The sequence below is a fragment of the Sturnus vulgaris genome, chromosome 2 (genome assembly GCF_052056855.1).
Source record: "Sturnus vulgaris isolate bStuVul1 chromosome 2, bStuVul1.hap1, whole genome shotgun sequence".
Lineage (NCBI taxonomy): Eukaryota > Metazoa > Chordata > Aves > Passeriformes > Sturnidae > Sturnus > Sturnus vulgaris.
Window position 1 is genome coordinate 21,468,150 of NC_142244.1, and position 140,710 is coordinate 21,608,859.

The window sequence follows — 140,710 nt, forward strand, 5'->3', positions numbered from 1 at the left end:
TGGTCAGGAAGCAGCACTCTCAAGGTTTCAGACACACTTTCCCCAGCAGACCGAGGTGAGGGGCTGGTGCAGAGCCCTGCTGGAACACGGAGGGAGAGGCTTTATATGACCTGCTGGTGCCTGAGGGCAGCAATTTCCAGGGAAAATGCCAGCGGAGAGCTCGGTGCAGGGACACAGTGGAAGGAAGGGCTGCAGAGGCCATTCCTCCCCAGGCCATGCCAAGGGGCAAAGGCAGGCTGAGATGTGCCTTAGAAGAGGTAAAGGGTGATGGGCTGGGGTGTGGGATAATGTGAAAACAGCAGAACCCGCGTGGGTCCCACGGACAAGCAGGAACTGGATCCCAGCAGGACCTGCCCTGGCTTGCTGGGAGCTCTGTGTCTGTCTGGCTGAGCACTGCTTCTAAGGGAGCCTGGAAAGGCACAGGGGCGGCTGAAGCCTTGACAAATATACCAGGTTACTGCAAAACACAAAAATTACACAAAAATGTGTAAGAACGGGAGAGGTGGGGAATCAAAAAACCCAAAAGCCAAGCAAAACTTTGCTATCGCCGCTGGCTCTGTGCACGCTTCCCCCTGCAAATCAGACAGACAAGACACGGGCAGCCAGGATACTCCTGTTCTTGCAGAGGAGCGCTGGTGTGGCAGCAAAAGTGGTGGGCAAAGAATTCTGGCACGAGGTTTTACATCCTTACATGTAAGAGGTTCTGAGCCAGAGATCAGAGATGATTTCCAGCTGTGCTCTAACTGCAGCCCAGAGACATTCAGCTGCCCTGGAAAGGGAGTTCCAAGAGCACTTTTTGACAGCAGAGGGAGAGGAAACTCCTGACATCTGATAGTGCTTTCGTCAGCCAGCCTGAGCAGTGACTGAGGCAGGATGAGACGGGTCACACACCGAGGGAAAAGATTTCTTTCTTTAGGTGCTTGGGCTGGGGCACAGCACAGCCACAGCAGCAGGACTGGGAGAGCAGAGATTTGGCTCCTGAACCCCTCACAGCAGCCCTGCCCTGCAGCAAGGCACACCATTAGCCAAAGCAAACGAGTTGTCAATAAACCCTTGAGCGTTCAATGAGATGTCGCTAATGGGGAGGCAAATAAATGTACACTGTCACAATCCCTGCCACGAGAGCAACAAGCCCCAAGTCACGCTTGATGTTTCTCTGATGAAGCTATTTTCAGTGGCTTTGAATTTTCTTCGGGAAAGGCAGTCTCGGAATTTAAAAAAATAAAATAAATAAAAAAAAGAAGTCACGACTCCTCTGAGCTGAGATGCACACACTTAATCAGTCCAGGTGTTTAAATTATTTATCCACGAGGAGGCAAGCTGCACTAACCTGAGGCAGAGCGCACAGCAAGGGGAAAAGCGGGCACAAAGACGTGCCAAGCGCTGTGGTGATGCAGCAGAGAACCCTCTCACGCACAGGGTAACTGCGGCCAGAGGTGTCCCGGGCGTTTGTCACTGCAGCCCGGGCTGCACAGCTCCCACACTGGCTGCTGGCAGAGCAAAGGTTTCCCGACTGTGAGGTGAAATTACTGCCTTCAGCAGCACCAAGCCCAAAGCCGCTACTTTCCCTAGCTGGAAAGGGCAAGAACTTTTAAACTGCTTTTCTTCAAACCCAGAGTCTGGGGGAAAGCACGGCACTTCAGGAATTGCTCTGCCCCATGTGAGTGCCGCATCCAGTGCCCAGGACCAGCCCACCCCTGCTCACCGCCCACACCCAGAACACAGCCTTTGCTTCCCTTCGCTCTCTGATCTGAGCCTCCTCCTCCTCCCTCTCACCTGCCAAAGCTGCAGATACACGACATATCCCCCTGCAGCCCTGCTCCCATGGGAACAAGCTCCAAACTCACATCCCTTCCCGCTCTGTGCCCTATCACAAAGCTTGGGCAGAGCACGGAGAAGGGAAAACCTTCACCTTTCCCTAAAGCCACTACGGGAGAAGTTCAAGGTATTTCAGCCCACTTCCAGCTGCTGTTTCAATCATTTTGTTTCTCCAGTCTGGGCAGCACACCAAAGATCACAAGGTTTGGGTTTAAGCTTTATTTCAAAAACGTCTCGTAGGAGAAGAATCACTCCCCATGTCAGTAAGCAGAGCCCATAGGCTGCTGCAGGCAGCAGCATCAATGGGACACTGGTGAAAATGTAAAGAGGAGAACACTGAGCTGGAAGGCTGCTAATAAAAATAGAGAGCAAGACCCCCGAGACACTCGCTTGGCAATTCCTCTTGACACAAGCCAGCACTTGAAGTCTCCTGGCTGAGGTTCCCCACGAAACCGACAAAGCACTTTAGAGCGTCACTGCTCAAAGCACCACGAGCACCCAGCAGGTCCATTTCCAAGGAATGTTATGTTTGTTACTGACACAACACTTCGCTGCACAAGGCGAAACCAACAAGGAGGCGACTCCCACTGCTTGGAAAGTAACACGGGCTCTAATTGAGTTGCAGTGGGAAAGTGACTTGTTGTTATAGCCAAGGTCCTTGGAATGGGTGCTCAGATAACAGACACTGCAAGAGGGACACGGTGTCACAAGGAGCAGCGGCCAAAGGAGAGGGGAAAGACAAGGAAAGGACAGAAATAACACCAGACCACCCTTCGGCACTGTGGCCTGCCCAGCTGCCCCCAGATCCTGAGCCTTCGTTTGATGATTGCTTTCAGCTGACATCAGCCTTTTAGAGTTTTGGGGGCTGACGTTTCCCATTGCCGTTTTCGTGGCACAAGTACACACACCTGAAGAAGATCTGCTTGGTCATTCACGGCTGTTAACCACGTTCCCAGATAAGCACAGCTGCGCTTTTAACAGCAGCTGAGATTACAGAATTTAAGAAAGGAAAATTTGATACAACGTTTCATGCTTTAGTTAACAGTCTTCCAAGACACAAAGCTGCTCCAGTTGCTCTGGAAACTGTAACTTGGACACAACCGTGCAGATACATCAGCCCCTGGCTATAAATGAAACCACTTGAGCAACACTGCACATTTGTATGACAAACATTTATTAAAGCAAGCATCCTACGGCACGGGGTCCTCCGCAACAGTGCACGGCTCTGATTCCCTTTCAGCTGCAAGGGACACGACCGGAGAGTCAGGGGGGGCTGTGCATCGCCCACGGAAATAACAACCCCCAGGGAAGGGAGAAGGGGGAAATACAGGTGGGTGTTGGGAGGGATACGCACGGGTTCCAAGCAGGATTCCAATTCCTTTCACACCCCAGGCAGGGCTGGAAGCCAACACCAGCACCGAAAGGAGGGCTTGCAAGACAAAGGGACACGGTGGCCGGGCTGGGATTTGGTGCACACACTCCTGGCCCGGGAGAAGGCGGTGGGAACTGGGGAACAGAGCAAGGACAGGCACGGGGAGAAGGGAACAGGGAGGGGGATGCTCAAACACGGTGGAGGAGGAGGAGGAATGAGCGAGGGGTGTTTGCAGAGGAGGACTGGACACAGCACCACACCAGATGCCACACACATGGGCTTTTTAAGAACAGGGGGAAATATTCCATACACAAACGACGGCCTGAGTGCTGGTTGCTGTGGAAACCATAACTTTGAATTCAGTGGCTCAAACCCAGCGCTGCTATTTATACCGTGCTCCTCACTACAGCACGAGAACTTCGCCTGGAAAGCAGAGCTCTGGTACTCACAGACATGGTTCTCCCCCCGGTTACTCACACTGAGCCCCTCAAACCAGGCAGCACGGGGTTCTCCCAATGCTCCTAGCCAATCAAGGACTACACAGCACGACCACCTCTGATGGGCAAAAAAACCCCAACACTGCCTTTCCTCTTCCAAGCAAGACCGGGCGAATCCCTGGACAGACACGGGCCGGGAGTCATTGGATTCTGCTTCGGTCAAGAGCGTCCAGAGACACCAAAAAGGCAATTTCAAGCAGCAATTTATCTTGTCCCCCTCAAGGCAAATTCCAGTCAGCAGCACCTGAGATTATGCAGGCCAGAGCCCAAAGTCAGTTACCATTAGAGATGACGAGCGTTTGTGCAAGGACTCCAGAATACTGCCTTTAACATCACAGAAAGCATAACTGGGTCATTAATGCAAGAACAACAGCAACAGCAGGAAGGCTGCAGAACACACCATTTTGGGGAGAATCCCTGTAACAACACACATTTTCTAGCTGCTCTGCTGTTGGAGAAGTACACGGCTTTTCCTCCATGGTTCTGGGGCAGCAAAAGCTCCTGCAGCCAAAGCGGGAACAGGAGTGACCTGCCTACAGCCAAAGCTGAGGTGAGCCAACGATGTTTCATTCCTTTTCCACCTCCACCATTCCAGGGCCTGGAAGGGAAGGAACTGCCCCACTCATCCCCCACCCACTCCCCCATCCTCTTTCCCCCCAAGCAGGATGAAGGTGCACAAGTGTAGCACAGCCAATAATTATCACAGGGTGACCATCCCCTTCCAAGACACTTCCCAGGTCCTGGGCACCTATCCCTCCCCAAATCAGTGCAGGAAGACAAAGAAGGCAAAAGCTGAGCGAGAACAACACTTGCCAAGGTCACTCACACCTTCAGAACCCCACGGGACTGTCCCATCCCTGGGAAGCAGCAAGGACAGCAGCTCCGTGCAGTCAGTCCAACAGCAATGCTGTGCCTGCCCGAGGCAGGGCTTTCCAGGGGAAGGACAGGGACAGGAGAGGGGACGCAGCAGACAAGCTCCAGGAGCTGCCAAGCCAGCAGGGGTAGCAGGAAGTTGCTCTCTGATGGGATTGAGCAGAGGTGAAGGAGGTCTCTCGTCTGCCCTTGCTCAATAATTTACATCACAGCACTGAAGTATCATTGAAAACGACAGGAGCATTTTAATAATACAGGAAGGGAGAAAGGCGCTCTAATCACAGACACCCAACTAATCTCTCCATGGATCTCAGCCTCCTCTAATTTAGACCAATACACTTTTGAATCAGCGTTTCAAGACAACTAACAACTCCCAGGTGCTACCTACTCCCTAGCCCCGGTCAGTTTCTGCTAGTCCAGTTCTCGGGATGGCCCGACCAAGTGGGAACGAAGGGCCATAGTCACAGAGCAAACACGTCACTTTCCCCAGCGCAGACCATTGATAAGGAACACCATGTCAGTTTCCCCAGCGCTTCCCAACCCAACGCGGCAGCCCCGCCATAGGCACTGTTTTCCTGCCGTTCCATCGGCACCGCGTCGGCGCCCGCGCTCCCCGCGCACCGGGGCTGCGAGCATCCCCCGGGAGCCCGCCGCTCCCGCCGGGGCAGCGCTCCGCACGGACCCCGCGCCGCCGGCATCCCCCGAGAACGCGCCCTAGCCCCGGGCTGTGCCCGCCTCCGGGCACCCCGCCGGCCGCGCACCGCTCACCCGTGCGCGCCCCGGGCCGCTCGCCAGCGGCTCCACCGGCGGGGCGGCCACCGGGCCCCGGGGGTCCCGCAGCCCCCGCGGTGACCATTCCCGCTGCGGCGGGGCCGGCTCGGCACCCGCCGTGCCGGGCGGAGCGGGGACGGCGATGCCCGCGATGCCCCGGCGACGCCGAGACGCGACCGGACGCGCACTCACCTGCACGGGGCCGGGGTCGGCACCGCCGCCGCGGGTGGCGGGCGCGCGGGCGGTCGGTCGGTGGTCGGTCGACGATGGGTGGCGGGTGGCGATGGGCGGCGGTGACCGCGGGCCGGGGGTCGCCGCCCGCCCCGGGAGCCGCTCCCGGTGCCCGCCGGGCGCCCGGGCTCAGCGCGCGCCGCCGCCGATAGGCGCCGCTGCCATACCGATTCCTCCGCCCGCCGCGGGCGCCGCCGTCCATTGGCCGAGCCGCGCGTCAATCAGGGCCGGGCCGGCCAATGGGGAGCGGCGGCGGGGCCTTTGGAGTCGGCGAGCCCCGCGCGTGACAATGGGGGCGCGCGGGAGCGCGGCGCGCGCCGGGGCTCGGCCAATGGCGGCGCGGTGCGCGCGGGGCTGCGGTGCGCGCGCCGCCCCTCGCGGCGCCTCACGGCCCCTCACGGCCCCGGCGCCCATGGCAGCGCAGGGCTCCCGGCTCCCCACCGCTGCCTCCGCATCCTCCGCAATGAATGAATGAATGAATGAAGGAATGAATGAAACCCCCTCCCGCCGTTCTTGCAGCGCCGGCCAGTCGCTTCGTTGTTGGCCAGGGGGTGCACGGCAAAAATCCGCACAGACGCGGACACAGAACTCTGTCACCTATTCATCAAATAATGGCATTTCTGTACTACACAGCTCTTTTGCATTAGCTAGCATTCTATCCCACTGTTATTGATTGCTCACTTCATACTAATTAGTCCATATTTTATTCTTTTTAGTATCTATTTCCTCCAGCAGGGCCTTTGCGACAGCTGTACTGACTCTTCTTTAGCCTCTTCTTCATCTTCTGCTGTTTGCATTGTGGTCCATGAATTCTGCGTTCCAGATGTCCAACCTCACCAATCCATCTTCCCCTGCCAGGCTCTGTTCTTTGGAGCACATCAGAGTTAGTTTATCAAAAGTCGCATTTTCAGTCATTCTCCACAGCTGGGCTCCCACTGCAGTAGCTGCTGACAGCTTTGCTAAATGCTGGCTAAGATGAAACTAACAACAGCACACGATAATTAATGTACATATTGGTTACAATAAATTAAAACAATTCATTTGAGAGTTAATTAAAACTACTAGCTAAAATTATCAAGTTCTATCGTTTCTGACAATGCAGCAGGGAGCTGCTTCAGGCCCCCTCTCCTCCCTGGCACCTGACCCTTTCAAATCCCCCCGGATCCATGCTGGGCTTTCCCCTTCTCTAACTCTGTCCCAAAATGTGGAATGTGCCCAAATTCCCTTAAACAGGATGTTCTGTGATGCTCGATCCTTGTACACTTTCAATCCTAATCGGCTGGGAAGGAAATTTAACCCCACAGAGAGCAGGCAGCAGGCTCCAGGTGATAGCCAGGTGTTAGAAAAACAAAATACTTGCTAAGATGTGGGGCCGGATGTGTTGCCGTGATTTCCCACACAGGGGAGGTGAGCAAAGCTCGGAAGAAGGATGTGCCTCTGACAGCAGAGGACATGAGGAATGCAGGATTTCCAGGCCACAAGGCAGAAACCCCGAGATAAGGAAGAAACTGATTAAAGTAACTGTGCAGAATAAGCTCCCCCTGGGGAAAAAGGGAATTCCGGGAGGGCAGATCCTCACCACCAGCCCCAAAACCCCACCGGACCCAGGAGAAGACGAACACGGAGCATGGGAATGAGCAGGAGAGGCGAGAGAATCATTAACCAGCAGATGACAGAACACTAATTACCCAGAGAGCTGTGTAACTTGTAGCCAGTCAACATGAATGTCTTTGTTTGCAGCGTGCACAGCCTCAGCAGGACACGGCTCAGCCCAAAGACAGCACCGGGACACTGAATTTGTTAAGCCTCAGCTCCAGCCTGGAGAAGCACATTTTATAATGCACTAGTAAATAAATCTGAGCTGTGTCTGAACTGACAATGTTTTCCAACACAAAAAACCGAGAGCACCTCTTGGAAAGTCAGAGTGGGGAAATCCAAACCAGCCCAACGTGTATCTAATAAAGAATATTTATTTTCTAATACTGCGTATTTGTTCTGCCTTTAAAAATCAAATACAAAGACTCAGATATCATTAATCACGTGTTGCCTGCAAACCAAGTCCAAATACTAAATGTGAGTTTTCTTCATCAAGCCATTGACTAATTCATGGCAGGTGTTAAATGGCATTACCACACCGAGCACTTCAGGCAGAGCATTTACTCAGCAAGATTAAACACAGGTCCTTGCCTGACTGATTTCAGGTGTGCCAGGGCCTCATCACTTCACAGCCCGAAATTCCTTCCCAATATCCCATCTAATGCCGCCCCCTTGCAGTGGAAGCCATTCCCTGTGCCCTGTCCCTCCGTCCCCTGTCCCCAGTGCATCTCCAGCTCGCGTTTTTAACTGATCCCACCTCGTTTTCCCCTTTTCCAGGCCCCCAGTGTGACGGGTGAGACTCATTGGCCGTTCCAGCTCCTCGCCACACCCAGACTGCTGTGCCAAGCCCGAGTGCTGCTTGCCCCCCTGCACATACTCACTGCGAATTTGGGAGCTGCTATTTCTGTCCCGTGGTGACCGTGTACCTAAAAAGGTTCGGTTTTCTCCAAAACGTTTTCAAGGGAAGCAGAAGATGGGCCTGGGCTGAAAATTCCCCCTGCTACACATCAACTGCCCGACATCAGCAGACCTTGTTTTCAGGGAAATGTGGCAGGAGTAAAACACCTCCCTAGGCAAATGCTGAGTTTAGCAATGACTGAGCTGCACAAAAGAGAGTTGTTTCTGACAGGGGCACACAGGAGCAGCTCAGTCAGAAAGAAACCACTTGGCGACTCTCAATGAACAGAGAAAAACTTAACTGCAAGGGCAGCAATCCCATGATTGGAAACACGGCACAGCATTCCTCATGGAAGAATCTGCATGGAGGAGGAAAGCTCAGAAGCCAAGTTCTATCCATACTGCAGACATTCCACTTGTTAAATTTTGTAAATAAAGCTTTTTTTCTCTTTGCAGTGCACGTTGAGGTATTTCTCCTCCACACAAAAAAATGCTTTTGCTCCGGAGCAGTGCACGCCTGTACCTGAGAGACAGGAACCACAGGGGACATTCCAAGTGGGAAAGTGGGAAAAGGGGTTAAAAAAAAAGAAATTAGGAAACTGTTCTTGGAAAAGTAGCACTAGACAGTGATCAGTACAAACCAGGCTGTCCAAACTGGGTGGAATTAGGTCTCGTTCTGTACTGGTGAAACACTTACTTTCCTGTCAGATTTCCCTGTAGCTTCCAGAAGATGTTCACTGCAACCCAGAAACTGTTGCCTTATTTTTGTCTTTGAAAACAGGAATGACAATGTAATAGTGAAGGTTTCTGGAATTTATGTAAGTGACTCAGATTGGTTGCCAACTCCATACACAGAAATAAGTATTCCTGCTCAGTACGAATTTTAGAGAGGACAGTCTGCTCCCCTAAGTGCAAAATATACATTAGCCCTCATAGTCCCTTGGAGCAGCTCTCCCAGGCCTCTGCATGCTTCAAAAACCGTAACAAATGCCTTCCCAGGTGTTTTCCAGCTGGTATTTCTGTCAGGCTGCAGCGAGGCTCATAGTGGGATCACATCCCCAGGACGTGCCTGTAGGATTATGCAAAAGAGGGAAATGCATTTGATGAATTATTGTCCAGCTCAGCCTCCCCTTTGAAAAAGGCTGTTCTCTGTGATCGCTGGTGCTGCGGGTGCAGTGGGCTGTGAAATCAGAGTTCTCTGGATAATGGCAAGCCTCAGCTTTCCCAGAGGTACTGCTGCTCATCCCATAGGACACACACGGGGCAGGCAAGAGCCCTGCCTTCCAGTCCTGTTTGTCATCATCTTATTCGATTAAAGTCTTGATTTCAATGTCAGTGCTAAGTTCAGAGAATCCCAGAATGGTTCCGACTGGGAGGGAGCTCAAAGCTGATCCAATTCCCTGGGCAGGGACACCTCCCACTGTCCCAGGCTGCTCCAAGCCCCAGTGTCCAGCCTGGCCTGGGCACTGCCAGGGATCCAGCCACAGCTGCTCTGGGCACCCTGTTTTAATGCCATCTCCGAAATAGACCTCGACATCAAGTGACTGCTGGTAATACTGTCAATTAGGAGAACGAGACTTATTAGGGCGCTAAAAGGGAAAAAAAAATGGCACCATGGTGTCAGCAGCTTTCTCGGCTCAGGTTTTTAATTTGGCAGAAAATACTGAGGTTTTGCTAACTGCACTCTCGATTCTATCCAGACGTCCAGTGCACGTGGATGTCGTTTCTCAGCTTCTTTGCTGCCAACAGCCAAACTTCCAGATACTTGGGGTAAGAAAGAGATGGAAATTTTTTTTCCTGCCCTACCATGATTTTTTACTTTTTCCCTTTGACCCCTGGAAAGTCTGTGGCTCATTGGGTGGTTTAAAGCTGCAGGTTTAAAAATGAAGAAGTCTCATGAAGAGAGCCCTTGCATCCTTGCTTACCATGTGACTTTTATCAAGCAAGGTGAAGCCAAGACACCAACACTGAGTTTCTAAAGGTCTCCTGTTCTCAGAGATGACTCTCTAGACACACAGCTCTTTGGAGTTAGTGCTCGTGTAGCATCTAAAATTGAGCTTGTGCTGCCAAAGTTAAACAAACTTACTCTGAAATTCCGACCAAGAGAAGCTTTAAGTCCTGCTACGTGAAGCTTAACTGGAATCATTTCTAGCCTTCAGTTACCGAGAGCTTCCAAAAGTCACATGCAGCTCATGTCATCCTGATAAAATAAATCAAGGAATCAACATCCCAATCCAGTATTTGGAAACATACAGATTTCTTGAAATCTTTGTCATTCACTCTTTTCTTGATTGACCCATAATTAATCCATCTGTACAATCGACACTAGAATTTATTCTCAAGTTCCAAGAGAAATAAATCCACTTTACACAGAACACTGATGCTTTTGCAGACCTTCTCAAAATGGTCTTAGCCTAATAAAAAAAATTCATCTCCCTTTTTAAAGGAACTTGATGCCTTTTTGCTAATCAAAAAGGGCCAACCTGCTGGTAACCAGTCATAGCACTGCTTATGGCAGACACATCTGGAAGTCTCTCCAGAACATACATTCAGTTCTGTGAGTGCAGATTAAATGAACTCCAGTAGCACATGCTCAGAATGACCCAACTCATTCAAACAGACACCAATCAAGGATATACCCACGTCAGGAAGATTTTTTTTTCCACTACGATATATCATCTAAGTTTTCATACTACCCGAAACTCCTCTCTCTCTACATAGTTAGTTACTTCAAACACACTCATCTGGAACAAATTCTACATCTGCAGATCTCTGTAGCTCTCTCTTTGAGAGAGGCACAAACTCAAGAGAAACCTGTCATGAGAAAAAATACCGTTAGATGCCTAATGACGGAAATAACATCTCATAACTTTTGCCAACTCTAAGTCCCAGTGGAATCCATCACCGCAGTTCTCTTCCTCTGTGTATCCTTTAGAAAGTGTGTCAGTGCAAGCAATTTCCTCCTCACTTCCAGCGCTGCTTCTCACATGTTGCACTTCGGCATGGTTGGGATATAAAGTGTCTCTATGACACAGTTCCAGGAGACGTGTAGCAAACAGTGTAAATGCCTAAAGATACAAGAAAGCAAATTTATTTTAGCAATGATCCAGAAATAAATAATAATAAATAAGAACAATTAGATCATCTCACAGATGTCCAGGTTTTCCTCCAAAACCCTGAAAAGCTGTCTTTACATTACCAAAGCAAATGAAAATCCTTAAGAGATGCGTTCTACCATTGACAACTATACCTTTTCCAACTGGGGATTCTCCTGCTCATTTCTCAATGGAAGGAAAACAATATCAGAAACAAAAGAAAATCCAGATGCTTACAAAATCTGAGCAGCGTCAGGAACGACTGTCAAATGGTTGCTTAATTCTCTCAAGGAATTCTTTATCAAAAGTACAAGTGACAGAAAGTCTCTGAGCTTTTCAGACCAAAAAACCCACAAAGGTACTCTGAATAAAGTCTAAGGAGAATCAAACACCTGCACACTCCACAGGTTTGTATCAGCCACCTGGGCTTGATCCCATAGCCAGCAACAGAGGTGAAACTTGCAATCCATCTAATCCAGGCATATCCCACACTACCATACTACACCACCACAATAAAAACTGGGAGGAGGGAGGTTCAGCCTCTCTGGGAACAGTCATTGTGAGCAAACACGGCACTGCAGGAAACGCGTGAACATCTGCCTGCCGCTGGGAAGCACTGAACGAAGCCCGGGTTTTGCTGCTGCCTACGGCTTCCCTTCCTAAACTGTGTTCAGCTCAGCCCACAAGTGCTTGTACTCTAACCTCGCTGATCTCTCCCCCATCTCACTGGGGGGAGCAGGCGAGCACTGGGTGGTGTTGAGCAGCTGCCTGGGGTTAAATCACAGCAGCCAGTGAACAGAACTGCAGCTTACGGCAGCACCTCATTCCTCCAGCACCGTAATTCTTACTGGTCACCCGTTATGAAAAATACCACATGTAGCCGAGAAACCTTTGCAAAACCCATGTTAAACTCTGAGAAAACACTGTATTTACTTTCAGGATGACAACACAAGTCTAAAGCATTCATTTTTTTCAAAACAGAATTGCCTTTAAGTTCAACAGATGCTCACAGGCAGAATGACAAATGCCAATCCCTTCTTTGGCACTGGTACCTCTGCCAAGCTCGTCCCTAATGATGAGTGACTTATCATGAGCATTTTGTATGACCTACATTATCTAGAAAAATAGTCAAAGTGTTATAACTCCTATAAAAGCATATTTTTAAAAAGGAGGTTTTTAATGTACTTCAGGTGGAACATAACGCAGGAATTTTAAAAAAATCTCTTTGAGATACAGCAATTCTACCTTTTCAAAGCTTTCAAACAGCTGTCAATTCCAATCAAGCAAAGACTCACACTACATCCTCTTCCATTGAACATATCACTTACCCTCGGAATGGCAGCGGTTTGTGAGAGGAAACTGAGAGAGCTTAGGCCCCTACAAATGATAACTTCAAGTCTAAGCAAACCCAACAATGTTGAAAGTACTATTGAACAAAACACTGATGTTTACTCACACTGGAATATCCTTCTAATGAAGAGATGCCTGCTTTCCTGTGGTTTATCATAAAAGAGATGAAGGCTGAAGATTTGACTGTTTTTCAAAGTACACTCTTTCAGTGGAAATATACCAGTACCATTTCTATTAGTTTAACAGCAAAAACGGGCCTCGGACCTGGATAAATAGATTTCATACCTCTTTCATTTCCTTCATGAAAGGTGATACCTTTCTTTCAGTACCATCATCCACACCTATTCTGCGAAATATCTGCTCTGCAATTCCAAAACAGCAATACTCTGCTGGGCCAGAAGAACCTACAAAGCAAGGAAAAGACAAGTTTCTCTCATCGCTATGACATTTGCCTGAATATGTCACTGGGGAAAAAAATTCCTTTTACACTTGGCTTTCCTGCACAGCAGAGAATGCATCTTACTTGCTAAAGTCTGTAAGATTACGTTCTGCCATTAATTGATAAGAAAAAAGTTATTATATAGATAGGACAATGAAAGAAGCTTATCACTGAAATTTTTAAGAAATCGTATGCCTGAAGCTCTTTGCGAGTCTAAAGGGATACAGATAAAATAGTGAACTCTAGGATTGTTTGACATTTCTGTGGCCACTGATTTACTAATCCCAAAAAGGTTAGTTTCCCAAAAATTAAGATTATGTTGCCTTTATCAGACTTCAAAGCATAGCAGTTTTACCCGACAGGAAAGAACAGGAACCTTTGGCCAAAAACTTCACACTCTGCTTTATTCATATTAAACTCATGTCTTGGAGAGCAATTCCTCAGTAATTTGCAGTTACTGGGGATCAAACCCACAAATGCACGATGGATACATTTTCTTCTCCACTGCTAAGCAGCTTCTTTCTATAGAGTTAGGTCCTGTGCTGCTAGACATGCTTTCAAAGAAAAAGTCACGAGGAAATCCCCAATACAGGAAAGAGTTTGTTGGACTTTACAAATAGTTGGTTTCCTTTCATAACTTTAGTCACAGAACCTTGCAGTATTTGTTACTACTTTTATCTGAAGTAGGTGATTATTTATCTATTAATTGCACTTGTCTGGAAACATGCATCAACTAAGATGAATTATAGACATCACACTTACATATGGCATGTTATAGACAAATAATGGATTTTTTCCAAGGTGTCTTTTGAAACATACTGCATCCTGCTTTGGAATCTGTACCAAAACTCAAAGTAGTTGTTCTGGATCCAGGAATTTTGAGATCACTGTCAAACAAAAGCAGACACACCAGAAGTCAAAGTGAAATTGTAAGAAGATGTATTTGCTTTGAAAGCACACAGTTACTCAGCTATACTAATGCTCATCTTTTCCTTACGTTCTACTGTCACAAATGATTTACAGGCTCACAAGCAGCTTAAAAATACCTAGCAGCTCAATCATTCTCTCATAGCTATACCTACGACTTCGTACACCCAAGCATGCAGTGATTATTGTACGGGCAGACTTCTGCCAATTCAGAAATACTTCTTCTCTTAGACCGAGTGGCATTTCTCTTGTGACACAGATAAAAAGATTACATGACTCAGTTTCAGGTGGACTAATTCTAGTATTGTATTTTACCTTTCTCTGGACCATATGCTTTATAAAGCAACAGGAAAAACATATTTCTACGCCATTATGACTTCAGCAGTGTTTGCCTTTTCGTGGCTGCACTATATATACTTGTATACATCAAACATAATGCACACCCAGCCATGGCAGTAAAGAGACAAACTCCAAGTCTTCCAAAAAGCCATTGGCTCACAGACTTCTACACACTTGATCAGAGAAGTTCCACTTTTCTAAGCAAAATACTTGAGAAAAGTAGCACGATGGTAATACAGATTACTTCAGAAAGTGAAATGCTTGCTGTGTCACCTAACAAACCACTAAAAAACTCTTCAAACACACTGAGTCACACTACATACTTTCCTCTATTAGAAAAGAATGTTTAAAAAGAAATAGAGTGCTAGGTGTTACAAAATCAGCTATTACCTGCTTGAAGACCAAAAAGAGCTCCTCATCTTGGAGTAATTCCTTCACAGCAGCCCAGTCTTGTGTTAATGGCTTCAGCATCAACTAGAGGTTCCAGGATCCTGGATCTAAGGCCTTGACTTCCACCGGGAGTTCTAGTGCAATTGAAAACACCAACAAGTGTGTGACCATTGCTCTGGAAATAAAATAGACGTGAAGAACACAAACACCACAAACAGAGAGAGCAAGTGTCAGGAGACATTTACAGGCAAGAGTCTCCTACAAACCTGAGGCATGCTTTGGCATGCTTAGCATCTCCCTGATTGCCACCTCTATTATAGGAACTACAGCAGTTTAGGAAGCCAGGAAACTCAACGGGATTTAATAGAAGATTAGCTCTCAAGTACATCAGTATAGAAAATACACTTGTACTTAGTATTTTATTCATATTCGGTAGTAGCATTCCATTGCTACCGCAGTGGAAAAGTTCACATTTTCCCACTCCGTTAAACTAATTAAAAAAGAACAAACCAACCCTACACAAGGAGGCAAATTATCAAGTTAAAATCAGAGATCAAATACTAATCAGAACCATTTACTTGAAATACTAAAGTCTGAAAAAAACATACACATCAATCTAAAGATGATTAGGCATCATCTCTTTCCACAATACACTTTAGGATTTCCTGTGCTAGAAATGTTGTGCTGAATTGTAACATATTTCTCTGTCAAAATATTTATAGAAGCTCTGAATGCTATGCAAGTTCTCTCATAAAGAAATAAATGTAACAGTCAGCTCTTTGACACAAACCTCAAGGAAACGCCCCAATCCTTCCACACGTCTCACCTTTCTGGCAGAGAGCAGCTGCCTCCTCCTTCTGGCAGCTCCCGGCCGCGGGCAGGGCGATGGCTCAGGCAGCTCTGGGGACTGTTCTTCCTTCCTCGATGCATTTCTGTTTTCCTCCATTGCCCGGGCTGGAGGGGAGCGGGCAGGGAGCGCGGAGAGCAGCCGGGACGGGACCGGAGCCACTCCCAAGATGGCGGCCGCGGCAGGACCCCGCCAGAGCGAGAGGCGTCCCTGCTGCTGCCTGTCGGCGCCCGCCCGGCTCCCGCTCGCCTGTGCAGCCGCTGAGCCCACATGCCGTGTCCCCACGTTGGGAAATGTCGCGGAAAATCGCTCCGGGGGGAATCGGTGTTGGCGTCGCACGCAGGTAATCCACTAGACAGACTCAGGGTCCTTGATTTCCCGCTCTTTTTGCCGCCATGATTAGAAGGTCAGGCAAGAGGCGCCCGGGCCGCCATCTTGGGACTGTCGCCACGCTCAAGATGGAGGCCGCGGTAGGACCCCCCCCCCCCCCCCCCCCCCGGCAGATAGAGGTGTCCCTGCTGCTGCCTGTCGGCACCCGCCCGGCTCTCGCGCGCCTGCGCAGCCGTTGAGCCCACAGCCCGTGTCCGCACGCTTGGAAACGCCGACGGAAATCGCGCCGGCGGGATCCGTGTCGGCGTCGCGCGCAGGCAGCCGACTACACGCCTAGACTAAGCGGGGTCCTTGCTGTCCCGCCCTCTTCCCTCCCTACCCAAGGCGCATGCGCGGGCTGCCGCCATCCATGGAAGGTCAGTAATTTGGTTTTAAAGTTAGACCCATCTAGAGCATTAAATAGCCCCGGCCCCAGCATGGTCTGCACCCAGAACTTGGCGCTGAACGTTGCCTTTCAGACCGGACAGGACCCAGGCAAAAAATGCCCAGCTCGGGGTGAAATAAAACAATGACCCAGCAGGGGCCATGGGGACGATGGAGCGGGAGCCGCGGGCGGTGCCTCAGGGGCGGTGCCCGGGCCGGGGGGCCCCGGCCGCTGCGGGTCCGGCCCTGCCCACGGCCGTGTCCGCCCGAGCGGCGCTCGCTCTCCTGGGGCCGCCCCGTTCCTGCTGTGCCAGCGACAGCTGCGCCAGGAACGGGGGAAATCCGCTTGGGATTTCACAAGCGCACAGCTCGGGCAGCTGCTTCCGAAACTCCGCGCTCTTCACTAAGGCCGCGTTGAGCCACTGGAGCGGCTGAGGGTACTGGGCTTGTTCAGCTGGAGAAGAGACAGAGCTGAGAACTCATGAGAGGTCTGCAGCTTCTTCCTGAGGGGCAGCGCTGATCTCTGCTCTCTGTGACCAGTGGTAGATCCCAGTGAAGGGCTGCAGCTCTGTCAAGGCGGCGTGAGGCTGAGTATCAGGAAAGGTTCTTCCCTCAGAAGGTGCGGGGCACGGCCCTGAGGCTGCCAGAACTCCAGGAGTGTTTGGGCACCGCTGCCAGGGAGGCGCGGTGTCGGATTGTTGGGGTGTCTCTGCAGGGACAGGGGTCGGACCGGATGGCTCCTGCGAGGCCCTGCCAGCTCAGGATACTGCACGGTTCTATTCCGTGACTGCTGTGGGGAAGACGCCGGCTTTAGCCGGCTCCCAGCCGACCCGAGGCGCTGTGAGCATCGCAGCCCTTCGCCCAGCGCGGCGGCTCAGAGGCGGCTCGGTCCGCACGGCTGTCCCCGAGCCTGTCCCTTGGCTTTCGCCCCTCAGAATTATCCCGCAGGCTGTGTTCAACACACGGCTCGGCTCGTTTAAAGCGCAGCCCCGTCCCGCCGCGGCCCCAGCGCCCGCCCTCTCCTTGCCCTCCCTTCCGGGGCGGGGGCGCGGAAGGACGCGGGGCCGGGAGGAGGCGGATCCCGGCGGCTGATCGCTGATCGCGGCGGCTGCCGCCGGCTCCGCGGCAGGCGGTGAGCGGGCCGGGGCCGGGCCGGGGCTCGGGCTCTAGCGGGCGTGTCCCGCTGCTGTGCGGGAATGTGAGGCGGCGGCCCCGCGGCTCGGCCGTGCGCTGCGGGGACGGGCAGAGTTGGGAGCGGGCAGTGCCAGGCTCCGCTGCGCAGCAGCCCTCGTTCGCTGCGTGTTCCCGAGCCTCGGTGCGGAAAACTTGGCCGATCTGGCACTCGTTTATGGTTTGCTGCAGTGTGAGGGTTTTGTTTTTTTTTTTTTTTTAAAGATCTGGCTCGCGTGTGGCTCCGGGCAGCGTCAGCGCTACAGCACTGCGATGTTTCAGCCGCCGCGGGGCAGGCTTTAAATCCAAACCAGGCCCTGCTTTCGTTTAAAAACGGGAGGAAAAACAAGCCGGAAATAGGTTGACATTTTTGTACGATCCTTTCAAATGTCTTGACTGCTTCTGTGTTTGAAATATACTGGCCTTTTTACAAGGTCAGAATGAGTAAAAGAGATCTAAAAATTGAAGGCTGCCCCTATGCTTTTGGCACTCGTTTGTCATTAAATGGTTGCTACTCTTCCGTATTGCTGGTAGCTGGAAAACCTTTTCTTTTTTTTTATTTCCCTAAGAAGAAATCGTGTTTATTAAGTATTGGCAAAGAAATCGCTTTAAACTAGAAGAGAGGAGCGTTGGATGTAGATATGTTGTTCCCTGAGAAGGTGGGCAGGCCCTGGAACCCTGGAAGTGTCCAAGGCCAGGCTGGACACTGGGGCTTGGAGCAATCTGGGATAGTGGGAGGTGTCCCTGCCCATGGCAGGGAGTGGGACCGGATGAGCTTTAAGGGTCCTTCCAACCCAAACCAGTCTGGGGTTCTGTAAAATTCTAGTTGTCTCAAAGAAGCTTTTAATTAGAATCCATATTTTGAAAGGTGTTTCTCTGGGTAGTTCTGGTTTCGAAACGCTCTTATGTCCTCTTGAGGTAATCCCTATATTTGTTTGGACAGAGATAAAGTGAGTCTCACGAGGTAGAAAGAGGGAGCAGGGGGTTTTGTTTGTTTCTGTTGAAGATGTAAAATCCCTAGGAAAGGACGTGAGTCAGAGCTGCTTTGCAGGAGGTGTCCGGAAGCTCGGGGAGGTTTCACTAACATCGTCTTGTGTTGGACAGGGCTGCCTGTGTGTGAGGCAAAATGGCTTTCAGTAAAGGATACCGTGTCTATCACAAGCTGGAGCCACTTCCCTTCAGCGTGATGGTGGAAAGCAGGAACAGAGAAGAATGTCTGCTGTTTGAGTCCGGAGCTGTGGCTGTCCTCTGTAAGTCGATCTCTTTTGGTAACTACTGTGCTAGGAAGGTGCCAGGCTTGACGTTGTGTGAGCCACGTCTTTGTGGAATGGAAAGGAGCAACTCTCGTGTTTTTCTGTTTGCTAATAGAGAGGCTTCTGATTTAAATGAGAAAAGAGACATTTTCTTGTCCTCCTCTGTTGAGAGAGAATTGTACACACTTAGCTACTTTTCTTTATGCGTGTATATTTTCACGTCCACTGCATGTTCTTACAATTGCTCCCAGCATCATCTTATTTCTTGGGTTCTGAACACCCCTATTTGGAACACACCATCACATGATAACTCATTGGTGAGCTAGTGCTCTGTGTTGCATTTCGTGACAATGAATTCTATATTCTTAAATGTTACATTGTAATTTGGTTTTATCTCATTTTGTGTGATTTTTGATAGCTTTTTGATTTCTAGCTTTATTTTGTCCCTCTGTTTTTAACCTATCTCAAGACTCTGTACTCATTTGTCCTGTAATAAAATGAGTAATATTTGTAGCTAGGTGTCTTGAATTGCAAAGTTATTTTTGCCTGTTTTAAGTGAAAAATGCATGAGATATTTCCCTAAATATTTGCCCCCCTCCTCCTTTTTTGTTTTGATGGAGGACACTAAACTGACAAGTGCAGAAGAGAACCATAAGACCTACACATAGATTTTTTAAATATGTAAAATTATAAACGATGTTTGTGTTCTTTAGGAAGTCAAAGCACCTGGCTGCACAGCATTTCTGAGCTTGTGTTTGGTACTTTGATCAAAAGCTTTCGTTCCGTGGAAGTTTTTCTCCTTAGCCAGCACCTGTTAGAGGCCTGGCAGTGACTGACACGGTTGCTGCAGCTGTATGGTGGTCCAGGTGGACAGCGGGGGCTTTTCTCCTGTTTTTGCAGTTCTTTCTTTTTCTGGTACACTTCCTTCTCACTCTGCATTTAAGTAATCTCCCTGACTTTGGTGGCAGTATCCATAAGGCACTGTAGTGTGGATTGGGAATAAGTGTCCAGTCGTAAAGGTTTAGTGCAAGCCATAAAACGTTCTGAAGATTTGTGGAACAGGTTGTTTTATCCTGTGTTTAGTAATTGCAGGCCATGCTTGAGCTACTTAAGGGCCAGCAGATGAAAAATTATTTATTCCTGAAGGTTATTATTATTTATTTCAAATAAAAATTATTTATTTTTTCTTTATTAAATTTATTAAATTATTTATTCCTGCTCAGAAAGGGCCGTGAGTCATTTCTCTGCCGGGATACACTGCAGGCTCCTGGATCAATAAAAAAAAAATTAAAATCCGTGTCAAAGTTCTTGCCTGTTTCTCTGCCTTGTTGTTACCAAACACAGGAAGCCAGACCTGAAGGAAGTCCCTCCTCTTGGATTCTCTACTTAGTGATAGCTCATTTTAATCTGCAAAGCACTGTCCTTGGAGTTCTGATTGGTAGGGTACGTCATAGCAAATGTTCATCCTCAGCTGGAAGTAGTCTCTGAGTGTTCCTCTCAGTAACCTGAATCAGGAAACTGCTTATTCTTCTTCTGTCTGCTGCACGGCCATTGAATATTTAGCAGTGGCATTTTGCTTTAATTCCCTTTATTTTATTTCCATGTAATTCCCTAAGTTCTTTAGGTACTGATGCTTTTCTTAAAGGTTGGAGGATGCCAATCTTAGGCGGACAGCAGAAAAAGCCCTAGGTAACAAAGTCCCCTAGGTCAGGTTTGTTTCTTCTCTTTTTCTGTTTGATTTCCCCACCTGGTATCTGTTCTTTTAATGCCTGTTTAAAGGAGTACAGTTATTGGTGCTCGGGGGAGATTTGGGAAGTGCTGCTTCTCCATCTCGCTGGTCACGTCACAGAATCCAGCCAGGGGATTCCAGTCTGTAGCTGTACGAACTTAGAAGCATTTGTACAAATCATAGACAAAGTGAAATACTATTGTCCCTTGGGGAAGATTTCCCATGTTTGTAAAATCTGTGTGAATAGGTAGAAAAATGGTCGGATCAGGTACATACCGATTTAAATCCAGATCAGCTCCACTTTAAACTGCCAGAAACTTGTGGGTTTTTAGACAAAAAAAATTGACAATACTGACCTCAAAACTGTTAGACATTTTTCCAAATACTTGAATAAATACTAGAGATGAAGTAACATGTTTAGACTTATACCTGATCCTAGTTCTCACCTGGATGTGGAGTGGATAATACATGCACAGCCTAGTAAAATACATTTTAGCATTAAAACTCACTCATGTGGTTCAGTTCTGAAAGCCTTAGTGAACTGCACCTCCTGGAATATCCACGTACATAAATTTGGGGTTTAGATGGGCTAAGAGAAAGGAAGGGAAGCTTCCTGCTCCTCTCAGTGTCACCCTAAAGGAAGCACGCGTGTCGTTTTGCCCAGGGCAGGGTGAGGCACTGCCCGGCGAGTGCCAGGCTTTAGCTGAGCCTGGCCGGCGAGTGCCGCACCGCTCCGGAGCTGGCCCATGTCCGGTGCGTGTGTGCCACGCGCTGCTCCGCTCAGCCGCGTCGGGGGCGAGCAGGGAACGAGGTCCAAGGGATGCCTCACAGGGGCTGCTTGTGGAGCTGCTCGGTCTGAGCGTGGGGGCAGCCAGGCCGTGCTCCTGCTGGACGTGTGCTGTGGGAATTGATTCACGTTGCTGTGACTGAAACACGTGAACAATGCTTAGCTTTGCTTGGAGCGTTTAACACCTTTTTGGTTGGCAGGGTCCTGGTATTAGGTTAGCCCGAGACACTGCAGTGTGGGGGATCCTTCTCAAAGCCTGGTGGGAGCACTTGGGTTTTAGTGTCAGCAGATTCACTGCTGATTTGCTTAGAATTTAGTGGGAGGGTGTCACAGATGTATTTTTGTTCTTTTCCATCTGAAATGGGCAGTGTATTTATTGTTTGAAATGGGGCTCTCTGAGATGTCTTCTCTGGAAAGGTTTCCCTGCCTGGGCAGGAGTGTGTTCTCTCTCCCTCTGCCTGCAGTGAGTCATCCCAGAGGAGTGCTGAGCTGTCTTCACTCCTGTGCCCGTGGACAAGATCGTGTCTGGGAAAACACTGAGCCCTGAGCAGGAGCATCACGCACACCCTGGGGCTCAGCGTCCCAGGAAAGCTGAGCAGAGGGCAGCTGTGAGCAGGAGCAGGCACAGGGCCCCCCCCCGGGCTCTCTGGAGCTGAAGTCAGAGCTGTAGTAACTGGTGTGCAGCAGCACCCTGGAGCTGCTCACTGCTCTCCTGGCTGCCAGTGCTGCTCAGAGCACTTCTTACAAAATTCTTCCACGCACTTAAACCAAGGTGGTCTCAGCAGGCCTTGAAAAGCAGTCTGGCAGGCTTTCCTCATCCCCAGCATCCTGAGCTGAGCCAGTACTAGGGGTGTGCCAAAACAACAGGTACCAAAAGTAATAGAAGGGTTCTTTGGTTGATTAAGTTAATTAATGAAACTGGTGGCTCTGTTCTGATTTTAATGTCACCTCTGGTAATATTCAGATGTTAGCTTTAATTTAAATACTAAAAACTGAACCGTCTTAATTTAACAAAACCATCGAAAACCTTAGTCTTAAAAGATCCAAACCCAACTTTGTTAATAAATTTTTCAGATTTTTTTTTTTCAGGTTTTTCAGATTGTAAGCCTTTTAAAGTGACAGTTGTGTGGACTTTTTCTCGTCTAATATAAGTAGGAAGTCTTGGATCTGAAGGAAATGCACATAATCTCAGGGTTGTGCTTTTGTTCCCAGCTTTGAGTCCCGTATTCTACCTGGAAACTGCAGCCACTGACCTGAAATGTGTTGTCAGGTGGCAGCCTCTGAGCTCACCAAGAAGAGAGCCCAACCCTAGAAAGCCTCCATGGTGTCTTTCACTGTCATCTGAACCTTTTAATTGTTCAAAGTGGGAAACTGATTTCTGGATCTGGGTTGAAGAGGAATGCATGTTGAACCAGACTGTCCTGAAAACAGGATTGCTGGTGGGGTTCCATTTGTTTAACGCTGGGATAGCTGACACATTCCCTTCAGAATAATTGAGTTGGCTACCTTTTTTGTCAGAGTCCATGACTGATCAGGTGTGTTTATTACAGATGGCATTTTAAGATGCTGTTAATCCTTAACAAATAGTGACTTGAAATTTTGTTGGTTTTCTCTTGGCACTGCAAATGGGGCTTTCTGGCTTTCTCCAGAGGTACCTTATAAATGGATTTGAAAATCACTTTGTAAGTGTCGTGGTTTTGTGGAGCTTTTTTTAGTTTTGTTTGGGTTTCTTGATACTGCATAAGAGTGATCATGAAAGGACAAAATCTTTGCATTTCTGGAGGGCTAAGGATAGGGGTCAGTATCCTGGTGCCTTGGGCTTCTGGAGAGCAGACTTTGGCCTCTTGAGGACACTGGATAAGAGTCCCTTGGGAAGAGAACGGAAAGGAGTGTGGTGAAGCTGTGCCTTCCTGATTTCATCTTGGTTTTCAGAAGCCTCAAGTGCTTTTTCCTAGTGCTGCAGCACTCCTGACCACAGGAAGTTCCTTACTGGGCACTGCCTCGAAAGCAGAAGCCTGGGCTGAGTGAGCATGGGCCAGGGCAGGATGGAGGAAGTGATGCTGTATTTGACGTTTTCCCATGTCAGTTTTGGCCTTAATAAACAATTGGAGGTGGGAAAAGTGCAGGCAGTGTGAGAGAGAAGCACTGAGATGGTTTCTGTAGAAAAGCTTTGAGTTCCCACTGAATTAGGTCCAAAGTAAATGGAAAACATGGCATTAAATGCTTTTGGCTGGTTCTTGGGCACTTTAAGAAAATAATAATTGACTAGCCACAGTAAGTTTCTCTATTTTCGGTTGGTTGGTTGGCTTTGCAAGCCTTTGCTGCTTTACTAGCCTTTGTTGGCCTTTTTTGTTGGTCTGAAAATTTGCAAAGCCCCTGTTACTGCATTTACTTTGGGCATTTACTTATTAAGGCTTAACAAGGATATCCAGCATTCTCTGCAATGGAAAGAGAATAAATCCACAGAAGACAGAAAAGGCATTGTTCTGACTTGTCATTAAATCCCAGCAGGCACCTTTAAGAAAAATCCTGCAAGAAGTTTGAAAGGAAACTTGATCTTTCCATAACAATTTCCCATGTGGAGGAAGAACACGGCAGCTTTGTGGTTATGGGAAGCTGAATTTAGAGGAGTACTTTGGTATCATTCAAGCCTTTCTAAAACCAGGTTGCAAGAACCAGGGTCTGAAGTTTGGAAGTTCTTTCTCGCCCAGTGGTTTTCTGGTTAAGAACAACACAGTTTGGTGATGCTGACAAAATGTTTTTAGATTGGCTGCAGGTTCTTAACTCTCACCCTGAGTGAGTGCTCTAGAAAGAAATCTTCATGCTGCTATAAAACTCTTTTTATTACATCTGTATTACAGGAATATGAGTGCAATAGCTATTAGTGCAATAAGGTAAAGAAACTTTTAAAAAACCACTTAATAAAACATTGAATGAGGCTGGATTTCAAGCTGTGGTTAAATAATTGTTTCGTCTATATTAAATCGTCTGATCCACTTTAATAACAGAGCTGGCAGATGTTTGAACAGAAGCAGTAGGCTTGTGCACAGGCAGGGCTATACTGATCTTAGGGAATACTTGTTGGGAAGGGCAGTTCTAAGTAAAACAGAGCCTTTTTTATTCCAAATAAAAGACAGATTTTATTCTAAATGACATAGCTGATGTGAGAGAAAGTACAGCAGAATTCCAGGGCAAATGGGCATTTTGATATACTCATCTCCATGTTACGTTCTGAGGTTTTTAGTGTCCGAGCCAAGCAGTGCTGGCTGTTGGTGAGCAGGGACTCTTGAGCCCTGTAGATGCAGTGGTAGAGCTGGAGTTGTTGTTAATGAAAAAAGCAACACTAAGCACTATTTTTAATTGCAGGAGAGCACTCTCAGGCATCTTATTTGTCTGTGTTGTAGAGGCTTTTTTTAATAAGAGAGGATGTAAAAAATGCCAGTGTTCTCCTTTAAAATCACTTGGAGTTTTTACAAGTCCTTTTTTTATTGCTTGAAAGCATGGCATGATGATAGTTTGTCACAGATGCAGGCCCTCATTTTCCATTATAAAGTGCCATGTGCTCATCCATTTTGGTTTCTTTCCAGAAGCGTCACGTAGGCGCTGCTTTTGTAATGCCTCAGGTTTTTGGTTTGGAGTGGCTCGTTCTCACTGCCACAGTGCTGGGCTTTTACATCAGCACATCTTTCCTTTTCTCTCCACAGCTTCTGCCGAAAAAGACACAATCAAGAACACGTACTCCAAAGTCATGGATGCCTATGGGCTCCTGGGTGTGTTGAGATTAAACCTCGGTGAGTCAAACGTGGAAAACTTGAATTTTTCATTTGGGGCAGACGACTGGGCTGCTCTTGTAGGACTGGATCTTTGCAACAGGAACGAGGCTTATTTTTTCCTATTTGTTCGTTTGGTTTGGGTGGGTTCTTTTTGTTTGTTTTTTGGTTGGTTGGTTGGTTGTTTTTTTTTTGTTGTTGTTGGGTTTTTTTGGTTGTTGTTGTTGTGTTTTTTTTGTTGTTTTTTGTTTTTTTTGGTGTTGTTTTTTTTTTTTTGTGGAGTAACTTACAAGTTTGGAGCGTTCCCAGAAATGAGGGAGTGGACAAAAATAACTTCCGTTTTTGCAATCCCTGTTCTTTGCAGTATAGTTTCTCCTTTTCTTCTGTAGAACTTGGGAATGTGTTCTTGGTGTTGGTTCTTTTTGTACATTTTTCAGGCAAACCGACGTGTGCTTGTGTGCCTTTGGCACATAAGGGAATCAGCATCCTGCTCTGCTGGGATCCCTTCTCTTACCTGTGCCCTTTCTTGTTTCGCAGGAGACACACTGTTCCATTATGTGGTTCTGGTGACAGGCTGCATGTCTGTGGGAAAGATCCAGGACTCTGAAGTTTTCCGAGTTACCTCCACCGAGTTGGTGTCACTGCGAGCTGACCCGGCAGACGAGGATCGTGTTTCCGAAGTGCGCAAAGTGTTGAACTCCGGCAACTTTTATTTTGCGTGGTCTGCGACGGGCGCCAGCCTGGACCTGAGTCTCAGTGCTCACCGCAGCATGCAGGAGCACAGCACTGACAACAGGTTCTTCTGGTGAGTTCAGCAGCTTAAATAATGCCAGTGATGATCACTGACCCGTCAGAATTTCTGTTCCCTTCAGCCTCTGTTAAAAACGCTCTGTGTTCCAAGACAAGGAGTCTTGGAAGGGTGCTGAGGACTTGGCTTTACACACACCCTCTTAGAACAGGTCAAAAGGTACATCCATCCCCCTCTTCTGGCCTAAATACAGCGAACCAGCTCTGGCATATGAGCTGTGGCTTCTCTGCTCTTAGCTGCTATTTCGCTCAGGTAGAGGAATATGATCAAAGTGAAGAAAAAGTTATTAACAAAGTCAGGTCTTCAGAAACACTACTTCCTTGGTGTAGGTTTCCAGGGGTTGTAGGAGCCTTGCTGTTTGTCAATGCATCTGGCAAAAGACTTTGTTCTCCATTGATCAGTCAGTACTTCAAGGACTGAGAAATGATGACTATTGACCCTGTCCAAATAAGCTGGGCTGATTCTGCCCCCTGCTGTAAAACTTGGGAAGTTTTTTTCAGTAAGAACCAATCCTCCCAGGGCATAGGTGGAATGTCCAGATTCCAAGATCTAGCAATGTAACCACTACCAGTCAAGAGCAGCAAGTGTTCTGCGTATGCACTTGAGTGAACTTCCTGTGGGTTTTTCTGTGATGATTTGTGGTGGTTTTCTCCCTGACAGGAACCAGTCACTGCACTTACATCTGAAGCACTATGGTGTGAACTGTGATGACTGGCTGCTACGCCTCATGTGTGGAGGAGTGGAGATCAGGACAATTTATGCAGCTCACAAGCAGGCCAAGGCTTGTCTCATTTCACGCCTAAGCTGTGAGCGGGCTGGCACGAGATTCAACGTCCGGGGAACAAATGACGATGGGCACGTTGCCAATTTTGTTGAAACAGAGCAGGTATGTTACACTCCAGCACTCCCATACATGACAAGCCAGTGAGCCAACAAATCACAAGTCAACTCTGCCAGCAGCAGATATTGGAATAGTTTCTTTGATGCTAAATTAGGAAGCTAAGTAAGTTATGTAAGTTGGTGATCTTGGTTTTTAGTGTGGCTTATGGTCAGGGCATGCCTGGGTCTGGGTTGCAGTAGCTTAAGAAGGTGCTGAACTCCTGTGGGTGGCTGTGCTTCCCCTGAGCCCCTTGAGCTGCACGGCAGCATGTGCCACTTGTGGCCTGAGCTAATCTCAAGTGATAGAAAGAGGCAGAAGGGATTTCTGGCAGATACCAAACACCCGTGCCTTGTGGCTCTAGAAAGATAAAAAAGTTCCACTTAGCACAGCTTCTCTGAAGGGCAGCTTGTAAAGCCCCTGGCGTTCTGCTGCCTTGGATTTCACAGCTGTGCCCTCATGATACAGAAATGTGAGAAGCTGCTCAATCTTTCTTTGCTGGCCTTCCTTGGCTCCCTTTCCAGGGTAGCCTATTCCCAAGAGGTTGTTCCTGCAGCTGTGTTGGTGCTCCTATGTTTGTTTGGCTGACTCCTTCCAGAGCCCAGGAGGCTGAGGGAGGACTTTGTGCAGGAAGGGCTCTGCTTGTACCCCTCCAGTTTCAGGAGTTCAGTCACAGCACTCCTGTTACATTTTCTCTGCCCTAGTTTTCTGGCATGCCAATGTCCCTGCATGGCTGTGGTGTGTTATTCCACTTATGTTTTCCTTTCCTGGATACTTCATGGACTGTGATATGTTGGTTTCTGATGCAGAAAATCTGTGCAAGCGTTCTGAGTAGGTGATTTTCTGTGCATTGGTGTTCATTTTAACAGTTCCTGCAGCAAAGTCTTACCAGGTTGTTTAAAGCATCTCAGAACTCCTAGTGCAGAAGTCACTGAAGCCCAAATAATAAAAGCTGTATTTCCTTACACGTTGTGAATTCTGCAAGGGAGCGTGAGGGTGACAGAACTTTTTGTAGGAATTGTTCAGAGTGGATAAAGAGAAGTCTTGGGATAAATATTTGAGTTTGTGGTGTGGAATATGTAATACATAAATCTATTTTATTTGCTCCATGTTTAGTTAAGGCTAAGAATTCTAAAATCTTACACTGTGATAATTATTAATACTATGCTTTACTTTCCTTAACACAGGTGATATATTTGGATGAGTCTGTGTCATCTTTCATTCAGATTCGAGGATCTGTTCCATTATTTTGGGAGCAGCCAGGACTGCAGGTGAGCAGGAGATAGATTTAATTATACAGATAATTCTTATTCATGTTCTTTTAAACATCATCTAGTAGCCTTTGGGCTCTTCTTCAGAGTTGCCTGTAAGGATGAGGTGATCCTTTGGGAGCACGTTGGTGCTGCTGTGATTCACCAAGCCTGCTCCTCTCTAAAAGTGTCATTGCACACGACTTGAGTGTCCATTCTTTTTTCCATGTCTTCTCTTTGAAGTTCTGACTTTTTCCTCTTTTAAATGGGTTGTCTAAGGACATCCAAACAGACCGTTTTCTTCTGAATTGTTCTTGAAGAGAAGTCTTTCCAGGAAGTCAATAAGAATCCAGAGTTACTGTGATAGAATTTCATCACCATTTTCCTGAAAGAGGGACTGATTCGGCAACTACTGCTGTGACACATTTTTTACAGGAAAGGTGAAAAAAAGTTTGTGCCTTACAGGGCCTCTAGGTTCTTTAGACATACCAGCATTTTGCAGTATAACTGCTGGAACATTCACATGCCTTTCACTCAAAACAAGGCGATTTAATGTAACTTTGGTGTTGTAGGTGGGATCCCATCGTGTCAGGATGTCAAGGGGTTTCGAGGCAAATGCACCAGCTTTTGACAGGTAAAAATCACCTCAAGTTTTTGGTAATGCACTGAAAACCTCTGATCAGTTCTGCTGCATCACAGAGAAGGGATGCATTATTCCAAACAGGAGGCTTTTTCTGTGCAGATGTGGGATTCAGCAAAGCTGGGGACTCTCTGGGGATTGCTTATGCCTTTCAGTGCTTTGTTGAAAAGTGTGAATAAAATTTATATCGAATACTTTGCAAGTTCTCAGTGTTGCAGGTGTTACTCTTTATTTTCTGTGTGCCAGAAGATGACTGTGGAATTTTTCTTCTGTTACCAGGCATTTCCAAACTCTGAAAAATTTATATGGCAAGCAACTTATTGTAAATTTACTTGGGGCAAAAGAAGGAGAGCACATGCTCAGCAAAGCTTTCCAGGTGAGCATGACAGTTCTTTCACTGTGCATATCCTTGGAGTTTGCTTGTTTGCAGTGAAGCTTTTACATAGCCTTTGGAAACCAAACCCCCAGGTATGCTGTGCTCTGGGAGCTAAAATTGGATTTATCATAACAGCACTGCTTAAGATGCACGATGTGAAAGGAATTGTTAAAAGCTCTTCATGTAATTCCTGTTTGATTCTGTTGAGATTGGTTACTGTACTGGAAAACCTTTTGCAAGTGAAAGCATTTGAGCAGCAGAGGAGGCCGTGGGCTGCCTTGGTGACCCCTGGGGTAGTAAGGGAAAAACCTGACTTTGTGACAAGGAAAACAAAAATACACGTGAAATATTGATCAGTTCTGAGTGATTGGTTTCAATGGTGATAAAAGTTGTTTCATTTTACCTAAAAGAAAGCTGACAAAACAACTTCTAAAATATTTGTAATCTCTTGTTTAGCTCCTGCTTCTGTATGTTCAGGTACTGGTGTATTTATACTTTTTTCCTTTTTCTATTTACAATGCCAGAGCCATTTGAAAGCATCTGAACATTCAGCTGATGTCAAAATGGTGAACTTCGACTATCATCAGATGGTTAAAGGTGGAAAGGCAGAAAAACTACACAGTGTGCTTAAACCTCAAGTCCAGAAATTCTTGGAGTGTGGATTTTTTTATTTTGATGGAAAGGAAGTGAAGAGGTTTGTATGTGTAACTTCTGTACATTTCCTCAGATTAAGCTGTGGTGCTGGGCTGTGTTTCAGTCCTCAGCAAGAAGATTGTTGCCTCTGTAATTTCAGTGTCTCCTGGGTGATGCTTAACAGCTGAAATAGGAGTCACCTATTTTACTCTGGTGATGTCTTGTCTCATTCTGTGTAGGCTCTGAAAACCTCTGAGGAAGCTTTCTGTGAGACATTCAAGGGACAGGAATGAATTTCAGGCCTTTGACCTGAGGATTTAGTGCAAATGGTCGATAGTCCTCTTTCTAGTGGGCAGCCACATGGAATGAATGTTTTTCCATCTTCCTGTAGAGCATGCTGAGGATTTCCCTCAGTGGTGGAATGCACCATTTCCTGTGAGCTGTAAATGTTCGTGTTCAGGGCCGTGGTTTGGACTGCACTGGATCCCCGTTGGAGAGATTCCTTTCTCTCAAAGCACGGTGGAGATGCACGTTTGCTGCTCTGCTCTGTGCTTATTCCTGATCCCTGGGGCAAAGGCTGTGCTTATCTCAGCCGGACAAGAGGAGCAGGGATAGAAGTAGGCAACATTCCTTCCCTTCTCCTTTCCACACCCTTCCTCCTTTAGACTAATGCAGAGCAAAGTGCTGAATTCTTGTTACTTTTAGTTACTTGTTACCTGAATAAAATTCAAGAACTGTCTCAGTACTTTTTTCTTTTCTGGTTGCAAGTAAGAGTTATTTCTCTCTGAGGTTCTTTAGAAGTGTGTTAGTTGAATTGTTTGAAAAGAAGCTCTAATCTTGCAGAACACTTGAAGCAAGCAAGGAGGATTGGGAGAAAGAGGCAGAAGGACTGATGTTATTTGCAGAAAGTGCCTGGGCTGTGCTCAGTGAGCACTTGAAGCTCGGGCTCTGTTGCTGGCACGTTTATAAATGCCCTGGTGGGGCAGGAAGGTCCCACTGCCACTGCCCTGATTTACTGCCCTGGCTCAGATGTGCCTGCCCTGCCTCTGCTGAGGAGATGTGTTGAACGGGTTGTTTCAGTTGTTTTCTCTCTGCTCTTGTCCTTGGCACAGGTCCCAGAGTGGCACTGTCAGGACCAACTGCCTGGACTGTCTGGATAGGACAAACAGTGTGCAGGCCTTCCTTGGCTTGGAGGTAGGAGCCCCATGCAGCTGCTGCTGGGCACGGGGCTGGCAAAGCAGGGCCACCTTCCCAGGGCACACAGCTTCTCCTGGCTGGGTTCTAGTGGGAGCTGGCCTCCTGGCTGCCAGAGAGAGGGCCTTCAGCACGTCTGAAAATGAACAGTATGGGTGCTGGAAACCTAGAAAAATCATTATCCTTCTGTTTGCTGAATTGAAGCTCCTAATTTCTACAATTTGTTTCTTCTTGCTTTTGTTTTGCGAGTTTCTTTTGTGGCTTTTGTTGATTCCTGCCCAAACCTTCAGAATTTTGCTTTTGCCATTTTGTGTCTATTATTTGAGGCTCCTTCTTCTTGCTGTCAGATACCCTAAGACTAATAAAAGCTCTAGAAAATAGCTTTTGTGTTTAGTTTGGTGAACTTTTAGATGAAAATATTTACAAATTAGCTACCTAATTTTTTACTCTATTACTACCTACCTTCAAAGGCAAATGAAGTGTTGGTGCCAAATTGCACGTGTGATGCAGCCTTTCAAATATGATCTGGTGAATGGTTCATATAAACCCAAGATTTGTGGGGTTTTATGCATATATGCTGAAAAACAGGATGTGCCTTTTAAGAAATCTGTTTACACTGGGGTTTTTTTGTTTGTGCTTGGTTTGTTTGGGTTTTTGCTCATGCTGTCTTCACCTGTTCCAGATGCTGACAAAACAGCTGGAGGTATTAGGATTAGCTGAGAAGCCTCAGTTAGTAACTCGCTTTCAGGAGGTTTTCCGATCCATGTGGTCTGTGAATGGTGATTCTGTCAGTAAAATTTATGCTGGAACTGGAGCCCTTGAAGGAAAAGCAAAGGTAAAGTACATCCTCTCAAATGCTTTGGCAGTGTTCAGTATGGCTTTGATTGAATTCTGCCATGAATATAGCAATGATGAGATTTTCCATAAAAAACGCGCTCTTTGTAACCCTAAAACAATCCCAAACAAAACCCAACTAACCAAAAAAATTAACTTGTAGTGGTTGGTTCTGTTGATAACCAGCTCATGTTCTTGTACATCCCTTCCTAGCCCTGCTTCTGCTTCCCATATAACACCATTGTGTGTGCAAGAACAAGTCTCAAATCTTCCCTTTCTTTAGAACATAGCTCAGAAAAATGTATATTCGAATCAGCTTAATTTTGTTGAGTATTTTTGCTTTTCTCTCTGAATCTCTCCTGCTATTATTTCAGCCCCATCCACTGTATCTCCTTTTCAAGTGTGTTTGATGGGATGTTGGTTGTGTTTTTATGTTTAATGGTGTTAATACTGACCCAGCTGTAACCTGGTGGGTTTTGTTTGCATGTTCGTCCAGCTTTTTCTTCTTAGTTTTGCAGCTACTGAAAAAGCCCCAAATTTTGTTTCTACCTTGCTTTCTAACACTGTGAGAACAGTTCCATGTTCCATGACAATGTTATGTTTCTCTTCAGCTTGTTTTGTCTTGGTTGCTGCCTGAGTTGTTCCCATTTTCAAATGCTGTCTTTTGGGTTTTTTTTCTCACGATGTTGCTTCTTAGTTTCCCTAATCCTGTACCTGTCAAGACAAATGTTGACCCGTAGCAATTTTTGCCCTTAGTTCCTTCAAGAATGTCTTTTCACACTGTTCTTTGTGCTAAAGAATGTGCTGCTTCTCATTCCATGTTATATCCTATGTACCCACAGCCAGCTGTTTCGGATTTCCCATCATTTGTTCGTTCACACTGTGCCAGGGTCCTTCTCTGCTCATGTAGGAGGTATCACAGCAAAATACACAAAACCAAAAGAATCAAATAACCTTGTTGCTTCTTCTGCCCCTTGACTGGTGCATACAAGACTTCTTCATTTGGGAATTGCTTGTGTTTTACTATGGAGTAGAATTTGGTTCAAGATGTTTAGTTTTATTTTCTTACAAAAATGTCACCCAGACTGCCAGGAATACTGCAGTAAGTATTCTATGGAGTGTCTCCCCTTGTCTTGACTTTCCCATTCAACCTTCTTAGTTCCTTTTCCTAAATTAATAGTTTCCATTTCATCTAGTTCATTTGGCTGTTTATTTTTTTTTTACTTTTAAAAATGTATTTCATGTATTTCCGTTTCCATTTCTAATGTTTAAAACACAGAGTAGATGTCCTGGTTTCAGTTTGTTAAACCACAACAGTACATTTACTCTGCTGTCTCTGGAATAATTCTGGATCTCTGCCCTGGGACAACTCTGATTAGTACCACATCTCATAAATCAAACCAAACGTCTCTGACACGAGTCCCATCTCTTCAAAGAGAATCTTCGGTGCTTGCAAAGCCATACAATACTTGCTCCTGGTTCAATTCAACCTGACTCAGTATGTTTTTGAGAACTCTGGGTATATCTTTTAAAATGTAGTTTTTAAGTTGCATTCTCATTTCTCAAATGAAAAGTTTGATGCCTGAAATTGTTCCATTTCTTACTTGTCAGTTTCATTCTTCAAACCCCGAGAGTACTTAGAAGTAAAAATACAGAAATTACGCACAGGAGAAAATTCTTTTAACCTTAAGTGTGTTAATATCCATTTCTATACTGAAAACCAGTTCTTTTTCAAGTATTATATTGCTATTCCATCTAACTCCTTACCTGCTCTTTCTTTTGCTCTCTCGGGGTTCCTTTCAATGAATTCCCTCATGTGTGGATGGTGAGTGTGGTTTTTGGGATCATCACTTGTACATTGTCTGCCAGGAAGGGAGTGCATCCTGTCACAATCCCATTGCAATCAGGTGCTCCCTGCAGCTCATCCCCATTGTCTGCCAAAGTCCCTTGGCCTTGCCTAAAGAGCACCTTCTGTCTCTGTCCAGTGCAGTTCACAGAGCTGAATCCTGGGCTGCTTTTATTAGGCTTTTGCCTCCTTTCCACGTGCATTTAAGGGCCTTTCGTGGACAATGCAAGCTGTGAACTTGGGAGTATTTTTTAATAAAAGCACAATCCCTTGCAGCATCCCTGATGGATCACAGCCTGTATTTCACACACCTGGAGCAGTGTGTGTTCACAGACACCTCACGGGCAAGGCACACGCAGCAGCACGTGTAATCAGAAAGGTTTTGTGTGTCCAAATGAGCAGAGCCAGGTTTGGGATGGAGCCCAGACTGCACTCTGTGGTAGTGGCATTGTCCCTGAGGTGTGTGTGGCCCTGGGTACATGTGCACCAGCAGCACATTTTCCTTGTCTCCTGTTCAGCCCAGCTGGCTGGTCACTGTTCCTGCAGACTGCAGCTCAGTCCCCAGTGTGCAGAGACAGTGGCTGGGTGGGGGGGTCTGTGTTCCTTCTGGGATGCTGTGTGACACTTGCAGGCTATTTCTACAAGTTAAGGGGGGCCTTAAGTCGCACCTCTCTCTGTTTCTAACATGGATATTCCAGAATGTGAATTCTGAAGTCGTAAGTGTGCATAAATATATGCATTCATGTCTCATGGCATTTGGACTCGAGTGCTTGCTCATCTCTCACTATTTGGGGAAAAGCCCAAAATCCCTGTCATGGTCTAAACATGGCACTGTATCCAATTAATTTTTAAAGGCCTAGGGTTTAGGGGGAGAAAATTGTTCCCTTCCCTGCAGTATTTTATTTCATTTCGTTTCATTTATATCTGCTTGTTAGATACACCTTTTAGGTATTACAGTGGTTGTTAGCATTTGGGGGTGGGGGCAAAGCTCACGTAGCACAATAGGCTCAGACTTGATTTAACACTTAAAGAAGAAAGTTGCCTTAGCCCTTAAAATCATTAACACAGTTTACATGTATCTACTGAATATTGCCAATGTTTTGTGAGCGGTGTCCGACATAAAATATTTTATACATGTTCCTCCCTAACAGGCTGGAAAGCTGAAGGATGGTGCTCGTTCTGTGACCAGAACCATCCAAAATAACTTTTTTGATAGCTCCAAGCAGGAGGCCATTGATGTTTTGTTATTGGGAAATACCCTAAATAGTGATTTAGCAGATAAAGCACGGGCTCTCTTAACCACCAGCAGTTTACGCGGTATGTGTCTTTCAGGATTTTAATCTCTGATAACTATTTGGTGTAAGAAAGCTGTATAGAGTTTGTTTTCAAAGCACTGTTGGAAAGTATAAATGCTATTTTATGTTCTCTTGGCTTATTAAAAAATGCAAGTTACTTCTGCTTTACTAATAGTGCCAAACTAACATGCTGCAGAAATTGCTTTACCTGTTTATGATCTGTGGGTGAGGTTCTACATCAAAAGCAGAGAGATTTGGATAAGAAACTCTGCTTGTGCAGAGCAGCCACGTGAGTCTTGGGGGTTTGGTACCAGGACGGTGGCTCCCCTCATGAGAACAGGGTGCTGAACCAGCATCCTGCATCCCCAAAGAGGGGAAGCCTCCGTGGTTCCCAGGACTGCAGTCAGTCCCATCTTCTGCAGGTCTGGTGGACAAGAAAATAGTGGGTCAGTCCTAGGGCTGTGTTCAGTCGCCTCCTAGGACATCAAAAATACAGGAGCTCATATTTGGGCAAAGAAGGAACTGGAATTTAAATTTACCTTCACAGATCCCAAGATCCCAGGTAATAATATTCTGGGTTACTGCAATTTTTAGGGATTAATAACATTGTGAAATTTCCCTTTTTTTTTTTTTTTCCCCTGACACACCTTAACCTAGAACGAGGAAAAATATGGCAAAGCTTCAGTGCAAATCTGTGGCTCAGGAGGAAAATCGTTGCCCAGTTGTAGCCTTCATCTCGAGGGTCCACATCTTCATCCCACGTGGAGTCCTGAGGAAGTGTTTTTGTCCCGTTTGTTTAGCACAGGGTTTCACAGTTATTGTGACTTTTCTTATATCTGAAACCTGCTAAATCGGCCTCACCTCAAAATTAGTTCCAATTCGTTTTCATTTTTTCTCACTGTTTGTGGGAATACAAGCTGTCTTTTCCATATCTGCAGCTCCTGACAGCTGGGGAGCATGAATCCCTCTTCCCTGAAATCTCTCTGCATTTTCTGCTAGGTGGCAAGGTAACCAATGGGGTACTTCAACATGTGTGAATTCCTCATTAATAAAGGAGGAAAAGAGAATTTGCTAATCCCCTTGTGAAACATGGTAGATTTTGCAGCATAAAACATGTGCTTTGACTGATGTAAATGGTTACGTGTAATAAATTGTGTATTAACAGCATGTTTTCTCACATAATGCTGGAAAATCCTAAAAAGCAGTAACTTATTTGACTAATCTTTTCTTGTTTCCCTCTTACTGCATCCGTAGTTTCAGAGCAATCGTTACAATCAGGTATAGTATAGTACAGTAACACACGCTGTAAATGCCTGACCAGCTGTTGTTGTCCTCTGGCTGTTCTTGTGTCTGTTTGTGTCATATTTGCCTATGGGCTCGCATTTTCCTGGTGGTGTTTGGATCTGGCATTCCTGCGCCCTAACATCCTTTAATCCAAGAAAAGTGAGAATATAAAGAGATGAAAAATGTTGCAGTTGAGTTTGGGTGCGAGTTAGGAAAGGAGGTAACTAATTCACAGGGGTCTATTTTTGCACATGCTCTGGCTGTAAAGGAATTTCCCTTTTTCTCTGCTTTGGAGGCCTCTGTATTTTTGCTTTGTTAGGATAAGAGGTGAAATTCTTCAGTACAATTTGTATATTCATCTTCTTTGCTGCTAGAAGGCTCCACATGCTCGTGTTCTTGCAGGAAACTTGTCAGCTGCACTTCATGTTCTTGTTCCTAGCAACCATTCTTTAAAATAAAATGTTCCTAATGCTCTTCTATCCAGATTTTACTGTGTGTTGAGCAAATTTGAATGGCCTTTACACTTGCCAACTTTGTGTGTTTTACTCTACCTACTTAACTCTTGGTGAGTATCTAAAAATGACGTCTGAGTCACAAATAATGCATGTCTGAAATGAAGTGATTCACTGGCGTTTTGTCAGTGTAAGCAAGTGCTTATTGGAGTGAGTGGTCACACTCTCACCGATGGTATTACCTTCTATCTTAGAACTCTGGAAGAAGAGCCAACTCTTTTTATATATTGATAAATTATTGTTGTTGTTATTATTTAGGTCTAAGTTTTATTATTTATTAGAATACCTATTTTTTTAAGAGTTCTAAATCAATTGTTTTTTAGCATTGCAGGGTTTCACCTGGGTACGAATTGCATATATTGAAATATTCCTACAGGGATTTGGGTGTTGCAGTAAAACAGTTTCATCAAGTTCCAACAGTTCCATTCAGCTGCACAGAGTACCCCAAAGAGCATTTTAAATTAACACTCCCTTTGTAGAACTGATTTTCAAATTTCTGCTCGCCCAGCAACACCAGCAGTCCAAGTACTTTTGCTGCAAATAACAGGAAATGTAACTGGTTGGATTTCCCGTGTTGTAGAGTGAGGCACCGTTTTGCTGAAAAGATACATTACTAGAAACGGGTAGGAAAATCAGAGTCTCAGGAGCTCAGAAAAGCACTTGGTTCACTCGGTATTTTGGAAAGTGGTAGAAATTTTTATTTTTAATTACTCTACAAAAAGAGTCATTCTACAATTTAGGAAGACTGCTAGTTTAAAGATACACATTTTTTTGTTTATAATAAGCTCGTTGTCAGTTCACTTCTGGAGTTAGAGTCTAACCTGATAAGGCTTTTGACATTAGGGTCTCATAACAGCATCAGGAGTTAAATAGGCAGTGATGACGTTTTGCAGCTTTCCTTAAAAGCTGCTCAGCAGCAGCTGAGTGCTTTGGAGTCAGTACAATGAAGCGGAAATGCAGTACCTTTTCCAAAGCCCAGGATGAAGCCGAGAGGAGGAAGGCCCCAGCTGTGCCCTTAGACTTGCCCAGAGTGCTGCAGAGGCTCATCTCTGCAGGCCTGCACAGCTCCTCCGGTGCTCTTGGGCTTCCTGGGCTTCAGCAGCCCTTGGCGTGATTTGGCTGTTTGGATGTGCTGTGGCTGCAGCGTCCCTGGGACTGCTTCCCTTCGCTGCTGGGGGCTGAGGCAGCTCCTGTTCTCCCCCCTCTGTGGCCTTTTGGGTGTGTGCTGGGCTTGGCTCTCCCGGAGGGCCCAAGTGTCCTGTTGGCTCCTTGCTGCTTTCTAGCCTTCATGGCCCTGGATCTGGATGAGGAAAGCATGGTCCCGAGCACCATGCACTTGGAGCACCCCCAGGAGACACCAACCAGTTCATTGTCCTTTCTCTGTGGTTGGGTCATTTATGGACGTAGCATTTGTTCAGCAGGGAAAGCATCCACAGCCAACAAAGCTATTTTCTTCTCTTGCTTCCAGTCTTTTTCAAACCCAATAGGGATAGAGAATACCTGATTTTTGTTTTAACCAGGTAGCCAAGATGACAAACTTAAAAAGAATAACTGAAAAGACAGCAGTAGCTCACCAGTCATCTTCTTTGGGGAATTTAAATGAAAGTGCTGTTCCCAGTAGCTGACTTAGTTTTCAAGATAGCAACAAGTGAAGTAGTCCATCTAACATTGTTTATATTGTTCTTTTGGAGTCTTTTGGATAACCATGAGAACATTCAAAACAGGTAAATTCATGTGCCTTAGGTCCAGTACCTGACCATTGAATCAGCTTTTTCCTTTCTGCGTTTCTCACAATGTCCTTTACATATGGGCCATTCCTCTCTTCATCTGGCAGATGAAAACAAGGCACAGGGAAAGGCTGATGGGACAGAGAAATGAGTTGAATTATTTTGAATCCCAGCCTACTGTCCTCACTATGGCAGCTCTTTAGGAATTCAGCTGACCTAAAAATAATTCAGATTTGTAGCTTAAATAGACGTACTCTGATATGATGCTATGATGCAGTAATACACCTTCTCTGATGTAGTACTTGCAGTGTATCAGCCACTTTTACGCTTCCAGAAAACAATATAAATAATGTATCTGCATATTGGTTCTGTAACAGAGATGGAATTTCATAAATTGAATGTGTGGAAATGAGGTAGATATCCTTGTTGATATGTATGAAAAGTGATGGTTTCCTTAGAGAGTCTCGGGTGAGATGAAAGAACAGCAGATATTTATGAGCCATGGAAATTGTTTCCTTCATGTATGATTTCTCTGGATGTAATTTTGAACAAGTTGCTGCTGTTTTTCAGTCAGTGTCTTACCCACACAAGTGCTGTGTCTCCAAGGGTACTTTCCCCTAGGAAAGCTGCATTCCCTGGGCTTCCACGGTTTAACTTGGGCTGTGCACGTCCATTGCAAAGATCTCACTGCCAAGTTCTCTGACACATTTGCTATCAAAGTGATATCTTCTCCAATGTTTTTGCAGCATCTGTGAAAGTACTGAAGAGCATGTGTGAGAACTTCTATAAGTATGCAAAACCGAAAAAAATCCGAGTCTGTGTTGGGACGTGGAATGTCAATGGGGGGAAGCAGTTTCGAAGTATTGCCTTCAGAAATCAAACCCTCACTGACTGGCTCCTGGATGCACCAAAGTTAGCTGGGATCCATGAATTCCAAGGTAGGATTTGTGTTCTGTCATTACTTTTTCTTGAAAACTCTGATTTTTCTAAGTAGATCACGAACATTGGAAAAGGTATCACAGAAGTGTAGAACTTTGTAGGAAGGGACTGTAAAGATCCAGTGCCACCCCCTGCCATGGCAGGGACACCTTCCACTGTCCCAGGCTGCTCCAAGCCCTGTCTAACCTGGCCTTGGACACTGCCAGGGATCCAGGGGCAGCCACGGCTTCTCTGGGCATCCTGTGCCAGGGCCTGCCCACCCTCACAGGGAAGAATTTCTTTCTTAAAATTAATATATACATATTAATATATATATATGAGGTCTTGATTCTTAAGTGAATTAGAAGCAGGCAATAACTTTTTCCCTGTTTACCTCAAGATCGCAAAAACAAACCTGTGGACATATTTGCCATTGGATTTGAAGAAATGGTGGAGTTAAATGCAGGAAACATCGTGAATGCCAGGTGGGTGATCCAATCCACACAGTACTAGTTTGACTGATGATCACCTTTTTCAAGTCATATGTTATTTAAAATTTTGGTTACTCCAGTGCTTCTTCACTGTGTTCTTCAGTTCCTGTGTCTTGTATTGCTAGGAACAGCAAATCCTGTGAAAATGTTTCCAAAAGCATGTGGTGTTGGTGTGCTGTTATGTTACAGGCTGTGATCTGTATAAAGGAAGGATTCCTTCTATACTGTTAGTTTTCACTGCCACTGCATGTATTGCACAGATATATTACTGTGGAGTTAGGATTTTTCACTCCTTGCAGACTGGGTTATGGAAATACATTTTTTCCTGGTGATGGGTGATGCCCGTGATAAATGTGTGTGCAGTCCTAGGACCATATTCCCAGTGTCCATTGTTTTTTCTGCCTGCTTTGCATGTTTCCTGGCGTTAGGGAAGGTTGAACTCGTTGGAAAGAGCACCTAAAGCCTACAATGCTGTAGCCTTTGTGCAGACTTTTGTCTTTTGGATAGCAAGTGTCAGCTTGTCATCCCCTAATTTCACTCTAGGTGTAGTTAATGCCATTTCCAGGCCTGGTATTTTTCATTCCTATCTGGTGTTGGCTCTGAAAACCACAGTCTGTTCAGTCCCTAAGGATGTTTTGTCTCCATCTGAGACTGTGGACAGCTGTTTTCCAATATTGACTGACATCTAGGCTAGGAAGTAGCTCTCTAAAACAATTCTTAGGTTTTGCTTCTCTAGTCTAGGCTGATAAATGCAGCAAAGGTAGCCGTGGCTCTTAAAGTTGTCTGTGGTGTTGGGAAAAGTGAGGCTAGAAACATGCTCAGTTGGGTTTATTTCCAACCTGGTGTTTTGAATCTCCCCACCAGCACCACAAATCAGAAGCTCTGGGCTGCTGAGCTGCAGAAGACCATCTCCAGAGATTACAAGTACGTGCTGCTGGCTTCAGAGCAGCTGGTGGGTGTGTGCCTCTTCGTGTTCATCAGGCCCCAGCACGCTCCCTTTATCAGGTCAGTGAGTACAGCCAGCTCCAGCTCGGGTCACCCTCCCTTGCCTTGTGCTGCAAAGGAACCCCCAGACATCCTCAGAGCCATGTGGGCCTCTGAAAGGGCTGTTCCACCTTCTGCTGAAGCAGCTGTTGAAGTTCTTATGTCTGAGCTTTTAGATTCCTTATTGGTCGCCCAGAGAGTTTGGAAAGCTGAGGTTTTATCTCGTTACTGCTCAGTAACGAGATAAAACTTTAACTTTTAAACAGTAGCTTTTTAAAGCTAGCCCTGTGGCTGGGAGAACAATATGTCCCTCCCAGAGATGTCTGTGCCAGGTTCCTGGAAGGTTTCAGAGTTGTTTCACTATTTCAGGGATGTTGCTGTGGATACTGTCAAGACTGGCATGGGAGGAGCCACTGGGAACAAAGGTGCCGTGGCCATTCGGATGCTGTTCCATACCTCCAGCCTTTGCTTTGTGTGCAGTCATTTTGCTGCAGGGCAATCCCAAGTCAAGGAGAGAAATGAAGACTTTGTAGAAATATCTCGCAAGCTTGGCTTTCCCATGGTAAGCATGGTGTTCAGATTCCATAACAAAGGAAAAGTGAAACCCTTGGAGCTCCAGCGGTGGCATCCCAAAGCTCCATTTGCATGTTTTCCCCTCCCCAGTTTCCTGTGGAAGTCAGATTTCCTTGGGTTAGAGATCTCAGGGATAAGAGAGTTCCCACAATGTTCATTGAAATAGAAGACTGCAGAGAGCACAGACCTTGCCAGTGCAGTGTCAGGTGATGGAACCTGAGCTCACTTGCATTTGGAATCGAGGACTTAGCACGGGAGAGAGACCTTGTGGATCCCTGGCATGCAGTAGAACTTTGGTAGGCACAGGAGACAATCACCTGTGAGACAGCAGTCACTGGGAAACAGCACTGCTCTCAGTACACAGCCGTGATTCTATGGCATGTCCTCATAAACGAGCACCGTGTTCTCGTTACCAAACATCAAGTTGAAAATGTGCAAGAAAATGCTTGCTTGCAAACTAAGGCTGTTTTAAATTTTGACATCAGACTATAATTTGTTTATTTCTGTGGCACTGTGCAGGAGTCCTCCATCTTATTTTACAGGGAGTTTTTATCTTCTAAATTTGTCCCCACTGTCATGTTTCAGTTTACCTAGCGAGTTCTGTATCCAAGAGTTTCCTAAAGGCTGCTATTTCAATCTGCCAGTGTGTCTGCTTGGTTTTACTTATGGGCAGTGGAAAAAATCAAAACAGAGGGGGAAGTAAAAGGTTTCACTCTAAGCCCTGGGCTTTGTTTAAACTAATAAATCCCTTACGTTTCTCTCTAGTGATGAAATTCAGATGTAACTGAAAAGTCTTCAGTTACATCTGAATGATAAAACTCTGGATTTGCAGTTTGTCAGGAAAAATGTGCCACAAAGTCCCAGGGGGGTGTTTTGTTCTCCTCTGACACAGGCAGCAGCCATTGCCTTTGAGCAGACTTGTAAAACAGGAGTAGGAAGATGAAGAATTTTAGAATCCAATTCAGTTGATTCGTGTTTCTTTAGAAATGCAAACTCCACAGGAAGTGTTACTTCTCTTGGGTTCCGTCTGTGAACACCACACTGGTGATTGTGTTGTTCTAACCATAGGGACACTAAACACTAGGATGTTTATTTCACAGCTAAAAACTGAATTTGTGAGCCTGGAAGGAGTACCTTTGTCACTCAGTTGTTTTTAACCCCAGTGTGTGCTGGTGTTTGACAGGGAAGGATGCTCTTTTCCCATGACTATATTTTTTGGTGTGGGGACTTCAATTATCGAATAGATTTGCCCAATGAAGAGGTGAAGGACCTAATACGACAACAGAACTGGGATGCCCTCATAGCAGGAGACCAGCTTATCAATCAAAAAAACTCTGGACAGGTATGTTGAAACGTCACCATACTTGAGAATACTTCGGGTTTTTTACTGGTTTTAACAATTCTGTGATGGTCCTGTAAATCTGTATCCTCAGCATGGAGTTTTCTAATTACAGTGTTTTTCTTTTTGTCAGATGTAACTATTTAAAAAGAACACTCGTAATGTTTGGTCATGTTACTCTTTAGTGAAATTGTAGTAGTTCTAATGCTGTTACTGTTGGGAAAAGGAGTGGTCCAAATGGCAGCTTTTTTATTCGCAAGGAAAACACAGAATAACCAAGTCTGAAGAAAGCTACGTTTTTTTAGATTTGTAGGGTTTCTTGTTGTCTCTTTGCAGCTCTGTGTGGGAAGGCAGGTATGGTAAAAAGAGAGACAGTCTTCCATTTTTGGTTCTGTCTGCCAGCGCTTTGATCACAGGCAGTGCTTTGGCTGATTTAGAGTTCTCTTCCATTTGTGCTGCTATCTTGTGCACCAGAACAGGAGGCAAAACTCTGGATATTTTTAGTCTCCTTCTATTTTTTTAACAGCTGTTTCCTAAAGAAAGCAAGCTGTACATTCACATGGGCAGCCAGCATTGCTTGTCTGTTCAGTGGATCAAAACATGATGTGTAGAGGTTTTGGAGCCGTGTCCAGCAGTTGTAAAGCTGGAGAGCTGTGTGGGAACTGGCAGAATATGAACAGGACTCCTGGCTGGGGGAGCAGGAGTAGCACTGCACTGTTGGGGTGATATTCCATGGTTTAGGAGCTGTGGCTGGGTACCAGCCCTGCCCCTGGGGGAGCTCCGCCTCTCTACCTGCTGCTCAGGAAAGGTGTTCACACAGCAACTTGCTGCATGAAAATGGGCTAGAAAATAATTACTGAGGGCAAGCAAATGAATTGTCTCACAAGCTGTGTAACTTAAGGCATTCTGACATTGACTTTTACTGGATTTCAGATTGTGTTTCCAACAAGAAAAGCAGGTCAGCCTGTCACCTGATGCAGATTTGACTGTAAGATCCAAGTTAGATTTCACTTTTATAGATCTCTGAAGTGGAGGAAAGATGCCCAAAGAAGGTTGAACTCCAGAATTGAGCTGACTGAGTTAGCTAAAGAGTTTTATCTTGTGTCCAGCTTAAACACTTGATGAGTGAGAAGCTCACTTTGAATGCGTTGAATGTAATAAAGACTTGGGGGTGTTGTGTTTTTTTTTTTTTAATCCTGTTTATTTATTTATTTGAGGGGGCATCTTATGTCAGCTTTTCCCTGGAAGTGTTCAAGACCAGGTTGGATGGCACCCTGGGCACCTGGTCTCGTGAAAGGCATCCTTGCCCAAGGCAAGGGATTGGAACTAGAGGATCTTTAGGTCCCTTCCAACCCAAACCAGTGTTCGAGTCTGTGAGTTTGTGAGGACATTTGGCATGTTCAGGTGGATAAAACATGAACCTGAATTTCCAACTTTTGCTCTCACAGGAAACAAGCAAGCACCAGATTAAAATGCTGTGTTACAGCATCAGTGTTCTGGGTGACCTCCAGTTGGTCGTGACATTGAAGGAACAGTAGGTTCTTCGTAAGCCTGGACTTAAAGATATAACTGCTGCCATACTTCTGTTCACTGATGATTGTCTGGGTCGCTATTTAGTCATAGTGTCAAATGTTTTCAGCAGACAAAATGTGGAGAGGAATCCATTTTAACAAATAACAGGTTGTTTTGTTTTGTTTATTTTATTCTGTGGTGTTTACACAGGTTGTCAGTGTTGGCATAGAGAATTCTGATTAGCTTCGAGCTGTTTCCCATCTGTTTGTGTCTTTTGTTTTTTACAGATTTTTAGGGGGTTTCTGGAGGGCAAGATCAATTTTGCCCCCACGTACAAATACGATCTGTTCTCTGATGACTACGACACGAGCGAGAAGTGCCGCACGCCGGCGTGGACAGACCGCATCCTCTGGAGGAGAAGGAAATGGCCCTTTGACAGATCAGGTGGGAGCGTTTCCTTCTTGTCTGCAATGCTCTTTAGGTGACTTGGAGGATCTGTGTAGCGATGTTCACCTTGCCAGTGCTGCCCAGCTTGGTAGGAGACAGAACGCTCGTCACAGACCTTCAATAAACACAGCCAGGCTGAACAAAGGGCCACGAATCACCTGCCAGTTACTGACATTTGAGAGTGGAAAAGGAACTTGGGGAGGGTGGTTTCTGTAGGACACTCAATTTGGGTTTACTTTCGATGTTTCTTCTTTTTACGAATAGCACATCCTTGCAATCGCTGTGTTTTTCCTCTTTTGTTTTCATTGCTGATTGTAGCTGAAGACCTGGATCTCCTGAATGCAAGTTTTCACAGTGACACCAATGTCCCTTACACGTGGAATCCTGGCACTTTGTTGCACTATGGAAGAGCAGAACTGAAAACATCTGATCACAGGTTCCTGTTGAATTTTGTACATTACTTCCTAAGATTTAGTGTTCGTGCTGTGTACTTTGTTGCTCAGATGCTCTGCTGACTGGATTTTCTTGTCTCTTCTTTCCAAGGCCCGTGGTTGCACTGATTGACATTGACATATTTGAAATTGAAGCAGAAGAGAGACAAAAAGTGTATAAGGAGGTGATTGCAATGCAAGGACCACCTGATGGTACTGTGATGGTCTCCATCAGAAGTTCTTCAGCAGAAGAAAACTATTTTGATGATAACTTGATTGATGATCTTCTTCAAAAATTTGCAAGCTATGGTGAAGTTATACTTATAAGGTTAAAACAAAACCTTTTTACTTTTAATTTCTGCTTATAGAATCATGGAATTGTCTGGGTTGAAAGGGATCATCCAGTCCCACTTGCTGCCATGGGCAGGGACACCTTCCACTGTCCCAGGTTGCACCAACCTCACCTTGGGCACTGCCAGGGATCCAGGGGCAGCCACAGCTGCTCTGGGCACCCTGTGCCAGGGCCTGCCTGGCCTGCCTACCCTGCCAGGGAACAATTCCTTCCCAATATCCCATCTTACCTTCTGGCAGTGAGAAGCCATTCCCCCCGTGTCCTATCTGGACTTGGACCTGCTGGAGCACGTCCAAAATTCATTGTTACCACCAATTTCCTGAATAAAGTTATTTCCTTAGCTAGCTTTTCAGTTAGGATCTGTTTCATTTTTAACATTTGGATTTCAACTTGAATGTCTTTAGAATTCGTTTTACATACCTGTATGTGTCTCAGTTTTCAGACATGATTTTTCCAGATACTCTTATTTTTGGGCATCTTATACAAATTTTGTATTCTAGGATTAGGTTAGTAGTTTTAAATGAACTGAAAATGAGGATGTTGCATTTTCACTGGGCTGGCAATTGTACTATTAAGTGTTGTGGTATTTTACTGGTTATTGTTTCCAATGAACTTTGCAGGTTTGTGGAAGACAAGATGTGGGTAACATTTTTGGAAGGAAGCTCTGCTCTGAATGTTATGAATTTGGATGGTATCGAGGTAATGTAAAAATGACTGAACCTTCATATAGCAAGAGAAAATACAGCTTTTTTTAAGTCTCCTTGAGTGGGTTGGTTTTTTTGTTTGTCTTTGATTCTTACAAGTTTGTTCTGTTCTGTTCTTTTTTTTTTTTTTTCCTTTTGATAGCCACATACCGGTATGCTGACTTTCAAAAGCCACAAAAAGAAGTATCAAACTTAATTTATTCATTTATTGTTATTTAGGAGGAGTATTGTTAGAGAAAGTAAGATGTCCTACTGAGAGACATCTTCATCAAGTTTTAACAAGCAGAGTTAATTTCCTGAATGAACCAGTTTAAAATCTTTATACCCTGCAGTTATTAAAAATTTAGCACTTCTGTGTTGCCAGCTTTGAAAAAAGCTCAGAATTTCAGCTTGCATTGACTTCTATGGGGTCAGTATTTAATCTTTGTGAAAATGTAACTTCTGATGTTCAAATTGTTACCTGTCTGTGGCTGTTAAGACTCAGCATGTGTGATATTTACAGATGGATCCTTGGATCTGCTCAGATGTCACTGGCAGTTCCGACAGGAAAGGGGCTCTGGGTAGAATGGCAGTTTGCAGAATGAGGACCTGCTCTGTGCCAGCCTCCGAAAATGACTTTATCTATGTAGTTTATAAGCAAGTCGATTTTTCTTTTTAAATAATAGGGTTTCTGTCAGAGTAAAGGAACAAGAGGCTTCCTGATGAACTGAACAGGGGAACCGTAGGAGATGAGTTGCTAGTTTTTCTACAAAAATACACAATTAAATTGTTGTAATGAACAGTTTAAATTATATAAATGTAGTTACTTATCGAAATAAAGTGAAAACGAGAATTATTTTTGTTTAGTTGCAGAAATTCCGATAAACTGATTTGTGATACTTTCGGGAATTATTTTTTTTCCTTCTTAAATCTCAAATGCTGAGCTTTAGTATTCCAACACTTTATGACTTCTGTTTTGTGCATAACTTTTTTTGGCAATTCAGCTACAAGGAAGGATTATAGACATCAACCTGAAAAATCCAGATTGGATCAGAAGTTTGGAAGATGAAATGAATCTAGAGAAGATTAATATTGGGCTGCCTTCATCAACAAGCTCCACTTTGCTTTGTGAAGATGCTGAGGTTACTGCAGACTATGACATGGAAGGTTTGTGGAGATAAAGCATTCCTTACTTTGAAATGCTTGCAGTCCTAAATAGTGTGGTTAATTTCATGCATGTATAAATACGTAACAAGTTTATGCCCATCTAAAAGAGATGAGAAATCACATAATGTAGCCGTGGAATGGGGTTTTAACCCTTTAAGTGCGGCCGAAATAAGATGCACAGGTACATGGTCATATTTCATGACAGGAAGAAAGAGACTAGTTTATTCAGAAATACACTTGGTTTTATAGCATGACTTGTAATTTCAAGAGTAGAGAAAAGGTGATTGGTTCAGAGAGAAGACACCCCATTCCCAGGGCCTGGTCACACACCACAACAGGTGTTCTATCTTTGTTATTAATTCCTTTTTATTTTGACTAAATTATCACCCTGGGAGAAATTCTCCCTAGCCTTGAGCTGGACCAGCTTATCGGCTGGGAACAGAGCTGAGAAGCTCCAGCCTGGAATATTTTTCAGGCTGTAATTTTCTTACTTTCTCAATATGTGTCCCACAGCATTATTTCCAACAGTATCCCGACAATCTGCTTCACTCTTGTCTCCATTGAAATGCATTCTGAATTGACAGTTTGCTCTGCAAAAGGACATCCACGCTGAGCCTTTTTTTAAAACACCATTCCACCTTTTGCAAGCAGAAGTTACTACAAATAACAGATACCTTGAAATCCCCTGCCCAGCCCTCTGAAGAGCAAGTGAACCTTGCCATATTGCAAACCAAGGAAATAGCCTGTAAAGCTAATTGTTTCTTAGATTAGTCAGCTTCACAGTTGCCACGCTGTTGGAATTACCTTTAATACTTATCTGTGATATATATTACTAATTTGAAGTGTTTCCAACTGGTTTGAGTATATACATAGTGTTCTTCACGTGTAATTTTGGGATGCAAGAATCGTACTTTGGTTGCTGAGCTAATTCCTTGGAGCTCTGGGGCTTTTCTTGCATAAAATCCCATGCCCAGAATCAGTTTTGACGTTCCTTTCTGCTCTGGGGCTTGTTGTGTAGGAGACATCGATGACTACAGTGCCGAAGTAGAAGAAATCCTTCCTCAGCACCTGCAGCCGTCGTCGGGCTCGGGGCTGGGCGCCTCCCCGGGCTCCTCGCCGCGCTCCAGCCCCTGCCAGTCGCCGACGCTGTCGGAGGGACCCGCGCTGCCAGTGAGACCCAGCCGAGCCCCAGCCAAGTCCCCTGGGCCTCCTGTGTGCACGCATGGTCAGTACTGCACAGCTCCACTGCCCCAAGGACTGCCACCCCCAGCTGTGTCCCTAGAGCCCTGCCTCGCCCCGGTCATGCTCCCAGAGTGCAGCCCCTGGCAATCCCTGCCCCTGTCAGCTCCCAGGCAGGAATTGTCATCAGCACGTTTGTGAATTGGGAGCCCCGCATGAAAACTTCTGTGTAAGCACAGCCTTTCTTAAATGATGAAGTGAGCATGTGAACGCAATGATGGCGTTTGGAATGGAGTTTGTTTTAACTGCTCAAATGCCTTGAGAATTCCCTTTGTGGCATTTTATTCCAGAGAACTTAATTCACAGGTAAGGGTCAAAATCAAAATCTGGAATGCTGCAATTGGTGAGATTGTTCAGGAGTTCATGAAAAACATAAATTTATTACAACACATGAGGCCGATGTTTCGGTTTAGGAAATCGCTTCTTCTCATTCCTATTGTTTTCCCTCTCCCAAAAACTCCTGGATCATTGCTTCCAAGGCTGGGGTCTGACTCTCTGTCCTCTCTCTGTGGGAAAAGCTTGCTATTAGAAGAGCTTTACTGGGATTAGACCATCCGAGATATTTATTAATTTGTGCACTGTTTTCTGCCGTCCCCCTCAGCCGACGTGCAGAGTGGTGGGCAGCAGAAGGAGCCTCCCCAGAGCCTGGAGCCCAAGCGTCCCCCACCCCCTCGGCCCGTGGCTCCTCCTGCTCGTCCTGCTCCTCCCCAGCGGCCACCTCCACCCTCAGGTAATGGGGCACCTTCTCAGGGGCTGGCAATGGCTGCTTTCAGCTCTGTGACGTGGGCTTGAGGGTGCAAACCCAAACTGCCTATCACTCTTGGGGCTCGCTGGTTTCTAACTGAAATATTTCACTGGTACATTTAAAAGCAGTAGCAGCATGAGAAGTAACAGCGTTTTTACCGTTGAAGTATTATTAGTGAATAAGTTTATAAAAACTTATTTTCACACTTTTAAGAATGCGAAATTTTACAGCAATGTTTACTCAACATTTTCATTTTCTATAGCATCTGTTTTAAAATAAAATAGAAATCAACTTGTGCATTCATCGATTCATTGCTATTCCTTTAATTTTGGCATCAGTATGTATGCACTTTATCATGTCCAAGTTTTTATTGTAGACTTCATTTGGATCATCTGCCAATGTGAACAATTGAGCACTAGGAGAAACTGGATGTTCAGAAGCATTTGGGCAACACAGTTAATAACAAACTGACTCTTTAATGATTTTTAACTTTCTCATTCTTTTTCTTCCCTCCTACTGTACTGATATTTTTCATTATTGCTGCATTCATTTCTTAAATACTGTCAGGCGGTAGGAGTCCTGCACCTGCTAGAAAAGAATTTGGAGGTAATGATTTTAATTGTTTTTGAATATGACTGCGTAGCAAAACTACCGTGGGGATCTGTTGTGACAATGCTTAACGTGATGATTTCCGAAAGGATAAAAATGGGCAATTCTCAAAGTTTCAGAGCTGGATAGTTCATGAATGTCACTGTGATTTCTTTCTTCCCCCTCTGAACTATGCTTGACTTTTCAGTGAAATAGTCTTTGTCCAGAAGTTGGGACTTTAAAGTCAGAGATGAAGGTCGTTCCAGGTTTTTATTACTTTGTCCTGGGTGAATACATCCAGCTTACTTTTCTGTGAAGTGCTTCTTCAAAGTAGTCTCTGTCCTTCTCTGTCACACATTTTGCTGTCCTTTGCTTGGACTTAAATCAGCTCATCAATACATGAGAGAGGGTAAGAACTGTTAGTGGCACTTTCAGGCACTGCCTCTCAGTGGGTAAGAAAAAGGAGGTTTTGACAAAACGCTTCAAAAGTTTTGAGTAATCTCAAAAAATACATTAACTATTTTGCATAGCCTATAATTATCAGCTAACTTTGGTGTCAGGCAAAAATGCACTTGGCTCTTAGATACTGGTGAGACAAGGAGGTTTTTATGCCTGGCATGTAATATTTGAAATGAGTTGAAGTGCAGAAGCTTTAGGAAGCAGCTGATAGACCATATTGAACACAGGTGAGATGTAATTCCTTGTTCTTCAGGGCTGTGTAGATTTCTGTGCACTGACACAATCCTGTTTGCCTGCTTTGTCTCAATTGTGCAAAGACTACTCAGTTGTCTTCTTTTCTCCTCTTTCCCAGCATAGCTTTCCATTGAGTTGTAACTTGCATAAAACTTGCTTTTTATGCAATCATTTGAGAATGTAGTATATTTTTTCATGTATTAGTCCAACCTCAAGCTCTTCAGTTTTTTTCTCCTCTCCATTCTCCACTCATGGTGTACATGTATAAGCATAAATACACGTGCTTATCATGGATGTCTGAGCTCAGCTCAAGCAAGTTAGCACGGGGCTGGAACCAAGATGAATGTGCTTATGTGTTACTTTAGTGGGAAAGGGCACCTGTTTGTCCTCCCTAGGAGGAAGGCTCCTAAAGCTCTGTGGAAATATCCCTGTGTAGTGAGTAAGTGCGTCAAACTTTGAGTTTAGACTTCTGTAGCACATGCAAAGGGACATTGATCACGTCTTTAAAGTGCTGTGCCTTTTAAATGTTACTTTTTTCCCCTCACATGTTTTTGACTATTTATTCCCCAAGTGCTTCAGTCCCTTCAATAGCCATGGCACTTTTCCTAATGGCTCAGTATGCTTTGAGGATGAGAGGAGGATTTTGGCATCTAAGTGTTTGAGTTTGGTCATATTTTGTATCAGAAGTAACTCAGAATTCAAGTGAACAGGGCTCTGCACTCACTGCAGGGCTTTACAGTAAAGTGTAGACCTTTCGTATGCAATACAAAAAGAATTTCACTGGGGAATCTACGAGCTCCAGTTGTTTATAGCTAAAAATTTCAATGTTGCACTCTACGCAATATTTTTTTAATACATTACAGATTAAATTTTCAGAGAACATGAAAAACTATAAAGGCTGCTAATTGTCAATTGAAGTTAATAAGTAAGATTAGTGAGTTTTTTCCTGTAATACTAGTAGTCAGGATTTTCCTGACTGTTGCGGTCAAGGCTTTTTTCATTGGCTTCAACTGTTCTTCAGTGTCCGTAAGATGAAAATATTCCTGTGCCGCCCTTTGTGATAGCATTATCACAGCAGGAGGACTCTGCTTTCTCGCTCTTGAGGAGAGTTAGGAGGCGGTGACATCTCAGGTGTTTACCCTCTGTGCCGCTTCTCTCCCGTGTAGTGAAGGTTTTTTTCACTTGCCAATTCCCGAGCCCAGAGCCTCGCTCTCTCTGCCCGCTGCAGCGACACGGGGACGTGTGCCTGTGTGTCCCTGCTGCTGAAAGGAGCTGCCTTCGGTCCTCCTGCACAAAACAAGAGCAGTGCAATGGTGCTGGCCAGTGCCCCGCTCCTGTGCTGCAGCAGCTTCCCTGCTGCTCCTCTCAGCCAGTCCTTCACGGTCAGAAACTCGTGAGGGCATTGGCAGAGCCTGGCTCTCAGCTACAGCAGATGACACCTGCTAGGATTTAGCATCTTGTAAGCAGATGTTGAGCCAAAGCAGAGATCTGACATTTCTGGACACAGTCCCCTTTCAGCCTCATGTGCTGCCTTCACTCTGCCCGCTCTGTGACAGAACTCCCAGGTCACAGAGAGCTCCTGGGCAGATCTCACACGTGGGCACATGGTGAGAAAGCAGGAGGCTGTGTCATAGCTGAGGGATGCCTTCAGGGTTTCCGTCATGTCTGTGTCCTGCCATGTTTTTGCCATACAGTTTCAGGAACCCAGTATATGCTTGATGATATTGCAGGAATAAAAAAATTCAGCATGGTTACGCACGATTGAAAATCTTCTTTCTCTCAGTCTGACCTCTTAAACCCATTGGTACAGCTGTCCCAAGTGCACAGTGCTGTGTGGAGGCAACTTTGTGATACAGTTCTTCAGGGTACAGTACCTTATACAAAGTGGGAAGCATTGCTTTCATCGCATTTCTTATTGAGACGTACCATGGCAGAAACAGACTGCTCAGTGTTCTGAATGACAGAGATCAGGTTTAATGGTGCAGGGCCTACGTGCTGTGCACCTTTTTTGCCCAGTGTTTGGCTACAGGTCTGTGCTCGAGACCAGCATGTCAGATCACACTGGATAGCAAGAAGTTAGTGGAGAATGAACATTTTGAAGGAATGAAATTATCTTTTCACTGTAATGTAAAATTAAAATAACAGATGTTATTAAACATGATTGTACTTGATTGTGCTTTATGATTTATAATTGGCACCAGTCTGGCTCCCCATGCTGCTACAAACAGATATTTCCTGCAGGTGACTGTAATCTATCTAGACCAGAATTAAACTGTGTAAAGCTGTCTTGTGGCAGTGTTCTTTCTGTTTTTTCTTTCTCAATCTTCTGCTTTTCTTATGCAATGTACAGCTTCTCTTCTTTCTCTGAAAAGGTCTTGGAGCTCCTCCCAGTCCTGGGGTAGCTAGGAGAGAAGTAGAAGGTAACAGAACAATTTTTATATTCTAGAAATGGATTTCTGATTTAACACCCAAGTAATATTATTGCCCTTGTGATACTAAAGGTGGTTTCTTGAAGATATTTATCATGTGGGATCTTCCTTCTTTTATTTAGCATAGCTTTCACCCAGCCAGGTTACTTCCTGGTTTTCAGTGGTGGTGGGAATTGTTACTGAAGGCATTTATGAAAAGTGAAGTGAAAACTTAGAGTGCCCTAATTAAGAATGCTTTTCAGGCTGACCCTCAGAGGAAGCTGTAGCTGACTGCTCATCAGAGTGACTATTATACCTGGAATTAAATCAGGAATCTAGGGAGCCTGCCTTTTCATAAAGGACTACGTACATTCATATATTCTGGGGAGAGAAACTTCCATTTAAACCGTTTGGTCTATAATTGAATGTTTTGCCTCTTTCTAAAGGACACCATGTAGGTATTTTGATTCTGACAGCCAGCTGTGTGTTAACGCACAGTTATGAGGAGCATTTCTCCTGCACCATTCTGGTTGGAATACATGGGACTGCTGCTGGATGGGTCCTGCTTTAGCCATGCCAGCAGATGCACGGGCTTGGGTTTCTTCCTTGTCTCTCAGGAATGTGTCCTTGACAGCAGATAGCAATACAAGTCCTTAATAGAGTCACTGGCAGGGTTTCCTCCTGTATGCCACAGTTAATTTTGGCTGCGTTGCTGGTTCATTTTTCTAAATTGGCAAAGTCACTCTACGCATGCAATGTTTGAGGTCGGTAGGCATCTTTGGTGGTTGTCCACTCCAGCTTCCTGCTCCAAGGAGGGTGAATTGGCACCGGATTGCTCAGGGTGGGAGCTGCAGCACTGAGAACAGTATCCAGAAGCCCATTCTGACTGCTTCTGGGGCAGTCTGATAGCTGGAAGCTGATCTGATCAGCTGTATGATGCACCACAGAGTTCCTTCCGTTTACTGTCACTGGCAAGGTAACTTTGCTTTCCTGGGAAGTAAGCAGCACAAACTCAAGCCAGAATCCTAAGCCTCCTGGCCTGTTAGAAATTGTGCACTTGTCTGAGCTCAGCGCAATTTTTTCATCTCTCACACTGCCCAGTTTGAATGCTGTGTCTTAGGTTGCCATCAGTGTGGCTGTGGTGGAGCTGGTGCTCTAACAGATTTATGCCAGAGACACAGAGAGTAGGCTCAGAAACTGTTACATCAGTTCTCTTTGTTTTAACCTCTGCTGGTAGAGCAGCTACAGAATAAACCATGAAACAGAACAGCTTCCAGTACAGTTGGGAATTCAGGGTACCTGTGCAAGTGGGTGTCTTTAGCTTGCAACAAATAGGATGTGATTTCAATAATTTGTAATAAAAAGGGTCCAGTTTCTTCGTGTGTGCCGCGGGGTAGGAGTGTGTTAGTGACAGCTGGTGGATATGTAATGAATTTTGAAATAATCACTGCTATCTGCTTGCTTCCATTCTCAGTAGTAGTAATGTAACGTGGCCATCTAACGACCCGTTTGTGGCTTATCTAACACAGACAATCTAATTTCTTTTTTCCATGCTTCAAAGCACAAAAAAGCCCTGGAACACAAAGAAAAGATACCTTAGGTAATAAATAGATGCTTTGTGCTAATTATAATAGAGGCAGAAGTTGATTTTGCCATAGGTGCTAAGTCAGTAATCTCTCGTGTCTGTTGCAGTTCGTAATCAGCCTCCACACGCAGCGGGTACGACCAGACCGGTAGGTATTGTTTTAACATCCTTTTCCTGCTAAGTCTCTGCTCTTTATTTCATCAAGGTTTCTGTTAGTTCATTATAGATGGAAGAAATCTGCATCATTGATTGGTCACCTTACAGCTTCTCTGAGTTAATTATCTCCGCAGTTCTTGTCTACTGACTAAAAACACTATGGGGGAAAAAAACCACCACGTGTATACACAGTGGGTGTGACTTGATTGTTTTGCACTCTGCAATCACATAACAGGCTCCCAAATACACATTTTACATTTCCTTTCAAACAACTGCAAAAATACTCTTTGTATCAGATGTCCTTACTGATTTGGTGTGATAAAATGCATTATCTTCTGTACTAGAGCATAAATCGTGATGGCAGTTAATTGCTGACAGGCTATTAATGGATTACATAAGCAATTGACATCTTAGGATTACTTGATGTCTTATGGAGTTTTGTACCTTGTTTTAGAGACTAATTTTCTTAAATGTCTTAATGTAGAAATGAAATATTCAACTGTTGCAGCAAATATGAATCCTTTATTTGTGGAACTGAACTGAAGGAAGGGAATCAAGGGGCTTATGGGCATTTATTCAAATATTTCACTCCACACATGAAATCAAGAGATAAAATGTGTGCCTATTTTTTCTTAACAGTAGCAAGTAGGAGCCTTGCATGAGGGAAGAGGAAAGTGTTTTAGTAGCTACAGATCTTCTTAAGGAATTACTGAGTAATGGGATTGTCTCTTGATAATTCTTTGACTCCACAGCACATTCCAGTATTGGAACTGCTGAAAACGGCTGTTGAAAGTCTCCATTGAAATAAATTTTACCAATTCATTTTTCTCAAAGAGATTGATTCTCACAGTGAACAATTCCTGGTCTTGGCTCTTTTTTTATTTTCCTTGAAATGTAAAATGGCCTCTTCTAAAATTTGGATGAAGAAAAACTGGTATATATAGGAAAGGATGCATTCATTTATCATTGTGTGCTTCCGTTTTTTTTTTTCTCCTCATGATCTGGAGCTTGCACAGGATTTGCCATTTCTAAATCAGAAGAAAATCCTATATACTTCTGTACATCACAGAGAATTCACCAATGTCTTGTTGCTCTTGCTGGTTTTGTTGCTTGCAATTCCCAGACTCGGGCAAATTTCTTGATTTATACTGTCAAAATAGTAACTGTGTCTAACATCATTGCACAGGTAAATATTTATATAGAGTCAAAAACCATTGTAAAAATCCCTCGAACTGAATCATCATCATGTTTTGAAAATACATTCTTTGTCCTTGCATGTGTGTAAAAAAATCCAATCAGTGGCTGTTATTGAAGAATTTATTTTTCACAGAATCCTGATTATCATGAGTCATTTAGCAGTAGATGACTGCAGATCCAAAGGTGAACTAAAATACTTCCTTTTTGCCTGCTTTGCTGTCAGACTGTTCCTCCTCGAGCTGGAGTTATCAGTGCCCCACAAAGCCATGTCCGTCCCTCGGGGGCAAGACCAGCACCTGAAAGTCAGAGCAAGCCAGCTGAACCACCAAGGGGTAAGTTTGCTTTAGAAGTCAAATACAGATGTCTCTGTTCAGTCAAGCGCTGCAGGCTATGGTTTGAATGCTTTGTTTTCAACAGATGTCTCCACTTTCCACTAGAATTTAAGGTTCTTGGATGTGGTAGCATTTGGCAGTTGGTGTTAAGCATCCACAAGCATTGCAGACCCTTTCCAGATGCTAATCTCAAGATCACAGGAGATGTTGAGCCCTAGATTCCATGGTATCAGAGGAAGTGTGCAAAGATGGCAGTGTCTGGTCTGAGCACGCTGATGTGTCCTGTTCTGGCTGTTGATCACCAGACACTCTGAGCATTGGTAGTTCTGTAATCATAAGGTTTGGAATAGCATTTATGTCTGCCTCTCAAAGCAACTTCCTAAACCTTTAAAAAAATCCCTTGACCTTTATAAGTATAAAAATACACTTTTTATAATAGTGACTTCCAAAGTACTTTTCAACACAACTGAAGTACATTTAGGAGTGACGTGGCTTCTGGTTGAGTTTTGTGTGAAATCACAGCATGGTTGGTATTGGAAGGGACCTCGAAGATAGTATAATTCCCATTCCCTGCCATGGGCAGGGCATCTTCCATCATCCCAGGCTGCTCCAAGCCCCAGTGTCCAGCCTGGCCTGGGACATGGCCAGGGATCCAGGGGCAGCCACAGCTGCTCTGGGAACCCTGTGCCGGGGCCTGCCCACCCTCACAGGGAACAATTCCTGCCCACTGCCAGCTTAAACTTAAGTAGCAATTTTTTATGGACATCTGCTGAGTTTTTAATGGTTTCCAGGCCTGTTGCCATGAACACCTGCTGTTCTTGGAGCCCCTACTCTGCAGCTCTCTGATGCTTCCCCATCCTGCCATCCCTAAGATTCGGTACAATTCCTTACCATGACAATGACTGCAGGTGTACTTCCAGGCTCACCATTGCTTCCTGAGCCACTGAAGCCTCAGGCTGCTGGCCCTGCTCAGCCCAGCACTCCCGTGCTGAGGATGCAGGAGCCCCTGATCCCTGTGGCACCACATCCATCTCAGGCAAGTGCCCCACCAAGTCTGGAGCCCCCCCAGCCGCCACCTCGGAGCCGCTCATCTCACAGTTTGCCTTCTGATCCTGCTCCCTCCCAGCAGCAAGTAAGTGAAAAAACCCTTGTAGATCCCTTCTTCCACTGTGTCAATTAACACAGCTTGTGCTGGGTGCTGCAGACTTGTGGGGAACACTTAAAGCAAGCCCAGAAACTAAAAGAAAGGTCCAAAGATTGGATTCACTGGTCATGGGGCTCTAGGAGAGTAGTAATTGCTTATGTATTGTCCATGAATAACTAACGTCTTAAATACTAAACATGGAATTTAGGATTTCTTATGATGGCCTTACAATTTAGGGACAGCTCATTCTTAAAATTACGTTGTCATTTGGCAACTTTGTATGGAAAGACACTCAATCTAAGAAATTTAATTTTATAATGATATGTGCATGACAAGCTGTGTGATAAGTAGCTAGCACAGGTTTTAATTAGCTACTGCATGATGTCGTGCTTTATGTTGGTGATCATTCATTGAAGGGAGATGATACTAATAAATAAGGTAATAAATCAATATCTTAATAAGCACTTAAGAGAAATAGAATTTTCCCCATTCCCCAGCGTCAGTTAAAATACAGAAACCTATCCACGTAATGTGAAAGTTTCATACAGTAACATTAACATTCTGTTCTCTGGGACCTTGTATATGATAAAAAACCACCAACTTTTCCTAGGAAGAGCCATAGTTTCTTGCTACTGTTTAAAAATGCAGAAGCAGGTTTTCAGTGCTGCTCGGGTTTTCCCTTATGCCTGTATCTGAAGCCCTGTTTTGCTACACTAGTAAATGCCTGTTTCCTACCACAGTGAAGAAGTCAAAGTCAGTCTTCAGTGAGTTGACTTTTGAATTCAAATTGAAAAACAATCTTTAGTGCTTTTCCTTTCTTTCTCCTGAACCTCTTTCTTGGCTCGTGAACTGCTTTTCATTTTGGAAACTTAGACCAAAAAAATGCATTTTTCTGAGGAAAGGTCTTTAAAGAAATACAAGGTCTTTTGAGAGGCAGTGAATTCCAAGCCCATCCTTCTATGCAAGACTTGATTGTGATATTGAAGAAACTAAATCTCGCCTTATAAAAATAATTGCATGTACAGTGTGAATATTCAGGGCTCTATACAGTCCATACATCGAAAAAGAGAGTTAGTTATTGTAAATAGATCTTCTTTATTTGTAAAGAAAGGCGATTCTAGAGTTGCACAGAATGGGAGGCATTATGGTTCTTTCAGCTTTCAAAACTATTACTATAGATGAGTTCCCAGGATGAGAGCTATGGGGCTTTTCATGTTAATAGGTGACTAGAATTACACCATCCCTGCTCAGATTCATCTCCAAAATGTAGCACAAGCAGCTGCACAATGACTGTCTCTATGGAAATATCATTAGAATGGACCTCAGCTGGTTTTTTTATGACTCTTAATGGTTGAGCTTGCAGTAGAAGAAAACAGAAATTGCAAATTCGGCGGTGTGTAGTAAAATACTTGTGGTTTGTATTCACAGCTCAAAAAACGGCTTTGTGAAAACTTCTGAAAGTCTTTTTAACATGAGGTTGCTTTGTTACTTGGATTTTCTTCCTAATGTTCTTTCCTTTGATGTCTGTTTCTCTTTCACAAGCAGGAGCAACCGTCAGGGTAACAGGTATCTGACTATTTACCAATCTTGTATGTGGTCTCCATCTATTCAAGCAGAAAAGATGTATGAATGTTGTTTTCATACATCTGCAGTCCCATCCCCATTAAGAACTACGTGTCTGCATTCATGGATTGACTGTCATACCATAGTTTGCTTTTTCCTTTCATAGTGCATTTAAAAATGAGACTGCATTTATTAGGGCCAGAGCAGCTGTTTTGCATCACCATCTTTTATGGAACAATTGGACCCTCACCTGTGTTGCTTAATCACTGCTGAACCTCCTGATCTTGGTCTGTTTGGGGAAAAAAAGATCAGTGTTGGCAATAAATGCAAATAAATCCTGCTCCTATTGCACTGCCAAATTTTTTTTTCAAAATAAACCCCATGTATCACATTTTTCAAGGAACAGAGAACTTACTATGACAGAAAGTAAAACAAGCTGTTTGTTACAATTTTAAAAACGTTTGATTCCAGAATCAGTCAAAGCAAATTTTTGCTTAGAAGAAGGAGCAATTTGGTTTCATAGTTTCTTTGGGATCTCGTACTTTTAAATGACCACAGGACTTAACCAGCTGGTGCCAGGCTGCATTTGATTTCTATTCCTTCTACAGTTCAGTTTTTTCACATTCTCCCCTCAGTTACTGAATGCCTTCGTTTTAATATTATTATGCAAAAAAACTTCAACTGAAGACAGTCATTTCAAATGTTTGGGTATATTAAGTTTATTTGTTAAAAACATAATATCTTTTTGTGACATTTGAATACTTAGAAGCTGTTTTAACTTAGGGGAAGCTCCAAACTCTGTTCTGTCAGTGTGCATACTGAACAACGTAGATACTCCACCTTTTTGGACAGTTTATTCAAGGCAAAAAAGTTGCATTGTTGTTTGAAGCAGTGTATGAAAACAGGAATATTTTGGTTTTAAAAGCTGAGAAATGCTGTGGAGAAAACTGTCTTCTCCAAGGATAACTTGTTGTTTTAGTTACGAAACCAGTGATTGTCCCTTCCCATGCCAAGAAGTACTGGAGATGCCTACGGATGCCTGTCTGCATAGAAATGTCTGACTGCATATTCTAACAATACTAATGTTTCCTTTCATTGTGGTGCTTTAATGCTGCTTGTAACATCACTGTGATGAACTCCCAGGCAATGTGACCTGGAGCTTTTCATTTCATAGTCGTGCTGGGCTATCCCTGGCTTAGAATGCAGTAGCATTTCCGAACATGTTCTTATCCAAGGCTCATTTCGTGTTCTTGCTGGGATTGTGACCTGCAGGAGGTAGCTTCCAACTGCATCAGCCACCCAGGCGGGGGGAGTGGTGTTTAATGACTCCCGGCTTTTCGGTAGGCAGGGATTCAGGATGTTGTTCTCTTTCTAGTTCAAACGAAACTGGGCTGAAGTTTGAGCTGAGGAGTGAGAAGGGGGGGGCGGTAGGAATGACCTGGAGCCGGCTGCGTGGCTGCTGAGCATTTTGTTTCCTTTGCAGCTGAGTCCCAACGGGCCATCCAGCACTAACCCTGAACCCCAGCTCAGCAGTGACCCTTTCGAAGCCCTGTCATTTCAGCTGCTCGTGTCCAAGATGCAGGTGTCTGTCCGAACACCACCCGCTCCAACCTTAAACCAGAAGGAGTTGACACAGTTGCCTTCAGCAAGGCAAAGAAATGCTGATAATTCCAATGCTGTCAATTGCATGCCAGCAATGCCTCCTATTCCAACCTTTCATTCATCCCGGGAACATCAGCACAGCTCTCCAAATCCATTTCTTACCGGGCTGAACTGCTCAAATCCATTCACGGAAAGAACCCCCAGTGCTGGGAACCCATTTAGGACGGAACCGCGGGAGTCGGGGGTAACCTCACAGGTACAGGTAGGACCTGCTGCTTCCCACCCCTTCCCTCCTCTGCCCGCCCCCAGCTGTAGCACAAGCAGGGCTGCATTTCCTCTGGGTGCAGCTGAAAGCACGTTGTGCTTGCCAAGTCAGTCTCTCAAGGTGGAAAACGTGCAGCCCAGAGGGTGGGTGACGTTTGACGAGGACGAGGACTTGCACACGAAGCTGAAGCCGTCTGCGAGCGTTCCGGATTTTAAACGGCTCGGCTCCGGGAAATCAGCTGGGTGCCCAGCTTTGCTGGGAGCAGAACAAAAGACTTTCCTCGGCTCAGGTTTTAACTTTGATGGTGACTGGAATAAAAGTTCTGCTGATTGCTTCTGTACAATGCCAGCAAGAAAACCACCTGCACCCCCTGTGCCATCCAGAGCAGCCAGCAACAGGTCCCCTGCAGATCCTTTCCCCTGCCCGGCACCCAAGGTGTCACCAACTCCTGATTTTACAGAAAGATAGGTGGTCAGAGATACAAAAGGTTGTATTTGTTGCTACACTTATCCAGTAGAATAACTGGGCATTTGAGATTATTCTGTGTGCAATAATTAATTGTTAAATGCACTGAAACTTAACTCTGCTCATAAACAGCCACTACTGCTTGTGTATAAATTTTGAATGTGTATATATGGTAGAGCACAAATAATGGTCTGAAGTTTATTAAAAATCTCGATGTAATAGTATTTGAGTAGACAAAAAGAGAAGAAGGGTGAGCTACTGTCTCACTGAAACCTGTCAATCCTGGACACAGATTTTGCTTAGGGAGCTCTTTCATTTCTGTTCTCCTCTGTGGAATTTGACAAGAAGAGGCTCCCTGCTGGCAGCCTCCCCCCTCCCTTTTGACTGTTTTGTTAGTTGATATTTACAAGTATTTACCAAAGAGCTGCCAAAGTTTATTGAGATTTGAATGTCGACCAGTATTGTTTAGAAGCTGTTTAATTTATAACAGAGGCTATGGATATTTGTAAGGCTTATATTTGAATTTGAGGCACAACAAAAATAGTTTACTTTCAACATAGAAACAAAACTTTGCATATTAATATATTCAATTAATCTCCCGTCAGTACATTTCAGTTACTAAATGCTATTGTGACATAGACTCACTAGCACTAACTCAGAATAATTGTTCCATATCATCCGTTTATTCATTACTATTTTAATTGTACTTCTTTTTTTCCACAAATGGGAAACAGCAAGCTTTCCCTCAACCTCTGGAAAAAAAGTCCCTTTGGCTTTGGAGGTGCAGAACTGTATTTACCAGTTGCAGACTATGTAGTCTGCCAGCCAGGGGCTGCAACACCACGCTCGGACTGTGTTTAGAGTAGTGAAGTATCGCAGGGCAGCACGCTTCTTACATCCTCACATGCTCTGATCCCTGAAATAGTCAGTGTTCCTTCGGACAGCCCCTGGTTAGACACGAGCTGCAGCCGCCTCGAGGAGTGACAGTGAGTTTCCTACGGCGCTTCTTTCCCCTCGGCTCCTTCACGTTGTACTTTGGGAACAGCAGTGCTGCTGCTCGTGCTTCCGTGTGTGAGATACCCTGTTCTACGCTCTTGCTGCAAACATCTGTGTGGTTGATGTTCTGGAGTGTTCTCACGATAGCAAACCAAATTCGGGGCGAACTTTTGCTAGTGGGAGTCACGTGATAAATATGTTGTCGGATATTTAATTGCAGTGATTAAAGGCTATCTGTCTGAACTGTACCTTGCGTGCGCCACCTCTGCACTTGACAGGACTGCGGGGACCACGGGGACTGCTCCAAAATTCAGTCTCTGCACATATATATATATATAAATATAATGTATAGCTGTAGTAAGGCCATGCCACGTGTTGACAGGAGCAATGAGCTATAGCAGGAGCTCCGAAAACACAGAGGATGGAGGTGACACCGGCTCCCCACGTGTCCCTGGACTCTTGAGTGTTCTGTCCCAGTGTTCCTGCCCACCTGGCCATGGCTGTGTCCCCCGGGACACCCACGTCTGCCTGAAATATTCCCACCCTTACGGTCTGTGTGGTCATTCTCGCTTCTATGCCCCCGTGTTACCAAAGCGTCAGGATAAATGAAACCTGCAACAGCCGTCTTTTAGTGTCAGCAAGTCAGCTGTTCCTTTATATTTATTGGCCAGGGGCTGCGTGGCTGACAAAATTCCAGCATCCACACAGACACTGATACAGAACTATTTCACTTATTTATACGTTTTTAGTAAACAAAGACATTAATCTTCAGTGGTTCTGAATTACATCATGACCTTTCATTAATTAGTATTCTGTCATTTACTGGTTATTGATTTCTCACTTCTTATGCTAATTAGTCGATATTTTTAGTCTTCTTATATCTTTCCCTCTAGCAGGGAGTTTCCAGTGCATATACTGAGATTTTATCTGGTAGTTTCGGTAGAGTGCCCTTGTTATCCATAAGTTCTGCATCTAGGCGTCCAACATCACCAATCCCTCTTTCTCCCCCGGGCTTTGTCCATTGGACAGACCGGAATTAGCTGTCCCCACAAGAGTAGCTTACAACAACTTTGCTAAATAGTGGCGGAGAGTAATCTAAGAACAGCCCGCTATTTATAATTTATATCCATGTAGGTGATGACGAATTAAAGCAATTAATTTACAAGGCAGTTAAACTCCACGTGCAGCTCTTGGACGTTGTACGGTGTCCGCGGCCGGGCAGGGCGCGCGGGCCCTTTAAGAGGCTCCCGTGCCCTCACGGCGGCGCCGGAAGTGGAAGCGGTGGCGGCCGCAGCCGAGGCGCCGTTGCGGCGACACCGGAGCGTGCCGGCGGGTCCCGAAGGGTCCCGGTGGATCCCGGTGCTACCGGCGGGGGCGGCGGCGGTTCCCCGCGCTCTCAGGGCCTCCCGAAGCGCCGGGCGCGGCCGGTCCCCGCGCTCCCTCCCCGCCGCCGGTGTCCAGGGACTCGGCGCCGTTGCTGAGGGGCCGGCCCGGCGCGGCCATGGTGAGGCTGCACGTCAAGCGCGGCGGCGAGAGCCAGTTCCTGCTGGAGGCGCCAGGCACCGCCCGCCTGGCCGAGCTGGCGCCGCTCGCCGCCCGCATCCACAACGGGCGGCTGAAGGTGCAGCGCCTGTGCTCAGGTACCGCCGGGGGCCGCGGGGGGCGGGCACTGCCTGAGGAACCGCCCCGGCCGCGGGAACGCACCGCCCCCGCGCTCCGCGCTACCGCTGCCGCACAGCGCCACCGTGTGTCAGTGCCCGGCTGTGCTGTGTTCGTGAGGGCACGGCGCTGAAAACTCCCGCTGCTGCGTGGCCCGGCGGTCGCTGCTTAAATCAGGGAATCTGGAAATCAAGACCTTAAAGCTCACGCAGTTCCACCCCCTGCCACGGGCCGGGACACCTTCCACTACCCCAGGTTGCTCCAAGCCCCGTCCTTGGAGCAACCTGGCCTTGGACACTGCCAGGGATCCAGGGGCGGCCGCAGCTTCTCTGGGCACCATGTGCCAGGGTCTCCGTACCCTCACGGGAGGCGTTTCTCCTCGGTGTCCCATCCAAGCCTGCCCCCGGGCGGTTTGAAGCCATTCCCCCTTGTCCTGTTACTCTAGGCCCTTGACCAAAGTCCTCCTTCAGGGCACTGCGAAGTGCTCCCTCGGGACCAGCAGTGTCCCGACGTGTGTGTGAGGTTATACTGGCCACCACCAGCACGGCCTGCCATGCAGTGGAGCCAGTGACATGTCTGAATTAGAGCCGAGTTCACTTCTGAGGCAGCTTTAAAAAGCGTTTCCCACCCCACGGTGGCGCTGTCAGAGCAGAGATTGCTGTCTGGTGAGCCTGACCTGGCCGTGCAGCCCACCCACACAGGGTGTCTGAGGCCATACTGACCCCGCTCTGAAATTTAAAAAATCTGACCAGGGAAATGCCAAACGGAAAAGGTTTATGGCCACTAAGTACCATGAGGGTTTTCATCCCTGCAGGTGCCGTTAGTTACCTTGTTTTATGGGTATGTAAAATGTATACATTTCATCATAATTACACCATCCGGAGCTGTATGTGCGTGTTTGTATCCTTAGTTGTTTATTCCCTGTACCTAAAAAACTAAAAGCTAGGGGCGAGGTTTACCTGCATGTACGTCATTTGGAAAGCTTTTGTAAATGGACTATAGTAACAGAGACTCTTAATTTTGTTCTCTAAACACTCTAAAGAGATGGAGGAGCTGGCAGAGCATGGCATTTCCTTGCCTTACAATATGCAAGGACTGACAGATGAGCAGATCAAAGAGCTGAAGCTAAAGGATGAGTGGGCAGAAAAGTGTGTCCCAAGCGGTGGAAGCATCTTCAGGAAGGATGAAATGGGGCGAAGAAATGGATTTGGTAAGTGAAATAGCAATGCTTGTTTTTTTCCAGTCAGACACCGACAATCCATAATATTAGAGGGAACAACAAATCCCTCATTCTGGAATGGAATAGCCAAACTGTAAGTTCCACACACAGGAGTTCTGTCTTGGGTTAGAATCCAGGGTAATGCTGATTAACAAGCCTGAGGAGCAGTGTCTCCCTTCAGCACGTAAACAATCACCAGGAGCAAGTTTGACTGTTCCAGTTTCGTTTGCTCTCCCCACTTGTAAATGTACACTTCAGAACTGCTTTTTTTTTCCAGGGACTCCAAGATACATTAACAGGTTGTTTTTCGAGTATTTCTCCTTTTTTCACATTGACTGGGACTCAGGTTCACTGAGGGTGTGGTTGTAAGCCTTGTGATATTGACCAGGTTAGAGTATTGAACAGTGTGTGTGTGCAAGCCAAACCAAGTGCCATCAAATGATGCACTCAGGTGGGACATGAGCTGGGAATGAGTAGGCTTTAGCTGGATTTTGTTTGGGAGGACAGGTTTTTTATAGCAATTAAAATAAATATCTGTGATATGAAATGAACTGTCTATTTGCAAAACTGCCTTCACTATAAGGTTGAGATTTTAATTAGAAAAGAAAAATTAGAAAACTGCAAGCTGTTATGCCCAGTTAAAGCATGTCTGCCAGTACAGCCCACAACAGTCCAGCAGGGAAGGAGCCTTGGTTTCTTTTAGAAGGTATGGGGTTATGGTTGTTGCTTTCTACTGGAGACCTTTGTCCCAAATGAAGTTCCAGATCGTAGAATCATGGAATCACAGAACAGCTTGGGTTGGAAAGGACCTTAAAGCTCATCCACTTCCACTCCCCTGCCATGGGCAAGGACACCTTCCACTGGACCACATTGCTCCAAGCCCCATCCCACCTGGCCTGGGACTCTTCCAGGGATGGGGCAAATAGCACTCACATGTCTTTGGGAAAACTAAGTTTGTTCGTCCTGTGAAAAATACTGCTTGTTTCTGAAGGCAGTAAGAAATACAGGAGTGAGCTATCTAACTGGTAAGTAGGCTGCAGCTCAGTGGTATTTCTCCTGTTGTATGATTTAATACAGTTTCATTTGCTCACAATGGAGTCTGGGCAGGATGTGTGCTTGGTTTCTTTAGAGTAAGCATAGACTATGAAATGTGTCTCTTACTTGTAGCTCCAAATGAAAAAATGCAGCAAGTTATAAAGAAGACAATAGAAGAAGCCAAGGCATTAATCTCTAAGGTGAGTTTCCCTAAGTGGTGCACGGGGCTTTCCTAGTAAGTGCTGTTGAGTTGGGCACCTTAAATAAAACAGTGCAAGGGCTGACAGTTGTTGAGAAATGCCATGAAGTAATGTGAATAGTCTAATAAAACTATTTTGGTTAATGATATTCTTTAAGGCTTTTGGCAAGTGGTTCAACAGGTTAAGGAATCAGATACTAAACTCGAAGGGAATACTGGCAGCAGTGCCCATGTAGAACGATTAAATCACGTTCAGTTTTATCCTTGCAATTTGCTGTTGATGTATTCTTTGGGTGAATGCTTGTCGTGCTTTCTGGTGAAAGATTAACTGCGTTCTGTGCTGTTCTTGGAGTTAATGAAGCCGTTTGACTTTTATGTGTAATTGATTGAAAAACGTGTTCTAATCTCTTAGATTATCACAGAATCACGGATGGTTTGGTTTGAAAGGGGCCTTAAAGCTCATCCAGTCCCAGCCCACTGCCGTGGGCAGGGACACCTTCCACTAGACCAGGTTGCTCAGAGCCCAATGCGGCCTGGCCTCGAGCACTTCCAGGGATGGGGCAGGTGTTAGGCCTTGGTTTGACAAGCACTTGGACTCATGCTCAGTCCTGCTGAGTGTGTGTGTTCAAAGACAAGCACAAGGTTTGCCCTGGTGGGATGGTGCTCTCAGGCATTCAAATTCACATTGCCAGATCTGTAGGTGCTGCGTGCTGTGTTTCAGCTTTTGTATGACTTTGAAACACGAATTTAGTGATATTTAGAAATGGAGTAGAGGACAGTTGGGAAGTGGTTTGTTTGGTTCAGCACTCGATAACGACAAACAAGAAGAAACGTGCCTGTGTGTTTGAGGCTGAACTCACCGGTTGACCAGATCGAGAACGTCCACAAGGGGGCAGCATTTCCTTCCGTTAGGACTTCAGAAAGTGTGCGCTCTGGGGAAGACGTTTATTTCTTTGCTTCTAGATGCGGATTTGAAATTACCTCAAGTACTTGGTCTTACAGATCTCTGCATGAGCTGTGCAGTTTGCCAAGCACACTTCTGCTCACATGTGCTCTATTTTTTTTCTCAACTTTTAAGACCCTTCTCTATCCCTCACTTGAATTTTGCTGGCTTGAATCATGTTCATGAATCACAAGTGTTTGGAGCCAAAGCATCCCTGTCTGATGCCTGTGGTCGTATGCGTCCTGGTTTGAGTCCTGTGTTCCACAGGCAGTTGTCTCCTGCACAGTTTAGTGAAGGTCTCCCTTTTTTATTTCTTCCCCCGCCCCACGTAAGCAGGCTAAACAGAGGGGCCAAATGTGAGAAATGGACTCCCAAGTCAGTATTCCAGCGAGGAAATGTCTTTGTGCAGCCTGTTAGCTCTGCTCAGATATCCCATCACTTAACCTTTGAACTGGTCACAAAGCAAAGTCTTTCTGCAGGTTTGCTTGTACTGCCAATGGTCCCTGTCTGTATTTCAGAAACAAGTCCAGGCCAATGTGTGTGTTACTGTGGAGACAGTGAAAGATGCATTGGAGCAGCTCCGAGGGGCTGTGATGATTGTGTATCCAATGGGATTGCCTCCACACGATCCAATTCGGATGGAGTTGGAAGACAAAGAAGACTTGTCAGGAACTCAGGTATACAGTAATGTATTCCCATTATATGTTGTCCTGGGTTAAACATCGGCTGTGCTGTTCTTCATCATACCAGTGAAAGTTTTTTTTCACCTCTCATATGGAGAATTTGTTGCCCAAAGTGTTTATATTAGATCAAGGTTGAATGGAGTATAAATTAAAATGCCGTAGATAAGTATGAGGAGAAAGATGTAGAAGCAGAGTGTAAAGTTCCTAACTTCATGTTAGGAATTCCAGAGAGATTTCCTCCCCGCCCCCCCCCCCCCCCCCCCCAGAAAAAAATAAAATCTGGTTTTGAAAAAAAGAGCCAGATACAATCCCAGCTCTTCACCTTGTTTATTTTGTCACAGGCTGGAATTGAAGTTGTGAAAGAATCAGAAGCACAGTTATGGTGGGCAGGAAAGCAGTTGGAAGAAACAAAGTTGCTCTCTGACTATGTAGGCAAAAATGAGAAAACTACTATCATTGTCAAGATCCAGAAAGTGAGTATTGCTGGGGGATTGCTCTACAGGTTCCTCAGCCTTGGTTGTCTGTTCTCTGTGGAAGAGAACTAGCCAGAGGAGTATAAGATGGATTAGATTCATTCCAGCTTGAGCATCTTAAAACTGTACATCCATTTTAAGGTTTGAATGGATGACACTCTGAGATTTTCTTTAGCAATGCCTTAGCCTGTCGGTTACATACTGTAGTTGCTATTTCTTGCTCCATAGTATTTTTGTGAAGTACAGCCAAGAGGTATTTAAAGAACAGATGAAATGCAAACTGAAAAGTTGTATGGCAAATCTTGCTACCTGCAGTGGGTTCTGTGGTGCATCCCTGACAGGTAAATCAGGTGATTCATGTGTTTGTCCCTTAGAAGACCAGATTTGCCTTCTCTTTGCTCTCAGGGTCCCTGGAAATGGTGTGGCATGTCAATAGCCACTGAAGTGTAGGCTCCCAGGAATGTTGTCTGCTTAATTAGTGGAAAGACTTGCTCAAAGAGCAAGAGCAGTACAGGGGTCCCTCTCTGCCTAAACCACCTCAGACCCTTTTGTTCTCGAGAGCATCCACCATCTCCATGTTGGTTTGCAGTTGCTAAGAGCAGGTGGCTTCTGCTTTGTCCATCATTTCTTCCAGGAGCACAGTTGCCTGGATGAGAAATTTCCTTTTATTAGTAGTGGTTTGTAACTCCCTTACTTCCCTGCTTTACTGAATCCTAGGCCATCCTGTGTCTGTGTTAGTAGGAGAGCTAAAGATATGGGCCCATCCTGAGATACCTAGAGTGACCTTAAAACAGATTTACTATGTCTTTAAGAGTGGAAATTTAGGTAAAACAGACTCAATCCTCTTTGCGTCTTCCACTGATGTCCACAAAATTGAGAGCATGATTCAGTTATAGAGATGAAAAAATAAACCTCACTTAAACAAATAACCCTGACTTCCCTGGGAGGGTGCTGAGGCCCTGGCACAGGGTGCCCAGAGCAGCTGTGGCTGCCTCTGGATCCCTGGCAGTGTCCAAGGCCAGGTTGGACACTGGGGCTGGGAGCAGCCTGGGACAGTGGAAGGTGTCCCTGCCCATGGCAGGGGCTTGGAATTCAATTATCTCCAAGGTCCCTTCCAACCCACAGCGTTCTGTGATTGATTCTATGAACGCAGCCACGATTTCTCAGCATTTATTTTCCTGTCCTGAGGGACCTTATTAAATTCGAGCAATCCAGTTGTCTGAAGAAAGGTTTTTGATGTCTTTGTGTAGCGGCTTCTCCTTGGTATCACAAATGTCATCGTTTACAATTTCCCTTCCAGAAAGGCCAAGGAGCTCCGGGGCGGGAGCCTGTGATCAGCCACGAAGAGCAAAAAGAGATGATGCTGTACTACTACAGGAAGCAGGAGGAGCTGAAGGTAAGTGCTCCTTGGTGCCCGAGAGCTGGGCTGCTCCCACAGGGCTCCTGCTGCGTCCCTCAGCGCCCCCCTCCCCTCTCTGCCGCAGAAACTGGAGGAGGAGGACGACGACTCATTTCTAAATGCTGAGTGGGCGGACAACCATGCTCTGAAAAGGCAATTTCACGGTGTCAAAGACATCAAATGGGGTCCGAGATGAAGCTCTGCGGACCCCTTCTTAAGCTGCTCGGCTGATGCTCTTGTTTGCAGCAAGGAGTTGTTTTGTGTGTGGTAGATTCTTCTGACAGCAGCTGAAACTGTCACTTCTGTGGCCTTAGATGTTCAATAAATCTTCATATTTCTCTATGACTGCAGCAGCACTTTTCTCTGCAAACTAATGAACAAATTCTCTTGAGGTTTGGCGTTTTATTAGAAACTTGTAATTTTGGATATGGAAATGTCAGTCTGTTTCATAGATAAGAGACGTAGTAAATATGCCCTGGAATGTTTGGTGTTTTCAGAGTGGTCTTTATACTCTCTTCTCATTCTTGCATTACTATTAGATGGTGTGCTCTGGAGAAGGTAATTTATTTTACAGGAAATCAGTTTCCCCCAACTAATCCAGGGAGAACTTAGTTTTTTTATGTGCTTGTTCACATTTCAACATAGCTGTTTTCCCAGCTGTCATTTTGAAACTCTTAACAATTGTTTAAAGGCAGTGGTTTTTATATAAACACTACTAACATCCTCGTGGAATGCTTCATTTTCATTCTTCAGGTCTAGTTTTTCTTGCTGATATGTAGAGGTTGACAGTAACTTGTATACAAAAGTAAGCATCATTTGCAGGTAGATTGGATAAACCCAAGTTTAATAGGACCAGATCTCTTAGGATGGAAGTAAAAAAAAAAAATCATAATTTTCTGTATTAGTATCTGTATTGAAGAGACACCAATCAAATTGAAAGTCAAGGGTTTGCTGAACCTGCAGCTTGAAGACTGGATGCAGAAAAGATAATTGATGCCATTCAGGGAACTATTAATGGTGGTTTTACTTCAGTCACCCATTTTTTTACTTTTAGGCAAGTTTGGAGTCTCAGCTTTACAGTAATATGACTTTTTAGCAAAAGAAAAAGCAGCATTTTTGAGTTGAAAAACTTAAAATATGTTTTATTTAAAATTCACTTGGAATTATTTATTTGGAATTATTTCAAAAAAGGTTTTTAACAAAACACTTTGTTCTACCACTTCCTAAGAGGAAAATCAGTGTCCTGGAGCTTATAATATTCTCATTTCCTCTCTGAAAGCAAGGGAAAAGCAGGCATAGGAAATACTTAACACAAATTCTGCACTCCTTTGACTGCTGTTCTCTACTGTAATTGGTGCCGGGCTTTTTCATTTAGCTGAGCAGATTTTCCATAGCATTGATCTTTTGGGAGTTCTCACAACCATGTTTGTGGATCTGCTGGATTAATTTGTTGTGGCTGAAATGGAATGAACTCACTGGAAATGATTGAAGAGTACTGGAACCCAGGAAAGTCTGTGGGTATTTAACTATCCAAGGAGATAATGAGATAGAAACACCACACGTAGGTTTGCAACTTCGCAAAAGCATTTTGTCTTTCTTTTAAACCACTTATTTCTGCCAGTATGAGAGTGGCCATGCCCTTCCAAGGAGAAAATCCATTCTCCCTCAAAGGAGACCCACAGCAGAACATTGCTACATTTTTTGTTTTGTGGCCATATCAGTATCCTGATGAATGGAAATGGTTTCCACACCTGGTGTCATTCCTTTTCTCCTTTTCATGGTTTTGCTTTCCCACATTGCTCCATTGTCTGCCTCACCCAGGGTTCGGAAGGAGTTATTTATTGCTTCCTGCAACCTCACCCAGCGTTCCTGGCAACAAACTTGGGGCTAATCTCAAGGCAGGAGTGGGAAGTTCAAACAGCAGCTCTGCGTGTTGCCTTCCAGCAAGTTCAGATGTGGATGCTGGGTCATATAATTTCATGTGTGTCATGCCCACAGCCCTGTGTGGGGCACGAACCAAATAGTCCAAGCAACATGCAAGCTCTCCTTTTCAGTATTTTCTCCTTAGGCTGCTCTTCTGGGAAATTGCAGGGATTGTGCTGCTGAAACCCCATCCCACTGCCAGCCCTGAGTGTCCTCCCCATAGCATTGCTGCTGTGCCTCGTGGCACCCTCCCTGTGGCTGTGGATACCTCAGCTTGGAGAGATTCCAGCTATGGCACTTGAGCTGCTGTTTTTTTCAGGGCTTGGGACAGCTAAGTGCATACCTCATTACTTTTCTGTTTTGTCTACTGGATGCCTTGGGTGTTGTTTCAGAAAGATCCAAATAATTCAGTGTCTTTATCATGTTTTTTCATGTTTGTCTTCATTCTGACTCTCAGACTGCTGTGAACAGTGAACATTGGGACTAATTGACAGCTTTCCCCAATTAGACTTGGAAAGTTTATGCAAAAAGAATAAAATAGCAATCCAAATTCAAACTATAAATTGTTCAGTCAAAGGAACAGCTCCTGAGTGAAGCTTGACCTCCCAGCCTGGAGCAAAAGCTGCTTCCCCTGCCCTGCTGAGTTGCTCCTGGTGCTGGGGTTTGGACAGAGTTTGTCACTATGTTAGAGGACCCATTTAAACAGGCATGCATTATTAGGCACTTACTTTTTATTTTTTTTCCCCCTCAAAGCACATGAAATGCTCCATCTTGGGAAGCAGCCACTTCTCTGGCACCTGCAGGAATTTTTTGCTGTCTGCCTGCCAGTGTGTGGTGGCAGGCAGAGAGGAAAATCAGGAGGGGATCAGGTCATCAATTAAATCACTACTTTAGTACAAAAGGTCTTTTTCCTCTAGGTTGTAAAAGCAAGGAGAGGACTGGGAGTTGGGAAAAGAGAAACATTTTGCCCCAAGGAAGGGACCAACTTCTAAGCTGCAAACTGGTTTCTGCTGATCTGCTTCCACTGCATCTGTTTTGCCACCAGGAGTGAAGGGCCTGGTTTCAGCTGGCAATCCCAACAAGGGCTATCCGATGGCTGGATGTGTGCATGAAGTGAACAAAGTGGGGAAGGGACCTGTGTGCCCAGTGGCAGGAGCAAAGGCAGTGGGCACAAAGCAGAACACAGGAGGGGGTCCCTCTGAACATCAGGGAGCACTTTGTCACTGTGGGGCTGGCTGAGCACTGGCACAGGATGCCCACAAAGGTTGTGGAGTCCCACCTTTGGCTGGAGCAGGTGTTCTCCAGGAGGCCACCCCTAAGGGCATGCTGACTTTACCTAGCAAAGTGAATTTTGAAGGAAAGATAACTCCCAGCTTTTGTTAGGATGGCGGCTTATGGGCCGGAACCCCAATAGGAAAGGGTTCCCAATAGAAAATGAGGGAAGAAAATGCAGACGTTGTAGTGACTATAATTATTAACTGCCAGACAGATAACTTCCAAAAAAGATCAGCTGGCCCCAGGCTCTCCAGAAGGGAGTTTCACCAGGACGCAGAGTTTTGGGGAGCCCCTGGTCTCAGCCCTGTGGCCCAGAGGCCAGCCCGCTCCAGTAAAAAGAAGAGGATCAGGCTTTTTCCACTACTGTGGTTTGTCAGCAGGAGGAATTGTTGGGGTGTAGATCAGTCCCTTTGTATCTGACCAGGAAATGGGTGGCACCTGCCCCATCAGTCAGGAGGAAGGAGCCAGTTCTGGCCCAGAGCCCTCCCCAAAGGCAAGCTTGCCTTCTTCCAGCCTCAGGACCAAGGCATGGCCTTCTGCAGCCCTAAACCTATGAATCAATATCGTGCATAGCACAGGCTATGACGACTTCCTGCTGGACAGGGGAGAGCAGTGGCCCAGCGGGATTGCAGCCAGGCCCTGGGGCTGTGCACAGCCTCTCCTGCAGTTTCCCAGTGCTCTGGACCACCTCAGCCCTCCGTCCATCTCCTTAACCTCTCTTCCTTCCGCTGATAGGATGCTAATTGCTGGTGAATTTTTTCCAGGATTGTGCCTTAGTCATCTGAGCAAGCTCCCTTCCTCCCTTTAAAGTTTTTCCAGGCTTAATTCGACTTTGTATCAGTAGGAAATGACAAGTCATGTCATGTTTTCTTTCCAAGTGTTTCACACTACACTCTACCTGGACACACAGCATCCGAGTGGGGAAGCACAGTGAACCCATGAAGTATTACCAATAGGAAGTGACATTTTTCCTCCTTTTGTTCAGTAAATTCCCTATGGGCTGCAGCTAAAATATTGGAGACATTTTTAAGACAGGAAGGCTGTTGTGGTTTCAGCTTAGATACATTACTGATTTTATTTTCTCTCCAACTGAAACCCAATCTGACTAGTCTAACAGTTTTCAAGTCAAGATTGCAAACGGATAAAAAATCCTGAGACTATGACCTGCGTTCAAGTGCTGGCTCTAACCCTGCTTTAGGATCAGAAAAATGAACCCAGTGTTTCCCTTAAGTAAAGTATTCTTAGTGTGTGGCAATGACAAGAGTCCTTTATGAAAGCAGCAGCCATTTTGGAGCTTGTCCTTCACAGATTTTCCAGCACAGGTGGCAGGAGGAGTGCATCCTGGGCAGGTCTGTTCTGGTGGTTGAATACATCTGCTTAAATATTTTCCACTTTTTAAAATATTCTAAAACATGCATTTGGCAGTTGATCTCAAATTACAGTGAAAAGTAATCCATACCGTGAGTTAAAACTGTAGAGTGTTTTTCACAGAAGGATTTATAGACAGTCAAGGGCATGAAACCCCTCTTTTTATTGCATATGTTTCTTTTTATTTTACAAATAATTATATTCACTGATACAAATGTTCCTTCACAGAAGGTACATTTTTTTTTCTCTTTTTTTAAAAAGGGATAGAGTGTCATCCAAAATAAGCCATTTATTGTTCATTAATATAAAATGTATTCATATTTCTAGGAGGTGTCATATCCAAACCACTGTTCATCCAAATTTCCTGTATGATCTGCTCCCTGCGCTCAATCCTTTCAGCCAGTTCTGCTGCCTCTGCTGAGTTATAACCTGAGTAAGGAGGTCTGTAAAGTCTGTCTGTCTCATCCTGGCTGCTTGAGAGGGAGGAATCTTCCCCCTCCTCTTCCTCCTCCTGGCCACTGCTCTGGTAGGCTCCGGCACTCTCTGGCACCAGCTGATCCCTCTTCCTGTGCAGTTTCTGGATGTCCCTAGGACACGACACGCAGATCACCAAGGCACACAGTGTGAGGATTAGTCCCACACAAACGCTGGACACAAACAGGAGAGCGGCTCTTTCAGGGTGATCTGCAGGCAAGAAAGCCAGGGCTTAATCACTTTGCAAACTGCCAAGGCTGCTTACAACCCCCCAGCTGCCATTCCCTCAGTGTTCTGTAGCCATAGGGCACCCAAACCTCCCGACACTCACAGCCCTCCCCTGCCAGCTCTGCCTCTCTCAACTGCTGGGCAAAAACCCAGTCTGGTTAGAATACTGTAAAACAACAACGTGGCCCCAGCCCTTTATGAGCAGCTCAGTGCTGTTGTCAACCAGCTACCAGAGCTCTGCACACCTTGTTTGGTCCTTCCAGCCCTCCTGCCAAAACCAGCCTTGCCCTCACAAGCAGGGGCATGAGAAGAGCAGCTCTAGGCTCTGCAGGGCCTCAGCAGCATCTCCAGGCCAGGCTGAGTAGAGAGCACTTCTCTTCCTTTGCACTTAGTGCTGCTAAGTCACAAAATCTACTTGGTCTCATGGCAGAAATGGCTGTGTTTGGGATGGCTTTTTGGTTTTTTTTTATTACTCCTTGATGATCCATGTATGGCCCCATCGAAAAGTTACAAATGTCTTGGCTGCAGTTGCTGTGAGAGTTTGAATCCCTCAAGGCAAGGAGTATTCCCTAAATATCAGTTATGCTGGGATTCTCCCATCCACAAGATTGTGATTATATTGTAATATCATTACCATAAACATGGGATTACTAGTTGTAACCTTCAGAGTTGATCCTCCCTTTTCCCACAATGCCACGATTTGGAGCCAAACAACCTCAGCCTCATTTTCCTACCTCTGATGTATGCAAATGTAGCCAAGTAGTTAGAGCTAACAATAGTTCCATCTTTCTTTGGGAGTCTCGATTCCCTTGGATCAAGGTCGACACCTGTGACACGAGGAGGTAAAGCAAATTCAATGAAGCTACTAAATTGATATTCACCCTGAAACTTCCCAGCCAACAAGTCCACCCAAAACACAGGCAAGCCAGTGCTGCAGAACACTAGACCAAGCAATGGTTGATAAGTTAAATGAAGCATAATTAACAAATTATTGAAGATATCAAACATCCAGAAAATGGCAAATTTATTTAAAAGAGCCTATTGCCAAGTGAAACCCCTTGTGCCTATTCCCATTGGGGTTTCTGAAATAATTTTATGAAGCTTCACGGTTCTCCAATGGCCTTCCCAGCCCAACCATGCCACGTGCCCCTTTATACTGGGGACACACTTAACTTTGTGGCCTTCGAGAAGAGCTGGCATGGGCATAACTTGTAAAAGAGTCTTTACCCTGAAACAACTACAATTTCACTTTTACTCTTCCCAGCATGCTGGCTCTGGGCAGGTCATTCTTCCCACAGCCTGCAGCTGTGGCTGCAGGACTGGGCTCACATCCACTCCCAGCCTGTCCTCTGCTCTCCAAAGGGAAGAGCAGCTCTTTCAGCAGGGTTTCCAGTACCTCTTCCCAAACCCTGTGTCTGTGGTGGTACATACCATCATTCTGTTTGATGGAAGATTTGTTATCAGGGACCAAGGGGTTGACAGCCGTGAGGATAAATTTAGGAACTGCAAAGACAAAAGACAAATTGTGTTCTTGTGTTAGTTTTAAGAACTCTCTCCCCAGTTAATTGTGAATCCCACTGCTAACCCTGGGGTTATTAACTGGGTTTCTGACAGTGGTGTTGAAGGTTGGACTCGATCTTGGAGGTCTTTTCCAGCCTTAGTGATTGTGTGGTTCTTGGGGAGTCAGGGCAGCTCTGGGCCTGTGATTCACACACCGGCCTGCTCCAGGAACATCAGTGCATCTCCATTCAGCCTGGCAACCTGCCCCTTGTTTTCAGCCCATCAAGGGTGTGCCAACCAGTGGATGGAGACAAAATTGGCCTCTAAATGCACCATAAACTGGGCTACAGCCAGATGCTAAATTGCATCTGGATACTGGGTTTGGATGAGGATAATTCACTGCAATTCTAAGATAAAAGTTGAAGTCTCATGCGATGTCATTTGTGAAGCTTCTGAGATGGACAGTTGCTGAGGAAGGTGGGGAGGATGGGAATAAATGAGCTGCATCTTTCTCATTTCATTAATTTATTCTCTTGATAAGCATTCACAGTCCTCTTCAAATAATTAAAAGAACTACTTTGTACAGACGCTGAGAGTTCACATATTCGGTAGTGGATGAATGGGGCCTTCGTCCACCCAGATCTTGGCACCTGTTCCTGCAATGTGTGAAGGCAGATTGGCTGATTTTCAGGCTGATGTGGGGTAAAAAAGGAAGAAATTTCAAATATGACACTCACCTCTATCCCACATAGAAACATTTGCCAAGAAATAGTGTTGAGAGAGTTAAATGGAACAGAGGAGACTGAGGTTTGCAGCTTAGCATAGTTTTCGTTTGGAAAACAACTAAAAATAGCACTTCTTTCTGAGCAGAACTGTTCTTTCTGTGTGGGCTCAAAGTCAGAGCTGTTTCCTTTCCTGATGAAGGAATCCTTTTGGGAGTCTTAGCTCCTGTTTGCAGTGGAAGGCCAAGAGATACAGGGGTAAATAAGCTCATTTCTATTTTGTCTTGTACCTCATGGTAGTTTGTAGCTGTTTTCCAGCGGCAGAATACTTTCCTTGGTGTGTGGGGCAGATAAAATGTAAAAATGCAGCCAGACTCACTATCCCTAAACAGCTGCTGACCACTGGGTGGGAAGTATGGGGTTTTTTCACATTCCTGACCATGACAGAAATACTTTGAAGAGTGGCACAGCCCTGAGAACAGACGTGCTCTGCTCTGCTGAGTTCCTGTCACTGCAGGGGAAGATCTATTTGCATTATCTTGGGAAGCATCAGAATAGCAGGCATCCTCTAGTGAGGAGAATGAATGTAACATGTCATTTCTGGAATATGCCTAGTTTTTCTCATGTTCATTAGATGATCTGTAAAATAATTAGATCTGCAAATCATTGGCTAATGCTTCAGATTGCACAGCCCAGTAAGATCTGGCAGAAGAAAAGCTCTTCCAAATGTGCCAGCAACACAAAAGAGCATTATTTGTTACCCACTTGTTTTTTTGCAAAACCACATCCCTAAATAACAGGATGCGTAACTCCAGTGGAAACAAACTCACTCTGCTTTTCTGGTACACAGAGGTGCAAAGAGGAATGACTTGTTGTAATTAGGCTCATGCTAATTAAAGAGAATTACATTAACTCGTTCATAAAGGCAGCTGCACAATAATATAATGTATTGGTGCAATGGCAGATTCCCAGATCTCTCCAAGAACAGGAAGCTGAATTACTGCACCACCTCTCACAGCTAACAATCAATTCCTGGGGAGACTGAAAATCTCTCGGGGCTCATTTTCGTCTGATCTTCAGGTAGAGGTGATCTGGCCATCAGTCCCACACTGCTGTTCTTAAAAGCATGTCTCAGGTAACCTGTGCCCTTGGACTACTTCTCACTAGGGATGCAGCCAAAGGGCTCCTCAGTATGTGCCTGTGGAGCTGCTCCTGTTGAAGTATTTTAGGGAATTCTGCTCGCCTCTGATGAAATTATATTAGTCTATAGTAAACAATATGGAAAACTGTTCCCTCTTGTCTGAGGAATGAGCTGAAGTACATGTCAATCATGCAGGGGATGTATGCCCTCAAGCCTTTACTCTTCATAAACCTTCACTTCCCTTTCCATGAGAAAGGGAACCCCTCTGTGAGGGAGACGCTGTAGATGTACTCACATGAATCAGGTTTCAGGACTGGGCTTGTACACAGTACTTCAATTATACTGGACTGTTTTACCCGTCCTGATGCCAGGCAATGCCAGGTTATTTTTCCTAGCTCTGTTGCAGGTGAACTCTGTGGAACAAACTCTTATCTTGATAGTATTTTTCAAAAATATTGAACTACGTAGTTGATATTTTATTGTTGGTTGCATTTTTTTATAGCAAAAAAACCCTTAATGCCAGAGTCTTTGTTAGGTGCTGCTGTGCCCAGGGGGTTGTTCACATATTTTATCTGGCTGTGTCAAAAACTTCCTGTGTTAAAAGGGAAGTAGATATTTAGGAAAGCTCAGTGCCGAAATGTGGACGTGTGTATGTCTTTGCAAGCAGAAATGAGGGCTTGAAAATGACTGTGCATTTGCTCTTACCACATGCATAGCTGACATTTAGATACTTTGTCACTCCAGGTAGGCACGGACTTCCAAACTCCCGGCTAGTGACAATGATTTTGCATCTCTGTTTCCCGTAACACCTCTTCGATAACACCTCCAGCGCTGTGTAGGACAAACAGTCTGAAAGAAAAGATGCATACAATAAATATACAACACTCTCATCCTGAAATGAGACCTGCTGGATGCATGACTAGAGATAGAAATCTGCACCTGATCTCAGGTATAACATTGCCTTAACAGGATTTCAGAGTTAAATATTAAGATTGTCAATGCAAGGAAGTCAGCTGCATTAAAAATGTGAACTTCCAGCAAGGTCACTCTCCCATGTTGCCTTAAAGGTTCACACTAAGGGTGCAGGAAGAGTCTTGTTAAGCTCCAAACAGGTGCCCAATATATGGTCTCGATGTTCCACTCAGATGTCTTGGAAAAAACAGGCACATCCAAATAGCTCTCTGTCTATCCCATCTCAAATCAAGAGAGATGAAATGCTGTTTCCAAGTCTGTTTATTGGCCCCAGGTTACTGAGATGAGTCAGCTGGATATCCAAGTTCAGTTCAAGTCAGGTGAGATCAATTTTTATGTGTTGCAACAGCTCAGGCTACAGGGAAGTTGAGGGTATTAAAAAGTAGCTTTTGATTTACTAGGAAGAGGTCTAAATGGGCTCAATATTTAACCAGGGAAACATGTGGCTTCCAAAACTGGGTTTTGCGCTGGAGCTGAAATTATTTGAGTGGGAAAGTGTGTGAGTCACACTCTGCTTTGAAAAAAAAAACCAACTTATTAAGTTCTCTGTATCCACATGTGCTAAACTCCAAGCCACAGAGCGAAAAGCACCCTGTAGTTTTGGTTTCTAAACAGAAAGAATGCAGAAAGGACAAGTTTGGAGCAAGTAATCCTTCTCTGAATCTTTCTGCATCACCCCACACACTGCAGCTTTCTGTGTATGACAGATATGTCTCACTCCAGGCTTCTGAGGCAAAGGTGCTCTAGAGGTCTGAAACATCATTCTCTGAGCATTAAAACAGTCCCTCTTCCTACAATAAAAGACGGTCTCCAGTCACCTGCCAACTGCTGAAGCTCATTTCTATCTCTTTAGATGAAGGACAAACACTGTTTCAAAGAAACTCCAAAGGTTCCCCAAATCTGTTTGAAAAGAGGAGAAGGTTTGAGACTGAGTTCTTGACATTTGATGTGTGAAAATGGGGCAGATTTGTGATTTTTAGTGTTAAGTCCCTGACACCATCACTAAAGAAGTCATATACCTGGGCAGAGCCACCAGGAGGTATTGGGCTGCTCTGTCTGGCAAAGGGCTCGTGGGTTGCTTTGGACATGGATTTTGGGAGGGAGCTCTTTGACTTTTCAGACACCTAAAATCCCAATACCTGTGTGTCCCAAGAGACTGCTGGGAATGCAGGGAAAGGCTGACCTAAAGCACTGGGTAGTTCTGATTAAGTAACTCAGCAGTTTTAGTTTCCCTCCCTGGTAATTTCAGATGAGTAAGGATATATTTGGATGGATGTTTTAGGCAGCCAATAGCTTACTTTGGCAAGTACAAAAACAGCTGGAGAGTATCAGGAGGAATTGTCAGGTGATTCATAAATTAGTGGATTGGGAGCACAACAGCAAACTGGCAAACTGAATTATGTCTTGTATAGAATTGCCTGCCCAGGAGGGATGCTGTGCTGATGGATTTCTACATATTCGGGGATATGGCAACATGAAAAATGTTAAGTTTCATTTTGTCTTTTCTCATGTTTCTGTGGGACTTAATAGCTTCTTATCATCTCTATCCATGCTGGATTTGGCTCCTCTCCCTGAGAGGATACGCAGGCATAGTCATATGCCTACAGGTTCTTGGCAGGCCAGTTTTTGGAGAACCTCCCAAGGCTTTCCTGGTACCACAGGTGGTTAAATGCAAACCGTGGCCTGTTTCTTCTGCAGGACAGGACAGATGTTATCTGGAAAGTCTTGTAACATAAAAAACCCTATTTAAAACTTTTCTGAAAAGGTTTTGGGGTTTAGTGATTCAATTAAAAAATCCTGTCTGGTTTACATGTGGCCTTGCTACCTTCCCAGTAGTTCTCCCAGCAGCTATGATGGGATTAACTTGAATAACTTACCCTCCTCATGGTCAAACACCTTTTTCCAGTGGCTGGATGAGGAGAGGTCAGTGCTGTGTTTTGAGTAAAGGAATCCCATGGAATGGCCCAAAAGAATCCAGTGAACTGGCAGATGAACATAAATAAATATGCCATGTGGCTTCTTTCTGACCGAGTGCTGTGTGGTCTACACAGATATCCCTGGGCCTTGTTGGACTGCTACCATACGTTTTCGGTAACCTGCCTCTGGAAAGGCACATTGCTAGAGTGCTGAAAGGCTGCTGGCATCCAGCAGTGGCAGACAAGGCAGCAATGTGTCGCTGGGAAAACACTCCATTCTCCACGCCTTTCTCCCCAAGTTGCTTGTTACACACCAACACTGTCGGTGGATCTTTTGTAGCAGACACTGCTATGGATGGCACAGGGACACGGGTGTCAGGACGAGGTTCTTAATGCAGTAATAAACTATCCAATCTGACTGCAGCTATTTCATAGTCGGAGTAGAAAGCCTTGTTTCGGGAGGAAAGGCTCTTTCAGCTCCCTAATTAGCTTTGTTTGGGAAAGTTTTGGCATGCAAATAGCATGCCATAAATCACGCTGGCTTTAATGAGAAGTAATTTGTCTTCTGGTTTCTTAAAGCTTCTCTCAGTTCGGACAGGAGGAGCTTTCCCTCCCTTTCTTTGCAGCCTGCCACACAAAACCTGCAGGTGATGGAGCATCTTGTGCCAGGCTCCGGGACAGCGTCCTGTCCCGCCCTCTCTAAATGTTTCCAACTGCTTTCATCCCCGATTGCTCCTTACGCTGCTGCTCGTTGTGTCCTGGGCTGTGCCCACCCACAGAAGAATGAGGAGCTCTCTTTTAAAATCAGCTGAAAGCAAAGATTTCACACATCCAAATCAGGATGGCTTGTGCTTTGTGGAGCCCAGATATCCACTGTGGGGACGAGAACTGACAAGGGGAAACTGGAGTTTGGAGCAAGCTAAGGCTGCCGACTCCTAAAGAAAGTTGCTGAAATAATATGGTAATTTATGCAAGAGCATGGCACACAGGGTCCTGCCTATGCATCAGAAAAGGGCCGCTTGGACTGCTGATTCCAGCAGAAACACACAATGTGATGGGCAGCACTTCTGTACAAAACCCCCCCACCAAACTTGGTCTCTCCTCCTTGCACATGCATGTGCAGAGTGGGGGATCCATCCCACCAAACACAAGGGGCAAGAGACAAGTGTGGCTCTCCATTTCCTGACAGCAGGAAGCAGACCCCCTGCTCCTGCATGTGCACAGGCAGGAATTCCTTGGCTCCTTTTAGACTTGAGGGCCAAGTGTGCTTTTCCAAACCTTTCACAGATTTGAGCCATGACAAAATAGATGCAAGAAACCCCTGAACTGCTGGTAAAGAAAACATTACTGGCTGAATTGATGTGTGTCTCCGCGTGCTCCAAGCAACTTCCACCAGCCAAATCTGATCTTCCCTGCTCATCTCAGAAGAAAGTTATTTGGATTCTAAAAATGGTGGCTGGTCTCTTCCTCCCTTCAAACCATCACTCCTCATTCTGCCACTGCTCTGAAAAGCTCTTCTTTTAAGGGAGTTTTGTCTTGACAAAATTCAGAGGGTTGTCTTGACAACATTGATTGGGGCAAAGGGTACAAGGGCTCCTGCTGGCACCTCTTGGGCCCCAAAGCACCTACTAAGCTTCCCAGTTTGCTCGGGCTGACACAGGCAAGGACCTTTTCCTGTCTGATGTTTGCACATAGAGAGAGCTGACTTAAGGAGTTTTGTGATGGAAGGAAAATTGAATTATTCTATCCTTACTTTTGCATCCAACCCTAACCCAAGTGCCCAAAGGCAGTGTAGAAACATTTCCAGATCTGCCTGAAGCTGCTTGTGCCTTCACTGCTGTTACTTCTGCTCTCAAGAAACCTTCCCAGGGGACAGGCTCACACCAGGCAAAGAGTACATCTTTTAGTAAGAGACAGAAACCAAAAGCTTTTCAGTCAGTCAGTGAGTAAGAGCTATAAGGCCCTTTGAATTGGCTACAATATCCAAACAAACAACAAGAATCACAGCATCATAGAATCCTGTTACATTAAAAAAAAATCATCACACCTAGTTGGACTGGAAGGAACCTGGAGGATTTTGAAAATCCCCCTTGCTTCACTTTGTCACCCCTTCCTCTTATCTGAATTCCACTGGGAAGAGGAGACTAGGACAAAGCCCAGCCCCAGGGTATGTCATGGCACAGTGCAAGCTGTGATGAGAGTTTGTGAATTCTCCATCTCCCCTCTCAAGCCTCCAGAAGTGGGCCCAGGTAAAAGAGAGGGCTGGACTGGAAAGAAGCCCACCTTGCAGCAATGAGAACCGTGACAGGGGTGTAATTCAGGGCTCTGTTGGTCACTGGTACTTGAGGAGGAATGCACAATGAGCTGACAGTGTGCATCCAGAGGAATTTCTGGGAAGGATATTGCAGTCTTCTAGTTTGCAGGCTGAACCTAGAGGCGACCCACTACCAAGCCTTCTTTCAAGTATTTTCATGTATTAACACGAATAATTTATTATTTGAGAGGTGTTTGTTGACCTCAGTCTTCCTGGTGCTGTCTATGGTAACCTGTTCTGGCACAATTCTTTAACTTCTTCCGACCAATAAATTTTCTGTTTCCTCATGCACATGTTAGTACAAATATAATAGAGATAATGGGTCAGGAAAGGCAGCAATTCACGTAGGAACAAACTGCTGTGGTTTCCTGCTTTGGTGCTGGGCACAATGGATTCCTTTAGGCAGAACCATCTGCTACAGAACCACACCCAGAATTTTCTCGTGAAGTTTTTGCTAGTCTTAGTAAAACAGGGAAGTTGCTTGATGGAAATTCTATAGTCTTATCAGTGCCAGGCATTTGGACAGCTGCAGAAGCTGTCTTTTTACCATTAAACTGGCTCAGAAAACCATTTGCATGAGTAGATACTCATGCTAAATGTGAAGGTGAAGCTCAGGATCCTACAAGTGCTCAAGGCCACACAGGTATCTCCCACAGCAGAGATGGATTTATATAATTTATTTCCTATATGGAAAAGAGCCTTTATGCCAAAGAAATGTTATGTTTTCCTGGGTTCCCTTTGAAGCAAAGCACTGCAAATCTGTCAGCTGATTTGGCAGGTGGTTCACAGAAAAGCAATGCTTGAGAACACATCTGTCCCAACCCAAAGCTGCTGTTTGTCATTGCTATCACAGGTATCAACAGGTAACCAAGATCTGGAGGAGTATCCAGTTCAATACCCAATACACCTGGCAGGATTGTATCAAGTATGGAGAGATGCAAAACTTTTGAGCTCACCAGAGACTTTCTGGGCCAGTCATTAGGACCTGTGGGTGACTTCTCTTCTGCAGAGTGCTAAAAAAATGGCCTCACAGTTTCTCTGTGATGCAGTGAAAGAACTGGAATGGCTTAAGTGCTGCCCTTAGGCCAAGTTGCACCAGTGTGAGCAGAAACAGTAATGGAAGTGTGTTGGAGCCAACTCAGCTTTTGGTGCAAACATAAATAGGTATGTGGGCTCTGATTCAGGAAGAAAGAGCTGTCTCAAGGCATTACATTCAAATTACCATTGTTTTCCCTGAGAGAAAGGTGGGCAGTCATTGCAGAATTCTAATCGTGCACCCACTTCCATCTGTAGGTGTTAAATAAACACACAAATAAGATTCAGCCTCAAGACAGATCTGGAGTCGATTTGATCTGGCTCCTAAGTGACAAGTCTTTTGCGGTAACTGAATGTGAACTCCCACGCCACACAGGGGCTTTTGGAAATGCACTGCCTGCAGAAAGTCACTGGTACCACGCAGGAAGAGGCCAAGCATTTCCATTAGTAGTAGGAAATCCATACAAGGATCTACCTTCTGTAGATCTGCTTTGTGTTTGTCTCAGGTTTTCTGCTCTCTCCTATCACGAGTGTCTTAGGCTGCTTTACAGAGCACAAAACCAGTGCCAGCCAGGGTGTTGCTGCACATGTGCTTGTACACAGGGGCCACAGCAGAGCTTGTTGCTCTTGCGAATTCCTTCTCTTCTTCCTGGGAAACTTTATCCATTAGGAAAGGTTTGCAGAATTCTTATCTGTGACCTGTGAGTGCTGACATTAGAGGCAAGGGAGTGATTTTGAGAGGTCAATGAAATGCAAGACCTCAGTGTGGTGGCAGCTTCTCTTGATCAGGCAAACATCTCTGCCCTGCCTTATGTCACCTGTTAATGCCACTGTGAAAGCTTATTACTTTGCTGCATTTCTTACTTTATGTTTCTCCCTCAGTTTGGGCAGTTTGTTTGAGTTTCAGAAATAATCTCTCCCACATTTCCATCAGTGATGCTCTCAAAACACCATTGCTCTTGCACCTGGAGTTTCTCCCCACCTGTGTCCTCTCTTCCCTGTGCTCCTGCCTAGAGAAGGTCCCTCAGCGGTGCCCAAACATACCAAAGGGGGGTGTGTGCTCCGCCTTTGTTGAGCAGACGCTCTCCTCGTGTGCCCATCTGCCGTAGGTGGCCGAGTAGATGATAAGGAACTTGGATTCCTGACAGTGGAGCTTCAGTTCCTGGTTTTCACATGCTGATTTGGTTTTGTATTCAGCTAAAGTAGAAGCAAACAGCAATATGATAGCGTGAGGCAATTTAAATAGCTGGACTGTTAATAGCAAGTAGCAGCAGGACAGAAACCAGCTTTCCTGCAAATGCTGTTGCAAGTGACACATGGCATCTGTACAGCCAGACACAAAGTCAAGAGCAGAGTGCTTCTTCCAAATGAACTGTGCACAAGTGATTGTCTAGAGTCCATGGCTCCATTTTGAACAGAATAGAAAACCCTAATTTTGCCAGTCTCCTTTCCCAGTGGAACAGCCTCCCTGCTTTCCTGCCTTTCTTTCCATTCCTGCTCAGCGAGAGAAGCTTCATCCTTGCCTTTTGTCTCTCCTCAGGACACTGCTGCGTTCTACGGGTGCCTCAGCTGCCTCTGCACACTCGTGAGTCACGGGCAGGGCTGGCAGTGTTCAGTGACAGCCATGGGTGAGGCACGGACCACGGGAGGACAAAAGGCCAGGACAAAAGGGGTCCCCACGCCAAGCCAGAGCCCTCTCAGCTGTGTTTGCATTGCTCCACCGGGGTCAGTGGCTTTCGCTAGGCAGCACTATCCAGCGAGGGCTCCTTTGAAAGTTTGGCCGGCAAAACTTTCAAAGTGAACTAGGAGCCTGAAAAAAAATCCCTCCCTCCCTCGCTCAGCTGGCATAGGCAGCCTGGCAGCACCCTCAGCAGATGTGGGGAAGGCACTGAGCTCATCTTCATGGCTTATCCCTCCTGGGGAACCCCTTTAAGTCTGCCACCTGGCCTAGGCAGCATGTCTGTTCGTGGTGGCCTTTTACCTTCTTAGGTCTACCTGTTGAGCTGTGGTGCCAAACCTTTTTATGGCAGATAAGGCCAGGGAGAAGAGTTTATTCTCCTCCATCTTTTTGGTCCTCAAAAATGTGAAAACAGGAAAAGGGAATTCCTGAGCTGAGCAGAAGGGAAACTTTATTGTTAGCGAGTGGTATCCCTGTGAGTGGAGGGTGGATGCTAGTTCTTCGGGAACTGGAGAGAGAAAAACCTCCTGTGTACTCATGAATGTAAACATTATTGTTTCATCCAAAACAGAACAGATAAAACAGTGGGTTAATGTTCTTGGTAACAGTCCGAGCTCATCAACAGCCACAAGCTTGAGTGTGAAAAAGAGTGATTTTGAAAAATATTTTGAAAATATTTTTGAAAACGTTTTGAAAAACACTTGACCCACTGCAGGTTGGGACTTCTGCAGAAGCACCTCCCATGCTGTGCACACATCAACAGGCCAAAAACCTGGGGCCTGTGCCCAAGGACTGACAGGCTACAGCTGGACTGAGTCCGCCTGGCTGTGCTGGAGAGGCTGTGGAAGTACATGTAACCCCAAGTGGTATCAGACAGGGAGAGGAGCCCGACATGCAACATCTCTGCAAAGATACGGCAGCAATAATTCTAAATAGATGAAAAACTAAGGGATTTAGGCAGCTGCTTAAGTGCCCACTTGACAGCAAGGAGACTGCAAAATAGACTTTAAGTTATCCTCAAGTGATTTCCTGAGTAAGGATGTTTTCCACTGCCAAAACTAACAATATTGGTATCTTACCTGAAAACATAAATTTCCTTTCACAAGAAATCATGTCATTTGCAGTGGAATTGAACTATTCTTCATTCTGAAGGCAGCAGTTGCTGTTGAATAAGCTTTTGACCAGCTTTTTTAAAAATCAGATTACAGAAAATACTATATACTCAAAGAAGCTCATCTCCCATGGGAAAAAAAAATATTAAGTAGCTTCCAAAAGTAATAAACAGTGTCCCAATTCACTTTTGAGTAGCAAAAAGAATTAAACTATTGATCTAATAAAACAGATAATGAAAATTTGAAATTTCAGGCATTTTCTTTCCCCTAATGATTGGCCCAGTGTATCTCCCTGGGAATTCTTGAGTCAGTGCTTTACCAAAGGTAACATCTGCCTTCTCCACTCTGTCTCTCTGCTCTGACTTCCACTTTGCAGTGTGAGCTGGCCTTTCAGTTTGCTTGCCACCTACTCCTGTTCTACCACTGATGTCTATCTGAGTGCTCTGATCAAAGAAAACCCCCTTAGTGCTTTCTCCTTTGCTTGTGAGTTGGTGTTTCTGTGTTGGCTGGTGAACATACTCATAAACCATCATTCAGCTGTTGTCTCTGGGAGCCATTTCATCCACACTGGGAATTCAGTGCCAAAAGAGCTGAGCCCCCAAGCTACTGAAGCATGTTCTCATGTACCATAGCAACAAGGACAACGATTACAAACCACTGGTTAAGGCAACCTCATGAGGATTGTCTTCATCGTTCTTCCCCTTTCTCATGTTGACAGAGTGGATTCTCTTGGAGGCAAGATTTGTCCCTTCACATATCAGCATCGAATGCCTGCACAGAGTACAGGTGATTCTACAGTAAAAGCCTCTCACCAAGTCTGCACAGGTATCTTCTGGCCATTATTCCACAAATGGGAGGTGGTTTTGAATCTGTAAAAGCTTTGGGCCCAGCTCCTTCAGTATTTTTGCATACTCCTTCCTAGGACACCTTCTTCATTTGGATGCTTAGCCCAAGCACCTGGTTTTGCTGTTCAGCTCTTTCTGATAGGACATTATCATTACTATCTCACTAAAAACAATTTCTATAGCATTTTCCCTTTCTAGTCTGATGTCTGACATCTGCCCCTGACAAACTACACTGGTCATTAAACTGGCAGCAAGCACCCTGAAGCTGCAAACACCATGGAGAGCTAAGGTAAAGTAGAAAAGAACAATTTGTTATCAATCCAAGAGCCCCATAACTTCACATGGATTTATGCAAAGCCTCGTGCAGTGCATTTTAACCAAAACAAGCAACAAAACACGCAGAGAAACACATTTGCCTGATAAAGATTACTTACTAGGTTTGCATTTAAAGGAGACAAGGAGGAATTTAGTGGTCCCTGGACACAGATCAGGCCCAAAAACCCGACTATTGACAAGGAGTTGGCAGGATCTCAGGTTTTGGCATTCATCCAGTACTTTCTAGAACAATGGGCAAAAAGGATAGTCTTGACAACAAGGTATGAAGCTATACAGCAATGAAAACACTTAGTTGTACTTTGTTCTACACAGGAGAGAAATCACAACTTCTTGGCTATAAACATGCAAGAAACATCTGTATCACTGGATCTAGGCCATAGCTCTACTGGACTTGGAGTCATGGCCAACTTGATGGGAACACATTCATCACAGCCATGCTCAGAGCAAATTAGGATGTTACCAACTTGCTGTTGTTTGTCACTCTTCCCTCTGGCCCTGGGGAGGTTGGCTTCACTCCCCTGAGTGCCACGACAGCCTCGGTGGTGCAGAGCCCAGAGCATGTGGGAGCACACTGTGGGAGTGCAATGTCCAAGGGAAAGCATGGCAACCAAGAAGGTGTCTTTTTAACCACTTCTTCTTGATCTGCTTACATGTACCTGAACATGCTCTGTATATAATCTCCACTGGAAAGAGTTCTGAGTAATGATAAGCACAACCCAAGCTTTAAGCCATGTGTAGGACCTCTTGCTTAAGGGACACTTCCTTCTCTACTTGCAGTTAGTCACATTTTCAGATATTTACTTGACTTGCCACGAGCAAACTTCAGAATTGCTTTGACTGGATAGCACAGATGTGCAAGCCTATCCTCAGCCTCCTTGTCTTGTTTCGTGGGGTGTTTTTAATGCTGTTCTAAGGCCATATCTACTCCAAATTTACTGGCCCAGCAATATATCCTGGTTCTTACTGTGCAGCTTCCCTGGGAGTGGCAACAGGGGAAGAGAACAAACAGGTCAGCAGTGTTATACACAAAGGGTGCCCTGGGCTCTCTCCCCATCTGGCAAAAGGACTGAGTGCTCCTGCTGCTCACACTGGTGCTCCCACTCCAGCTGTGCTCTGGGAACTGTAGCTGCAGAAAATATGAAGACATTACCAGGGCCAGTCTGTCCAGTTTTGAAAAGCACCCAGTTTAAATGCAGCAGTGTATTTAGGAAATTCTTACTCACCTCCAAAACTCAGTTAAGAGAGGGCCTTTCTGACACTATTTCTGGATAGCCTGGGTGCTTGAGCACAGGATTCATGATGTGTAAAGTGAGAGCAGGCTGTGACAAAGGAGGGTGTTATCTCCAGGTCACTCCACTCTTAACGGGAGTAACTGTAATAAACCATTCTGATAGTTTTAGGTAGTCCCTCAAAATCCATGGGAATTTTTGCTTTGTTTCCTCGTCAGAAGAGGTCTCAGTCATACCAAGAGACCAGATCACAAATCTACCACTGTGGTGGTGGCACAAGCTGCATTCCTGTTTCCAGGCTGAGAGAGCTGGCAGTCGCTGGCTCTCTGCTGTGATCACTGGAAACCTTCCCTCCCAAGAAGCAATGACACACACTGGCAGCACCCTGTAGTGATCCTACAGCTCCACTGGCAGAGGAAGAGGACATGCATCCAACACTTTTTGAGCATTAAATGCACTCTAAAGAGTTTGAAAGGGAAGGAAAGCACAGCAGACTTAATTTTATCAGTCAGTTTTCCTTTTACGGAGTTTTAAGTCAAACAAGTAACTCCTCCTTAATTGGGATAGTTCTGGAAGGTCCAGTGAAATAGAGTTACGTCTTTAGTAAATAGAGATAGCTGTCCCCTGCTGAGTCACCTTCTGTTTGCACCTGAGCTGAATCATCTCCTGTGCATCTGTTTGTATTTTCTCCTGCCTGTTGTAAACAGCAGTTGCATTTTCTGTCATGATGCTGTGCAAAAGCACGCAGCCACCAAAGCAAGCAACAATACTGAAAATAGCAGCGGGCAGTTACTGTCTCTAGCCAGATCCAGCTTCGTGGTGATCCCCCTGACAGGACAGGAGCTCTCTTTAACAGGTGCCTGTGGTGCTTCCTCCCAGCTACAGGGCACCGTCTCAGCTGCCTGTGCAGACTGCAGATCCACTTCCAAAGGGAACGGGAGGAGGGATGAGGTCACTGGTGCTCTTTTCTAAGAAATCGGTTTACAAGATGTGTCCCTTCTCCTTAACAGAACTGGAACTCCCTGAGATGCAGAGCATTTGTTTCTCACACGAATTCATGGCCTTGCCAAAATGCTTTCATGCCTTTGATCAGTCGCAGTGCCCAAATGATGGTGGTAGTTTATACAACAGTTACCCCACGCTGTGTTTATCATATTCAAGGAAAAAACTGCCCATGGAGACCTCACAAAGGCATTCACAAGCCCAAAATAATCATTGGTGCCGCTTTGCTGCAGTCAGTAATGTAACACTAAGGATGCATCTGGCCTGCTGTTTTTGGTGGGGAGATGTACTTTCACATGGCCCACAGGTCATGGCTGGAATGTCCTCAAAAATTGCAGTACATCATGGGCGAGCCACACTTACAAAATTGCCCTAATGCTGTTTCTAGAGAGAGGATATTGCTGCCAAACCACTTCATAATACCCTTCAACTCAGTAGTGGTGGGAACAGAAGTTCCCTGATGTCAAGAAGGAACCTGTGGTCTACAGACACGAATGTTGCAAACTCCATCAAAACTTCTGTTGAGCATTTACAAGTTTAACCAAGAGAACATGTTCAGATTCCCCTGGCTACTCATCCTTGCGATGATTTACCAAATTTGGAACAGCACTGCGTATTTTTCACTAAGATGAAACAAGCCTTTGACAGCAGCGTAAGTCAGACCTTGTTACAAAAGTCTCCATAGCAGAAAGTAATAACTGATGAAGTATAAATCATTTTAAGCTATACTGAAGCAGGCCCAGCAAACAAACCGTGGGATGTTGCTGACACAAATCAAGTATTCACAGAAATGCAGGTATCTGCAGAAATTCTTGGGATTTGCTGTTTAGCTGTTGCTGTGCCTTTTCAGTGAGGGAAGACAGGCATGCAACAAGCCAAATCCCAACCAGGATGTCATCTCAGTCACTGGTGGTGAACTGCCACAGGTACAGTGTCATGCATTCACGGCTGAGAACACTCGCACAGAAACAGCAGGGAAACCGTCCTCGACATTCTGTACCTCGAGTACCTTTACATCCTGCAGTACCTGCAAAGAGGTGGGTGCCACGCAGTTCCTGGGTGCTGCCATCCTGGTCTCAGGCTCCCAAGCCCTGCACATGTGGTGGTCCTGCCCATAAAATGCTGACTGAACACTGATGGTTGAGTGCCGAGGGCAGTGCAGGCTCAGGTGCTGCCCGTCGCAGGCATAGGCGGTGTGATTCTGCAGGAGCTTCGTTAGGTAGCCTAGAAAATATTCAGCTCTGTTAGGACTAGCACAGGAAATGACAAACTCGTTAGAGAATAAGAAAACCACAGTCAGTCTCCGGAAAGGGCATTGTAGTCAAGGTTATAGGTCTGGCCTGCAGCCACCCACTTCTCTGAATGGGTCACCCCTTGCGTGCCCGTAGCACTCCGGGCTGGGAAACACGAGGTCTCGTGGCAGGGTTGTACCGACTATACGTGGCTCAGGCCCTTGCCAGTCGTGGCTGCTCACGATCCCAGGGCGTGTCTGCAGCAGTCAGAAGTTACCCAAGGAGCTACTGGGTTTTCTGGGCCAGGTTCTTGCATTCCAGCTGCCTAAGGTATTCCTTATGCGTCTTGTTAAAAGGATGTGCTGCACTTTTGGGCTCGTGGGCAGCTGTGTTTCACACACTCCTAAGTATAGTGGAGGGAAAAAAAGCCCCTCACATTTTCTTATGGGAACATTGTCTTGTTGAGGCTGAATCAGGGGCTTTTTTGTATCATTAAAACACAAATTATTTTTTTCAAAGAAAATACTGAAAAAGAGTTTACTCCTTTCAATTAATAAAAATTTGCCCTTTAAATAAAATGTGCCAGTTAATTTTCACACTTCTGCTCTTCATAAACCTTGCCCAAAGACAAGTAATTTTCAAAAAGGTTTTTTAAATAGAAACTTTAGTACTCCAAGTAAAAGATAAGAAAATCATGTAATCATAGAATGGCCTGGGAGGCAAAGTTCCTTAAAGATCTCCCAGTCCCAACTCCCCTGCCACCTTCCACTAGAACAGGTTGCTCCATCCAGTCTGGCCTTGAACACTTCCAGGGATGGGTCAGACAGTTCAGTTGTCTGGCATCTTTTCCAGCTCCAGCTGTGCATCTGGATAAGGAAAATCAGCTTCCCTATCAGTCATGAGGTCGGGAGGAAGGAGAAGCCTGCTCCATTGTTATCTTTACTGTTCCCCATCCAGAGCCCAGGGGAGGACAGGGGAGTCAGGCAGAGGCACCTTCCAGCAGAGCAGAGCTGTAGGTGAGCCCCCCGTCACTGACCTCAGTCTGAGCACAGGCACTGGAACTGGGACAGAAAAAATTTCATGCCCTGCACTTGCACTCTGGATCTCAAGGAGACCAGTCCAGCAGCAATCCCCACAGCTTCTCACAGGTTAGAAGGAACAACCGAGCCCATAACCAAATCCATCCCCTACATTTTCCGTGCAGTTGAGATCACAAATAATTGAAGTTCCCTGCCAGAGCCCCTCCTCTGCCAGCCTGCTCCTGAGAGGTGCCGAGTGCTGCCAGGAGAATGGGCCGAGTGCCCGTTGCACCCAAGGGACTTGGCAATGGCCAGGACTGCACAGGGGCTTCCTGTGGCACCTTTGGCATCACCATCACGGCATGAAGCACCTCAGTGTCCTCAGCCCTACGTGACCTGTGGGTGCTCAGCGCCCTCAAAGATACCACCCAACACTTTTACTCATTTCAGTTCCTCAGGTTTTAAGCTACTTGGGGCCAAGAGTGCTCTATACAAAACAGTCCAGTATTCCCTAAAGAATATCAGCTATGCTGCGATTTGGATGAGTTCCCTGGCATCGTAACTGCTACTTTGATCCTGCAAATTCCTAATCCAGAATCTAAGCACCTTTCTCCAACAATTGCAACTATTCAATCCTTTAAGAAAATGTCTTTATAAAAAAGACCTGCTCCGATTCTGTAGGAGCAGTATGGTTTGTGTGTAAAAATGACAGTAGATGGACTGGTGAAAAAAATCGTATTTCATTTTCTTGCTCTCCAGCCTTCCAAGCATCTTAAACATGACTCTACTAAAATCCTTGTGAATTTGCACACAATAAAGGTTAAAAATAGTAATGGAAATTGCTGAAACCTAATGTTCTCTGATAAGAGGAGTGGTGACAGAGTATCTAAAGTGCTCATCTCACAAGGCAGACCACGTAAACCTGCATTTTTCATTACTGCACACAAAGACACATGTGGGGAACAGTCAGTCCTTTGCAGCTCACAGCCCATGCTGAGGAAGGATTCCTGCTCCAAAAGTCATTATTTCCTCTTAGCCTTCTCTGAAAAATCCTAGGTTCTTTGCTGTCTCCTCATGCTGGCCCTCTCCTGGTAGCGGGGCACTGTCTGCCCTGCACTCAGCAGTTTTCTCAGCTGCTGCTGCTTCTCCTCCTTTGCTGGGTAGTGTGGCTTGTAGTCACCCTGACAGAAGCTTCACCTTCTTGAGACCATGAGGATCTCTGTATTGTGTGCTGACTTCTGTCCAGAAACACGTGCTCCCAGAGGGAGCAAATTCAACCAAACAACAATGTAAAGCTGGGGGTAATCTGGTGTGATGTCTAACAGTAATAACAGCTGCAGTGATCAGAAGTGAGGGCATTGTGAGCGTTGAACTCTTCCTTGGGCAGCTTCCTGTCCTCTCCTTTTGTGTTTACTTCATCAGTACCTGTTGGTTGTGAATTTGGGGAGAACTTTCTTTTACTGTCTAAATACAGGAGCTGGAGGCTGTTCCTGGACTAGAGCAGACCTCCAAGTCCTGGTCCCCTGCATGTCAGGGAAGTCTTCACTAGCTCCTAGATGGCCAAGGAGATTCCCTTTCCCTGCAGAGCAGGGCAGAGGGGGGGGCTGGAGCACAACCAGCATGGATGCAGTGAGGTCCTGGCTCCGTGTGCACTTGGGCTGGGCAATCAGAAGAGTTGTGAGAAACTTGTGGGCTTTCTTACCCTGAGCAAAGAGAATCATAACCAGACCCTATAAAAAACCTTAGGTGACTTAATGTTTTAAACCTCATATTGGGGTTTTTGCATTGTTTTCTGGGTCGGGTAATGGAGGGGGAGATGGTGTTCAGCTGCAGCAGTTGCTTTTCCAAGTGTTCATTCTGTAATGAGGAGGACTATAAAGTTCCTCTTTTTTTTTTAGAAATAATAAATGTCACTCTTTAAAACAATATGAAACTATACCAAAAAAGTTAACCACCCTGAGAACTGACTAAAATAGAAAACCTTGGCAAGACTGCAGTGTCCCAATAACATCTCTACATCTCTGTGTGAAAACCCCACTAGGCACTTTCCCATTTATCCAGGACACACATTCAGAAGCAATGTATGGGGTGCTCTGCATCTGGAATCATACGCGAGACCTTAGAGGCTGACTCAGAAGTTAAGCCTAAAGCACACAGGAACAAAAAGGTCCCATTGATTTGAAGGCCAGAAGGTATCATCCCACCCAGCTGTCTGTCTAACCCAGACTACTCATTCATTGTAATCTTTTACTGAGACTCAAAACACCAGTACAGAATCCAAGGGTAATCCTTTCTTCCAGAATTAGCCAAATTAGTCACAGCATCCACTGTGTTGACAAAGAACTTCAACTAAGAAAATGTAGCACCAGAGAACCACACAAAACACTGAGGGTGAGCAGCTGAACAAAGCTTTCAGCCTCACTGATCACTTTTTACTGAAAAGGAGGACTCATAAACTATTAGAAAAATGACTGGCATAGGAGAGTAAATAGATATTTCTTTGTGTGAAAAAGAATTCTCAAGAGGTTATAGCTTCTCATACTTAACCACTTCTCCTGGCATAATCACTTTGAAAAGCAACAATAAGGGTAGCGGCGGACCTGAAGGTATGGTAATCCAGATTTTTTTTTTTTCCCCCCACTTAAAAACACTGAAAATCTGGGAACTTAGAAAGTTCTGTGATTGTTCTGTTCAATCCAGCTTCTCTGCCCTGGCATGAGCTCCCCAGATGCAAGGATCAAGGAGAAGAGCATTTCAGGCTGTAAGCCCAATGCCCAGCACACACTAAAAGCACTCTCAGCATTGGCTCAGGTAATGCCTTTTGGGTATGAGAGCAGCTTTGCAATGCAGTATTTTTAGAGGCTGAGGCTGAGTAGTCCACAAGCTGTGAAGGCTCTCAGAACTGGGCCTTCATACACAGATTTAGTAACAGCAGTTCCTGTGCATCGTTCATTTTAGTTTAATTAGCACAGAAATTTGCTAGCTCATTTAAAAGACATACTGATCTATTTTAGATGTAAATAGATCGAAATAGCACGCATATTGTTGTGGGAGTCCCAGAAGGCTAATCCATCCGGTAAATCTCCATCAGCTCCCACAGTTCTGTGAAGAATTGTGCCAACACTCATTAAAAATTCACAAGCCAGATTGGTGAGTTTAAAGGAAGAGATTTCATGCAGTGATAACAGAATTGTTAATAAACTCTACTACAAACACCATTAGAAGCACGACTCTGGTATTGATTGGTGTTTGGGCTTCCAGCTGCAGTACTTCTCCAGCAACATTTTCTCCTCTCTCTTCTGTGTTGGTTTGTGAAGGAAGCATTGAGGAGAAATTAACTCCCGAGTTTCAGCCCCAATCCCATCTGCCATACCCTCTGCTGGGCTCTATGCAGCTGTGCCACAGGTCATGCTGTGCCAGGGTCACTCTGCCCCCGGGGACAAGGATCTGCCTCTTGGCATTCCCTTTCACCTGGCTGTCTGCAAATTCTGCCTGTAGCAGCTCTTTTTTAGGAACAGTAATTGAGGAGGGCAACATGCTACCCAGGAAAGAGACTGTTCCTAAAATTCATGTCAGTATGTTTCTTGCTTCATCATTTTATTCTTTTTTATCTAAGTGCCTTGTAAACATCCTGTTTGACTCATCGTAGCCACGCTCCGTGTCAGTCTTTAATCAGTAAGAAATACACTTAGAAGCATTCTTTATTCTTCTGGTTGTTCAGAAAAAAGCACAACAGCTTTACTCAGCAGATGCACATAAAAATCTTTAATTCCTTAATATGTGCCTTCTTGCATAGTCACCAATCTGATTTAATTGCCCTCCATAGCTTGTTTTTTCAGTATGCCTTTTGCTACTGCTCCTCTCAACCCTTTTTCTCTTTGCTAGTGACTACCATCCTACCAACTTCAGCCTTTTGTACTGCAGAAATGGCATGAAAACTTGGTTTTCTGTACAAGGAAAATGGTTTTCATATAATCACTCTACTTCTTGTATTATCTAAATCTTTTTTTAAGCAAGAATAGATGTTTACTTGGGAAAACTAGGCATAATCTAGTTTCACTAATAAGGTAGTGATCACAAAACCCTGTTCCATTTCCAGATGCCTATTTCGGTTTCAGAGCACTCAAGAGCTGTTGCTTTTCCTAGAATCGGTCCCTGAGAGTGCCCATTTCTAAAAGAGGTGAAGTTTAGGAGATCCTCACCTCTGTCCGTCTGCCATTCCCTTATTGAACTCAACACCTTCTAAGCTTAATGGTCAGTTTCAAACCTGAGGGGTGCAAGGCTCAAAGGAATAAAGCCCCTACAAGTTCCATGGAAATTGAAGCCCGAGCTGCCACTTTCAATTCAGTCTCAATGACTAATGCTGCAAGTGAATTGGCAGCTGGAGAGAGAGACAGGATGCTTATCCTGGAGAGCCATCAGCCTCATGCCAATGGAGCCATTTGTTTCTACTGGCCTTACTGACAGATAGAGGATTAAGTCTGCAAGAAGCAAATGCTAAAGTTAGCTGTGAGGATGCTTTTGGGAGAGTATGGCAATGAAAGCAGTGGTTGAGATATCAGGCAGGTTTTCCATAAACTGTTTTATCCACATGCAAGCTTTCCTAAGGAGGTTGTCTTCATTTTTTCCCCCTCATGGATCATAACATGAATCATAATCATCTTACTGAGTCTAATTCCCACCGTGTGTTAAATCTGAGGGTCAAATTAAGAGCTTGGTTCCACTTAAGCCGGAGAAAAGGCCAGGTGAGCAGCAGATAATTCAGTGCAAAACCTCACTCAGTCTGAACAGGGTTTATTCAGAGAGCAGCAGCGCACACAGGAAGCCGAGCCATGAGCTCTTCCTAGAAAAACAAAGCCAAGCCATCAGGAATAAAGAACAGACCCGTAACTTTTTGGTCCCAGTTTCTCCAGGAAGCACATAACCTGTTCCCCTCTGTGCCGCTCAGCTCACACTTGCAGTTAAGTGAGTTACATCACTGCAGAGTGGGAAAGCCCGTGAATCCTGCACTCACATACCACGTGCCTGTTCTGTTTCTCACATCCTCCCACAGGTGTTCTCTGTCCTTCAGATCTGCACTTCCACATTCCCTTGTGTTGTCTCCTAGGAGTGATGCCTGGTTTATTGTATCCCGATGGCTTTCTGAGGAAATTGGAGAGATCCCTCTGCACTTCTGTTTCCTCGCTTTTTATTTCCTTCTTGTGTCAGGAAGAGGCAAACTGTTCTTGATCCCCAAGATCTTGGGTCTGTAGTAAACTCAACCCTACAGTCAGTTATACTTGTCTCAGCTATTCCATGAAGCCAGAAGGGCAAGCACTTGTCCTGGGACCTAATATGGAGCTGTTCCAGTAGAAAAGGAAAATTTTTTTCCATCCCATCGAAAGAAGCTGACAAGAGGCATGGGTTAAGGGAGTCTTTAAGGCTCTTTTCTGCCCTTGCCAAAAATCCTCCCTTTGGAGACAGAGTAGCCTCTTGGAGTGCCATTAACAAGAAGTAACAGGAGAAAGGCTCTGTGGGCAGCATCTGTTTCTGGAGACAGAACGAGAGACTCTTTATGCCCAAAGACAAAAAACTTGTCATATTCCCAAAGACAGCAGATAGGAGAACCTCAGGGACTAGAGGAAAATGCTTCTCTGAAAACTCAGATTTATGATCATGAACCTCCATGTTCATGTTCCCCAAGAGAAACAGGGGGCTGTTCATTGCCATCTCAGGAAACAAAACACTGGTTTTGTTTTGCAAACAGAACTTTGACTCAAGCTCTGCTTTTTTTTTTTTTTTTTGTATCCCCTCCTCTATTTGATGTCTAGGAAAACATCAGAAAGACTGAAAAAAATCAGAAAACATCAGAAATCTGGCAGCTCATAGATCTGCAGTCCTATGGTGGTTTATAGTACAGTTAGTCCAAGCTAGAAAAGCAAAAATACACTCTCCACTCTCAGCACTTGCTGATTTTCTTCACAGAGACATTTCTTTGTCCTCCACTCAGTTCTAGCCTGAAGAAATGAAAAGTCAAAAAACTGCGAAATTATTCTGAAAGAATAATTCTTGTCTTCCCATCCAAGATTAAATACAATGAAGAAAAAAAACCAGATGTTTGTGGGTTGAGACCCTCATCCAAAGCCCAGTGAAATCCTTGGGAATCCTTCCAGTGACCATAGGCTTTCAATTAGGTCTTATATAGTGAGTGATGTTTTAAAATTAATTCTAAATTAAGAGCCAAACCTCACTGGTATTTAATTTGTTGCCAGAAGCCACACAATAGACCTTTGAAGCAAAACTCTTAAAATGCCTAGAAATTCAGATTAAATGACTCACCAATGCTGAACAAATAAGGCGCAACCACGCCTCCTTCTGCTCTTCAGCTCCCTTAAGACACTATTTTCTCTGTGTTGGGTAATATATCAAAATATTTCAATTTTAATTGTAGATTATGGCTGGCAGATGACAGAATTCTGCTAAGTGGTGACTAGTCAGACAGTGCCTTCTCTGTCTGGGGACACTTCCAAAAAAAGCTGAGTATTTATCTGGAACAAGTCTGTAGTCCCTTTCTCTAATAAAGTTGAGACTGGAAGCTCTCCCTTTCTGGGAAGGATATCAGCAGCAGATGGAACAGGAAGGCAGGGGGGAGCTAACCCCTGCTATGTATTTTGAATAAAAATAGCATATGGTGTGTCAGGTGCCAGCAATCTGCCCAGGGAGAAGAGAAAGAGTTCTGCCCCAAACTTCCTGCCCCAAAGTCTATCAGAGAATCTGACAGACTCAAACATGCTGGCCTCTGAGTGGTGGAGTTCAGGAACTCAAGTTTTGTGTCTTCTATCTGAATTCCCCAACATCTGTAAGGGCAAGAGCATCATCACATTGCCCCTTAATTCATTTCAGGAGAGTTTTGGGGGCAGCCTCCCCTTCTTGGGGATGAAGACCTAGGTTGCTGTAAAGGCCTCACAAAATGTGTAAGAACTTGACAGGATCAAAGCTTTTACTTCTCTAACAAGGATAACTAAATCACATCAGTGGATTTAACAAAAAGTATTAGCACATCTGAAATGTGGTTTCCTAAGTTATACTTCCTCAGAAAGGCAAAAAGAACTGCAGCAACAAGCCTGAAACCAAACCTTGGGTCTCAGCACCATGATCTAAACTAAAATCTCAGTTCTGACACACACCTCTTTATTCTACAGAACAAATCCCAGACCAAAGCCTGCTTCACTCAGAGAAACTTTAAACCAGACTTTGAGGTTTAACTCACATATGACTGAAATGAAACATTCCTAAAACAAAATGTTTTTCTTTAAATAAAGCAATGAACACTTGGCTTTTACAAGGCATTATTGAGAAGATGCATCATTGCATCACTCTTTCTAGCACTTCTTGAAATATCCTGGTTGAAGGACACGCTACAATTGCCACGGTGAGTCAACAGAACTGACTCAAGAAAATTTATAAAAGATTTTATCTGACCGACACAAAGCCAACAAAAAAAACCTCTGCATCGTTGTGGTTGGTAGTGATTGATCCTGCCACGTTACCACAAACAAAGCATTTGCTCAAAGCATTTGTTTGCTTTCCTTTTACCTGGGGGAATCTGGGATGGGTGAATGCCACTGAACTTCATGGAAACTTTCGGTGCAGAAAGACCACAGGAGCAGATTATATTTGTTGGGTGAACTGGTTTGCTTTTTCATTAGAACCACTTGTTTCTGTGGATGGGTCAGGAGACCAATTCCGTGGAGTTACAGTGATGCTCAGTTCTGTCTGAAATGTTTTGGAAGAACAGTTGACACCGGTGGACAGAGATTAAAAGCAGCGGCTGCTTTCTGTTCACATCCAGAAAGTCATTCCTCACCCCGGTTGTGCAATCACAATTACTTCATTTTTGATCTTCAGTTACAGCCACGTTTCTTGAAAGCTGCCCAGAAAACCTGGCTGGGACTCAGGTAAAGAAAGGGAGACTGAGTGGGGTGAGTGAGCCAAGGAGGCGAGGTTAAGCCCGAGCTCAGAGCAGCAAGGAGAACAGCAAAGGAAGGAAGGAGCATAAAAAAAGGGGTGAATGGGTGTTCCTCAGAGTTGCCAGAGAGGAGTTTGTTCCCAGATGGGTAAGGGGTCAGTTCACTTTGTCAGCAGCCAGGGAAAAGGCAGGGGAACGAGCAGTGATCCCTGCTGTGGACAAGGTACCCACAACACGCCTGCATCCCCAGCCACGCTCTCCCAGCTCTCCCTCAGCAGCTGGGCTGTCTGTAGCACCAGGCCACCGACAACGTGACATGTTGGAAAGAAGTTTGCTGGGTTTGCCAGCTCCTTGTTTCACCTGGTTTGGGAACCAGTCCTTGAGCACAGAGCAGCTGTGGGGAAATGGTTGTCATGAGGCCCTGATGTCCTGAAAAACTGCTCTTCTGACAGTGTCCTTGGAGCCCAGACTATTCAGAGACTGGAGAACCAGCAAAATTAACAGCATCCCCCCTGGAATGGGGCCTGATCCAAAATGTGAAAGCTACTAGTGATCACCGAGAAAATAAAGAAATCTTTTAGTTAAAAGGTATGTTTTGAAGAACGGCTATGAGGGGAGGAAAATTCTGTAGCTGTAGGATCACTCTCATATTCATGAAGGTCTAAGGAAAGAACTGTGGTTTAAATCTCTCTTCTTCCAAACCTTCAGCTTTCAGTTTAAATATGGGCACAAATTCCACTTTGAAGAATTAATCACACAGAGGACTGCAGACCTTAGAGCACACCTCCACTTTCAGTAACTAGTAGAATTAATAAATATAGATACATAGAAGCATTAAGGTTGGAAAAGACTATCAAGTCCAACCTTTAGATTTCTTGTTTGTTGCTTCAAGCTGCTAGTGAAAGATAGATTATGCAGATCTTTATGTGTCCAACATTAGTTCCAGTAAGAGAAACTACTGAGTTGTTCTCACAGAGTTGAATTTTGAACTGCTGCTAGTGTCTTATTTCAGAACATCTTTCTTCCCTAGAAAATACCAATCCACAAAATGTTATTGCACGGTGAAGAAATGTCTCTCTTTAAAAAAACAAACAGAACAACATAGACCAAGATTTTTTTCCCATAGTTAGAAAAGCTAGACAGATGAGAGCAAGAACCTGCATCTCAAGGCAGTAGAAAGGCTATATACCACAAATACAAGTCAAACTTAGAAAGAGTAATAACAACCCTTCCCTGTACTCTGCTCCCTGCTCACCTTTCCAGACCATCAAACAGATCCCACGAGGGAGCATCTTTGGGCTCTTACAAGCAAACAGTGAGGTCTGGTTATGAACAAATGGGCTCTGGCAGGTTGGAACTGCTGGCAGAATTTAACCCTTGCATTAAGGGAACAACCATTAAGAGGTTACACGGGCAGGTGTTGGAACCTGGCAGCAGTCTAGGAAGGGACTCTGGAAAGCTGTCGGGACAGTGGGGAGAGAAGGAGAGAGGAAAAGAGTTTGGGCTGTTGGGGTCGAGGCCTCATTGCACTTGAAAAGGGCCAGGTTTGTGGCCATGTATTTCAGCGGTGTTTAGGAAAATCGAGTTGCTGTTCCTGCCGAGAGAGGGAGCAAAGAAGGGAAATCAGCAACTCCACGAACTCACCTCGAAGCCGCTGTTAGGAAGCTTGTAATTCTTTAACGGTATTAAACAGCCTGGGGATGGCACTGCAGGGTGTCCTCTCCTGGTGACCAACTCCTGGTCCACAGCACCTGCTTTTGATGCAGCTAAAAACTTCTCCCTGTGCTCTGGACACATTTTTTTTTTTTTAAAAAAGGTTACACTAACGTTTTGGTCTTTTCTGTCATTCTGGATTAGATCTCCATGTTAAAAGTGAAATGTGAGCAGAATTTGTTCAGGCCTGGGTACTTCCCAGTCTGGTAGGAATTCTGGAATCTGCTTTCATTTTCTACCTCTTATTTACTGAAACATCTGCATGTCATGTTTAATACTGGTCTCTGGAGTGAGATAGCTTTTTCTCTGGTCATTCTACCTATCTGGAAAGCTCAGTGCACAATGAATACTGAAGACAGCTGTAGTTCTGAAATTAATCTTGGATAACCTTATCTAAATAACATCATTTGATAAATGAACAGACTTTTGTGAGAGGAACTTTGCTACATAAAGGGATAATTTTTAACTCAGTAGCTAGTTGAAAGAGAAGATCTGAACATTTGTTTTATGTTATTGTTTAGAACCACCATGAGATTCCAAAACTAACATCCCAAACCAGCAGTTAAGCAAAAAAAAAAAAACCAAAAAAAAAAAACCCCAAGAAACAAAACAACAAAAAACCAAAGAATGGGACAGCAAGCATTTAAAAGCCTTTTACATGTGAGAGGAATTTAATATGAGAAATGTAGCTTATCCAAGTATGTAATTCTGGTCTTTATATTTCGTGGCAGCTTGCTTAGAAATTTTCAGGCTTGTGGAGCCGGACACAGTTTTTAAAATTACAAACTGTATTTTTCTGTTGCTGAGGAAGTAGTTTCTACAGAACCACGGCCAGCATTTTGAACTGTATCGACACAAACTATATTAAAATGCATAACAACGCATTTGGGCTATTAATTATATATTAACTTTGTTCCAGTGCACTCGACTGGCTTTTGGGAAGTTCTGCTCTGCTCAATACGGGAAAGGTTTGCTTTCTGCCCTAGAGGCAGTTCTTTGAGCTTCCAAGTGCCAGGAATGTTATGCTGTGCTCACTGTGACACATAGAAAAGAGAGGAACAGCTCTTCTAAATAACTTTCTAACAGCAGCGGGATGTCCTGGGGCACTAGAAAAGGTACAAGAGTGCAGTTTTCACAAACAAAGAATAGAGATTGCTTCCTCATCTTGACGGGAACAAGGATATTTCCCCGGTTCCTGCAGTCACTTCACTTCGCAGTGATGTAACACCCACCCAGGGATCACGGCTGTGATTCCTGGGCGACAGCTGGCGCCTCTGCGCCCTGGGCAGGGACTCCCTCGTCGCGGTGCGACGAGCCTTGCCTCCTAGCTGAGAGAAGTGCAGCACTTGTTCGCTCCCTCAGGGCCCGACTCCAAGGCTCCAGGAGAAAGTGGGAACCTTTCCAGGGACTTCCACGCACTTTTGGCCAGGCCCTGGCCGATCCACGCACAGCGTTCTCACCGCGCAGGGACAGCTCGGCTCCCTGCGTCCCTTCGCCCGCGGCCCCTCTGGAAGCCCTGACCCCTCTCCTCCTTGGTGCCTCCTTCCCGGCACACGGGACCCGCGCTCAGCGGGGCGCAGGCCCGGGACGCGGCCCCGCAGCGGGGTCACGGAACGCGGAGCGCTCCGGGGAATCCGCGGCTCCGTGCGGCGCTCCGGCCGGGAGCCCGCGGTCCCTGCCCCGGCTCCGGGGGTCCCCTCGGGGCATTGCGGGGGACTGACAGCCCCCGCCAGCCCCTGCCCGCGGCGTGCCCGCCTCCGCCCGGCCCTTCGGAGCTCCGCAGCACCCCGCACCCGGGAGCCCGTCGCTCAGCGCCCGCCCCGTACCTGAGAAGTCGGCGAGAGCCGCGACCTCCGCTCCGCACACAAGGACCACGCAGGACAGGAGGCGGAGGAGCCGCCCGGGCTCTACCTGTGCGCGGCGTGGCTGCTGCCCCGCATCCCCGTCCCTCATGGTGCGGGAGAGGGCGGCCCGGCCCGGGGGGGCAGCCCTGCCGCCGCTTCACATGGTGCAGCCGGTCCCGGCCGGCGGTGCGGCCCCCCCCCCGGGCCGCCGGGCGCCCTCGGGGCTGCCCCTGCCCCGCGCGGGAGGAGCAGCAGCAGCAGCAGCAGCAGCAGCAGCAGGAGGAGGAGAAGGGGCAGAGGGCGGAGCGGTCCCGGCAGCGGGAGCGGGTCCGGCCGGCGCGGGCACTCGGGACGCGGGGGCGGCGGCCAAGGGACGGGAAGGGATGGGAAGGGACGGGAAGGGACCCGGGCTCCCGGCGGCGCCGTGCCGGGCACTGCCCCCGGCGCGCATCGTGCGGCCCGCCTGACTCAGAGCCGGCTGCGCCTCGCCCGCCCTCCCCGGCTCTCCCCACCCCTCTCCGAGCAGTTCGCGCCTCCCTCCCGCTCCAGAGGCTCTATGTCACCGTGTGCCTCCTCATCCTTGCTTGGCAGTGGCTGGAGGACTGCCGCGGGCTCACACGCGCACCGCCACTCGTGACCACGTTTCCCCGCTTGTGTTTTTCCCGAGACGGGTGCGAGGTGCTCCCCATCGCTCCCGGGCCCCCGCAGCCCGACTTTCCTGCCTTCCCTATTCCAGACGCCCTCAGCCCTCGTGCCAGACCCTGCCCAGCCTGCTGCTCCAGCCCCGCTCCTGCCCTTACACCTCGGCTCGCGGGTCTCTGAGGGAAACCAGCTGGCACCTTCGCCTGGCAGGACGTCTGGATGAGGGATTTCAGCGGGCAAAGCACTGACTCTTCCATGTGGCAAAGGGACCTTCTGAGTTTCCTCACGCCGGCGGTGTGTGACACCACCCTACCGCAGACCCGCAGCTTAGCGGCGCTAGTTCAGCGCGCCTGGAGTTTGAAGTGTGTAGGCTTGGCTTAAAGCTTTCACTGTGAACTGAGGAAACCTCTTGAGGTTACTTTGAGAGAGTTCGAGTTGTTCCCCGAAATCTTCTGTGATACAGAAAAGTGAACCAGTGAGAAGTTCAAACAAATTGTCATTACTGCCTGCTAAACTACCTTCAAATGTAATTTGGTGCTTTTTTTAAGGTATGAGGGACTCAGGGGAATAAATCAGGACACTCATTTCCCAGCCCCTCTAAGAGCTGTCCTCAGGAAAGAGAGCTTAGAACCAATACTGGAAATGGGGCATGAAAACATTTCCTTTCCTGGGGCTGTGCTGGGGTATAAGGTGGGTAAATATGAATATCCAGCTGTTCACATTCTGCCATGCATGTTCACACTGATCTGTCTCCAGAAAAAAAAACAAACCTCACGAGTGAGTAGGGGAAAGATGATGGAACCAAACTAATTGTGTTAAACCTATTCCTCTCCTCCTGTTCCAACTGAAGTTGGAACGCATCCAGATTTGAATTTCCAAAGTTTGGCACCCCTTTTCAGAGGTTACATTGAACTTTGACCAACTTGGTCTTCATGTTTGAATCTGAATCCACTTTTGTTCCTCTCCCTCTTCACGCACAGAAAAAAACGACGGGGTAACACATATATTAGACTATGCTTCCTTAGTCTTGTGCAGATAAGAGCAAAACAAGTTGTCTTGAACCCATCTGAGGTCAGGGCCATTCCATCAAGTGTTACCGAACTCAGATAAATGGGATCAAAGATGCCGAAATAACAGTATAAAGTCGCTCTGCAACATCTGCAACTGCAAGCACAGATGGGGAGAGAGAACAGCAGCTCTGCAGGTGAAGCCCTTGCTTCTGGCTGCTTCAGATAAGTGTTTGCCTCTGACCTCAGCCTGAGCATTCAATCTGACACTTCCTGCACCTGCTGTCTCAGGTCGGTCCCACCAAAGGCAGAAATGAATGCTGGGAAACAAGTAGCACAGATTTTCGTAAAGAAAGCATTTGGAGGCCAACTTGGATCCTCCAGAATGGTGTTCAGATGGTTAGGGTGAACTTACCTGTCTATCCCACCTTCCTAGCTGCCATAACCCCAGATGAGTGCAGTCAGAGCATCTGTGGCTTCAGGATGCCAAACCTCCACCACCTGTACAGCCAACAGAGACACAGCTCATATTCAGGCCACCTGCTACAGCTCTAACGGGAAGTGTTTCACCTCCTTCCCTCATGTCTGCTCACGAGTCCCTGGAACTCAGATGTCAATAATGACTGCTCAGTCTGTTGGGAGTGCCTTGAGTGGACAGTGGACCTGTGACAATGTGTCATCATCATCGATGCAGAAGAATAAATGAAGTATCCAAAATAACTGGGAAGTATCCCGTAGCTGTGCTCCCAAGGCTTTGGATCAGAAGGTCTGCCAGGGCTGTTGCCTGATGAGTAATTGTGAATCCTCTCTTCCCGGTGAGATAACACAGCTTTTTCTAGCCTGGTGGTGCTGTAAGCAAAAGGCCATCCCCAAGTGCAGGAATGAGCCTGGTATGCTTTTGGCACCGTGCAGGTACAGCCCAAAGGCAGGTTCCAAGTGGAATGACTGAACTGGGAGAGGTTGGAAAAGCAGGTGACCTCCAGGCAGGTGAAGCAGCAAGGGTTGAAGGACGGCACAAGAGGCAGCTGGGTGCTCCTGCTTGTACACATCTGCCTTCAAGGGAAGCCTTCCTATGGAGGAGGAAAACTTAATGGACACTGTGGCTGACAGGAACTGAAGACATGCTTGCTGCAGAATGGCATTGATGTTTTTTAATAAATATATATATTTTTAAATTTTATTTTCCCTCTGAATGGGGGCTACTTTGCTATTCAACATTAACCTAAAACCAAGTAACCAAAAATATAAAATAGTATTCTTGGGAATCTCCGCTATTGTCTGTGATGTAAACTTGGAGACAGCAGTGTAAAACACAAAGGCAGGAAAGGAGGAAGTGTTTATCGTGATGTGCAGAACGTGTCTCTTTGCTGCAGCCTTGAAGGCAGCTCCTACAAGCTGGCAATGCTCCGTCGCTGGAAGACAATGTAACTGATCCAGACATGTTCAGCATGTAGAATTACAGAATCTCAGCCTTGTCCTTTCCTCACAAGCAACAGGAATTAGATTCCTTTTTTTTCCCCAAAGAAAAAGATCACATGTAAGTCCAGAAATTAGAATCCAGGAGAGAGATCACATCTGCTTCAGACGGTTTCTCCCTTTAGGACTTTGGGAGAAAATAAATAATTTCACAGTGCCAGAAATGCAGGAATCGTGTTGTTACAAGGAAGCTTTGCAAAAGCAAAGCCAAAGTCTGAGCACTTAACTTCTTTTTCTCCATACTATTCATTTTCCCCTGAACTTCAGCCAAACTGCCAATTCAAAACTCATATCATGGCTTAGTGTATAGAAATTCCAATAATATTAGTGCTGCCAGTTAAGAAGTAAACAATGTGAAATAAAAGAAAGGGATTGTGAAAAAAAGAATGTGAAATAATGTAGACAGTTGAGTCCGATGGCCTAAGTTTTTCTACTAGTGAAAAAAACCTCTAGATTCGATGTATAATAACAAAAATTATCAGAAAAATATCTCAGAAATGCTTTTTCACAGACACAGACCTACACACGTGTGTGTACACTTCTCCCCACCATACCCCCTACTGCTTTTTCTTCCTGCTTTCTCCCCTATAATTTTTTTAACAGATGATAGCTGTCATTTTCATTGTATTCTCCCAGAATAAAGTTTCCAAGAAGTTCCCTAATGTTCCTTTTGCCTTTTGAGGATTAAAACAAAACAAAACAAAATGAAACAAAAAAAAACAAAAAAATCCACAAAACACCAAAAAAAAAAAAAAAACCAAAAAAACCAAAAAACAAACAAACAAAAAAAATTAAGAACAAAACCCCGGGCTTTTCCCACATTTTTAAAAGCTTTATATTCCTGCATTCTGATACAGACAGAATTTACAGGACAGTTCAAACAAGTGGGTTGCTATTGTCCCTCTGTTTCTATGGAAATGAGAGTCAGACCAGTTAAAACAAAGCACATACTTTACAGTAATCACTATATGGTGATTATTTAAACTAATAAGAGTGCATTTTTCCCAATCCAACCTCTATTTCTATGGATATAAGCTGAAAATAGTTGTAGAGAAGCCTGTTTGATCTTCTTTTCTAATTCCCTATGTGTTTTGGACGCTGTAAGTTTCTCACAAGGTCCTATGGATAATAAGATCTAACAAGACCTTCAAGTGTGCTGTAATTTGAACTTGAGAGGACCAATTCTGTGAGCCAGAGTTAGGAAACATGCTGGTGTGTGTAAGCAGAAGTTTACACAGAATGAATGCTGAGTGCAGTACTCCACCTGGCAGGTTTGGAAGGAGGGGAAATATTTGCTGTTTTCTGCTATTTTTTTGACTCGCATCAGAGAGAGCAAACTCAGCTAAACAAGTTTTGAGTTTTGTGGCCATGAGCTGCTCCTTGGCCAAACCAGTCATAACACTGTAGAGACCCTCAGCACTTCTCAAGACAGAGGATGTGATCCGTGAAGTTTGTAAGGCCAGTCTCACGTTTCGTTTGGAATGAAACCTCACTCCATTCCCTCACCAGATGCAGCACAAAGTCCCACTGCTCACCCTCCTGAATGCTGCCAGTCTTGCTGGCACTTCCCCTGTGCACAGATTATTTTTTCTAGCAGTGCACCTGGCACTTGTATAGACATGAAGTCAGAGGCATGTCCCATCTTACAGAGCTTACTGCTGGAAACAAGAGAAAACATGACCTAAGGTGGAGGCAGAACAAATGCACCAAGGAAAAGGTCCTGGCCTTGTTGTTCTTGCCCTCCTAAAGCACCCAGGTGCTCCCTGGTCACTTGCTGACATGATGCTTCAAAGACACTCTGGAAGGACTCTGTGTCTTGCCTCTCTGTTTAGGAAGGACATTAGGACAGAGCTGCTGGGCGGACCATGGTCTTGGAAATCAACCTCTTTGTGAAAGTGCTTTATTATGGTTTTATGAGCCTCCTTGGATGGGTTGCTGTCACTGTTCCCCTTTAGCAAGTATTTAAGCTAAGATCTTCCAAAATGACTAACGATTAAGGACTTGAAATTCAAGACGGAAGCTTTTTGAAAGCCACAGAATCAATGTCAAAACACTGAAAAAGCTGTGGCTTTTCCAAGAGCCTTGAAAAAAATCAAGCTTCAAGGTCTCTCAAATGAGGGTTGCAAAGGCATGGAAAACTGGTAGTGTTTCAGAAAAGAGTAGCCCATATCAATACCTAATCAGTACAAGTTAATAGTTTTGAGACCCAGACCTCAGGCTAATTTGACCTGAGCACTGTGAAATTAGAAGAAAATAATGACATTTTGAAAATAATATTGCAGTGTTTGTAAGTTCCTGCTTTTCCCATCGGCACTCTAAGGGCTTCCTGGTAAATTCTGTGACTCGGTGACTGTGTCACTGACTCAGATTTGGATGATGCCTGAAGATTATTCCATGTGTAGAAGGTGGGAATGACTCGAGTGCACAGAAGATACCCTGAGTATCGCAGTAGATACTCTGAGGTGCTTTCGGCCAGTGCCTCCTCTAGCTCTTCCCAGTCTGCTCATTGCCCTCCCCACCTTTCTGTCCTTTTCCCTTCTTTTCTGATCTTTCCACCCTTCTTCAGCACCTGGGCACGCAGCCCAGCCCCAGACTCACCCCATGCTCTGACTCAAAGCCCTGATGCTCATAATGCCTTGTTGGCAGATCCTTCCATATCGACAGGCTCGAATATTCCTCATGGGAGGAAGATAAATTGCCATTAGTCAGGCTTAAGATGCAGTCCTTGCACTCCAGCTGAAATAACTGTGGGATTGGAGGAGGAGGAGGAAGAAGAAGAAGTGGAGAAGTGATTTTGGTTTACATCGTCTGGAGTAAAAAAAGTTGTGCTTTTACTTCAGGCTTGCCAGCCCACTCATCTCCTGGGCCCGTACACTGCCCTTGCACATCACCCGGACTGCTCTCTCCTTCTGTGATCCCATGCCTCAGGGTGTCAAAGGCTGGAAAGCAGGAAGATTGGACAAAGAGCTCAATGTCACACTTGAAATTTTGGGGAAAACTGGAGGAAACTTTTCCGTGGAGTAACTGAGTAAGTCACGAGTGAACATTGAGAACTGTAGTTTTGAAGATGTGATTTTGGGTTCAGTCCATTTCTGTAGGAGAATAGTTTGTAAGGATAGTGCAGAACGCACTAGTTGCCAATGAGTTACAGCTGTACTGATTAGCAAGGAGTGGAAACAGCCTTGCCTGCCCAGTGAGGCTGGTTGTTATAAAAGCGTGGGTCAGCTGGCTGCCAGTTTCACTAAGCACAGCTCCAGCTGGAGGTGCAGAGCCTGCTGCAGTGTGGGCTGGAGCCTGCTGGCTGTGCTGCGAGGAGGAAGGGACACGTGGCCGTGCAAGGGATGGACAAGGTGAGAGGATGCTGTGTGTGGGACAGACAGGCTCAGGTGGCTGGGGAAGGGACAGGCTGGGGTTTAGCCAGTCGTACAGAGGAGAGGAGGAGTCGGTGCTGTGTGGAGCTGCCTGTGAGAAAAGGAGTCAGAGTTGCCTCAAAGAAGTCTGTGGAGAGAAGGCATGAAAAGTGTGTAATGAAAGACTAATGTTGGTGCCTGTCATGTCTGTCTTGATATAATTGCTACACGTTTTCTCTGAATGCTTTAATTTAGACATAAAATGAAAACTGTATTGTAAGAAAGGAATGCATTTCTCACCAAAGTGGTGTAGGGTGGGGGATCACAACTCACAGATGGCCTGGAGGCAGAATGGCCACAGGGGTTACTGTAACTGGGCCTCCAGTACCAAAGCCCCAGTGGGTTTAAAGGCTAGAGCTGGGCTGGGATTAGCACGGGCTATGCAGCTGGGCTCATGCACAGGTCTGTCAGCACTCCTACCCGAGGACAGTCCCTCACCTAGGGAGAGGTTCTAGGCCTGGAGATGAGGCTGAGTTTGGGAAGGGTGATGAGGACATGGTTAGGGAGGGATGTAAATGCATACCAAAAGACTTAATTTTGAGGGGTGGCAAGCATTAGCTATAAACCAGTAAGTATTTACAGCTAAAGGCTGGAGGTGGGGGCTGTCTGAGGAGGACAGGACTGTTTAAGGCTGAAGTTGGAAGAGAAACCTTGGTGAAGCTTTTGCCTTAGAAACGGCCTCACCTGCCAAATCAGATTTTTGTCTTCAGGATTGCATGAGTGAGGATGCCACAGCCAAGGAAAAGGTTCAGGTTTGGGAGGCAAAGGCGAGTTAGGCAGGGCTGCAGGGCTGGGGCTTGGCTGTTTCCATACTGCTCAGGGCAGCAAAGGGTAGCTGGCTCACTGGGCCTTGGATCTAGAACTCTTTCTGGAACAAGGTGGAGAGCTGAGGTTCATGCAAGGGGCCAGGAATTCTTTGTCTGACTGGAAAATGCCAGAGGGGCAGTGTGTGACTCGGATAGGATGATATGTTCGTCTGGCGAGAGTCACAAAAGAATATTTTGGTTTACTGATAACTGGGCAGCTCAGAAGTTACTACTTGACTTAGTTGCTGCTCCCATCTGTTGCACACATAAACAGAGCAAAGCAGACGAATTCTCTCGGAGCCTGAGGTCTTTGACTGGCCCTCCAAAAATGCTGCCTGCTAAAAAACAGACGTGGGGGAGGAAAGTTGTCAGATACAATAGAGCAAGAAAAGGACACGGGCTTCAAAGTGCCCTCCAGCAGACCATGGAAGTGACCTGTCTGGAAGTGAAACCAGCAGTCTGCTTCCCCAGCCTCCTGGAAGCCTCTAACAGCTACACAGGCAGTGAGGGGAGAGAACAATTCAACCTAAAAATAATTTCCAGTAGCGTTCTGCACTGCTGTTAAAAATACTGCAACCAGGGAATGTGGTGTGGTGATAACTATTAGGCCTGTAAGTCTGGTAACTGGGGCTTTTAGCTCAAACATCTCGGTATGGGTACTTCGAGCCTTGTAAAAGCTGCGTTAAGTCCAATTTCTTGGGTAGTTCTACTAGCTCTAGCCTTGCTTTTCATCCCCTCAGTAACAAAGCAACTCCCTCTCGAGAATGTTATTTACTTTCCATATTATGTGCCTACCGATTTCTGGAATTGCAAATGTCTTTGGATACATGCGTAAATTTAAGTTTCAAGAAAGCTGTCAAGCTAAAACAAAGGCTTGCCATAATGCAGAAGAAAATATTTTCTGGAAGAACTGAGAGGTCCCTACCTGGGCATAGAATTTGCTATACTAAGGTGTGTTCCAAACGGATCTGCCATCTAAACAAGCAGAAAAATAGTTGGAATGTAGTGAGTTCAATTTAACTATTGCTAGAAATAGGAATTATTAGCAGAGCTTGGAGCATGATATCACTAGCAGCAGTAAGACGCTTTTAGCTTGCTTCTCATAAATTACTTGTAAAAAGCATTTGTACCTAGTGTGTAGCAATTAATATTTCCCCATTTTCTTCCCCCCCGCCCCCCAGTCTCAGGTACTCCTTTTATTTTACCCTTTTCTGTCTTGTAACATCACCTTCCTTTATTTTATTCTATCTTCTGTTCTCAGAACATCGCAGCATCCTCTGTCAATGTGAAAGCATTTGTTCATCCTGTCTTGGAATGGCTGTCAATGTTGCCCTCTTCTGGATCACTTTTTTTTTTTTTTTTTTTTAACAATATGTTGCTAAATGTCAGGAAAATTAATCCACAAACACCAGCGGTTTATGTCCAAAAAGGAAACGGAGGAGTCCTTTTTGCTTTATTCGAATAAAGGGAGAGGCCATGGGACATTCCCCTGGGATCTCTCAAATTTTTGGAGGACGCAGCCTCCTTTTTATCCTATTTTCCCGGCCGCATTTCCCTCTCTCTTTTCCCATTGGCTGAGGTACTTGAGAGGCACAGACTTCCCGGAACGCCTGATACCTGAAATTCCCCTCTAATGTATAACCCTCCCTTTTAATTTTTAATTCTTATAGAATTCATAGTTTCCCCCCGTTGCTTCTTTCATCTTTCGATACCCAATTTCATTTATCAGCAGCCCTGCAGTTTGTTTGTAAAGGCAAATATCTCTTTCCATTCATCAATTAGTGGAATCCATCCCATTGTTTCTTTTATCTCTCAGTGCTAGCCTTATCTACAGGCTGATCCACAGCTCATTTGTAAAGACAAATTCAACATTCCTCTCAGCTAATAAATGAGAAGTTAGCTGAAAAAAGTAAAAACTGGATTTTTTTTCTGGTGTGTGTCGGACAATACAGTGGAGAGAATTTGCGGGAGGATGATCGAGGATATCCTATTATAATATCGTTCTCGGACATTTTACTATTTTAGATCATCAGTTGTATTCTGAAAGAAATCTATTTTAATGATATGTGTACGTTTGCACGAAGTTATAGTTAAATATAGCTGGCGGCTGGGCTCTTTAATGAATAGGGGTATTTTTGGTTTTAATTCAATATTTTATGCTTGTGGTATGTAGTGTGCTGATTTATTTTTTAATGTTATTTACTACGTGCGCTTTTGTTTTTGAGTGAAGGTAACTTTCTGGATGGCTTTGTATTTGAGGCAGAATGAATTGAAGTAGGTTTTTAAGACTGATTTTTCATATGTACGATGGGGAGTTTAGTAGGGGCAGCTCTGATGGTGGGGGCTTGGTTGTTAATTTTATCAGACGGCTTTTGTTAGATACAGCTTTTAATTCTGGAAAGTTTTTTTTTCTAATGTCGTGCTTTGAAGGTGGTTTTCGAGGATGTATGGTATAGCTTTATTTTGTTTGTAGATGGTGTATGATAAGGGCTATGGTCTATTTATCTAATGCCATGTTTTTTCATTCAGGTGCTGATAAGGGAGTTCTTGAATGGCGTTTTGTGTTGTTTTTGTTTTTGGTGGGGCGTTGTTTTTAAAGGATACCTTGATAAGGTTTGCCGATGGCGTTCTAGCCTGTAGCATAAGGCATAGGGTAGTTTTTGAATTATTTTGTGGTGGCTTTGATTCGTGCCAGTATGTAGTGTTTGTTTGAGGTAATGCTGTGTAGCTAATTTCTGTTTTCTTATTAATATTAAAATTGGAGTGTTATAGTATATGGGCTGTTATTATATCATAGGGGTTCTATTTATTTGGTTTGATTGTTTTCTAGTTATGGATAATTTTTCTCAAAAAACCATTTTCAGAATTTCAGGCGTGACACAAAAGAACACTCAGATTGCTGGAAGGGAAACGTGTGCCCAGATTGTCTCGAAGCAGTGCTGCTGTCGGTTCTCGTTCAGTTGTGTCTTCTGAAAATGAGACTGTTGTATTCATTGCGCTGTGCTAAACACTTGTCATTCTCCCAATGCCAGGAAACAGATGAAGCTTGAAGAAAGAGGAAGGAATTTGGAAGCGTACAAACAAGCTGAGAAGAGGTTCAGAGATCAGGGTGCTCACTGGCAGCAGGGGCTGGGGTTAGGGCTGAGCAGGAGCAAAGCCGGAGCACATCAACCTCACCTCGTGTTTTCTCGGGGGCTTTATGGCCCTGGCAAGAGAGAGATGTTCACTGATGAGTCCCAGGCCGAGCCGTGAGCACAGCATGTTGTGTTGGAGCTGGGGGTTTTTTTTGAGACGTTCAGCAGCCACACTCTCTAGTCAAGAGTCCTGAGGTTTGTTGCTGCTCCACTTTCATCCTCATATCCAGCTTCCAGCCCTTTTCTTCTCTCTGTCCAGTGTGTCTTTTGTGTTCCTTTCTTGTCCTGTGTGCTCCCCATCCCATTCCCGTTCCCTATGGAGGGGGAGGGTGTGGAGACTGGGGGCTCCGACGTGGTTTGGGGCACCCCAAGGTCCCTGGGAAAGGGAGCCGGGCTGCGCTGGAGGAGCAGGTGAGTCGGGCATGGGGGGGCGGGGGGGGTCATGCTGGGTGCCGGAACATTGAGAGGGAGGGGTGGGTGTAGAATGCATGAAAAACAGAACCATAAAAAATACCTAAATATAGTCTAAAAGGAATGTTTAAATGCTTTTTATTTGGGTAGAGGCACGGTTTTTATAGCTAATATAAAAATAAAATATAAAGAATAGAAATAGATTGGTATACATGTAAAATATAATGAAATATAAGTAGCAAATATCTATGAAAAATCTAGTGTATAACAGAAATAATGCAAATATAAGAATATGTATAATATAAAATAGAGCTATGAGAATGGTAATAAGAATGGGGTAAAACATCAGTGAGAAATGGAAAAAAACCACATGAAAAATGGTGGGAAAATCAGTGAGAAATGGAGAAAAATCAGTGAAAAACGGGGGGGGGAATCTTTGAAAAATGGGGAAAAAAATCAGTGAGAAATGGGGGAAAAAAAATCCATGAAAAATGGGGGAATAAATCAGTGAGAAACGGGGGAAAGTGGGGGAAAAAATAATTGAGAAATGGGGAAAAAATCAGTGAGAAATGGGGGAAAAAATCCGTGACGAATGGCGGGAAAAGTCATTAAGAAATGGGGGAAAAATCAGTGAGAAACAGGGAAAAAAATCAATGAGAAATGGGGGAAAATTTGGGACAAAATCAGCGAGAAATGGGGGAAAAATCAGTGGTAAATGGGGGAAAAGTCGATGAAAAATGGGGGCAATAATCAGTGATAAATGGGGAGAAAATCAGTGATTAATGGGCGGAAAAATGCATGAAAAATGGAAGGAAAAATTCAGAGAGAAATGGGGGCAAATATCAGTGATAAATGGGGAAAAAAATCAGTGATTAATGGGGGGAAAAATGCATGGAAAATGGGGGGAAAATTCAGAGAGAAATGGGGGCAAAAATCAGTGAGCAATGGGGGGGAAAATCGGGAAATATCCATGGAAAAATGGGGGGAAAAAATCAGTGAGAAATGGGGGAAAAAATCAGTGAGAAATGGGGGAAACATCATGGTGAAATGGGGAAAAAAATCTTTAATAAATTGGGGAAACAAATCATTGAGAAATGGGGGAAAAAAATCAGTGAGAAATGGGGAAAATATGGGAAAAAATCCACGAAAATTGCGGGAAAAAATGCATGAGAAATTGGGGAAAAATCAGTAAGAAATGGGGGGAAAAAATCCATGAAAAATGGCGGGAAAAATCAGATTGGCGATCGATAGCTAATGCGTGCCTATGGATTAGATCGGCGATCGATTGATCGCGCCTGCCGATCGATTATATCGGCGATCGATTGCTAATGCCTGCCGATCAATTATATCGGCGTTCGATTGCTAATGCCTGCCGATCGATTAGCTCGGCGATCGATTGATCGCGCCTGCCGATCGATTAGATCGGCGATCGATTGCTAATGCCTGCCGATCGATTAGCTCGGCGATCGATTGATCGCGCCTGCCGATCGATTAGCTCGGCGATCGATTGATCGCGCCTGCCGATCGATTAGCTCGGCGATCGATTTCCAATGCCTGCCGATCGATTGCTAATGCACACTATTTGCACACTCCTTGCACACCCTTTGCACTCATACAGAGGCAGGAGGTTTCTCAGTTCTGGTCGGGGTTTTTTGGGGCGTTCATTCCGGGGGATTTCCTCAAGGATTGGGACACTCCTTGATTCCATCCCTTGCCTGTCTCCCAAGCGCCACCCTGTGGGCAGAGCGCGGTACTGCGCGCCTGCCTCTCCCAAGATGGCGGCTCGGGTGTCGCTCCCCGACCTTCTAACTCTGGCTGCAAAAGGAGGGTGGCACAGCAAGGAGCCCGCTCGCTCTAGTGGGATGCCTGCGCACGACGCCGACACCGATCCCACGGGTGCGATTTTCGGCGGCGTTTCCAATCGTGCGGACATCTCCTTCAGCCCGCTTCGGCCCGGGGAAGAGGGGCGGGGCGGCCAGCGATGGTCCCGGCGCAGCCCGGGCAGGCTCGGGGCGGAGCCGGGGCTTGGCGAGGCGGGGCACGGAGGTCCCGGGGACGGGACCGGGCGGGGCCGGGGCGGTGCTTTAGGGGCGGTCCCCAGTGGTCCCAGGCGGCACCGGGGGCGGGGCCGGGTGATCCCGGAGCGGTACCGAGCTGTGCTGGGGACGGTGCTGCAGGGGCGGTGCCGGGCCCGCCTCAGGGTGATTGAATGCCCAGAAATCGCCTCCTCTGCCCCGTGCTCACACTGAGCTGCGGGCTGCAGCGTGCTGTCGGAGCTCCGCACACAGCACGGATTTGGGCTTCCCCTCCTCTCAAACCCTCTCCCCCTTCTTCCTCCTCCTCATCTTCCTCTTTTTCCTCTGTCACTGCTGAGGCTCTGGAAAGAACTGAAATTCTGCAGGGAGAGATGTCCTCTCGTGGCCCCAGGGACTGCCTCGGCACGGGCCACGAGCGCCTCCGGCCCCTGCCTTCTCCTGCTTGAAAAGATCACCTGGAGCCCGAGCTCGGGGGGGTGAAATCAGCTGAAATCCAGGTAACTCTGTCAAGTGCCCCCCAGGGACATCGGCGGGGCTGGGGGATGAGGGTTTGAAACAGCAAATTCTTTGGAATATACACCTGTCCCTGTGCCGATGCTGCTGAGCTTCCTGCCACAGTATATCCCCACTCCATGAGGCGCTGTGAGGTTATGGCAGTGGGAATTGAGCAGGGAATTCGGGGCTATGGGCATAATTCACGGGAGCTAGCAAAGCTGACAGCCAACCCCAAATCGGGGCACAGCACAGAGAACAATCTGTGTGCTGCCCTGTCAGCTCAAGCCCCTGGGCTGGGAAGTATTGGGAGTTAAATGTATGGAATTACACAAATCACAGCAACTGGCATCACCCAGAGGGACAATCCAAGTCCCAAACAATTCCTCCACAATCCACTCTGGGAAAAACACCCTGTGCCTGCCAGGAGCTCTGACCCTGCTTTTCCTACCAGCTCCTGAGCAGTGTCAGGGCCACCACGATGCCTTTAAAATCCAGATAAACCCCAAATCCTACACAGTGAGTAATCCAAAGAAAGTACTGAATTGTTGTCATTAAAAGCTCAAAACTCATTAAGAATTCTATGACAACAGTGTAATGGACTCCCAGGAACCTCATGAATGCTCTCGGTTTCATTTTTGTGTATTTTTACTCCCTCATTTGGCAGCTTGTAAAACTTATCCTGGAATTCAGAGGTCAAACAGGATCGACTTTGGATTGACCTTCACCTCTGGTCCCACTTTGTGCAAACACAACTCGTGCCCAGGTGGGTGAACTCATCACCTCAGCTTTTCACTCCAGAGTATCCCCTCCTTATTTCCCTGTAGATGAACTCAGATCCACTCCTCACCTCCACTGATCATCCAAGCGTCCATTCTGTTCCCCACAGGCCCTGGTGGCCCCAGGGAGCTCCCTTGGCCTTTCTCCTGCCCCTCTGCAGCCCGAGGTCGCTACACAAACAGTTCTTGTGTCCCCTCTAAATGACCCCGGGTTTTCTGCTCAATGAATGGCATGACCCGTGCCCACTGCTCATGATTCACCCAACCAAAATCGAGAGCAAATGTTGCTTGGGCTTTAAGAACTTGAAATAACTCTGAAGCAAAAGAAATCACCTTTTTCTTCTGGTTTTTATTTTTATTTTTTCATTTAAGATGCTGGACTTGCCTCTGTGGATGTGTGCTGAGCTCTCACTGCAGGGGACTGTCAGGCCTGAATGGCTGTGAGTTCGTGTTCTTCTCAGTAGGGAATCAGAAATTATTCTTAGACCATAGAATTGTTTTCTGAAACCTTTCCCCTTTCCTCTTTGTGCCTTTGAATTTTTCAGCTGTTCCCTGTTGTCACTTCCCCTGCCTGACTTCTGTGCAGCTCCTAGCTGGGAAAAACTGGGAAAACTTAGGGGGTACAGAGGTGGAATTTTTGGCTGGATTTTTCTAACATTTCTAATTTTGCTGAACTTATTTCCCCAGTGAGAAGAGCACGAACTCACAGCCATGCAGGCCTGACAGTCACTGCGGGAAATCTGACACAGTATTAATAAGTAACCTTTCCTGAGAGCAGTCACCACCCCAGTCCTCCAGCCTTGTCAAATGTTTGCAATGAATGGAGCCAAGTTCTAATCCTTAATCTAAATTTATGTCAGCTTTTGTTAGAAAGATACCGGACAGTAAATCATACAAGAGAATTTAAAAATTGCACAAAGAATAACAGGCCCAGACCAAACCCAACCGCCCCCATCAGTGCTCCACCCCAATTTTGGGAGAAACAGTGATACAGTTTATAAATACTCTCCTTCCACACTATTCAGTCCTTCACCGCACATCCCCAGAGAGGAGTCCCTCAGACCTTGCTCCCCTGAACACCAGGAGAGCTGGAGTTTCACCCAGATCCCACATTCCCATGGCAGTTAATCCCAGCAGGGAGGCAAAGAGGAACCCTGCATCCTCTGACATAGCCCACAGCACGGGCAGCACCAGGAGCCCTCCAGGCTCAGACCTCTGGTGCTGAAGCCTCTGGGCTTTGGCTGATCAAACACCACAGCTCTTGGCAAAGATGCCAGGAGAGTCGTGATTCTTCCTGTCCTGAAAGAGAGGAGGAAAAGAAAATTAAGTCGACTGCAGAAGGATTCCAGCTCTCAACTTCTGCTCTGATTCCTCACTCTGGGGTTGTATCCATGACAAGTGACGCCAATTCAGAGTGCCCTTTTCCAGCATTTTTATTCCTAACTATTTCAGACATTAAAAGGATGCTCATTTCTCTTATTGTATTCTTTGCTTAATTTTATTAGAGGCATTTTCATCCCAGACCTCACTTGTCAGTTCTTCAATCCTTTAGCACTGGACTTGGCACAAAGGGATACCCGTGGTGCTGCATCACAAGAAATCCCAAAGAGAAACCCCTTCCAAACCTGACGGAGAAAGCTTTCAAGGCACTCCAGAACACAGACAGCTTTTCCTGCCTTGTCAGGCCACACCAATTCTGTCCCATCCACCTGAACTGTGCAGGTGAGGAAAAGGCTTTCCTTGCTCCTCGGGAATCACTGTCTGAGACCACAGATGTCCATCCTGGGCAGCACCTGGAAACAACGTGGGAAAGGCAAAATGAGAGTGTTTTCTATCAGAAAATTACTACTACTAATAAAAATAATAATCAGAACTTCTGGACAAATTTAGTAACATCACTTTGATATGAGAAATACAGGCCATGCCCATCCTTCTAGCCCAGGTGAAAACAGGAAGGAGAACTAGAGGAAAAGCAGAGTCCCTTATTTGATCTCTGGACACAAACTGAGGCCTTTTCCCTGTGAAACCAAACTCACCCTTCCAGGGTTCCTGAGATCAGCTACGAGGAGGCTTTTGGCACTCCAAGAGCAGCTGGGTCACAGCTGGATGCGGCTTGGGTCTGGAGACACCGTGCTCCTTCTGGAATTATAGCACGCAAATGCCTGCTCCTGGCCCCAGGCCCAGAGATAAAATCTGTGGGGTTTTTCCCTGTGCAACATCGTTCACCCCTCCCAGGTTCCTGAGATCTGCACAGAGGAGGCTTTGGGCACCCCAAAGGCAGCCAGGGTTACAGGTGGGGGCAGCTTGGGGCTGGGAGAAATCCTCATCCATTTGGAATTTTATCAGGCAGAAACCTGGCTGGGTGCACAGGTCTCTGGACACGACCAGTGGCCCTTTCCCCTGTGAAACAAAACTCACCCTGCCAGGCTCCTGAGACCAGTTAGTAGGAGGGGTTTGACTCTCCAAGAGCAGTCTCAACGACAGATGCTCACACACAAGGCCATGCAGAAGAGGAAACGAGCGCACCCGCAGCCCCCCAAGGCGCGCCCCCAACGCCCCAGACCCGGCACCGCCAGCTCGGGCAGTCCCATAAAGCATCCCCCGCCTCCGCACCGGCGGGACAGGCGAGGCCCGGGGTCCCCGGGTCCGCACGGGCAGTCCCCGCGTCCCGGCCGGTCCCGAGGGCCCCGAGGAAACCGAGCGTGCCCGGAGGCGCGGCAGGACGGCAGCGCAGCGCCGCCTGGCGGCGGAGCAGGAGAGCAGCGCCGGGCCCCACGGCAGTATCGGTACCCGTGCGCCCCCTGCTGTCCGCGGCGATGCAGCGCCCGTGTCGCCGAGGGAGAGGGGCACCGCTGGCTGGGGCCTCCCCGCCGACACGGACAGAAGCCGAAGCAGAAGCCCCGGTGCCATTGGCGGCCCCTCCCCAGCGGGCCGGGCTCCGCATGGGCCCGCGGCCCCGCGCGGTATCGGGTCGGCCCGCTCCCGTCTTCGTCGCACCCGGGCCCGGCTCCTGGCATGAAGCGCGTCACCGCCCCGCGCGTCATCGCGTGCGCTCGGCGGCCCGCCCCGGGTGCGGTGCAGAGGGCGGTGTAGGGGCGGTGCCGGGGGCGTTCCCGGTCGCGGTGCCGGGGCAGCCCCGGAAGCGGTTCCGGGAGCGGTTCCGCGGGCGGTGCCGGGGCGGTACTCGGGGCGGTACCGGGGGCGGTGCTGAAGCGGTGCCGGGGGCGTTCCCGGTCGCGGTGCCGGGGTAGCCCCGGGAGCGGTTCCAGGAGCGGTTCGGGGGGCGGTGCCGATCGCAGTCCCGGTCCCAGTCCCCGGTCCCGGTCCCAGTCCCAGTTCCCCGTCCCGGAACCCGATCACGGTCCTGGTCCCAGTCCCCAATCCCGGTCCCAGTCCCCGGTCCCGGTCTCCGATCCCGGTCCCTGTCCCTGGTCCCGGTCCCCGATCCCGGTCCCGGTCCCTGTACCTGGTCCCGGTCCCTGATCCCGGTGTCGGTCCCTGTCCCAGGTCCCCGTCCGCGATCCTGGTCCCGGTCCCGGTCCCTGTCTCCCGGTCCCGGTCCCCGTCTCCCGGTCCCGGTCCCCGATCCCGCTCCCCGTCCCTTTCCCCGGTCCAAGTCCCCGATCCCGGTCCCTGTCCCAGTCCCCCATCCTGGTCCCCGATCCCAGTCCCTGTCCCAGTTCCCCATCCCGGTCCTGGTCCCTGTTCCCGGTCCTGCTCCCCGATCGCTGTCCCGGTCCCTGTCCCTGGCCCCGTATCCCGGTCCCCTGGTCCCGGTCCCTGATCCCGATCCCGGTCCTTGATCCCGCTCATGGTCACAGTTCCCCATCCTGGTCCCGGTCCCTGGCCCTGGTCCCGGTCCCCAATCCCAGTCCCGGTCCCTGTCCAGTGTCCTGGTCCCCGATCCCGGTCCTGGTCCCTGGCCCCGGTCCCGGTCCCCAATCCCAGTCCCGGTCCCTGTCCAGTGTCCTGGTCCCCGATCCCTGTCCCGGTCCCTGTCCCTGGACCCGGTCCCCGATCCCATTCCCGGTCCCAGTTCCCCGGTCCCCATCCCCAGTCCCGGTCCCGGTCCCGGTCCCGGTCCCGGTTCCTGTCCCCGATCCAGGTCCCCGATCCCGGTCCCTGTCCCCCATCCCCGTCCCCAATCCCGGACCCTGTTCCCTGGTCCTGATCCCCGATCCCGGTCCCGGTCCATGTCCTTGGTCCCGGTCCCGGTCCCGGTCCCGTCCCGGTCCCGGTCCTCCATCCCGGTCCCGGTCCCTGTCCCCGGTCCGGGTGCTCCATCCCGGTCCCTGTCTCCTGGAGATGCCCCCGCGGCTACGACGGCAGCGGAATGAGCTGCAGCGGCACAAGGAGACCTACGGGGAGCAGGAACCGCTTAAGCAGTTCCAGAGGAGACCCCGGAATCCCCGGGATAACCCCCCGGAATACCCTGGATAAACCCCCGGAATCCCCTGGAAAATCTCCCCGGAATCACCGAGAAAATATCCCCGAAATCCCCTGAAAACCCCCCCCGGAATCCCCTGGAAAATCTCCCCGGAATCACCGAGAAAATATCCCCGAAATCCCCTGAAAATCCCCCCGGAATCCCCGAGAAAATACCCCCGGAATCCCGGATAAAATCCCCACGGAATCAAGGAGAAAATCCCCCCGGCATCCCCGGGAAAATCTCCCGGAATTCCCCCCGAAAATCCCCCCGGAATCCCCGAGAAAATATGCCCGGAATCCCCTGGAAAATCCCCCCGGAATCCCCTGGAAAATCCCCCCGGAATCCCCTGGAAAATCCCCCGGAATTCCCAGGGAATATCACCCCGGAATTGCCCGGGAATATCACCCCGGAATCCCCGACAAAATCTGCCCGGAATCCCCGGGATAATCCCCCCGGAATTCCCTGCGATAATCCGTCCGGAATCCCCGAGAACACCCCCCAGAATTCCCCTGGAATATCCCCCCGGAATCTCCGAGAAAATCCCCCCGGAATCCCCTGGGAAATCCCCCCGAAATCCCCGGGAAAATGCCCCCGGAATCCCCGAGAAAATCCCCCTGCAATCCCCGAGAAAATCCCCCTGGAATCTCCTGGAATATCCCCGCGGAATCTCCGCGATAATACCCCTGGAATCCCCTGGAAAATCCCCCAGGAATCCGCGGGATAATACCCCCGGAATTCCCCGGAAAAATCTCCCCGGAATCCCCGAGAAAATCCCCCGGAATTCCCCGGGAAAATCCCCCCGGTATTCCACGGCAAAATCCTCCCGGAATCCACGAGAAAATCCGCCCGGAATCCCCGGGAAAATCCGCCCTGAATCCCCGAGGAAATCCCCCCGGAATACTCGTGAAAATACCCCGGAATACTCGTGAAAATACCACCTGGAATCCCGGAGAAAATAACCCCGGAATCCCCGGGAAAATCCCCCCCGGACTACCCGAGAAAATAAGCCCAGAATCCCCGGGAAAATCCCCCAGGACTCCCCGGGATAATACCCCCGGAATTCCCGAGAAAATCCCCCCGGAAGTCCCGAGAAAATCCCCCGCAATTCCCAGGGAAAATCCCCCCGGAATCCCGAAGAAAATTCCCCGGAATTCCCCGGGAAAATCCCCCCGGAATTCCCGGGAAAATATGCCCGGAATCCCCGGGAAAATCCCCCCGGAATCCCCGAGAAAATCCGCCGGAATTCCCCAGGAAAATCATCCCGGAATCCCCGAGAAAATATGCCCGGAATCCCGGAGAAAATCTCCCCGGAATCCCCGGGAAAATCCCCCCGGAATCCCCGAGAAAATATGCCCGGAATCCCCTGGAAAATCCCCCAGGACTCCCCTGGATAATACCTCCCGAATTCCCGAGAAAATCCCCCCGGAATCGACTACAAATTCCCCCAGGAATCCCAGCGAAAATACCCCGGAATCCCTGTGGAAATTCCCCTCGGAATCCCCTGAAAAATCCCCCAGGTCTCCCCGGGATAATACCCCCGGAATCCCCGAGAAAATTCACCCGGTATTCCACGGGAAAATCCTCCCGGAATCCACGAGAAAATCCCACCGGAATCTCCGAGAAAATACCCCGGAATCCCCGAGGAATTCCCCCCGGAATACTCGGGAAAATCCACAGGAAAATCCCCCCGAGAAAAAACCCCGGAATTCCCGGGGAAAATCAGCCCGGAATCCCCGAGAAAATCCCCCGGAATTGCCCGGGAAAATCCCCCCGGAATCCGCGAGAATATCGACCCGGAATCCCCGCGAAAATCCCCCGGAATTCCCCGGGAAAATCCTCCTGGAATCCCCGAGAATATCGACCCGGAATCCCCAGGAAAATCCCACCGGAATCCCCAGAAAATCCTCCCGGAATCCAAGAGAAAATACCCCGGAATCCCCGAGGAATTCCCACCGGAATACTCGGGAAAATCCCCAGGAATCCCCGAAAAAAACCCTCGGAATTCCCAGGGAAAATCAGCCCGGAATCCCTGAGAAAATATGCCCGGAATCCCGGAAAAAATCTCCCCGAATCCCCGGGAAAATCCCCCGGGAATCCCCGGGAAAATCCCCTTGGAATCCCCGAGAATATCCCCCGGAATTCCCCGCGAAAATCCCCCCGGAATCCCCGGGGAAAATAATCCTGGAATCCCCGGGAAAATAATCCTGGAATCCCCGGGAAAATACCCCCGGACTCCCCGGGATAATACCCCCGGAATTCCCGAGAAAATCCCCCCGGAAGTCCCGAGAAAATCCCCCGCAATTCCCAGGGAAAATCCCCCCGCAATCCCGAAGAAAATCCCCCCGGAATTCCCCGGGAAAATCCCCCCCGAATTCCCGGGAAAATATGCCCGGAATCCCCGGGAAAATCCCCCCGGAATCCCGGAGAAAATCCGCCGGAATTCCCCAGGAAAATCATCCCGGAATCCCCGAGAAAATATGCCCGGAATCCCGGAGAAAATCCCCCCGGAATCCCGGAGAATATCCCCCCGGAATCGCCGGGAAAATCCCCCGGGAATCCCCGGGAAAATCCCCCCGGAATCCCCGTGAAAATCCTCCCGGAATCCCGTGGAAAATTCCCCCGGACTCCCCGAGAAAATCCTTCCGGAATCCCCTAGAATATCCCCCCGAAATCCCAAGAAAATGCGCCCGGAATCCCCCGGAAAATCCCCCCGGAATCCCCTGGAAAATGCCTCCGGAATCTCCGAGAAAATCCTCCCGGACTCCCCGAGAAAATTCCGCCGGACTCCCCGAGAAAATCCCCCCGGAATACTCGGGAAAATCCCTCCGGCATTTCCTGGAAAATCCCGCCGGATTCCCCAGGAAAATCATCCCGGAATCCCCGAGAAAATATGCCCGGAATCCCGGAGAAAATCCCCCCGGAATCCCGGAGAATATCCCCCCGGAATCGCCGGGAAAATCCCCCGGGAATCCCCGGTAAAATCCCCCCGGAATCCCCGTGAAAATCCTCCCGGAATCCCGTGGAAAATTCCCCCGGACTCCCCGAGAAAATCCTTCCGGAATCCCCTAGAATATCCCCCCGAAATCCCAAGAAAATGCGCCCGGAATCCCCCGGAAAATCCCCCCGGAATCCCCTGGAAAATGCCTCCGGAATCTCCGAGAAAATCCTCCCGGACTCCCCGAGAAAATTCCGCCGGACTCCCCGAGAAATTCCCCCCGAAATCCCCGGGAAAATCCCCCAGGACTCCCCGAGAAAATATGCCTGGAATCCCCGAGAAAATCCTCCCGGAATTCCCCGAGAAAATCCTCCCGGACTCCCCGAGAATATCCCCCGGAATTCCCAGGGAAAATCCCCCCGGAATCCCCGGGAAAATCCCCCCGGAATTCCCTGGGCGCTCCCAAATTTACACCGACCCCCCCCACCCCCAAATCCCCTGGGATCCCAGAGGAGCTTCTCCCAGAAGTGATCCCAAAGTTCCCCTTCAACCTCCCCCAAAAATCCACCCAGACCCCCCCAGAATCGCCCCGACCCCCCACAAAATCCTCCCGGATACCTCCAATCAACGGAATTTGGGAGAGGAAGAGCCTCGGAATTTTGGGGAGGGGACTCTGGGATGCGCGGGATTTTGGAGAGAAATCCCTGGGAATTTTGCAGGGAGCGATCCCGAACAAAAATTGAGGGTTCTGGGGAACACCCGAAAAAAATCCCAAATCCACGGGAAATGAATGGATTTTTTTTTGAGAGGGGGATCCCAAAAAATCCACAAGTCCATGAAAAAAAAAGGATTTTATTTAGTGGGTGGGGGGTCCCAAAATCCCCAATTCCGTGGGAAATAGGGGATTTTATTTCGGGAGGGGACCAGAGGAACAAAAAAAACAAAACAAAACAAATTCATAGAAAATTAAAGAAGTTTTTTAAAAAATTATTTAATATTAATTAATTTAATTTTTCAGCCTAGCAGCGCCAAGCAATCGAGCCCAGAACGATAGATCGGCAGGCATTAGGAATCGATCGCCGAACTAATCGATCGGCAGTCGCGATCAATCGATCGCCGATATAATCGATCGGCAGGCATTAGGAATCGATCGCCCAACTAATCGATCGGCAGTCGCGATCAATCGATCGCCGAGCTAATCGATTGGCAGGCATTAGCAATCGATCGCCGAGCTAATCGATCGGCAGGCATTAGCAATCGATCGCCGATATAATCGATTGGCAGGCATTAGGAATCGATCGCCGATATAATCGATCGGCAGTCGTGATCGATCGATCACCGAGCTAATCGATCGGCACTCATTAGCCCTCCATCACCGATCTGATTTTTCCCTCCATTTTTCTTGCATTTTTTCCCCATTCCTCAGTGATTTTTTTCCCCCATTTTTCACTGTTTTTTCGCCCAATTTTCAAGGATTTTTTCCCGATATCCCCCCCCCCATTTCTCACTGATTTCTCCCCTATTTTTCATGGATTTTGTCCCCATTTCTAACTGATTTCTCCCACCATATCTCACTGATTTCTCCCCCCGTTTCTCACTGATTTTTTCCCCATTTCTCCATGATTTTTTCCCCATTTTTCCCCATTTCTCACTGATATTTCCCCCTATTTTTCAGAGATATTTCTCCCATTTCTCACTGATTTTTCTCCCCATTTGTCCCCATTTCTCACTGTTTTTTCCCCCATTTCCGCGAGAAAATCCCCCCGGAATCCCCGGGAAAATCCCCCCCGAATTCCCCGGGAAAATCCCCCTGGACTCCCCGAGAAAATTCCGCCGGACTCCCCTAGAAAATCCCCCCGGAATCCCCGGGACAATCCCCCCGGAATCCCCGGGATAAATCACCCGGAATTCCCCGGGAAAATCCCCCGGGAATTCCCCGGGAAAATTCCCGCAGAATCCCAGGGATAATCCCCCCGGAATCCCCGGGATAATCCACCCGGAATTCCCCGGGAAAATCCCCCGGGAATTCCCCGAGAAAATCCTCCGGGAATCCCGGGAAAATCCCCTCGAAATCCCGGGACAATCCCCCCGGAATCCCCTGGAAAATCCCCCCGGAATCCCCGAGAAAATCCCCCGGAATTCCCCGGGATAATGCCCCCGGAATCCCCTTGAAAATCCCCACGGAATCCCCGGGATAATCTCCCGGGAATCCCCGGGCTAATCTCCCCGGAATCCCCGAGATAATCCCCGTGGAATCCCCGAGAAAATCCCCCCGGAATCCCCTGGAAAATCCCCCCAGAATCCCCCGGAAAATCCCCCCGGAATTCCCCGGAAAATTCCCCCCGGAATCCCCGGGAAAATCCCCCCGGACTCCCCGACAAAATCCCCCCGGAATCCCCTGGAAAATGCCCCCGGAATCTCCGAGAAAATCCTCCCGGACTCCCCGAGAAAATCCCCCTGGAATTCCCTGCAAAATCCCCCCGGAATCCCCTGGAAAATCCCCCCGGAATTCCCCGAGAAAATATGCCCGGAATCCACGAGAAAATCCCCCCGGAATACTCGGGAAAATCCCTCCGGCATTTCCTGGAAAATTCCCCCGGAATCTCCGAGAAAATCCTCCCGGGCTCCCCGAGAAAATTCCGCCGGACTCCCCGAGAAATTGCCCCCGGAATCCCGGGGAAAATCCCCCCGAAATCCCGGGAAAAATCCCCCCGGAATCCCCGAAAAATGCCCCCCGAATCCCCGGGAAAACCCCCCGGAATCCCCGAGAAAATATGCCCGGTAGCCCCCGGAAAATCCCCCCGGAATCCCCTGCAAAATGCCCCCGGAATCTCCGAGAAAATCCACGCGGAATCCTCTAGAAAATCCCCCGGAATTCCCCGGGAAAATCACCCCGGAATGGCCGAGAAAATCCCCCCGGAATGCCCGGGAAAATTCCCCCGAAATCCCCTGGAAAATGCCCCGGAATCACCGAGAAAATCCTCCCGGAATCCCGTGGAAAATTCCCCCGGACTCCCCGAGAAAATCCCCCCGGAAGTCCCCGAGAAAATCCCCCCGGAATACTCGGGAACATCCCCCCGGAATTCCCCGGAAAATTCCCGCCGGAATCCCGGACAAAATCCCCCCGGAATTCCCCGGGATAATGCCCCCGGAATCCCCGGGAAAATCCCCCCGGAATCCCCGAGAAAATCCTCCCGGAATCCCCTAGAATATCCCCCCGAAATCCCAGGAAAATGCCCCCGGAATCCCCCGGAAAATCCCCCCGGAATCCCCTGGAAAATGCACCCGGAATCTCCGAGAAAATCCTCCCGGACTCCCCGAGAAGATTCCGCCGGACTCCCCGAGAAAATCCCGCCGGAATTCCCTGCAAAATCCCCCCGGACTCGCCGAGAAAATCCCCCCGGAATTCCCCGAGAAAATATGCCCGGAATCCACGAGAAAATCCCCCCGGAATCCCCTGGAAAATGACCCCGGAATCTCCGAGAAAATCCTCCCGGAATTCCCCGAGAAAATTCCGCCGGACTCCCAGAGAAATTTCTCCCGGAATCCCCGGGAAAATCCCCCAGGACTCGCCGAGAAAATCCCCACGAAATCCCGGGAAAAATCCCCCCGGAATCCCCGAAAAATGCCCCCCGATTCCCCGGGATAATCCCCCCGGAATTCCCCAGAAAATCCCCCCGGAATCCCCGAGAAAATGCCCCCGGAATCCGCGGGAAAACCCCCCGGAATCCCCGAGAAAATGCCCCCGGAATCTCCGAGAAAATCCTCCCGGAATCCCCGAGAAAATCCCCCCGGACTCCCTGAGAAATTCCCCGCGGAATCCCCGGAAAATCCCCGGGAATTCCCTCGGATAATCCCCAGGGAATCCCCTGGAAAATCCCCCCGGAATCCCCGGGATAATGCCCCCGGAATTCCCAGGGAAAATCCCCCCGGAATCCCCGGGAAAATCCCCCCGAAATCCAGGGAAAAATCCCCCCGGAATCCCCGGAAAATTCCCCCCGAATCCCCGGGAAAATCCCCCCGGACTCCCCGGCAAAATCCCCCCGGAATCCCCGGGAAATTCCCCCGGAATCCCCTAGAATATCCCCCCGAAATCCCAGGAAAATGCCCCCGGAATCCCCCGGAAAATCCCCCCGGAATCCCGTGGAAAATGCCCCCGGAATCTCCGAGAAAATCCTCCCGGACTCCCCGAGAAGATTCCGCCGGACTCCCCGAGAAAATCCTCCCGGACCCCTCCAATCAACGGAATTTGGGAGAGGAAGAGCCTCGGAATTTTGGGGAGGGGACCCTGGGATGCGCGGGATTTTGGAGAGAAATCCCTGGGAATTTTGCAGGGAGCGATCCCGAACAAAAATTGAGGGTTCTGGGGAACACCCGAAAAAAATCCCAAATCCACGGGAAATGAATGGATTTTTTTTTTTGAGAGGGGGATCCCAAAAAATCCACAAGTCCATGAAAAAAAAAGGATTTTATTTAGTGGGTGGCGGGTCCCAAAATCCCCAATTCCGTGGGAAATAAGGGATTTTATTTCGGGAGGGGTCCAGAGGAATAAAAAAAAAAACAACAAAACAAATTCATAGAAAATTAAAGAAGTTTTTTAAAAAATTATTTAATATTACTTAATTTAATTTTTCAGCCTAGCAGCGCCAAGCAATCGAGCCCAGAACGATAGATCGGCAGGCATTAGGAATCGATCGCCGAACTAATCGATCGGCAGTCGCGATCAATCGATCGCCGATATAATCGATCCGCAGGCATTAGGAATCGATCGCCGAGCTAATCGATCGGCAGGCATTAGGAATCGATCGCCGATATAATCGATCGGCAGGCATTAGCAATCGATCGCCGAGCTAATCGATCGGCAGTCGTGATCGATCGATCACCGAGCTAATCGATCGGCACTCATTAGCCCTCCATCACCGATCTGATTTTTTCCTCCATTTTTCTTGCATTTTTTCCCCATTCCTCAGTGATTTTTTTCCCCCATTTTTCACTGTTTTTTCGCCCAATTTTCAAGGATTTTTTCCCGATTTCCCCCCCCATTTCTCAATGATTTCTCCGCTATTTTTCATGGATTTTGTCCCCATTTCTAACTGATTTCTCCCCCCATATCTCACTGATTTCTCCCCCCATTTCTCACTGATTTTTTCCCCATTTCTCCATGATTTTTTCCCCATTTTTCCCCATTTCTCACTGATATTTCCCCCTATTTTTCAGAGATTTTTTCTCCCGTTTCTCACTGATTTTTCTCCCCATTTGTCCCCATTTCTCACTGTTTTTTCCCCCATTTCCCCGAGAAAATCCCGCCGGGATCCACGGGAAAATCACCCCCGAATTCCCCGGGAAAATCCCCCGGGAATTCCCCGGGAAAATTCCCGCAGAATCCCAGGGATAATCCCCCGGAATCCCCGGGATAATCCACCCGGAATTCCCCGGGAAAATTCCCCCGAAATCCCCGGAAAATGTCCCCGGAATCCCCTGGAAAATCCCCCCGGAATCCCCGAGAAAATCCCCCGGAATCCCCTGGATAATCTCCCGGGAATCCCCGGGCAAATCTCCCCGGAATCCCCGAGATAATCCCCGTGGAATCCCCTGGAAAATCCCCCCGGAATCCCCTGGAAAATCCCCCCGGAATCCCCTGGAAAATCCCCCCGGAATAACCTGGAAAATCCCCCCGGAATCTCCGAGAAAATCCCCGCGGAATCCTCTAGAAAATCCCCCGGAATTCCCCGGGAAAATCCCCCCGGAATCCCCTGGAAAATCCCCCCGGAATTCCCCGGGATAATGTCCCCGGAATCCCGTGGAAAATTCCCCCGGAATCCCAGAGAAAATCCTCCCGGAATCCCCTAGAATATCCCCCCGAAATCCCAGGAAAAGGCTCCCGGAATCCCCCGAAAAATCCCCCGGGAATCCCCTGGAAAATGCCCCCGGAATCTCCGAGAAAATCCACCCGGACTCCCCGAGAAAATTCCGCCGGACTCCCCGAGAAAATCCCCCCCGAATTCCCTGCAAAATCCCCCCGGACTCGCCGAGAAAATCCCCCCGGAATTCCCCGAGAAAATATGCCCGGAATCCACGAGAAAATCCCCCCGGAATACTCGGGATAATGCCCCCGGAATACCCGGGAAAATCCTCCCGGAATTCCCCGAGAAAATCCCCCCCGAATTCCCGGGAAAATATGCCCGGAATCCCCGGGAAAATCCCCCCGGAATCCCGGAGAAAATCCCCCCGGAATCCCGGAGAATATCCCCCCGGAATCGCCGGGAAAATCCCCCGGGAATCCCCGGAAAATCCTCCCGGAATGCCCGAGGAAATCCCCCCGGAATACTCGGGAAAATCACCCCGGAATCCCAGCGAAAATCCCCCCGGAATCCCCGAGAAAATATGCCCGGAATCCCCTGGAAAATCCCCCAGGACTGCCCGGATAATACCCCCGGAATTCCCCGAGAAAATTCCCCGGTTATTCCACTAGAAATTCCCCAGGAATCCCCGAGAAAATCCCCCGGAATCCCCGTGAAAATTCCCAGGAATTCCCCGGGAAAATCCCCCCGGAATCCCCGAGAAAATCGCCCCGGAATCCACAGGAAAATCCCCCCGAAATCCCCAGGAAAATGCGCCCGGAATCCCCAGAAAATTCTCCCGGAATCCAAGAGAAAATACCCCGGACTCCCCCGGAAATTCCCCCGGAATACTCGGTAAAATCCCCCCGGAATCCCCGTGAAAATCCCCCCGGAATCCCCGAGAATATCCCCCCGGAATCCCGGAGAAAATCCCCCGGAATTCCCCGGGAAAATCCCCCCGGAATCCCCGAGAATATCCCCCCGGAATCCCCGAGAAAATCCCCCGGAATCCCCAGAAAATCCCCCCGAAATCCAAGAGAAAATACCCCGGAATCCCCGAGGAATTCCCCCCGAATCCCCGGGAAAATCCCCCCGGACTCCCCGGCAAAATCCCCCGGAATCCCCGGGAAATTCCCCCGGAATCCCCTAGAATATCCCCCCGAAATCCCAGGAAAATGCCCCCGGAATCCCCCGGAAAATCCCCCCGGAATCCCGTGGAAAATGCCCCCGGAATCTCCGAGAAAATCCTCCCGGACTCCCCGAGAAGATTCCGCCGGACTCCCCGAGAAAATCCTCCCGGACCCCTCCAATCAACGGAATTTGGGAGAGGAAGAGCCTCGGAATTTTGGGGAGGGGACCCTGGGATGCGCGGGATTTTGGAGAGAAATCCCTGGGAATTTTGCAGGGAGCGATCCCGAACAAAAATTGAGGGTTCTGGGGAACACCCGAAAAAAATCCCAAATCCACGGGAAATGAATGGATTTTTTTTTTGAGAGGGGGATCCCAAAAAATCCACAAGTCCATGAAAAAAAAAGGATTTTATTTAGTGGGTGGGGGGGTCCCAAAATCCCCAATTCCGTGGGAAATAAGGGATTTTATTTCGGGAGGGGTCCAGAGGAATAAAAAAAAAAACAACAAAACAAATTCATAGAAAATTAAAGAAGTTTTTTAAAAAATTATTTAATATTAATTAATTTAATTTTTCAGCCTAGCAGCGCCAAGCAATCGAGCCCAGAACGATAGATCGGCAGGCATTAGGAATCGATCGCCGAACTAATCGATCGGCAGTCGCGATCAATCGATCGCCGATATAATCGATCCGCAGGCATTAGGAATCGATCGCCGAACTAATTGATTGGCAGGCATTAGCAATCGATCGCCGAGCTAATTGATTGGCAGGCATTAGCAATCGATCGCCGATATAATCGATCAGCAGTCGCGATCAATCGATCGCCGATATAATCGATCGGCAGTCGCGATCAATCGATCGCCGATCTAATCGATCGGCAGTCGCGATCGATCGATCACCGAGCTAATCGATCGGCACTCATTAGCCCTCCATCACCGATCTGATTTTTTCCTCCATTTTTCTTGCATTTTTTCCCCATTCCTCACTGATTTTTTCCCCCCATTTTTCACTGATTTTTCGCCCCAATTTTCAAGGATTTTTTCCCCATTCCCCCCCCCCCATTTCTCACTGATTTCTCCCCTATTTTTCATGGATTTTGTCCCCATTTCTAACTGATTTCTCCCCCCATATCTCACTGATTTCTCCCCCCATATCTCACTGATTTCTCCCCCCGTTTCTCACTGATTTTTTCCCCATTTCTCCATGATTTTTTCCCCATTTTTCCCCATTTCTCACTGATATTTCCCCCTATTTTTCAGAGATTTTTTCTCCCGTTTCTCACTGATTTTTCTCCCATCTGTCCCCATTTCTCACTGTTTTTTCCCCCATTTCCCCGAGAAAATCCCCCGGAATCCACGGGAAAATCACCCCCGAATTCCCCGGGAAAATCCCTCGGGAATTCCCCGGGAAAATTCCCGCAGAATCCCAGGGATAATCCCCCCGGAATCCCCGGGATAATCCACCCGGAATTCCCCGGGAAAATCCCCCAGGAATTCCCCGAGAAAATCCTCCGGGAATCCCGGGAAAATATCCCCGGAATCCCCGAGATAATCCCCGTGGAATCCCCGAGAAAATCCCCCCGGAATCCCCTGGAAAATGCCCCCGGAATCCCCTGGAAGATCCCCCCAGAATCCCCTGGAAAATCCCCCCGGAATCTCCGAGAAAATCCCCGCGGAATCCTCTAGAAAATCCCCCGGAATTCCCCGGGAAAATCCCCCCGGACTCCCCGACAAAATCCCCCCGGAATTCCCCGGGATAATGCCCCCGGAATCCCGTGGAAAATTCCCCCGGAATCCCCGAGAATATCCTCCCGGAATCCCCGAGAATATCCTCCCGGAATCCCCTAGAATATCCACCCGGAATCCCAGGAAAAGCCTCCCGGAATCCCCCGAAAAATCCCCCGGGAATCCCCTGGAAAATGCCCCCGGAATCTCCGAGAAAATCCTCCCGGACTCCCCGAGAAAATCCCCCCGGAATTCCCTGCAAAATCCCCCCGGACTCGCCGAGAAAATCCCCCCGGAATTCCCCGAGAAAATATGCCCGGAATCCACGAGAAAATCCCCCCGGAATACTCGGGATAATGCCCCCGGAATACCCGGGAAAATCCTCCCGGAATTCCCCGAGAAAATCCTCCCGGACTCCCCGAGAAAATCCCCCCGAATTCCCCCAGAAAATGCCCCCGGAATCCCCGGAAAATGCCCCCCGAATTCCCGGGATAATCCCGCCGGAATCCCCCAGAAAATCCACCCGGAATCTCCGAGATAATCCCCCCGGAATCCCCGAGAAAATATGCCCGGAATCCCCGGAAAATCCCCCCGGAATCCCCTGGAAAATGCCCCTGGAATCTCCGAGAAAATCCTCCCGGACTCCCCGACAAAATCCCCCCGGACTCCCCGAGAAAATCCCCGGGAATTCCCTCGGATAATCCCCAGGGAATCCCCTGGAAAATCCCCCCGGAATCCCCGGGGTAATCCCCCGGAATTCCCAGGGAAAATACCCCCGAAATCCCAGGAAAATGCCCCCGGAATCCCCCGGAAAATCCCCCCGGAATCCCCTGGAAAATCCTCCCGGACTCCCCGACAAAATCCCCCCGGACTCCCCGAGAAAATCCCCGGGAATTCCCTCGGATAATCCCCAGGGAATCCCCTGGAAAATCCCCCCGGAATCCCCGGGGTAATCCCCCGGAATTCCCAGGGAAAATACCCCCGAAATCCCAGGAAAATGCCCCCGGAATCCCCCGGAAAATCCCCCCGGAATCCCCTGGAAAATCCCCCCGGAATCCCCTGGAAAATGCCCCCGGACTCCGCGACAAAATACCCCCGGAATTCCCTGCAAAATCCCCCCGGACTCGCCGAGAAAATCCCCCCGGAAGTCCCCGAGAAAATATGCCCTGAATCCACGAGAATATCCCCCCGGAATACTCGGGAAAATCCCACCGGAATTCCCTGGAAAATCCCGCCGGACTCGCCGAGAAAATCCCCCGGAATTCTTCGTGAAATTCCCCCCGGAATCCCCGGGAAAATCCCCCAGGACTCCCCGACAAAATCCCCCCGGAATCCCCGAGAAAATATGCCCGGAATCCCCGAGAAAATCCTCCCGAAATTCCCCGAGAAAATCCTCCCGGACTCCCCGAGAAAATCCCCCGGAATTCCCAGGGAAAATCCCCCCGAAATCCCGGGAAAAATCCCCCCGGAATCCCCGGAAAATGCCCCCCGAATCCCCGGGAATATCCCCCCGGAATCCCCGAGAAAATCCCCCGGAATCCCGGAGAAAATATGCCTGGAATCTGCTGGATAATCCCCCTGGCATCCCCTGGAAAATCCTCCCGGAATCCCCGCTAAAATCCCGTCGGGATCCCCGAGAAAATTCCCCCTGAATCCCGGATAAAGTCCCCCCGGAATCCCCGGAAAATTCCACCGGAATCCCCAGGATAATCCCCCCGGAAACCCCGGGAAATGCCCCCCGAATCGCCGGGAAAATCATCCCGGTATTCCCCAGAGATAATCCCCCCGGAATACTCGGGAAAATCCCCCCGGAATCCCCGGGAAAATCCCCCCGGAATCCCCGATAAAATTCCCCTGGAATTCCAGGGAAATTCCCCCCGCAATCCCCGGGATAATCCCCCCGGAATCCCCTGGAAAATCCCCCCGGAATCCCGGAGAAAATATGCCCGGAATCCCCGAGAAAATATGCCCGGAATCCCCGGGAAAATCCCACCGGACTCCCCGAGAAAATCCTCCCGGAATCCACGAGAAAATATGGCCGGAATCCACGAGATAAACCCCCCTGGATTCCCGGGAAAAATCCCCCCGGAATCCCCGGAAAATCCCCTCGGAATCCCCTGGAAAATCCCCCCGGAATCCCCGGGAAAATCCCCACGGAATCCCCTGGAAAATGCCCCCGGAATCTCCGAGAAAATCCTCCCGGACTCCCCGAGAAGATTCCGCCGGACTCCCGAGAAAATCCTCCCGGAATCCCCAGGAAAGTGTCCCCGGAATCTCCGAGAAAATCCTCCCGGAATTCCCCGAGTAAATCCTCCCGGACTCCCCGAGAAAATCCCCCGGAATTCCCAGGGAAAATCCCCCCGGAATCCCCGGGAAAATCCCCCCGGACTCCCAGAGAAAATCCCCCCGGAATGCCCCGGGATAATGCCCCCGGAATCCGCGGGATAATCTGCCTGGAATCCCCCGGGAAAATCCCCCGGGACTCGCCGAGAAAATCCCCCCGGAATTCCCCGGGAAAATCCCCCCGGAATCGCCGTGAAAATCCCCCCGGAATCCCTAGGATAATCCCCCCGGAATCCCCGAGAAAATCCCCCGGAATTCCCCGAGAATATTCCCCCAGAATCCCGGATAAAATCTCCCCGGAATCCCCGCTAAAATCCCCCCGGAATCCCCGCTAAAATCCCCCCGGACTACCCGAGAAAATATGCCCAGAATCCCCGAGAAAATCCCCCCGGAATGGCCGGGAAAATGCCCCCGGAATACTCGGGATAATCGTCCGGAATCCCCGAGAAAATCCCCCCGGAATTCCCCGGGCTCTCCCAAATTTACACCGACCCCCCCCACCCCCAAATCCCCTGGGATCCCAGAGGAGCTTCTCCCAGAAGTGATCCCAAAGTTCCCCTTCAACCTCCCCCAAAAATCCACCCAGACCCCCCCAGAATCGCCCCGACCCCCCACAAAATCCTCCCGGACCCCTCCAATCAACGGAATTTGGGAGAGGAAGAGCCTCGGAATTTTGGGGAGGGGACTCTGGGATGCGCGGGATTTTGGAGAGAAATCCCTGGGAATTTTGCAGGGAGCGATCCCGAACAAAAATTGAGGGTTCTGGGGAACACCCGAAAAAAATCCCAAATCCACGGGAAATGAATGGATTTTTTTTTGAGAGGGGGATCCCAAAAAATCCACAAGTCCATGAAAAAAAAAGGATTTTATTTAGTGGGTGGTGGGTCCCAAAATCCCCAATTCCGTGGGAAATAAGGGATTTTATTTCGGGAGGGGTCCAGAGGAATAAAAAAAACAAAACCAAAACAAATTCATAGAAAATTAAAGAAGTTTTTAAAAAAATTATTTAATATTAATTAATTTAATTTTTCAGCCTAGCAGCACCAAGCAATCGAGCCCAGAACGATAGATCGGCAGGCATTAGGAATCGATCGCCGAACTAATCGATCGGCAGTCGCGATCAATCGATCGCCGATATAATCGATCGGCAGGCATTAGCAATCGAACGCCGAGCTAATCGATCGGCAGGCATTAGCAATCGATCGCCGAGCTAATTGATTGGCAGGCATTAGCAATCGAACGCCGAGCTAATCGATCGGCAGGCATTAGCAATCGATCGCCGATATAATCGATCAGCAGTCGCGATCAATCGATCGCCGATATAATCGATCGGCAGGCATTAGGAATCGATCGCCGATATAATCGATCGGCAGGCATTAGCAATCGATCGCCGATATAATCGATCGGCAGTCGTGATCGATCGATCACCGAGCTAATCGATCGGCACTCATTAGCCCTCCATCACCGATCTGATTTTTTCCTCCATTTTTCTTGCATTTTTTCCCCATTCCTCACTGATTTTTTTCCCCCATTTTTCACTGATTTTTCGCCCAATTTTCATGGATTTTTTCCCGATTTCCCCCCCCCATTTCTCACTGATTTCTCCCCTATTTTTCATGGATTTTGTCCCCATTTCTAACTGATTTCTCCCCCCATATCTCACTGATTTCTCCCCCCATTTCTCACTGATTTTTTCCCCATTTCTCAATGATTTTTTCACCATTTTTCCCCATTTCTCACTGATATTTCCCCCTATTTTTCAGAGATTTTTTCTCCCATTTCTCACTGTTTTTTCCCCAGGAATCCCCGAGAAAATCCCCCCGGAATCCCCGGGAAAATCCCCCCCGAATTGCCCGGGAAAATCCCCCGGGAATTCCCCGGGAAAATTCCCGCAGAATCCCCCGGAAAATCCCCCCGGAATCCCCTGGAAAATGCCCCCGGAATCTCCGAGAAAATCCTCCCGGACTCGCCGAGAAAATCCCCGTGGAATTCCCCGAGAAAATATGCCCGGAATCCACGAGAAAATCCCCCCGGAATACTCGGGAAAATCCCTCCGGCATTTCCTGGAAAATCCCGCCGGACTCGCCGAGAAAATCCACCCGGAATTCCCTGCAAAATCCCCCCGGACTCGCCGAGAAAATCCTCCCGGAATTCCCCGAGAAAATATGCCCGGAATCCACGAGAAAATCCCCCCGGAATACTCGGGAAAATCCCTCCGGCATTTCCTGGAAAATCCCGCCGGACTCGCCGAGAAAATCCACCCGGAATTCCCTGCAAAATCCCCCAGGACTCGCCGAGAAAATCCCCCCGGAATTCCCCGAGAAAATATGCCCGGAATCCACGAGAAAATCCTCCCGGAATCCCCGAGAAAATGCCCCCGGACTCCCCGAGAAAATCCCGGGAATTCCCTCGGATAATCCCCAGGGAATCCCCTGGAAAATCCCCCCGGAATCCCCGGGATAATCCCCCGGAATTCCCCGGGAATATCCCCCCGGGATCCCCGGGAAAATCCCCCCGCAATCCCGGGAAAAATCCCCCCGGAATCCCCGGAAAATGCCCCCGAATCTCCGGGAAAATCCCCCCGGAATCCCCGGGATAATCCCCCCGGAATCCCCGGGATAATCCCCCGGAATTCCCAGGGAAAATCCCCCCGGAATCCCGGGAAAAATCCCCCCGGAATCCCCGGAAAATGCCCCCCGAATCCCCGGGAAAATCCCCCCGGAATTCCCCGGGATAATGCCCCCGGAATCCCCGGGAATACCCCCCGGAATCCCCGAGAAAATCCTCCCGGAATCCCCTAGAATATCCCCCCGAAATCCCAGGAAAATGCCCCTGGAATCCCCCGGAAAATCCACCCGGAATACCCTGGAAATTGCCCCCGGAATCTCCGAGAAAATCCTCCCGGACTCCCCGAGAAAATTCCGCCGGACTCCCCGGGAAAATCCCCCCGGAATCCCCGCTAAAATCTCCCCGGAATCCCCGCTATAATCCCCCCGGACTACCCGAGAAAATATGCCCAGAATCCCCGAGAAAATCCCCCCGGAATGGCCGGGAAAATGCCCCCGGAATTCCCAGGGAAAATCCCCCCGGAGTTCCCCGGGAAAATCCCCCCGGAATTCCCCGGGCGCTCCCAAATTTACACCGACCCCCCCCACCCCCAAATCCCCTGGGATCCCAGAGGAGCTTCTCCCAGAAGTGATCCCAAAGTTCCCCTTCAACCTCCCCCAAAAATCCACCCAGACCCCCCCAGAATCGCCCCGACCCCCCACAAAATCCTCCCGGACCCCTCCAATCAACGGAATTTGGGAGAGGAAGAGCCTCGGAATTTTGGGGAGGGGACCCTGGGATGCGCGGGATTTTGGAGAGAAATCCCTGGGAATTTTGCAGGGAGCAATCCCGAACAAAAATTGAGGGTTCTGGGGAACATCCGCAAAAAATCCCAAATCCACGGGAAATGAATGGATTTTTTTTGAGAGGGGGATCCCAAAAAATCCACAAGTCCATGAAAAAAAAAGGATTTTATTTAGTGGGTGGGGGGTCCCGAAATCCCCAATTCCGTGGGGAATAAGGGATTTTATTTCGGGAGGGGTCCAGAGGAATAAAAACAACAAAACAAAACAAATTCA

The 140,710-nt window shown here is 47.0% G+C and overlaps 3 protein-coding genes and 3 long non-coding RNA genes across 38 annotated transcripts; 3 read left to right on the plus strand and 3 right to left on the minus strand.

Annotated features, from left to right (window-relative positions):
• Window positions 1-6,239: 6,239 nt before the first annotated feature.
• On the minus strand, window positions 6,240-15,828 carry LOC106864121 (uncharacterized). 4 transcript variants are annotated; one of them, XR_015801173.1, is made up of 6 exons: window positions 15,422-15,828; window positions 14,596-14,770; window positions 13,702-13,826; window positions 12,786-12,904; window positions 7,251-11,123; window positions 6,240-6,543 (listed from the first exon to the last, which is right to left on the minus strand). It is a non-coding gene; the product is annotated as an uncharacterized LOC106864121 (long non-coding RNA). The 4 variants fall into 4 exon arrangements; XR_015801170.1 differs by having other exon boundaries at window positions 14,596-14,729; window positions 15,422-15,827; XR_015801172.1 differs by having other exon boundaries at window positions 6,241-6,423; window positions 14,596-14,729; window positions 15,422-15,827.
• Window positions 15,829-16,075: 247 nt separating this feature from the next.
• Window positions 16,076-62,303, plus strand: SYNJ1 (synaptojanin 1). Of its 19 annotated transcripts, none has more exons than XM_088158833.1 (33): window positions 17,246-17,327; window positions 18,470-18,615; window positions 24,839-24,925; window positions 25,442-25,709; window positions 26,373-26,598; window positions 27,777-27,860; window positions 28,412-28,473; window positions 28,759-28,855; window positions 29,380-29,549; window positions 30,601-30,682; window positions 31,365-31,517; window positions 34,514-34,679; window positions 35,912-35,935; window positions 38,927-39,118; window positions 39,499-39,583; window positions 40,454-40,594; window positions 40,943-41,135; window positions 42,330-42,488; window positions 44,285-44,441; window positions 44,763-44,880; window positions 44,988-45,203; window positions 45,848-45,926; window positions 46,915-47,077; window positions 48,096-48,302; window positions 48,918-49,046; window positions 49,629-49,667; window positions 52,715-52,762; window positions 54,312-54,350; window positions 54,443-54,483; window positions 55,912-56,020; window positions 56,941-57,152; window positions 58,707-58,730; window positions 60,211-62,303. In XM_088158833.1, the coding sequence occupies exons 2-32, from the start codon at window positions 18,492-18,494 to the stop codon at window positions 58,725-58,727; spliced, it is 3,891 nt and encodes a 1,296-aa protein (XP_088014959.1). In that variant the 5' UTR covers window positions 17,246-17,327; window positions 18,470-18,491; the 3' UTR covers window positions 58,728-58,730; window positions 60,211-62,303. The 19 variants fall into 19 exon arrangements, with proteins under 19 accessions (XP_088014946.1, XP_088014959.1, XP_088014960.1 ...); XM_088158834.1 differs by having other exon boundaries at window positions 34,523-34,679; XM_088158831.1 differs by having other exon boundaries at window positions 56,929-57,152; window positions 60,211-60,349.
• Window positions 62,304-63,330: 1,027 nt separating this feature from the next.
• CFAP298 (cilia and flagella associated protein 298) lies at window positions 63,331-115,010 on the plus strand. 7 transcript variants are annotated; one of them, XR_015801174.1, is made up of 8 exons: window positions 63,335-63,695; window positions 64,757-64,924; window positions 66,101-66,168; window positions 67,629-67,787; window positions 68,135-68,266; window positions 69,567-69,662; window positions 110,457-110,644; window positions 114,865-115,010. XR_015801174.1 is itself a non-coding variant. In XM_014893731.2 (7 exons), the coding sequence occupies exons 1-7, from the start codon at window positions 63,557-63,559 to the stop codon at window positions 69,859-69,861; spliced, it is 873 nt and encodes a 290-aa protein (XP_014749217.1). In that variant the 5' UTR covers window positions 63,331-63,556; the 3' UTR covers window positions 69,862-70,007. The 7 variants fall into 7 exon arrangements, 6 of the variants coding, with proteins under 6 accessions (XP_014749217.1, XP_088014969.1, XP_088014968.1 ...); XM_014893731.2 differs by lacking the exons at window positions 110,457-110,644; window positions 114,865-115,010 and adding an exon at window positions 69,751-70,007 and having other exon boundaries at window positions 63,331-63,695; XM_088158843.1 differs by lacking the exon at window positions 110,457-110,644 and having other exon boundaries at window positions 114,865-115,005.
• On the minus strand, window positions 74,391-104,602 carry EVA1C (eva-1 homolog C). Of its 5 annotated transcripts, none has more exons than XM_014893730.2 (8): window positions 104,474-104,602; window positions 91,763-91,959; window positions 88,603-88,726; window positions 85,578-85,730; window positions 79,002-79,145; window positions 76,365-76,436; window positions 75,668-75,760; window positions 74,391-74,915 (listed from the first exon to the last, which is right to left on the minus strand). In XM_014893730.2, exons 1-8 carry the CDS (start codon window positions 104,598-104,600, stop codon window positions 74,521-74,523), a joined length of 1,305 nt encoding a protein of 434 aa, XP_014749216.2. In that variant the 5' UTR covers window positions 104,601-104,602; the 3' UTR covers window positions 74,391-74,520. The 5 variants fall into 5 exon arrangements, with proteins under 5 accessions (XP_014749216.2, XP_088014964.1, XP_088014965.1 ...); XM_088158838.1 differs by having other exon boundaries at window positions 91,745-91,959; XM_088158839.1 differs by lacking the exon at window positions 104,474-104,602 and adding an exon at window positions 100,562-100,913 and having other exon boundaries at window positions 91,745-91,959.
• Window positions 115,011-117,502: 2,492 nt separating the features above from the next.
• On the plus strand, window positions 117,503-120,557 carry LOC148224664 (uncharacterized). 2 transcript variants are annotated; one of them, XR_015801175.1, is made up of 3 exons: window positions 117,503-117,910; window positions 118,573-118,671; window positions 120,237-120,557. It is a non-coding gene; the product is annotated as an uncharacterized LOC148224664 (long non-coding RNA). The 2 variants fall into 2 exon arrangements; XR_015801176.1 differs by having other exon boundaries at window positions 117,515-117,910; window positions 120,190-120,557.
• On the minus strand, window positions 119,014-120,448 carry LOC148224665 (uncharacterized). Its single transcript, XR_015801177.1, has 2 exons — window positions 120,310-120,448; window positions 119,014-119,983 (listed from the first exon to the last, which is right to left on the minus strand). It is a non-coding gene; the product is annotated as an uncharacterized LOC148224665 (long non-coding RNA).
• Window positions 120,558-140,710: the final 20,153 nt, after the last annotated feature.

Excerpts from the sequence above, each read along its gene's own strand:
- SYNJ1 (XM_088158820.1), top strand. The coding sequence starts at position 18,492 with ATGGCTTTCAGTAAAGGATACCGTGTCTATCACAAGCTGGAGCCACTT. Across the intron at positions 28,856-29,379 it reads TGCTCAGCAAAGCTTTCCAG|AGCCATTTGAAAGCATCTGA; the intron begins GTGAGCATGACA and ends TTACAATGCCAG. Across the intron at positions 52,763-54,311 it reads AGCTAGGAGAGAAGTAGAAG|CACAAAAAAGCCCTGGAACA; the intron begins GTAACAGAACAA and ends CATGCTTCAAAG.
- CFAP298 (XM_014893731.2), top strand. The coding sequence starts at position 63,557 with ATGGTGAGGCTGCACGTCAAGCGCGGCGGCGAGAGCCAGTTCCTGCTG. Across the intron at positions 67,788-68,134 it reads AAGACTTGTCAGGAACTCAG|GCTGGAATTGAAGTTGTGAA; the intron begins GTATACAGTAAT and ends ATTTTGTCACAG. Across the intron at positions 69,663-69,750 it reads GGAAGCAGGAGGAGCTGAAG|AAACTGGAGGAGGAGGACGA; the intron begins GTAAGTGCTCCT and ends TCTCTGCCGCAG.
- EVA1C (XM_088158838.1), bottom strand. The coding sequence starts at position 104,600 with ATGAGGGACGGGGATGCGGGGCAGCAGCCACGCCGCGCACAGGTAGAG. Across the intron at positions 85,731-88,602 it reads CTCCTTTAAATGCAAACCTA|CTGAATACAAAACCAAATCA; the intron begins GTAAGTAATCTT and ends CTTCTACTTTAG. Across the intron at positions 79,146-85,577 it reads GGAGCACACACCCCCCTTTG|ACTGTTTGTCCTACACAGCG; the intron begins GTATGTTTGGGC and ends CTTTTCTTTCAG.